The sequence below is a fragment of the Mesocricetus auratus genome, unplaced genomic scaffold (assembly GCF_017639785.1).
Source record: "Mesocricetus auratus isolate SY011 unplaced genomic scaffold, BCM_Maur_2.0 Super-Scaffold_100691, whole genome shotgun sequence".
Classification (NCBI taxonomy): Eukaryota; Metazoa; Chordata; class Mammalia; order Rodentia; family Cricetidae; genus Mesocricetus; species Mesocricetus auratus.
Genome location: NW_024429267.1, coordinates 31,547,156 through 31,691,334, shown reverse-complemented (window position 1 = coordinate 31,691,334; position 144,179 = coordinate 31,547,156). Strand labels below are relative to the sequence as shown.

General features: G+C 37.5%; 1 long non-coding RNA gene across 1 annotated transcript; it reads right to left on the bottom strand.

Annotated features, from left to right (window-relative positions):
* Positions 1 to 50,312: 50,312 nt before the first annotated feature.
* LOC121137485 lies at positions 50,313 to 134,098 on the bottom strand. The gene is made up of 3 exons (XR_005874720.1): positions 134,054 to 134,098; positions 121,712 to 121,803; positions 50,313 to 50,479 (listed from the first exon to the last, which is right to left on the bottom strand). It is a non-coding gene; the product is annotated as an uncharacterized LOC121137485 (long non-coding RNA).
* Positions 134,099 to 144,179: the final 10,081 nt, after the last annotated feature.

Below are 144,179 nucleotides of genomic sequence, written 5' to 3'. Positions count from 1 at the left end.
AGGGAGGGAGGTTGGTGTCAGTACAGTTTTCCATCTCTCTTCACTTATATTTTCAGCCAGGGTCTTTTGATGAACCTGAATCTTGCAGATTTTGCTGACCTAACCTGTAAGCATGTTCCTCAGACCCCCTCTCTGATTCCTAAAATGTTAAGATTACAAGCAGGCCACCAAGCTCATTATGTTCATCCCAATGCTGGTCGGTCCTTGCCTTATCCACTAAGCCATTTCCCTGGCCTTGGTTTATTGCCAAATACACCACATCTTGAAATGTTCTAAAATGCTCTGAAGTGTAACTTCTAAATTACAACTGACCTTGCAACAAACATATTCATTTCAAACCAACATATTGACTACCTCTTGTTCTTCTTTTCATATTCTATCCCGTTTGCGAAACGAAAAACAATACTTATGTTCATAGCAAATTGCAAATGACTTCAATAACAAATTAATCAGTAATATATTTTTGAAACAAATTAGTTAAGTGAAAATTTGTCTACATTGAGACTGGTTCAAAATTTCATCTGGGTGGAGATTGCACATGCTTTGATTTTAGATCTCTTTACCATACTAGAAGTCAGTAACCCAGACCCTCAGCTACCAGTAATAAAAGATATATAAAATAGATTCAACCGCAAACAGAAACAAGCTATCAATAGACAGAACTCATATATCCTGAATGTCTCACTCTTAGAAAATAGCCACTCATCTATGATGTCTTTCTTCACAATAAACTTTCATAAATCCTTTAAGAGGCAAGCCCACAGAAAAGCCGGATCTGTGGTTACCAGCAGAAAGAGGAAGAGAATGGAGATGGATGATAATGGGTTACAGAAAAAGCCTGGAGATAGCTGCTGTGACTAATTGAGAACTGAAAGGCTAAACTCAAGAACTAAGCAAGGTTTCAAAAGATTAGCCATCATTCTTCCACTGTCTAAAAAACACCACACAGGATTAAGCAGTGTATCTTTCAATGCTCGGCCTCTGATAATGCAAAGCATAGTGCAGAGAGTTGACACTTGTCTCCAGGAACCTCTCCAAAATAGCCTAGAAAACTTCACACTAAATTCTGTGCCAGACACTAAAAAGAAGAACCCTATGGGACTTCCAAATTGCCCAAGCAACATTGGCTCTAGGTCTAGTCCATCCAAGGTTTGAATCCTGGGAGCCCGTGAAGCTTCAAAATCTTAACAGTCAATACATGTGTTTTAAACTATTTTATGTTGATATAAATATTTTCACTTCTGATTTCCTTTGCTTTACAAGCTGTAACAGGCTAATGTAATGTATATAGAAGTTAATTATTACTATATTATTACTATTTTGCAGTATTGGTGATTGATCCTAGGGACTCATTAATACTCAGTTCTACCACTGAGTTATAATACCATGTTTTTTAAAACTATATTTGTAACTATTAATATGCTCTTTCTCTCCAGTTAACATGGTAACAGAATCCCAATGCACTGCAAACCAGGCACATCATAATTCTTTTCTGCTCCTAATCACCATGACTAACCCATAGAGGGCTCCCTAGTAGAGACAGAAGTATTCAGCAGAACAACAGAAATTTAGAAATACAGTGTTAACTTCAGATATAAAAAGATAATAAAGGAGCAAATATTTCTCCATTGCACTTTAGAGAGAACTTCTTTACTACAAAATCCAAAGTCCCATAAAAAATGAAATTTATAGACCTGGGACTTTCTGGTCTACCTTTCACTTGAGGACCTAACTTTACAGATAGTTTCTGGACTTCTGTATTCACTGAGGAGGGAAGTGGTGTATAGACAAGCTTCCCGCAGGCCCAAAACACTTAGCTGGAAATGTGCAAATAACACATTTCACTCAGGTTTTATTTATCACAGCAGAGATAGTTCCAGGGACAGTGAAGTGTAACACTATGTCAAGAGAAAAAAATTACAAATATTCAGTGAATAGCATTAATAACTATATATTAGAGAATTATACCTTCTTGTTTGATCATAGTAAAACCTTTGGCAAACAAGAGTTAGGAGGGTATAAAATGCTCACATGTTAACTGGGAAAAGCTCCTTTCTGTGGTTTTTGCATCTCCTTCTATCTCTAGGACCTTCCATTTCCTCCCACATGGGGTAAATCGCTAAGATCTTCAATTTTCCTAACAAAAAAAAAAGGCTGAGATATTCTTAACAAATTTTTTCGTTCGTGTATGATATTTGCTTCTATTTTATAGATAAGAACATGATAAACTGATTTGCAGAATGGCTAGGTAGCTTAAAGATTATGACAATACATATTTTTTATCCACTTGAAATTTATTAAATTCAAAAACCTGGTACTGCTTATACTTTAGTTTCACATGTGACAAACTTCTCAATGGAAAAAATCATCCTTTTATACAATATTAATAATTATGACTCTGATGATAAAATCCAGAATATTGGTTACAAAAGCCCAATTGCCAGTTATCTTTCATAAGCTTCTATTTGCATATCACATGCTTTACGTTTAAAGGTTAACGGTGGTAATAGAGCAACTACAGAATTATGATGTAGTAGTGCCAGGAAAAAAATATGTTCTATCAGTGGCAAGAGAGCGTCTAAAATGTACAACAGAAAATGTCCATGGGCAAATGCACTTCAATTTCCACAGGATTCTCCGCACTTGAAAGCACAGGTGCTTATTATAGCTGATGAGCTGAAGAACCATTGGCTCACTGCTAGCAGTGAGATGTCAAGCCACACAGACAAGTGACAAAAGAAGTTGGTGTGTAGCAAATTTGTCTTTGGTTATTTCTGGTATTCACTGAGTACCCCATAAAATCTTACACATACTTCCAATAAAATAAAACTCACTTACTTGACAAATTTTAATTATAAGTTTTAAGAATTAATTTTGATCATGTGCACACTACAAAATTATAACAAAATACTATTAAAAAATTAATAAATTATATTTACTTTCCCCAAAATGGTAGGAAGCATGCATCATTATAGGAGGTGTATTTTGTATTCAATAACAAAAGTAATGCAAAAAGCTTTCATTTGCCTTATAAAAATAGGATGATTATAATAATAAAAAAATTGAAATAATGGTTTAGGGTTTCTTTCACCACCCAAGATAACTTATTTTCATCAGTTTTGCACCTTACCTCCAAAGGTAATTTTATACAGTTTCTTAACGAGTGATGCCTTTGGGTTTTCCTCCACTTATTTCTTTGGTTCACATTTTCATTTATTCTCTTTTGGCTATGGTTTATTATATTTTGAGACAGGGTCTCCATACACAGCTTAGGTTCATCTGAAACCCATGATCATTTGATCGTTTGGTACTCCTCAGATGAGAATGACTAGTCACTAAGAAATCACAGAGTGGAATAATTGAACTTTTAAGACAGTAATTTACATATTTATGTAGAAGTATGTACGTTCATATGCATGTACTCATAAGTTATTTTAAACAAGAAAAATGAGTAAATATCACTGTGTGATGATGATAATTCTTACACTAATATCGTCATTGCCAGCGTCATGTGTGCTGCAATGCAGAACTGAGGGGTTAGTTTGAAGTCAACAAGGAACAGGTAACTGAGATTTAGATGAAAATCTCCTGTTTTGACTTAGAATTCTAATAACATGTACATAATGCTTCCTTGAGGAGAACGAAAAAAGCAAAAGTCTTCAGTTAGGAGTATAAAGAATGTATAAATAATGGGAAATGCCACAAATGTTATCAAAGAAAAAAAAAGCAACCAAGATAGTTTATTTAGTGATGTCAGCCTGTTCTTTTCCCCTTTTTTATACTTTAGACAACAAAACAATTTTAAAAAAACATAATGATAGAAATTTTAGCAAGGATAATTAACTCAAATTCTAAGTGTACCTGTCAACTCAGAATTTGCTTGATGGAAATATGTTTGCCCTGGTCTATTACCAAACATAGATACATGACTTTAATGAGTTCACTTTCTTTTTTCAGAACATATACATCAGATTGTTGCAAATATCATTTGATAGTCTTCTCTTATATCAAAATCTCCTAAATATTTTAAATTAGCTTTTTTAAATGGGAAATCCTGGCTCTGTGAGAAGCACAGCAAGTAAAAAACCTGCACCAAATCCAATAATTTGTTTGATAGAAATCACCCCCACAAAGTTCTCCTTTGACCTGCACACATGCTTCCCAAACAGACACAAAAATCAATTCAAAATATGAGCTGCTATGTGAAACCATCTCTAAATTTAATTTATTTCCATGGAAGACTACTACTAAATTTGGTACAGATATAACTAAAATTTAGGCTGTAATTATAAATTTTCAAAGAATTTTTGCTGTAATACATAAAAGTAATGTAAACTCAGAGAATAACATCAAATTATCATAATACTAACTTTGTGTTCCAATTTCTCTATACACTGAGTCCCAGCACCAAACATTTTCTAGGTTCAGTTACTAACTTATCCACTCTAGCTTCTGGTTTTAACATTGAGTTAATCTGAGTGACTAATGTTTTTAATGTTTTTAATCACAGAAGTTTCTCTTACCCAGACATGAATGTTCATTTTTCTATGTGAAAGTTCTTCATAGACCTCTAACAGATAGCTAATTGTTTTTATTTTAAACCATTTATGTTAAATGTAACCATAGGCAATGTTGTCTATTTGGTATTCTATGATTTGTTTAAAATGGATTCTATTGCACTTTTTTGTTATTGTTTTTGTTTTGTATTTCTCAGGGGAATACAGTGTAGTGAAAACGTTAGCGGAAAGAAGCCCATGAAGGCTTGTTCATTCAGACCCTCCTTGGGCTTTTCTAGCTAGTATTCCTCGCACAAATAAGGAAACAGGAGCAGTCTGGGAAGAGTGTCCTCAATGGAGAAGGGACAGAAGGCATTTCTAGGTTTATGACCTGCTCAGTAGAAATCTTCTAAGTTCCTAGGTTTCATATTGACAAAAAAAAAATTTAAAGAAAGGATTCTTGCTCCCATGTCTCATTTCTGGCAAGAAATAAAGTGGGAGATGGAAAGACAGGAGAAGGAAGGTCAGGGAGCCTGTGTTCTGTGACACTTTCTCCACTGGCAGGCCGGTATCAAAGTGCTATTCTTTGGAATAAAGTCTTTTCAGCCCTGAAGGGGACAGGGTAAGCATGGCACCACATGAATGTAACAACTTTACAATAAACTTACCTGGCATGTTCTTGAGCAATTTGTTTTGAGAAATTTTACACGCAGTGAAATCTAGAAAGGAAAGTTACATTTTCAAAGAGAACTTTGATTACTAAATCCTATCCCCAGTAGAAAGAGAGTTACTCTTGGGCCATGACTACCATTAGAGAGAGAGAGACTTTATATGAAAAACAAGGATACCTGGATTCAACATGTGTTTCTTCCTCTCACATGCTCTTAATGTCAGAGAAACCCCAAGACCCTACTCAGTCCTACAGCACAAGATGTACATCACTCTTAATCATCTGGCCTTTCTTTGAATTTCACATTCTTGCGGAACTCTCATGCACGATGTGTAGCTAAATAGTCTTCTTACACGTTAATCCATTTTGTGAAAATGTGATTACAAACCAGACAAAGACTGTGAGAGGATAAAGGGAAGCCAACTTCCTTCTCTACCATATGATGAAAGATGCACAGATCATGGATGCATGAATAGACAATATGTAAAAAGGAACATGAGTACAAACAGTGGAAAACATACCTATTAAAATATAGCTAAATTTCTACATGTAGAAAAAAGTGTACCTGGATGTTGATGATGTGTTCCGGTCTTTTATTTATATGTGATTATGGAAGAGACCTTAGCACCCAAGAGCACAACTGTATGCAACTGTTAAAAAACTACCCGGAACAGTGTTTTGACTATTATGTTACTTAGAGTTACTATTGTCATGATGAAATACCATAAACAGAAGCAACTTGGGGAAGAAATGGTTTATTTCATCTCCACTTCCATTTACCAGATTAGCATCAAAAGTAGTTAGGGCAGAACTAAAGCAGGGAAGTATGTGAAAGCAGAAGCTGATGCAGAGGCCATAGAGGAGTCTGCTCAGTGACATTCTCCTTATCAGTTGCTCATCCTGCTGCCTTTCAGCATTCAGGACCATGAGCCCAAGGATGTTGCTACCCATAATGAACTGTGCCCTCCTCTATTAATTCATAATTAAGAAAATTCCCTATAAACATTGCCTACAGCTTGTGTCAAGTTGATATGAAACTGGACAATACAGCTATCCTAAACTCTGTCCAAAGTACCGAATATTTTACAGGTATTTTAAAAGTGGTATTTTACAGATCACTGAGTTAGTCACTTATGTTAAGAAATAAGAAACAAAGATGTAATGGATGTGTGTCTGAATCCCATTACTTAGAAAAAGGAGACGAGTGGATCATGAGATCAAATAGAGTCTACTTGTGACTCTGTCTTAAACAAAAACAAAACAAATAGTAAATAATCCATTATAAAATTAACTGCTCTTTACTATGTCTAACTTTCAGAGGATCAAAAGATTATTTTTCCTATGTAAAATGTTCATCATGGTCTCTAATATCTTTTGGTATCTTCTTTTCAGGACACCATTCATAAATTCAAACTGTTCTAGCAAACAGCTTTTAAGCCACAAACATGCAATTTCTTCTTGTGCAAAGAATGAAGATAAATGGAGACAAGAAGTGGTCATTATTTTTCTATGTGACCATCAAACTTTCAGCTTTCCAGTCTCTGAGAGAATAATCTAGACACTTCAGAAAACCATAAAGATTTGAATTTCCAAAATATCTAGAAGAGTAAAATAATGATAATTACTCATTTCATTGATTTTTCTTGTTTGTCTGAGTTTAATTTAAGTACATAATTGACGTTATCACACGTACTGTCCATTTTACCATTTGGTTGACTAATGAAACAAAAAAAATTACCATGTAAGTAAAATGTATTTAGAAAAAGTATAATTGAATGTATCAGTGTATTAAGCACTAAATTTGTTGATAATTATGTTTAAAAATGAAATCCTTATAATATTTCCACTAAAATGAATTTATTACTTATCTCCAGTACTTGCTGGCAATCATCAAATAAATCAGGGACAGAAAAGATGGCCAGATCATTAAGGGAATGTGCTATCCACGCAGAAATTCCAAGTTTGGTTCCAAATATCCATCTTATGGATATTGTTATATTAGCTTATGCCCATCTGTAATTGCAGTTTCAGGAAGTAAGTTGCCTAGAGGAACTTTTCTGTGTTCCATGGATAACAGGCACACATGGAGTACACAAACACACTAGTAACCCTCACATATAGACATAAAATAAAAATAAATAAATCTTTTCAAAAAACTAAATGAAATTCATTTAAAACTACTGAAGAACAACTTTATCTTTTATAGTTCTTACCTGGCACGAACTGCTAAAAAATACAAACTGACATGAAGAAATAGTAAATCTCACAAACCATCAAACAAACAAACCCTAGAAAATTTATTTCCTGGTATATCTTATGTCTGAAGAGGCAAAATCCAACAAAATGAGTAAGTCCTTGTTAATGAAATAAAGTCAAAGACAAGACAACGCTTGATTGAATCAATAGGCTCTATATGGGAAATTATTTCAGTACAACAAGACATTTCACCACCATGCAAAAGAAATGGTCACAAATGGCCACCAACTAGGAAACAAATCAAATAAAAATGTTCAAATCATCTGATTTTTCACAAGCACTTGCTATATGAAGCATAAGTCAAGGGGGACACAATACAATAGCATAATTATGTGCACTCAATAAGGCATACTGTGTGAATTTGTGGTGAGGTAGGCAATTTTCCTGTCTCTGCTTTCTGTATAATTATAAAGCAACCAGAATGAAAGTTGATGTTCCTGCAAAGGACCCACTGGCAGGAAGTGCCCTAGGCAAATGATAAGTTCTTGATCCTTTGGAGAAGCACAGAGACTAGAATGCTTGGCTAATAGCAACAGCTTGCAGATAATCTTTCTGTACAGTGATGGGTTTTATGTGAGTATTCTGGGCATAGAACTGTGAGGGCCAAAATGGATGTCAACAATATGTGACTGAATTAAGACCTCATGAATAATAAGTGTTTCATATGTCTCATGTATATTTAATTTATCTTGTTATTCCGTGCCTCTGGTGCCTCATATATTCTTGATGCCTCATGAATAATCTGTGACCTTGAAGCTCTCTTCTTCTCTGTGTCTAACTCACACATGGTCTTCTTACCGACATCTTATCCATGCCTAACCTAACTTGTGAGTTTCGCATATTTACTTTTCCTTGCTAGAATTTAGTAGTCTCAAACAAACTCATGTTATAATATTTTCACAGCTATCAAAATGCTTTGTATGAGCCACAGTAACAAACATATTCAAAACTTAGGAAATATTTTTATGGAGATAGGTGTCAGAGGAAAAATATATAAATATTAAAGAGAGCCCAGTATTTACCTTTTATTATGGGAAATTGAATTAAATATACAAGAATCATTGTAATTTGAAAACATGGGAGTTACAATGTACACACATATGAGAGGGATTCCTTTTTTGCCAAGTTTCATTCTGTAGTTTAGGTTAGCTTTAAACTCACAAGACCCCTGCTTCAGCCTCCAAAGTGCTGGAATGACAAGTGTGTACTACCATACCCAGATTAAGTAAAGAAATATTTAAAAGTCAATTCAAATTAAATAAATATATAAAAAAGAAATGTAAAAGTATGTATATGTCTTCTTTGTATTTGTGTGTGTGTGTTTTTATATCCTGACCTGTTTCTCCGTCTCCTCATAGTCTTCCTACCCCCTCTTCACTCCCCCAGATTACTTCTTCTCCATTTCTCTTTAAAAAAGGGCGGGCCTCCCATGAATAATAACAAAAATTGGCATATTAAATTGCAGTAAGTCTAAGCACCTCTTCTCCTGAATGAGGCAACCCAGTTAGGAGGAAAGGGTTCCAAAAGCAAGCAAAAGAGTCAGAGACATCCCCTGCTCCCACTGTTAGAAGTTCTACAAGAAGATTGAGCTATATAACTAGCTGTTGTCGGTTAAGTCCGGTGAGCTCCTATGAGCCCAGTTTAGTTGAATCTGTCGGTTTTCTTGTGGTGTCTCTGATCCCTCTGACTCCAGTATTTCTTCCCCCTCGTCAGGATTTCTCCAATCTCCACCAGTATTTGGCTGTGGGTTGCTGCGTTTGTTTCCATCAATTTCTTGGTGAAGAAGCCTCTCTGTTACCAATATATGAGTATAGCAGACTATCACCAGGAATAGTTCAGTGACTTTTGGGGGTCATATACTGGGAAAGACAAATGGAATAGGGGTGGGGATCTCTGGGAACTGCTGAGCTAGAAACTGAATGCAATGGAAACTGTCAGAAATCTGAGGGTAACCCTTATTAAGTCTGCTAGCAATGGGGTATTCAGAGCCTGAATTGGACATCCCCGTAACCAGGTAAGACGTCTAAAGGAGGGACTGGAACACCAACCCAGCCATAAACGTACAGTTTTCCCTGCCAAAAAGAAGTACTGGGAGAAATGATGATGAAGCCAACTTTAAAACCACAAGAAAGGGATAGGCAGCCGTGATGTAACATCAATTTTAAAATCTTGAAAAATAGATAGATACAATGCTTAGTATCATATCAGAAGATATGGAAAAACAAGAAGTCTACTGAAAATATTTAGTTGATGACAAGCTGGTGAGGACAAAAGCAACTGTAATAATAAAAGAGATTAGCAACTAAAAACTCATAAATATCCATTCATATAAGAAACAATCAGCTACAGTGTATAAAGGTAGGCATTCCAATGGAAAAAGATCCCAAAAGCACAAATTTTATTTTCAAAAGTAAAAGACTCTGTTACTATGATACTATTCTTCAATTAACAGAGTCTTTTACTTTTGAAAATAAAATTTGTGCTTTTGGGATCCTTTTCTATTGGATATTTGTGAATTTTTGGTCGCTAATCTCTTTGTTTTTTCATATCTTCTGCTGTGTTAATATCACTACAGACTGAGTATGGGTGGCGATCAATAAACATGACACACCTTGGTTCTATCCTGGATAGAGTTTTTCTGTGCCAAACAAATTAGTCAATTGTTTTATATTCAGTCACACTCAGAATTTTAGGACAAGAATAGAAAAGAGCAACATTTCTGAACATACTATAATATGAATGGCCTCTAGTCCAGTTTCCAACAAATTCATATTCTCCTCTGAAATATCATGAGTTGAATGTATATTCTTCAATTCCTTTAAGCATTCTGGTCTTCATCATATATACAAGAATGACACATTAATCTTTGCTCAGAACAGTCTAGGATTTTCCTAGTAATAGCTTCATATTCTTCTACATTCCTATCACAAAACAGTTCTAAAGATGCATAAACCACATATCAGATTTATCACACACATAAGCCCTACTCTTCAATATTTGTTTCTGGTACTAACTTCTTTCTCTTTGGCAAGTTGGATTCTCTTTATTTTGTTTAATACAGGACCCCACTCGTAGGACCATACTTCTTAATCTTCAGGGTAGATCTTCCCAGATCATTTAAACATTCTTTGAAAAATACTCATAACCACTTGCTATTATGATTGTAAATCCACGTAAGTTGGCACTGAAGATTGACTATCACATGGTGTTTACATATTATACACAGTAATCAACCATAGTCAATAAGTTGTCTCAACAGTCAACTGTTTATTTTGTTGTGTACAAGTCTTATAATTAGATATAATGGTCTTGACCAATTTTTGCTTTTGTTCCTTGACACTGAAAACTATGTCCCAAACATCAATAAATCCATAATTACCATTATTAATATATTGCAGTACTTCTCCTATAGTTTCCTACACTAGTTTCATAGGTTTGGATTTTACATAGTCTTTCATCCATTGGTCTTGAGTTTATTCACAGTATGAGAAAATTTATCCCCAGTCTTCAGTATGTCTACGCAAGTTCCTCCTTGCATTGTTTATTCAATAGTTTCCTTTCTCCAATGTATGTTAGAAAAATCCAACAAATATCTACTCATCTTTGCCATATTCTATTTTTTAATGTAGTGTTTCAGCATGCATTTATATTAAAGGACTGTGGGCTACAGGTGACAACATAAAAAGAAACATAAATCACTTTATTTCAGGCTTATACATAAGCCTGGGACGATCATGTAAACTAGCAATACTTTGTAGTCATTTTGGGAATGAAGTCATTTTATTTTTCATGTATATGTTTCTATCATATTTTAAAATAACTTTATCTTCCAAATTGAAATATAATTACATTACTTTCATTCTTCTGTTTTGTCCCTTCAACTCCTCTCATGTACTCCCCTTCTCTCTTTCCTTCAAATTCATGGTATTTTAATTGCTGTTAAGTTTTTCTCCTAAATATATAAATACAATAACCAGGCCCTTTTAGTGTTACTTGTGTGTATATGATTTTTGTGGCTGACCACTGGATGTTGGATATTTGGTACCAACTCAGGTACTCTCCATTTGGGAAAGCTTAGTTTCCTGTAGTTGTTTGTCAATGGTTAGGACCCTTTGAGATTTTCCCATTTCTATGATAGCATCTCTATCGGTATCATCATTGCTAAAGTTTGTGTATGTAGCCATGTTGTTGAGATTTATTAAATGCATTTTTTTGTCATTTCTGGGAAGGAGGTACAAATTCACAGAAGACTTCCTCATCCTCTGGCTTATATGTATATTCTGCCCCTTCTTTGACAATGTTACCTGGCTCTTAGGTATAGGAGTGTTGTTGTAGATATGTAAGTTGAGGAAATATACCAAATAGTCACATGTTCTCTGCATTTTTATTGGTTGTGATTTTTTTATTTGTTACAGAGATTTTTTGATGAGGTGTGAGAACTACACTTATTTGTGAGAATAGAAAAAAACATTTACAATGTAGTTAGGAATTTTGTTGGTCTAGTATAGTAAACTGGCAGTATTAGATACTCCTAATACTGTAAAGGAGTATTAGGTACTTCCCCAAAATTCATGAACACACTAGCCTCATGTAGTTGGCTAGTGTTCCAGTATCAGACATGACTTCCTTCTTATTAAATGGAGCTTAAGTTCAATTAGAGAACTGTTGGTTGTTGCCAAAATGTGAATACTGATATTGTACCCTTAGGGATACCAGGCCATATTGGTAGTGATTGTAGTTCATGAGCACCAACCATATCTGCGTAGAGCTATTAGTAGCTTCCCTAACTTAGAAGCTTGCTTGGTATCTGGTATCATTGTGGTGACATGAAGTTCGTCCTCAGAGGAAGGCATTAGATCAGACTTGAATCATTGATTCCTGTGTCTAAAGTGCATTATTTCTTCATAATCAGAACTTATCTTCAAACTCAGAGAGGCAACTAAGGGCAAAAGCAATACCATAAAGTATTATGGGAGCCACTTGGACACCAGTGATCAATAATTTAAAAGGAGAATTATTATACCCACCCCATGTTTTCCCAATTCCCAGCTTCAAATCACTTTTAACTTATTCCTTTCTCTAACATCCCCCACCATAGTATCATTTTAATTTACAATTTTCTGTTATTACTGCAGGATATATGGTTATGTTTGAAGTTTGGAGTCTGGTGAAAGGAAATATTCAATATTTGTCTTTCTGTGTCTTGCTTACCTCATCCAATATATTCTTTCCTAGTTCAATCCACTTTTCTGCAATTTGATTTCTTTATTTCAATTTTCTGTGAAGCTTAAGAATATCCCATCATCTATATGAAAATTTTCACATCCATTCGTCCACTTTTTAGCTATTGTGAACAACTAGTAATGATTAATACTAAGCAAGTATCCACACAGTAAAATATCAAGTACTGGGGGCATGATGCTGATGAGTAGTATAGTTAGATCATGTGGTAGATATATTTCTAGCTGTTGAGAATTTTACGCATTGATTTTTAGAAGAGTGGCTACACCAGTTTTTAATTCCACAGAGAGTGAATAACGATTCCATTTTAACAAAAAGCTTTGCAGAATTTGTTCTTAGTTGCTTTGTATATCTTTTGTGTTATGACTGGCATGAACATATTGTGAGATATTACTTAGATGCTTTCATTTCTACTTTTGAGAGATGTCTATTCAACATATATAGCCCAACATTTAATTCAACTATTTGTTTTCTTAAGCCTTTGTTTCTGGAGTTCATTATATATACTGAATATAAATCTTTGTGAGATGCATAGATTGCATAGACTTTTTCATGTATGGTAGACTTTCTTTTCACTCATTTTATTTCTTTAGCTGTAAAATAGTTTTTAACTTTATGGAGTTCTATCTGTCAATAGTTGGACTTAGTTTCTAGGGAAATGCTGTCTTGTTCAGAATGTAGTCTGTGCAGTGTCCTTTCATGCACTGTGTAATGCATAAATTATGTTTTCTTCTAGCAGTTTAGTTTCAAGTTTCACACTTGGCTATTGATTCATATGCAGTTATATTTTTGTCAGTTATGGATCTAATTCCATTATTTATATCTGGACATCCAGTTTTAAAGATGGTTCTTAACTAATGTGCACATTTTTGGTACCTTTATCAAATAGTAAATGACTGTAGTTGTATATACTAATGTATGAGTGTTCTATTTTGTTTCATTGGTCTACATGCCTGCTTTTATTGGTATGGCTTTACAGTGTATCTTGAAATCTGGAATGCTAATCACTTAATCAATGCTTCATCAAGCATTGATCATTTTGCTCAGGATTGTTTTAGCTATCCAGGGTATTTTGTGATTTCCCCATGAATTTTTCAATAGATTATTTTATATGCTAGAGATTTGAGTTTGCTTTGTTCCTTTTCCTCCAATTTTTTAGTTCCATCATTTAGTCATTTATTTGAACAGTTTTCAATTTTTAATATAGCATTTTAAATTTCCCTCTTAATGAATTTGATATGTCCCAGAAGTTGTAGTATGTTGTTGCAATTTTCATTTTGTTCTTTAAATACTTATTTCTTTTTTGGTTTCTTTTTTGACCCATTCATTATTCAGTCATGAGTTGTTTAGTCTCCATGAGTTTGTATACTCACTCAATATTTATTATTTGCTGTCAATATGAAGTTTTAATATTATTGTGATCAGATAAGACACACCAAGAAGTTATTTCAATATTTCAAAGTTTGCTAATTTGTTTTATGTCCCAACATGTGATTTACTGTAGAGATACTTCTGTGTGTTTCTGAGTAGAATTTATATTGTTTGGCATTTGGTTGGACTATTCTAAGTATATCCATTATGTCTATTTTAAGTATGGATAAAGTGGAATATTGAAATCATCTGCTATTTAAAAAATTCCCCAAAACATGAAGAAAAATAATTTATATTTTAGTCATAAGCAGGATAGCAGAATATAGGACTAATTAATATATTTAGTGTAGGGGTGCTTAAAACTTACAAATAATTTTTTAAAAATATTTGAATATGAAACAAATATTCATATTTGAGTGAATGTCAAATTCTAGTGATGATTCAGCACTCAGCCCCCTCAAAACACAATTAAAATGATGCTGAAGTATTAATGATCTGGAAAATTAGACCATAAAAGGTATAAACCATGTAATCATGAAAGAATGAAGGACCATTTAGAAAGTCACTTGAGTCGGTACAAAAAGAGTATTGTTTCCTTAGAGCTTACTTTGTAGATACTTATAAGCTAAGTAAAACCACTAAAACTTGCAAAAGAGATGGGTATCAGGAACAATTGCTATTTTCTGTTTCATAATTTGATTTCTGTATTACAATATGAAAATTTTGTGACTTTAATGACTGCTTTACAAAATTATCATGTTTGCTTCAAGTACAGAAAATTGGGGAAAACATCACCAGAGTGTATACTAATAAATAATTAGACAGAGGAAGAAAACAAAATATTAATATTATTTCTGAGATAAAATTCCTCCTTGAATCAGTGTAGGGTGGTTTATAAGAAATTTTTATTGTACATTTACGTTGATTTCTTTTGGTATAATAAAAGATAGATAAATAGATAGGTAGATCAATAGATATCTTTTTCTTGGCTGATCTCTAGGAATTTGTAACATTCAAAAATTTGTTCATTTCACAAAATTGACACAATATATAAAAGCATTGATAATATATATTTATTATAGTATTAATCTCTGAAAAATTCATAACAATATATTTTCTGTTTCTGATAGTTATGTCTTTTACCTTGAGTTCCATTTAATGCTCTCATTTAATATATTTCCTACATAGTAAATGTACATCATTGATCACAAATGTTTATTTTTCTCTGATATGGATTTTCAAATGCATAAACTCTGGTAAGTTGGTGTGGTGGTTTGAAGGAAAATGGTCCTCATAGGGAGTGGCACTATTAGGAGGTCTAGGTATGGCTTTGTTAGGGGTGTAGCCTTGTTGGAGGAAGTTTGTCACTGTGGGAGTAGACTTTGAGGTCTCCTATGCTCAAGCTGTGTACAGTGTGACACACATTTATTCCTGCTGCCTATGGATCGAGATGTAGAACTCTCAGTTCTGCTCCAGAACCAGTTTGCTTGGAGGCCAATGTGTTTCCCACCATGAGGATAAATGACTAAACATCTGAAACTGTATGCCAGCCTCAATGAAATATTTTCCTCTAAAAGGGTTGTGTTGGTCATGATGTCTCTTCATAGCAATAGAATCTCTAAGACAGTTAGTTGCCCATGCTCCAGTAGAAGACAGCACATCCAAGAATATTTGGACAGCACTAATTCATTTTGATGGGTTAAAAAGAAGTCCAAAGTTTAGAAATCTGTATGCATCTGGAAAGCATTAGTTAGAGAAGTGGAGTAAATATAATAAAAATACACTGCAAAACTCTCCAGAACAAATTTATACACACACACACACACACACACACACACACACACACACACACACACACAAAGCACACTATGCATTGTTTTTGCATATCACCCATGTTTTGGTAGATTGTATTTTTACTATGTTCAAAACTTGCATAATTTCCTGTTGATTTCCTTATTACTTTTAACTTAGAATATGTTATTTATTATAACAATATTCAAAGAATTATCAGACTAAGAAAATACTATAGTGTATTTATATATGTATGAGTGCATGGAGGTGTGTATATGAGTATACACAGTGTGTATTTGGAGGTCAGAGGACAGCATTGTGCAGTCACTTCTATCATTTCACCTTATATGGTTTCCAGAAATTAAAATGAGATTTCCAGGTTTGCATGGCCAGTACCTTCATGCACTGGTCCCAAGGCTTTGGGGAAGTTATTTTTATGAAACTCCTATATAATGACAACTGGCCTTAAAGGCGCTCTTCCTGCCTCAACCTCTGGTTTTATGAGCTTGAACTACCATAGTTAGCTTATTTTTATTTACTATAATAAATGTTCATTAGAAATTCTAGAGACAGCATGAAAAAATATATACATGATCTTTTGTATTATAGGTAAATATACAGTTTGTAGCCTAAATTTTTATCTGTGTCTCTGTTTCTACATATATATATATATATATATATATATATATATATATATATGAGTGTGTGTATTTATATGTTAGGAAATTTTTTAACATAGCTCTCCTGAAATTTTAGAAATCATCAATGTAAACTTTATTAAGTAAAATTTTGTCGAGTTTGAGATGAGAATGTACAAGGTGGTTGACATCATAGCATAATGATCAAAGTTAAAGATCAAAGGCCAAAATACATAAAATCATTTAAAATTTTGACACAAAGGTAAGAAGACTTATCTTATAAGTAGACCATAGAAGGAAATGAAGAATGAAGGCTGACGTGTGTGTATGAGTTCACACTGTATTCCTAATGGCTCTTTGGCAATAATAACTATGTTTAAATGGAAACTCAATAATTTAACTCTAGATGATAAAACTAATGAAAACAAACTAATGAACATTTCATGAATAAGCTAAGTGATTTTATGCTGCTGTTACCAGTTCTGTTTTCATGTTCTTTAATTAAGTGAAAGGGTTAGATAATTAAGACATCAAAATAAATATTAAATGATTTATTTTTTAAATTATCATTGTGTGTTTTGTGTGTGCATGATATATGTGCATAAGTGTGCACACTGGCATGCATATGTGAAGGTCAGAGGTCAATTTTGAAGAAGTGGTACTCTCTTCTCACTTTAATGTAGATTTAAAGTATTGATCTCAGGTTAACAGTCTTGTATTAAGTACTTTGACCAACTGAGCCATTTCACTGTTTCTAAGTTATTTCTCAAAAAGATTCAACCCATAGTAATTGACAAGAGAAATGAGACATTTCCTCAAATACTTTTTAGCAACAAGAATTTTTTTGAGGCTCACTGAATCATTTATTTCAACAAGATGTTATTATAGTTTATACCTCATATATTTTTAATGATGCATACTAATTTCCTCTGTTTGAGTAGAAGCATCATTTCTCTTCATGGATATATTACTTCCTACATACTGATATACTTGATTCAGTTATAATATTTCATATACATATCCTTAGCTAAAGATTATGTTTCCTTTGAGAGAAAGGCATTATGAATACTTTAACTCATATATCCAATACCTGTATAACTTATAGTCTACATATTACATATGTAACATATTATAATAAATTTACAGAGAAAATTATTAACCAGTTGCTTATAAAAGATCATTGCTCCATAATTTTACATACACACTTGGCATTTAGAAAGGAGTAAAATATTTTGTCAAATTTTGGGCAATATTTTTATATATGTTTATGCACCTATTTCTAAATTAAAGCAAAGGAAATAAATTATTTATTTATTTATTTTTAGCGCAACACTAGTTATCAAATCCAGTACTTCCGGGACAATAGATAAATTCTCTACTACTGCCCTGCATTCCTAACCAAGTACCAGGGAGGGGCTGCCAGTGCAATGTGTCTTTGAAAGTGAAGATAATATGGTAGAAGCAACCTACAAATTTTTTGTAAGGTGTTTATCATTGGACCACTAATAGTAAAAAAAATTGAGCAGTTATCTGTATGTGGTTTCAAGCAAACCTGTTGTCATTGCTGTAATTGCATATATACTACAGAAATTGGAGATTTATTTCTACAGAACACAGAAAAATCCAGTTTTATCTTCTTGTGGATTTCTCTGAAAGAGACATGGTTGGCTGAGGGATGATCTTGGCTTTATATACAGTATGTGGAGAAGAAATACCAACAAAACATCCCAATAATGTTGTGTCAAAAATGCCTCTAGCTGATGGGGGTACCCAAGAGAAGCTGCCTCGTGAGGATAACACATAGGAGTAAAGTAAGTTGTTCAAATACTGAATGTCCATGTATGATTCATCTGCACTCAGACATATACACTCCCGCTCCCCAAGTCCCTTACACTATACCTGACTTTTGTGGTTCTAGGGATTGTATAGTTGACCATCATTGATTTAATAGCTAGGATCCACATGCAAGACAATACACACAATCTTTGTTTTTCTGAGTGTGGGTTAGCTCACCCGGGATGTTTTGTTGTTGTTGTTTTTTCTAGTTCCATTAATCTACCTGTGAACTTTATGACTTCATTTTTTAATGACTGAGTAATATTCAATTGTATAAATATACTACATTTTCTGTATCTGTTCTTCTATTTAGGGACATCTAGGTTGTTTATAATTTCGGCTATTATGAATTGAGCAATAATGAACATGGTCTAGCAAATATCCATGTGGTTTGATGAAGCATCTTTTGGCTATATACCCATGAGTGACATAGTTGGATTATGAGGTAGATTTATTCCCAGCATCTTCAGGAGTCACTAGACTGATTTTCATGGTGGCTATTCAAGTTTGCATTCCTGCCAGCAATGAATAAGTGTTCACCTTACTACACATTCTCACTTGCATTAGTCATTCTGTGTTTTATTGATCTTAGCCATTCTAATAAGTATAAGATGAAATCTCAAAATAGTTTTGATTTGGATTATCCTGATCGCTAAAAATGTTGAGAATTTCTTTACATGTTCCTCAGCCACTTGAGCTTCCTCTTTTGAGAATTATATTTTTAGATCTGGACCCCATTTTAATTGGGTTATTCATTTTCTCTATATCTAGTTTTTAGAGCTCGTTATTTATTTTGTCTATTAGTCCTCTATTGGATATGCAGCTGGTAATAATCTTCCAATTCTTCACATGGCCATTTTGCCCTACTGATAGTTTCCTTTGCCCTGCTGAAGCATCTCAGTTCCACGGGGTCTCATTTATTAACTGTTGATATTAGTGCCTGTGCTAATGGTGTTCTTTATTGTACCAATGAGTTCAAGGGTATTTCCCATTTTATTTTCTATCAGGTTCAGTGTATCTGGTTTTGTGTTGATATCTGTGATCTATTTAGAGTTGAATTTTGTGCAGAATAGTAAGTATGGATCTATTTGTATTCTTTTACTGCAGCTTTCCAGTTTGGTGTGGTGGTATACACCTTCAAAGGCAGATAAGTTGGAGAACAGCTTGGTCTGTGCTTCCATGCTTTACCCAATGAAAGCAATGCAAGACTCCATCCCACCCCACACCCCTGCTTCTTTCTATTGGGAATCCAGAGATCGCAGTCAAAGAAGCAACACCAAATTGTGGATGAAGGCATGAGAAGTTAGGCACAGAAGTTTTGAACCTCTACCATTCCTCTCAAGACTTTTGATTACTATGGGGCTTTACAGGTTCAGCCATGAAGGAAAATTCTTGGTCCCTTATCCTTTGCCCTGCAGGAGTGTGTCAGGCTCAGATGAACTCATTGGCCAAAGGAAAGTTAATTAAAGTGAGGAAATTATAGCAAAAAATTGCTTATATCTAGCTTTGAAGAGAAACTGAATGAAAGAAAGAGATTAGACCCTTACCTTAAACAATTCAATGATAACAAAAATATGTGAAATACTTGTTTTCAGAAACTGGGCAATAGAAAGCACGGGAGGTAGATACAGGCAGATAGAAACAGACAATATTGACATAATTGTCCTATTTACTTCCTAGAGGCAAACTTAAAGCAACAGCTGACAAAGGGTGATAGAAACAGAGGGCAGCAGAGAAAAAAAGAAAACAGAGAAGTGAGCTGAGAACAGGTGCTAAGGCTCAGTTACACAGGGTATTTTGAAAAAGGTCGCAAAAGAGTCTCATGTTGCCAGAGGTGATTAAATAAAGATGCCACTAAAGACTGCTCTGAGCACACATAAAAGCAAGCTTTGAAAGGATCAATCCAATTTCAAGTAACTGCAAAGTGACAGAACCCTATGTTCTTTAAAAGGGCACAACAAAATCCCAATGCAGTAATATGAAATCAATAATGATTTTCAGAAAAAGGATGGCAAGGTATAGCTGTATGTGTGAACAAAGCAGGAGAGTCATTGTCAGTATGCTCAAATCTCCTCCCACAAAATAAGAAAACTTAAAGGAGGAAGCAAATGCTTCACTATTGGTACCTTAGTCATCATTGTAAGAGAGTGAAAACCTAAGGTATGAAATAGCTGTTTGAAAATTGAAAGAAAAAAACAACCACTAATTATAGCATGAAATCCCTCCTATTACTGAGATTATCCTATCCAGGCACTATGGAAAACAAACTATGACACTATCTGGGTTATAGGGATTGGCTCCTTTCACTCTGGCAACTATGGAGTTAAAATATAGGAAAGGAGTGTTGGCAGAAATCTCAGGGAGTCCCAGCTCAGCCATCATATAATACTGGGAAAATTGGGAACCCTCTTGAGGTTTTCTCATCAATAAAAGAATTTAAGAGCAGACACTAGCAGAATTAAAAGCAAAGAATAGATTCTAACTTCTGTCTGAAGTTTCCTGTTATTTTATCAGACTTTAAAATGAAAATCAAAGAGTAGGCAAGCTGTAAGTATCACAACAGCCCTGAGGGAATGCAAAGATAAGCTGGCAATGAGGTCATAGGGAGGAGGGAGCTGCACAGCAGGGAGGAAGGGTTTAGAAACAGAACAAGAGAGTCCAAACATTAATTAGGAAGTTTAAAATCATATGAAGGCTCTAGCCAGAATATGAAAAACAAGGCCTAAAAGAAAAGAGAAGCATTCATGACCTTTGAAGTCAGGGCTCTGAAAGGCAGGTAGACCACACAGAACCTCCTGGTAGCTCAGCTTGTAGGAACTGTAGTAGGGCACAGGGATTCTGGGAAGGAAAAGGTGCATTAGCTTAAGGCTAGGGTTGTGTCCTAGATAGATCCCTGACCTGCACCACTGGATTGAGGTAGATTCCATTCTTTACAGATAAGACATGCAGGCACTTATTTTCTACACTTTAAATTTAAAAGAGCCAGAGGTTGGTAAGGACAACTATTTAATGTCTTCTGTATATGATAGTATTACGATACTTATAAACTTACAGTAGCTATGGCTGCATGCATAAGACCACTTCAAGATTAAGCCAATCTACATTCTGTTATAGATGTGGGAGAGGTTCACATTGCACACTCCCCTAGATGAAAGCCACTGAAAGCTAAGGGCTGCTGGGGGCAGGCCAGTTTTTTCAGCAGTGTAGTTTATTGTAGGTACGCCATGAACCAGTGAATGCCATATACTCATGCAAACACAGATAAGTCTAATTGTTTTATAAAGAACAGGATAGGAAATTGAGAGGGATGTGGGGTTTCTGTAAGAAGATGAAGGATGGTGAGTATAATCAAAGTTCATTGTACTTGTGTATTAACTTCCACAAAATCAGAAATAAACACCAGGACAGATACTGACACCTCTAGACAGCTGGGTGCCAGGAGCTTGTAGGAACTTAAGCAAGAATTCACCCATGTTGGGGGTGTGTTACATCCTAACTCTACAGGGTTGGAAGTTTCTGCACTGAAGACTGTACTTGTCTTTTACATCTCTTCATCTTTAGCACCCAGTCTATAAAAATAAACTAGAATATTATAAAAACAGAAAACTATCAGTACATCAGTACAAGATGCAGTCTCTTGGAATAATAAGCATGAAGATAGATAGTAAAACATGCATTATATCAAACATAAATTTTGTATACTAAAGCAACAAAAACTTTGGATTGCTAATTTTGTTCCCATAGTATTAAAACATTACATTTCTATTTAACATTTTAGAAAATCTAATACAATTATGAAGTTCTTAAACCAATATACCTAGTTATTATCTATCATTAAATTATAAAACTGGTTATGCTTGGAGGCAACAAATTGAAATATGTCATCTGAATATTCAAAACAATGATAACAACTCTGAAGTATGTTATTGTGTTCCCTTCTTTGAAACTATCAGATATAAACTCCATTAAAACATATGCCAAATGTGCCTATCTATTAATAAAATGCAGAAATTTTCTTTAATTCATACAGTCACTCATCTAGTGGAATTCTGGCATTTCATAGAAACAATTCTGCAAAAACTTGTATGTCATAATTAAAATTTGCCTTTCCAACCATAGAGTGCAATCAGAATTTTCATTGCTTTTTTTCTGTTTATGAATTTCATAAGTGACTAAATGATATTTCCATTCAAATGGATAGTCATGCAGTGTAATACTTAACTGGACAGGCAGAAAACTGAGTTTAAGAAGTATCTGACCAGGGAGGACATATTTACTGATCACTCCAATTATTATATTCTATTCCTATCACTCACATATAGAAAATCTTATTGAATAAAGGGTAATGTGTTTGCTTAGAATCTTCACTAAGTTTTCATTGAATTTTCTGCATGTACCATCTTTTGGTTATTGTTGGGAGCCATGCAGCCTAGTCTCAGATGAGCAAGGCACCTGTGAAAATGAACTCTCATTTGGCAAGGACCAGTAGTCCATTGTACAGTGTAGGAATTTGTAAAATACATGCAGCTGGTAGCCTCTTTTCTCTCTCATTATGCTGTGATTCTTTGTGTGGTTTTTAGTATTACTTTGTCAGTCACACATGCAACAGCTGTAATTGTCCCTGGAAATTTTGCTCTTTCTAGAATACTTTATTCTTAGATTCAACAAGGGGCTAATGCATTTCAAATCTCTTATCTGGAATTACAAAGTACAACTTCTAAAATCCTGAGAACTTTTCTTACTCAATAGACAAAGTTAGGTACATATGAGAAAAAAAAACACTTGGGGCAATAACCATATCACAGAGTTCCAGAAAGGAGAGTAAGACATGCATACACAGAATAGGAAAAAAGACTCAGGAATACACATAGTGCCACTTGTAGGATCTGGAATGCTCCAAGAGGAAAAAATACAATGCAAAATGTGGGATGGATAGATCCATCTTTACCACACACAGGAACCTACACTGGTGGAATATGTACGGTGTTTTAAGATGGGAAAAGAATGCTTTATCAAGGTCTGCCTTTTACCGGGAAATTGAGACATGGGATCCTCTTATAGAAAAGGGAACTGTATAAAAATATATCTTGCAGACATGAAAGAATTGTCTGTGTATGAATACTGTTGTACTTAAAGCATTGTGCCCATGTCTATTACTATTAACTTTGTAATCACAGTAGCTACCAGCTGACATAAGATGTGTCTGGCTCAATATTTAGTTCAGATTGCAAAAATGGTGAACTCGATGTCTAGAATAGGTTACTCAGGGGGTGGGAAGGTATGTTTGGTGAAGCATGAAAGGGAACAATGGGGACTTTCATAATGATAACAATGTATTCCTTAAATTGCGATGTAATTCTTAAAGTCAAAAAAGAAGCCAGTGATAAAGCTGTCCATGTAACCCTGGTAAGAGAAATTGTGTTTAAGTATAAATAAAGATGGCCTGAGCTACTCAGAGCCACTTAAGTGCAATCCACATGGTGGACAGAAGTTTTCCTTGCATCGCTGTCTCTTCCCCATCTCAGGATCTGAACCCAAGCCAAGGTGTATGTATATATATGTACACACCTTTCAATCATCAGCAGATCCTCTTAAGAGAACGGGGTTTTTTTTTCTTTTTGCTTGTGCTGAGTCAGGAATACTCCCTTAAGTGAGCTGCATTAGTCTCTACTTGTCGGTAGCAAAACAGAGACCACCTGAGAAAAATGCTGCTACCAAGAAGCTATGTTCCACTCCCTCCATTCTTATGTTTCTAAGATTCCTTTTAAGCTTTTGTTATTCTATGTGGAAATTCATATCTCACTCCTGACAAGAAGTCTGGGAAATGAGGAATGGTTACTGACTGTAGAGCCATCAATAAGGTAATTCAGCTTATGGGGTCTCTGCAACCTGGGTTGCCATTACCTACTCTAATACCTAAGGATTGGCCAATTATAGTTATATATTTAAAAGATTGCTTCTTCACTATGCTGTTACAAGAAAATGACAGAGAAAATTTCACCTTCACAATACCTACCTATAATAATTCCCAACTGGTACAAAGATTCCAGTGGAAGGTGCTGCCTCAAGGTATGTAAAATAGCTCAACTTTGTGTCAATATTTTGTGCATAAACCTCTAGAAATAATTTGTAAACAATTTCCACATTCGTTAATATATCATTATATGGATGCCATACTATTGTCTGATTCAAATAAAGGTACATTGGAAAAGGTGTTTGAAGCAGTAAAGGAAACTTTGCCTCTCTTGGGATTACAAATTGCTCCAGAAAAAAAATACAAAGAGAAGAATCTATTAATTATTTAGGTTATAAAATAGACTCTTAGAAAATTAGACCACAGAAAGTACAGATCAGAAGAGCTAGTTACCAGACTCTTAATGATCTTCAAAAACTATTAGGAGAAATCTCTCAATTACAGACAATTATCGGTGTAGAAGGGCATGATTTAAAACACATGAAAATGGCTTTAAAAGGAGATAAAGACCTAAATAACCCATGAGTACTATCAGCTGAAGCTGAAAAGGAATTTGAATGGGTAGAAAAGAGAATATTAGAAGCACATGTGGACCGTATGGATCCAAAACTGGACTGTATTCTGGTTATTTTACCATCTAGAGAATACCCCTCAGGAATATTAATGTAGAGGGAAGACATCATATTAGAATGGGTATTTCTGCCACATAAACAGAATAAAAAATTGAAAACGTATATAGAAAAGATCTCTGATTTGATATTAAAAGGTAAGTTAAGGCTTCATCAACTGACTGGGAAAGACCCAGCTGAAATTATTGTACCTTTAACTAATGAGGAAATTTCCTCCTTATGGAAGGACAACGAGTATTGGCAAATAGCTTGCAGTGACTTTTGGGGAACTATTAGTAACAACTGTCCCAAAACAGAGAGAATCAAATTCATAAAGAAAACAATTTGGATTCTTCCACGTATCGTGAGACAAAACCCTATTTCTGGAGTTCTTAACTTCTACATGGATGCAAACAAATCAGGTAAGGCAGGATATAAATCAGGAAATATAAGTAAAGTAGTTCAAAGCCCTTACAACTCTGTACAAAAGGCAGAGTTATATGCCATTCTCATGGTACTTACAGACTTTACAGAGCCTCTCAATATAGTCTCGGAATCAAAGTATGCAGAGAGAGTTGTCTTGCACAATGAGACTGCAGAATTTGTTCCTGATGGCATAGAATTAACCTCATTGTTTTTACAATTACAGGAAACCATCAGAAACAGGACTCTTTCTATATATATATAGCACACATCAGATCCCATACAGGTCTGCCAGGTCCTCTGGCGCAAGGCAATGATAAAATTGATCATTTATTAATAGGTAATGTGTTGGAAGCTTCAGAATTTCATAAGAAAAACCATGTTAACAGCAAATGTTTAAAGAAGGATTTTTATATCACCTGGCAACAAGCCAAAGAAATAGTAAGAAATTGCCCCACTTGCTCATTCTACAATCAAACTCGGTTACCAGCAGGTTGTAATCCTAAAGGTATTCACAGAAATGAACTTTGGCAAATGGATGTATTTCACTGCCCAGAATTTGGCAGTTTGAAATATGTACACCATACCATAGACACATTCTCAGGCTTGCAGTGGGCTACTGCGCTCAGCTCTGAAAAAGCTGTTTCTGTTATTACACACCTCTTAAAGGTGATGGCTGTTATGGGTATACCTGCAAAAATAAAAACTGACTCCAGCATGTCTCCAGTAAATTGGAACAATTTTTCAAATATTATAATATAAAACATGTAACTGGTATACCTTACAATCCCACAGGACAAGGAGTGGTTGAAAGATCTAACCAAACCTTAAAAGAGATGCTTCATAAACAGCCAGGGGGAACAAAGACCCCCAAACACAGGTTACATAATGTTTTACTAACGTTGAATTTTCTTAATGCTAATGATAAAGGACAAACTGCAGCAGAAAGACATTGGACTATAGAGAAGACTTCTGAACTGAACCAACCAGTGTATTTTAAGGATGTTATGACCTCAGTCTGGAAACCAGGATATGTGTTACATTGGGGATGGAGTTTTGCTTTTAATTCCACGGGAGAAGAAAAACTTTGGGTTCCATCGAAATTAATTAAGATTTGATCAGAACAGAAGACATCTCAGGAGAAAAGATAATAGCTCATCTACAAAATCATATTCTACCATGGGTAAAGTGACCTCATAAAAGGAAAGAGAAGTGTTTTGTTTTTTGTCTTCACAGGTAAACTCAGCAAAGAACACTGGACGTATGGATTCCTGAAGACGAATGAATAGCTACGCTGAGGAACATCAAACAAACAATAACTCACTGTGTGGTATCAATATCTAAACCTCTCTATATTGTTTTTTATAATACCCATTTCTTTCTGTTTCTTAATATGCTTTAGTCCCATTCATATAACTGGAGCTGGCTTTGGAATTGGCTTGGCTCTCCTGCTCTAAATTCAAGCATATTGTTAAAATAAAATTCAGAATTTCTGTATTATATCAAAGAGCCATTGATATAAGACAGAAGAAAATAAAATTAGGGACAGTTATCTGTTGATTTCTTTTTCTGAAAAGTCTAATCTCCTTCATGTTTACCATCTTCCCTGTTGTCACCTTTTCCAGCATGCATACTTATAAAAGTTTTACAAAAAAATTTCTTTGTTAACATTAATGTTTGAGTTTTCCAGAGAACAAGGGATTTCCTGACTGCAATCTTCAACTGCTTCGGAAAGAGAATGAGGATCCACTTCCTTGACTCCACCTGATTCAACTGGATGCTTCTGAACTGCCCCATATCATCAACTCCACCTGACAAGTACTGTCCTGAAACTGGTTTGAAACTACATCACTCAACACAACTCCAGACCAAGGAACTGATACAGCTCACTTTCTACAATCTGGCCAGAGCTTCAGATGAGAGCTTCAATCAACACTAGAACTCCAGTCAGGAACTTCAATCAAGCATCTCCTGCCAAACAGACTGACTAATCCACTGAAGATTTTGTTACACTTTTTTCTTCTCACAGGTCCCCATGAGATTGTCATCGTCCCATCTCAGCAGAAAGTAGTTTTGAGAATCCCATGCCCCCTCTCCCTACTATTGATATTATAGGATAGTTTCCATCTGTTATTGTTAGTTTTCAATTATTTTAGAGTTGGGACTGGAAGGAGGTGTTCAGACTTGGGTGTTTCTTTCAAATAAGTTTAGGTTTAGATGGGATAGATGTTTGATAGTTTGTTCATTGACTCAAGTTAGTTTTGCTTTAAGTTTAAATATCCTTTTTAGACTAAGAGGGGAATTTTAGGGTGAAACTTAGTACTCTGCCATTAGCCATGTGGCATATTAGAGGTGCATACAGATGAGGTAATACAATGGTGGTTTACCACACCGCTAACCACACCCACTTTAGGCGTGACTAAAGACATATAGGGAAGTAGGTGGTGAACTACGTCACTAGCTAGGCCCACTTTTGGGCATGGCTAGGGGCATGTGCAGAGGAAAGAATAAAAGACTGAGCAGCAGAACCTCTCACCCTCTTTTTGGCTTCCATTTCGGTGGCGGAAAAATACTTGTCTCATCTGGGTTGCTTGTTTTTCTCTTGTGAGTAATTTCTACAATAAATACTTACCTATACTCTCAATAAGTGTGCTGTTTATTGTTGCAGCATCACAGGTAGGATTTCAACTTCCTACTCCATTTTCTGTGAAATGATTTATGCAAAGCATCCCTGGATAAGTGTCTAGTGTCTTCTGTAGACTGGGCCATATTATCCGCATCTACTCCTTTCATGGTTTCTAGCTGCCAAGGTTGATCACCAATCATCAGCTCACCAAATGAGGCTAGTGTGGCTAGCTTCTTCTGAACCATATCCACCAATATTTCATAATTATAGTTTGGTATCCCTGTGCTCTTTCTTCTTCACGGTTTTTCCAGTGCTGTCCCTCTGTCTGGGAACTACATCACCCCTTCTTAGATCCCATAATTTAAATCCAACTGTTGGGTTTTCTTAAGGTTCACTGTCTCCAAGGAACAATATGAACCATGGGTCCTTTACAAAATACCCCTGGGCCCTCATCTCAAGCTGTATTCAAACTGTGCATGTCTGATTCTATTTTCAAATTTCTCTTTAAAAGAGATGCAGCTCACACTAGGTGGGAACACATGCTAGTGTCAGAACTTTATTTCAAAGTAAAATCGCAGTCTATATAATTGAGAATCTAGACTTCTATTCTATATTAACTTTATCTTAGGTGTGATCCAGCCCCTAAAACTAACCAAACTTGGGTGTCACTATCCTAACACCACATTCTGTGGAAAAGGCAAACCTCCCTACTTTAGATGTCTCTACCTTGTCACTTAATTGAGTTTAGCTTCTTTTCTTCAGCTGTGTTGCTTACACTCTCAGTTCTTAAAATTTTATCTTTTTATGAATCAAAGCTTTTATTTTTAAAAATATTTATAATAGAGTGAAGCATCTCACCGGAGAGCTAGAAGATAGACATGCATGCCATAGGTTTTGCTTAAGAGACAGAGATATTCCATTTCTAATCAGGTTTTTATTTCTTTCCCTCCCACACAGTGCAGCAAGGAATACATTGTTTTGTATTAAGTATTCACTGAGCGTTCTCAACTATGCTAACACATAACAAATGGCTAAAAATATTTGTTCAATGAATAAAACATTTTCAAGTATTTGAGTGTTGTTACCTTTAACCTATTAGTATTCCTTGTAGTTTTGCCTACTGAGTTTATATTTTTATTATACTTGCACATTTACCTTTGTGCTGTTAAACATGATTGTAGGATTATTTAAGTCCTATAATACATTTTAAATATTTTTATATGAATACAGCTCAAAGGAGTAAAAAAAATCAAATTGTTATTATCTATCTGAAAACGTCACAAAGATAACCACTATTCTGTTTAATTAATATGCACTGATACAGAATGATAACAAATGGTTGAAATTGTATGATTAGAGTCAGAACAAAGATGAAAAGTCTACCATCTCTTATTATTGAATGGGCTCTGATCTATGTGATAAAAGTAAAAATCAAAACAAGTGTTGAAGTCACATACTTTTGAATTAACTCCTAGCTAACTTTGTTTTTCAAATGGGTAAAGGACCAAAGACATAAGTGAGTAAAATTCCTTCAATAAGATGCTTAACGCAAGGAGATATGGAGCCTTCTGTTCAGTTTAGAGTGGATTCCCACTCATAACTTCATTAGAGGGTTGGGGCCCTCTTACTGATTACATGATGATGGCATGAAAGGAGCAGAGGGCGGAGGAGTGCAATATTGACATATCAAATGCACAGCTTTGATAAATACAGTCAAAGGACACAGAAGCATCCATCATGTCTGTGTCAGGCATCCCTGTGATGAGCTGAGCAGGAGCACTCAGGCTGCAGGCAGAGCCTGCTGCCAAGCCTGGACGACACTTACTTGAAGACACTGTGAAGCACACTTGGAATTTATCATCAAGGAGAAATTAGCATGAGGAGAAGAGGAAAGAAAAGATCCATAATATTTAAAAACAGATTAAGTCTTAAGCAAAGGAGGAATTTGATTGTGAATTAATCTTCGGCAAAGCCCATTTTGTGAATACTACCCTGTCAGAATTATATCACCAGCAACTATCTTTCTGTAGTAATTTTCCATGTTTCAGGAACATGAGAGAGAGATAAAAACTAATGGACTTTGCCACCTAAGAAAACATAAGCAGTAAATCAATGGAGACTTTAAAGTCATCTGTGGTGTTGCTTGTGCATTCCAGTAACCCCTGACCCTCATCCACCCCTGAATCTGTTTGTGTTCATTTGGTAGATGTCATTTGCTTTCTGACCATTAACTCTAATAGAGCCAAATCTTTAAGTCCCAGGAAGGAGGGAAATTACTTTTAAGACACCAAATCTTTGCAGAGTCACTTTCACGATTAAATTGAGCAATTTCAATGCATACTTTAAAGAAACATATAAAGACTCTACAATGCAAAAATTATGCACAGAGTGAATAATGAAAAAGTGACTGGAGATATTAAAAGTTAAATAAACCTGCAGAAATCACAGTGTGACAACAAACTCCAGATGGCTGTGAAGTCCCCAGGATGCTGGAAAAACACAAAAAGGGCAAGTTGCATGCTCTCCAACAGATTCCCATCTCAGAAAACCTGGAAAGAAAGGCAGAAATGTTCTTGAAAACCACAATGTAAGACTTTCTCACTACAGGAATCTCATGCTTTGGGGCAGAACCACTCTTTTAAGATTTTTCTCTTTGCATTTAATGCCATTTGATTTGCATATAAAAGCTAACAAAATTTAAAAGTAAGCTCTTACATCTTATGATAATTAACTAATAAAATGTATATCTAATTAAGGGATGAGCACTAGTTTGCTGTGATAACCACCATGACTAGAGACAAACTAAGGAGGAAAAGGTTTATTTTGCTGACAGGTTACAGACCATCAGGGAAGGAAGCCAATGTATGAAGTCAAGCAGGGACTTGGCAGGTAGGAACTGAGATAGAAATCATGGAGGAATGCAGGAATACTGCTGCTTACTGGCTTGCTTTTCCTTTCATATTCAGCTCACACAGTACTTATTTCTTCTACAGCCCAGGGATAGTATCACTCAAGTCAATCAGAAAACAAACAAATAAAAATGCCCCACAGACAAATCCAATTCCTCAACTGAGACTCTTTCTTCTTACGCATGTCTAGGTTTGTGTCAAGTTGACAAAAATCATTCCAGTATGCAGCATTGTAGTTTAACAAATGTATGAACACTGTTTAATAGTTATACAGACAAGTAAGCTAACTTACACATCCATCACATCATAGAATTGTGTGTGCAACTTCCCTGCAAATATGAAGTATTTAAGAGTCCTAACCACAGTCATTTCACCACATGCTAGACTTCCAGAGTACATCAGTACAATAACTGAGAGTACATCAGTACTATAACTGAAAATTTGAATCTGATAACCATCTCTCTATTTACCTCCCACTCCCCAACCCCAAGTAATCATCACTCAATTCCCTTGTTCAGTTTTCTCCAATGAGTTCAGTTGTTTTAGATTCCACTCACAACTGAGATCACACAGTACTTATTTCTGTATTTGATTTATTTCACTTTACAGTATACTTTTCAAAGTAATGTTGTCTTAGGCTATAGAATTTCTTTTTCAAGCCTGGATAATTTCTTGTCATTAAACTTCCCCAAATCTTGTACTCATCAGCAGACACTTATCTGACTTCCTTATTTTAAGTATAGAGAATAATGCTGCAAAAAAACAAAAGCACAGACATCTCTGTGGTATCATTTCAGGTTCATATTCAAAACTGAAATTGTTAGATGATATGGCTGTTACAACATCAGTTTTAGAAGAATTCCCAAGTCATTTTCTATAACAACAATACCAAGTTTTATTGTTTGCTGACCATGGTTCCATATTCCCACACCACTTTCCACTTTTCTTAGTCTGTGTTTTTATAATAGATAATCTAACAAATGTTAGATAACCTCTTGTATGATTTTGATTTTTCTATCACTTGGACAGAAACCAAGGAAATTATAAAGAAAAAACAAGCTTGTTTTTTGTATAACCAAACTCTATTACCTGCAGTAAGTAACCCAAGCAGTTTTAAAATAAGTGAAATTTTACAAATATGAATGTTTCATTTTGTAGAGTTTGGAAAATTAAATATGTTTACCCATAGACATTCAGAATTTCAATGGCCAACTGCTTTTAGTTCTAAAAAGACTGACTCTATAATTATACTTAATTAGAAGTTTAGACATCGAAATTAAGACTGACAATGTTTCAGCATATGTCTCTACTACAATGAAACAGATTTTTACATATTACCAAATAAAGAATATTATAGTTATTCCACACAATCCTAGGGGACAAGCACTTACATAAAGATGTAATAACACTTTAAAAGATACACTTAATAAATAGAAAGGGGTAAAAAGACTTTTTAAATGCTAATGAGTAAGGAAAAACAACCAGAGACGATGGATAACAGAGCAAACTGCTGAATTTAATCACCCTGTACACTTTAAAAACATGTTGACCACAGAATGGAAATCAGGATATGCATTAAACTAGGGAAGAGATTTTGCTTTTGTTTCCGCAGGGCAAGAAAATCTATGGATATCATCAAGATTAGATCCAAACAGGAGAGACCATGTGATTAGGAGAGGCACTAGTTCATCGAACAGCGTGATCACTCAATTCAAACTATTTTATAAGACTAACAAATTCCTTTGATTTGATTAAGTAGTAAAAAAAAAATTAGAAGACAATACTCTCTGCTGCCCCCCCAAAACAAACAAACAAAAACATTTTGCCTTAACAAAGATATAATCTGTCAAAGAAATAAACACCCTAAAATTAGGATTGTGGTCTGGTTTTGTTTGTGTCTTTCCAGGAGAACAAATGTATCCAACTAAGGAATCTGAAGACCACTGTACATTTGAGACATCTGTAGAAGAAGTATGTATCATCCAAAGAAACTGCTACAAGAAAAAGAGTAAAGTGGCCTAATTGTATAGTACACCTCCAACAGGACAGACGTTCATAAACCTTCCCAAATGTTTATTTTTTTCTGCTTTCTACAAACATAGTAGACCCAAATCAACTACAAGGCACACTAGCTTTGGAATTAGGCAAGGCTCTTTCATTCTCTAAACACAAGCATGCTTATTAAAAACAAGTCCAAAATCTGTCTTATGTCAGAAGAATCACTTGGTATGAGGAGAAGAAAACCAAATTTAAGGAACTCTTCTATTGCCACTAATATCATAATCTTTTAGGTTTATTTTAACTCTTTAAACCTTTTATTAAGCAATAAATATTATCTCAAAATCTATAAGATTTATATGCAATATATGATATATATATATACTTTCTATTGCAAATCTAGTAGTCACACAGAGTACTAACACACTTTAGAAATAAGCTTCATCTAGTTTCATATTTGACTCTGAAGTAGGTATCTAGGAATTAAGTTTGTGTATCACAGATGTATGTCCTTGTGCTGATATTCACTTGATATCTTTGAAGTTTTGTTACCTAAATAGTCTTTGGGGAAGTTTTACTTGTTGTCTTCTCAGATATCATTTAACCATTTTAAATGTTGATGCATGGGTGGCCAATAGAATAGTATTCAACATGTGATGGAAAGTATTATAGTGGAGAAATGCATATTGCAAATAATTCTTAAAATCCCATCTGCAGCACTTATTACCTATTGCAAACAGAGATGTTGATTTACCTCAAATTATTTTCTGTTCCAGTCAGCAAAATGATATTGAAATAGTTCATGTGTGCTTGGTTACCCAAGCTGTATATGATGAAAATAAATAGCTACAAATCACCAACTGATTTAGACTTTTGTGCATTTTTAGAAATTCAAATATTATTTAAAACATTGGGCTGGCAAGATTGATAATCAGGTAACCTATCTTTTTGTCCAGACTGAAGACCTGGAAAACACATGGTGGAAAGAAAGAACTGAATTCCACACATTTTCAGATAAACACCAAAACATTCTTATTGATCTCTTACCTACACACACCCACATTGACATATGCACATATACATGCATGCACTCTTACATACATATACAATAAATCAATGGAAAGAAGAGCAGATATTGAGCTATGGAGATAACTGAGTGCATAAAGAGCTTTCCAAAAAGTATGGGACCTTGAATTCAGATTCTGCGAACAATGTCATGCAGCTATGATGCTGTATCAGGGAAGATGAGCAAAGGGGTTAAGACTGGGCTGGTTTAACCCCCAGAAACAGCTGACCTGACAAGGGTTAGCTCTTGAACCCAGACTGACGGCTGGGATTCCAGCATGGGACTGATCAAGACCCCCTGAATGTGGCTGTCAGTGAGGAGGCCTAGGCAATCTATTGGGCCTTGGGTAGTAGATCAGTATTTTTCCCGGATATACGAATGGACTTTAGACACCCATCCAACAATGTGAGATGCACTCTCACCCTGAACTCTTGGGGGAGGGTCTAGGACTAGACTATTGCTACCCCCATGGAGGGCCTCACCCTCCCTGGGGAACTGAGGAGGTATTGGGGGGATTGGTGGGAGGGTGTGGGAGGAGGAGAGGGAAAGGGAGAGGGACCTGGGATTGACATGTGAAGCAACCTTATTTCTAATTTAAATTTAAATTTAAAAATAAAAATTTTTAAAAAGTAAAGACAAGAGGATCCCTGTAGCTCACTGGACAGCTAACCTGGCCAAATAAATAAGTTCAATGTTTCATGAAAGCCTCTGTCCAAAGAATGAGGTGGAGGGCTACTGAGGAAGACACAAAAGATTGACCTTTAGACTCTACATGAGTTCACATATGCACCTGCATGCATTTATGTACGTACATGAGTGTGTATACCAGTGCACATATATATACTCACAAAAATAAAGGTTCCTGCAGGAAACCATGCTTCTAGCTTGGTACTGGGACTTTACCAAGTTTTAGAAAAATTTTTGTGTGACACACCTTAGATTGTGGTGATAATGCTCTGCATTTCGCCTGTCTGCAAGGGAGGGTGGGAAAAAACAGTCAGCATGGCTCTACTGAGCACACAAATCAAACATGTAAGTTTTACTGAATTCACTAGGAAAGATCTGTTGCCTTAACTGCATGGGTTTGTATGTATTATGTAAATTATGAGGTGCATTCTGGAATTTGATAAAGGAGGTGTTGCTACTATATCCTTCTTTCTCTCTCATTCATTCTTTATCAACTAACCTGGAAGAAAGATGAAACAAAATTCCCATGTTGTCTCCAGCCTGCAGTAGAGAAATGGTGACTTCTGAGCAAACTTAGTACCTGTAGGATGTTTGATGTCATGTGATTCAAAGACTTTGGAATTAGGATTGAGTACTGATGGGGCTATTTATTTTTATCCTAGCTGACAACTGAAAGCTAATATTTTCTCTGGGAAAAAATGCATCCTTAAGAAATAAACCTAGCATGCTTAATAGTGAATTGTATTTCAACAAAATATGAGTCCATTCTAGTCTTCAAATTTTAGCAATAGAAATAAATGAAAGATAACATGTCATAAAGAATGTAGTGTAATATTTGTTATAGTAGTACAAGGTAAACTGCATGCTATCAGAAAGCAAAATTCAATTTCCTGCTCACCACCTTCAATTCTGACTTGACAAGTCCTCAACACCTTACTGTTTCAACTTTCCTCATTATTATTTTCTTGTATGTACTGTAATGCCTCCTTGAAGCAAATAAAACAATCTTTCCATTTAAGCTAAAGAAAATGTTCATGTGCATTTGTTTTTCCTAGGTGCTATAATACAAAAAGCCATTTCTATCATTAAAGATTTCCTTGGCAGTCCTGAATTTATTATTCAGTTTTAGGATGACTGATTTCATTTTCATTTGTATGAAAAGAAATTATATTCAGGACAACTATTTTATATCTTATGATTTATGTATCCAAATAACATGCATAGAAACTATTTTGACATGCTAAAAATTAATAATCTCAAATAATGTAATACTATATGATAGTAATTATTTTCTTCAGGTGTTAAGTATTTTTGTTAATTTTTCTTTTGTTTGTGGGGGGTTTTGGAAAATGCTTCCTTTCTAAACAAGAATATTTATTTATTTATTCATTCATTCATTTATTTATTTTACCAGCCACAGTTTTCCCTTCCTCCTCTCCTCTTAGCCCCTCCACCACCTCCCCTCTGCCCTTTCCCCAACCTCTCCTCATCCATTTCTATTCAGAAATAGGCAGGCCTCCCATGGATATCAACAAAGCATGGCATGTTTATTGTAGTAAGACTAAGCACCTCCCCTTGCATTAAGAATGGGCAAGACAACCTAATATGAGCAATGGGGTCACAAAACCAGGAAAGGATTAAAGACAGACATTGTTGCCACTGTTAGAGGAGTCCCACATGAAGACACATCTATTCAGAGGGTCTAGATTTATCACAATCAGGCTCCCTGGTTGTTGGTTCAGTCTCTCTGAGCTCCTATGAGCCCAGGTTAGTTTATTCTGTGGGTTTCCTTGTGATGTCCTTGACCCCTATGGCTCCTACAATCCTTCTCCCTGTCTTCAACAGGATTCCATGAGCTCTACCCAATGTTTGGCCTTGAGTCTCCGCATCTGTTTCAATCTGTTATTAGATGACATCTCTCAAATGACAACTCTGCCAGGCACCAATCTCCAAGTATAGCAGAATATCATTAGTCATTATTAGATTAACTTTTTTTTAAACAAATCCCATTGTGTTTAGTTCTATCCTAGGTCTCTGAACCATCCAGGCTCTGGGTCCTGGCCCTCCAGGCAGTTCCAGTTGTGGGCTCACTCTCATGACATGGGTCTGAGGATGGAACAGTCATTGGTTGTCCATTCCTATAATCACTGCATCACCCTTCCCCTAGCCCATCCCATAGGCAGTACAGATTTTAGGTTGAAGGTTATGTGACTGGGTTGATGTCTCAATCCCTCCATTAGAAGTCTGGCCTGATCACAAGAGATGGCCAGTTCACGCTACACATCCACAATTGCTAGGAGACTTAGCTGGGTCAGCCTTATAGTTTACTGGGAGTTTCCCTTGTACCAGGTTTCTATCTCACCCTGAAACGCCACCCTTTCTATTCATATCTTTTAGTATTCTCCCCTCCGTCCCTTCCCAACCTGATCCCTCATGTTCCTATCGACAAGACATTCACCCCCAGTTCACCCATAAAATGTCTTCTATTTCCCCTTCCCAGGGAGAGCCAAGCCCCCCCCACCCACCCAATGAACACTCCTTGTCACCTAGTCTCTCTAGACTTATGGATCATACCATGGTTATCCTTTGCTTTACAGTTAATATCCACTTCTAAATAATTGTATACTATATTTGTCTTTCTGGGTCTTGGTTACCTCCATCAGGATGATTTTTCTAGGTCCACCCATTTGCCTGAAAATTTCATGATGTCATTTTTTTAACTGCTGAGTATTCCTCCATTGTATAAATGTGCCACATTTTCAACAAGATAGATTAAATGAATAACAGAATACAGATATTGGAGTTGAGGACAATGAGACCCTCTGGCACATCTATCAGAAAAACCTGGAGACAGATAAATAAAGTTGAAATTCAAGAAAAAAAAATGTTTTTCATCTAAGTATACCCAGAGAGTACATGCAGTGCATATACACAAAAATTCTATTTGAAGTATAAATTTAATGTATATGAAAAGTTGATGCACATGTAAATATTAGTTGAAAATACCTGCTGGAACCTGTTAGGTCAACGTTTAGGTCTCCTGCCCAAAAAAGAGCTGCAGCCCTTGTACAATAGAATTTTACTCTCCAGAGAAACTGACACACAGGGACTAGATGCGGGTTTTGTACTCTAGATCTAGGGATGTGGTATTCTAGACACTACATCAGGGTTTAGTTATCTGTAGATAACTGAAACTCTGGAAATATTTGACACAAGGAAGACATCCATTGCTACCATCCATTTCATCACACAGGCCATTGATTTCATCAGGTAGTACTCCCTATTTCAACCCTTCACCAAGCTACAGATAGTTGATCTTTTGGCAGAGAACAGGCCCCCTGAAAGTACTCATATGTTAATGTTTGAATGATCAAACAAAAGACCTAGCGATCTCCCACTGCAATCACTTACCTAAAACCAAAGACTTTGACAAATCAGTCTCTTATAGAAAATGTTCTTGGATTTTAAAATATCTTCCTTTGAAGACTGCCAAAAATTTATCCAATCATCTAATTATTTATCAATTATTTTTGAGTCTTTCACCAATTTAAAAAAATCTTTTTTATGAATTTGAGGAGGGATGAAAGAAACTGAGCAAGGATACAAGGTAAACTCAAAAAAAATCAGTGGCCCTATTTTGTTTTTATTATTATCTTTTTTCTTTCTTTCAAACACACAAAAAATTACCTTGCTCAGTTTCTTTCTCTCATGTTACTAAATTTTGTCAAAAATATTTTGGTCCTTTGCTTCTTGATATTTCTCCATCATTTAAAGTTTTAGAAGGCATGGGACCAGCAAGGCAGCTCACAGGAGAAGGCATTTGCTGCCAAGCCTCAGGACCTGAAATCAATCCCTGGAACCCACATAATGGAAGGAGAGAACCAACCCACAAAAGCTTGTTCTCTGGCTTTCTTGCAGCTGCCGTGGCATTCACACATCCCTCCTCAAATTCATAAAGAAGAGCAGTGGATCAGTGTTTATCCCTGGAATACAAACAGACATCGTGTGTCCATAACACAAAAAGGGGATGCTCTCTCAGCCTAGACTCTTAGGGGAGTGCCTGGAACCTACCCTAAGTGAAATGACAGACTCTAGATATCCCCTATATGGAAGGAATTGGCAATAGGGTGGGAGGCTGGGGTGGTGGTGGGGGGGTGTGCGGGAGGAGAAGAGGGAGAGGGAACTGGGATGGATTGACATGTAAAACAAGCTATTTAAAATTAAAATAATAAAAAAATAAAAAAAACATTGTCATAGGAAAAGCTATGGTTGCTAGTATTTTCACAAAAGTGAGGAAACAAAAGCAAAATAAAAAATAGCTTGCTCTGAGTGCAGAAGCTGTTCCAGGCCAGTCAGTGACAAAATGCAGAGCAGCAAATCATTAGAAATATTAGATAAAAATAAAATTCCTAAGGGAAAGAATAAGTACTCAGATTAAAATGTAGATAAGTATTATGTATGCCTAAAGATATCTATATATGTGCTTGTACACATTCATATACAAACAGAGATAGTAGAACATTAGTAAGCTAAACACTATTTCAGACACTTTCAAAGTTGAAGGCAGTTAGCTCAGTTCAACATTGCAATGCAAGGAACATAATAAAAATATAGAACTTGCCATTAATAGTACAGAAAGTTAAAAAAGAAAGGATGCCTTTGAAAAATTTTTTAAAGACACTTGTAACTGAGGCAACTGATTCTAGTAAATCTAGCACAAGTGTAATAGCAATACATTACAATTTACTTTCAGTTTGAATAATTTTAACAGTTTGTTACAAATGCATTTAAAGGAAAGAAATTGAGGGAATTTAGCTCTCCTAGAGTTAAACTCAATAGGTAACATATGTAGGGGAAAATAAGAGGTATTATCATAAAATTATAAATTACTAATACCTATCAAGGTTAAATGGCTTCTTTTGGAGTATGATATGAGTTTGTGTTGTTTCACATTGGGCTTGTTACTCTTGATTTGAATTTTAGAGGACTCTCCCTTTTAAAGTTACCTACAATCAAAATAAAAATTACACAAAAATATTTGCTGTGGACTGCATTACTCAGTTATCCCACTGACAGACTAAAGTCAAGTACACACAAAATAGAGATGTTGAATTCTAATCAAGTTTTAGAATTGACTTTTATACCTTGGATTAAGAATTTGTGTAACTGTGGCTTTAACTAGTTGAGCAAAATAGTGCCAACAAAACAAATCAAGAAAAGCTCAAAATTTATATTATCTGTAAACCAAAACCTAACTTTAAAACACCTTCCTAAAGAATACACATTGCTCCAGTTCTCAAGCCCACTCCCTATAAATTTAGTAACATGAACATTACAAAGTGACACTTGCTACTTAACACCTTTCCAGATAAAAGTTCTTTGGTTCCAAACATTACACTTCTTGGTGATAAAACCGTGTCAGTTAATCGCAGGTTTAATGATTGAACCTGTGACTAGATGAGGTGACTTTAAGTGCAATGTCAAAAAGATAATTAATAATAGGTTCTACCAAGGAAATCGAGCAGGAAATTGCTGAGTCTATTTTTAAAGAAGAACAAGATAGAAGCAATAGCAAAAACCTAAGCTGGTTTTATGCTTTCTAGTTACCCTCAAAGTAGTAATTATGTGGATAGACACATCCATCTGAAGTGGACTCCCACTGATATGAGCAGCAGATGGCTTCTTTATCTCTTCAAACCCTAGCTCTCAACTATCCTTGGAATAATGGGGAATGTTAAGAACAGCATACTTGTATATACTAACAAGAGTCTGATGGAAACAGGTGATTATAGCAATTCTTGAGTGAAGTTTGGCTGAGAGTCTCATCCTGTTTCTGTTAAGCCACACTTTACTCATGTATCTTGTGGATGATATGATGCCATTGGGCGTTGCTTTATGTCTAAGAGGTAGGGAAACTTAAAAAAAATTAGTAATTTTCCTATGATGATTCCACAAATGAGTTAGGGTGAAAATTCATTGTATACACACACACACACACACACACACACACACACACACACACACACAAGATGTTTAAAATGTTGACTGAATAGTGATTATATTTTCACTTGGAAACACAGAAAGATAGTACTCTTCAGTTGGAGAATGTTTTTAAAAAGCAAGAAAAAAACACTGTGTTTCTATCAAATGACTAAATAAGACAAGTGGTCACAGTTTTAAAAGAAAAGGAAAATTATGAAATTGCCATTTTTCAAAAAAATCCTTCTGAGTCAACATTTTCCTAAAAGCAATGTATGTGCTCAAGGCTTTATTCTGCTTGTCAACAGCACTTTAAGTCAAGTGTTGGTATCTCTGTCTGCCATTTCTGGAAGAGACTTGCACAGCGGATTTCCTGGTGTTCTGGCTCTTAAAAACTTTCTACTCCCTCTTCTGTGATCTTCCCTGAGCAGGAGCTGTGATGGAGATGTGTCCATTGGGGCTGGGATGCCCATTATCTGTTTATATTGTGTCTGCTTGCACTTTTTCTGCGATGGTAAATGTTATCTTTGAAATAAAACTATTGTATGTATTCAAAGGAAGTATTCTGGATAGTCTAGTGTTGATATGAGCTAGTATTTAGGATAGTTTATGTTATCCTAAGTAATAATTCTGAACTCTCAATTTGTCCTACTCTCAAATCCTGGGTAGTAGCCCAATCTGTCCCGTTCCCTGGATCCTTGGTTGCTCTCACCAGAACCACCTTCCTGGTCTTTTCCAGGTATCACATCCTGTGTCCATGTTAAAACAGGATCTAGCCCAGGACACACATCTGAGCTTTGATCCAGTCTGGTAATATCACTGAACCATTACATGAGCACACCATTTCCTACCCTTAGGACTTGCCTGTCTGCACAGCTTCTATGCAACAGCAACCTAGCCTGGTGAGAGATCAAGATCCTGGCCCCTCCACACAACTCTCAAACTTCCAGCCAGAACAGATTTAAACATATGTTTCGTTCATTTCCTTTCTTGCTTACCATTGCATTGGAATAGCTTTCTTTCCTTCAAACTAAAATCAGCCCCAAGTATCTGATAGATTGATCGTACGTACCTGATGTGAAACCAACCAAGTTTAAACAAAAACTAAACCAAAACCAAACTACAACTCAGCAGAGGCTGTGTATAATGTCATATGAGACAACCAACCAACGAAAGAAACCCACATTCCAAGGTCTCATCAGAGAAACAGGAACAATACAAAAGGCTATGATAGAATATTTTAAAAGTCATATAGACGTGTTCTCCACTAAGAATTACCTAGATGAACCACAGAACACAGAACTTAAGAGAACTAATTAATTTCATCACAACATTCAAGGACTTTAATGATGACACAAATTACTTCTTAGTAAACTTGATGAAAATAGCAATAAATATCTGCATGATCCCCCAAGAAAACACAAACATAAGACTGTGTGAAGTTATGAAGACAGTTAGGAATTTAAAAAATTGAATTCAATAAAGAGACATAAGCATTGGAAAAGGCCCATGCTGAAATGAACTTGGAGTAGAAAAATACATCAACCCAGTTAGAAAACTCAGTGGAAAGCCTTGCAAGTAGAATGCATATAGTAGAAGACATAATATCAGTACTAGCAGATTATGTAGAGGAATCCAACCACACAAGCAAAGACTAGAAAAAATTAACCACAAGGGAAATATTCAAGAACTGTGGAACACCATGAGAAGTCAAAATCCTCTTATTTTTGGCATAAATGAAGGAGATTAAAGATCAATGGCATAGACCAGATCATTAACAATATCATAGAAGAACATTTCACAAACTAAGGAAAGTCATACCCAGATAGACCCAAGAATCCTACGGATTTTCAATTAGACAAGACCTAAACAACTCAAATATAAATTCAGTAGATAGTAATGATAAAACATAATAAATAAACAAAATAATAATAAAAAGATACTCCCACAGCATATTGTAGTTAATACACTAAATACATAAAACAAAGAAAAAGTGTTAAAAGGTGAACAACAAAGGTAGATGACAAATAGATACGACAGACAAATGATTGTATAATATACTAAATGAGCTAGTGATCCATGTTCATTAAAAACTTGGCTCGATTTAGGATTACCAGAGTCAAGGACTGATACCCAAGTTCCCAAGCTTGTCCGACGACTTAAAAATGTTCATCATGTGACTTCTTTCTGAGACTTCTGTGCCAACCTTTTTTGGTCACTACTTGGGTACAGGTGAGATGCTTGTGGGGATTTTACCTACTACTTCATCAACATACTTTCTCCAGTCATCTGCCTTAGATCTGTCATTTATGTCCCATTTATATCTTGTAATGGATTGCTGTTTGTTCTTTCTTTCTGAAATATTATACATTTCTAGATTATATATGTGTACATAAAAAAAGAAGAAATCTGAAAATTTTATATTTGACATATAATATATTAGCTCCATTAGTGTTTGGATTTATATTGTTAATCAAATAAAAATGAATGTATTAACATAAAAAAATGTTCATCATGGCATCTATGCTCTCACATTCACATGCACACACTTGGTGATGCATATGCACTCATACCACACACACACACAAGAAATAACTCAAGTTCATTTTGATATATGGATATTTTCATAACCAGAAATGTTCTAAAATAAAATTTGATAGATTTTTTTATCCGGGTGTTGAACTCAATATCTTTTCAAATACCTCACCAACAAGTGTGACAGTTAATCTTGATTATGAATTTGACTGAATCTTGAATTAATTGAGACACATACCTCTGTGCAAGTCTTTCCAGCAAAAATTAGCTGAAGGGAAATAAGAGCCTCTTCCAGAGTAGGTAGAGCTTTCCTGAGACATCCTACATGAAGAAATAATCCCAAGGAGAGCAGAGCTGTTAGCCTGTCAGACTCAGTCTTTGGTGAACACAGTTATTTTGTTGCCATTTTCTTTATACTAAAATAGCATATTCAGTTTTCCAGCTGGAACTAAAGACCAGCAGCTGCCTTAGAATTCTGCAGTTCTTCTGTAGCACACCAGGTGTGCTGAAGCATTCTGTTTGTGGACTGAGAAGCTCCCCTGGGATCTCAGTTTTTGTACTTGGTAAATAACCAAGTGAACCACCTGGTCCATGCAATGAAAACCAACTATTTAAATCCCATTTGTAATATATGTATGTGTGTGTGTGTGTGTGTGTGTGTGTGTGTGTGTGTGTGTGTGTAGAGAGAGATGCCTTTTCCTTGCCAGCAGCTTTGATTTATCCCCTGCCGGTCGCCTGGGCTCTACCGCTTTGTAGTCCCCAAATAACACACAAGACACTGTATTAATTATGAAGCTGTTGGCCTTACTTGTTTCTTACTGGCTAACTATAACTTAAGTATTTATCCCATAATTGTTAATCTAAGTATTTCTCTTACCCAAGAAGTTTCCGGGCTTCTTATCCCTATGGCGGTTACATCTTGACTCCTGTGTTTCTCCTACCCAGAGTCCTCTTGAACTCCTAGTCCCTCCTATCTTGCTTCCCTATTGGCCAAAAGTGCTTTATTGACATATACACAGGACTTTCCCCATCATATATGCATATGCATATATAAAATGAAGAAGTCACTCATAAAGGACACTTATTAGAATAATAGCTGATTTCTCAATGGAAGCTAGAAGACTGTATAGCAATATACTCCAAGGTCTAAAAGACTGTGAATAGTAACCTCTAATACTATGCCATGTATCTGGATAGCTGAAGACAGAAAAGTAACCAAGGATATAAAAAGGCTAAAAGATTCCATGTCCACCAACTTCACTATACAGAAAATGCTGGAAACAATACTTCAGACTGAAGACAAATAAACATAACCAAGGGACTAGAAAAGAATGAAGCAAGGAAGAATGAAACACAAAATAAGACTAAGAACAAAAGCATTAAAAACATAAACAAAATGACAGCAATCAACAGGCAACTTACTATAATAATTTTAGATATAAATGGATTCAATTCTTCAATCAAAAGACACATGAAAACTGAATGGATTAAGAAACTAAATCCATGTTTTTGTTTCATACAAGATACTCATATTAGCTTTAAAGACAGTCAGAACCTAATATGAAGAGAGAGGGAAAAAATATTCCAAGCAAATGGCCCAGGAAACAAGCAGTGTCACAAACCTAGTATCTGACAAAAACAGACTTCACACTGAAAGAAGTGAGAAAAGATGAAAAAGGACACTCCATCATAATGACAGGAACAGTTAACTAATATTATATTAAAATTATATATATTCTTATTCATTGCATGTATAATTATCCAACATATAATATATACTTATATAATATGTAATATAATCATATTTTTAATCCTGGCACAGACAATTTCACTAACGTGTATATTTAAAATTAAAGACACAGAATACCTCCAATTCAGTGATATTGGGACATTTTAATAACCCACTTTTGCCAATAATCAGGTCATTTGAACAAAAACTAAGCAGACAATCATCAAAAATAACACATCAAATAAACATAATAAAATTTATAACTATTCCATTGAAATAGCAAGCAACCTACACAAACTACTCTAAAAATAGATCACATAATGTGACAAAAACCAAATATTAACAAATTAAGAAAAAACAGACTAATTCCTTTTATTCTATTTGGCCACAATAGTATATAAGTTAAAATTAACAACAAATGAATATCTCAAAATACTTAAATCTACAGAGATTAAAAGAACTTTACTGAGTATTGAACACACCAAAAAAGAAATCAAGAAAGAAATAAGAATTTCCTGAAATGAAACTTAAATGGAGGTGAAAACACTACATAGCAAAATTTCTGGGACACATTAAAAACAGTTCTAAGAGGGGCTTTGTAGTTCTAAGAGTCTACATTAAAAAAACCAAAAGATATCAAACAAAAAGCTTAAAGATGTAATTCAAATACTTCAAATATGAAAACCTAGAACAAACCAAACAAGATCCAGTAGACAGTGCATATTAATAAAAATCAGTGTAGAAATTAATAAATTATTAACACAAAGGAAAAAATCTATAAGCTGGTTCTTTGAGCTTATATACAAGACTGACACATTGGCCCAATCAACCAAAATAAGAAAAAGGAGGATGAAATTTGCAGAATCAAAAAACAGACATGAAAGAAACTCAGAATGTTATGAGAACCTTCAAGATATAATCTCCACTAAGTTAGAAAATCTAAAACAAATGGACAGCAATCTATGTTTTTCTAAACCACCAAAAATAAACCAGGAAGAATAACAACCTCAGCAGATCTGTAACAAAAGAGGAGAATGACGCTACTAAAAATCCATCTGAGTGCAATTAAACAAGATCCAGAGGAATTCACAGCAGAAGTCTCTCAGGCATTCAAAGACAATTTACAACTGATATCTCTATTCAAAAATACAAACAGAAGGAGCATTTCCAAGTTGCTTCTATGAATCTAGAATTACATAATATTTAAACCAGGTAAAGACAGAGAAGGAGGAGGAAAAGGAGGAAAAGCAAAAAGGAAGACAAAGGAGAAGATGACAATGGCTATTGACTAGTATCCCTGATTGGACATGCAAAAAAAATCTTAAATAAAACACTTGAAAATGAGTACTGGAATATATCAGTAGATCATGGACCATGACTTTATCCAAAGACTCAACATACCTAAGTTAATAAATGCAATAAATCCTATAAATGGACAAACTCAAAATTAACATGCAGAAAAGTGTTTCTCAAATGAAGAGGGAAAATAGCTTTTAAAAAATCTCAAAAAGTATTTGATATCCTTAGAATTTGGAAACATTAAATAAAACTTAGGTTTCATGTTAGCCCTTTTAGAATATTGTCAGTTCTTGTACTTCACCACATAGTCCCTGAACCAGAACCTTCATGTACGGGACAAAACTCGCATGAATGTACATAATAGTTGGACAATTTCTTATTTGCTTGGGGAAGCCTTCAGTCCTTCAGTTCACATTTTCATCCATGTAGAAAGGCGAGTACACAATCAGTTCGGTGTCTCCAGTGTTATGATATTCTGAATTCATTTATAAGCAGGGTTTCCAGAAAGACAAGTAAGGTAAAGCCACCTGATTCATCACTTTTGTCTGCTTCTTTCATGGCCTTGTTTCTCTCTTTACAATGATTCCATAACTGGTTGACCTTGTCACCTCATCAAAAGTTAAAAAAAAATATTCTTTGCATATTATTTCAAGAAAATGTCTAGTAAAAGCTAGACACCAGTTGAGGTACAAGACCCCAAAGCCAAGCTTATAACTCCAGTTTCCTAAATGCCTAATATAAAACATATAATGGGCCAGGTGTGGTAGTTCATGCATTTTATTTCAGCAATAGGGAGGTAAAGGCAGGTGGATATCTATGAGTTTGAGATGAGAGAGTTCCAAGTCAGTCAAGACTGCACAGTGAGACCCTGTCACAATAAAATAACCAAAAACCACATGTTGTCATATTGGTTAAACAACTTGGCATTGATGAATTTGAAATTACTAACAATTTTATTGTACCATATTAATATTTTAGAAGAGAAAAAATGTTGATATTTGAAAGAAAAATCAATTGTTGGTACACATATTTAAATTGACTCTACACTGATTGATAAATATTATTATTAATTCACAAAAATATTTTGCACAATGTTAAGAATTATTTAGTATGAAATAGTATTATAAACTAGGAAAATAAACATACCTTCTTATAAACAGAAGCCTTGATGAATAGTAAATGTTTAATGGAAATGTCAGCTGTAAAATATTTACTGAAGTCCTGCAGTACATGTACTCAGATTAATAAATTAGGTGGTGGTTTAAAACTAATTCAATAATATATTGAAAAGCTTTAAAATCGATGAAGTCCTATACCAACTTATTATGTCACTTCATCAGAGTCTAATTATCGATTATTGCTTTAATATTTGTTGAAATCTTGGGACAAACACTCCCAAGCCCCCATTAGAAATGACACACATAATTATTAGCAGATGATTGATGATGCAATTTCCTGGCACAAAACACCCACTTAAGGCAGACTAAAGGTTCTGTTCAGGGTAATGGTAAGTGGTTTTTGAACCCTGGTATGTGTCAAAATAACCGCAGGATATGTTGACTTGACATTTAATGAATGTTTAATGATGGATGAACATGTGAAGGAATTCAGATTTGTGCTCCTGACTGATGACCAAGGTGAGTTCTCCACTGTACATTTGAATAAAGACACATTAAATTTGACCAGCAGAGTTGATTCAATAGTTTTTAAACACTAAACACAATAACCAGTCCAATGTATCGGCAATCCACTATTTGGGATATGGAGTGATTTGTGTGGAACTGTGAACTAATAGCTTCTCTGGCACAAGCCTTCAGATTCTAAAATAATCTGTTTACCCACATCAGGCTGACATCCAATTTAAGTTTCAACAGAAGCACATTAGAGAAAATGCGTGTTTCTTGAAGAATTGTTTTCCTAAATGTGTTTTGCAGTGTGATATTTACATTGCTGTCTGTGCTCATTATGGGTTGCATTGATTATAAAGCAGGAGTGAGAGCATAATGGTGGTATATTTGTCCATAGGACCATAGAATAATGAGGCAGTCTGGCTTACATCAGTGTGTCTTGATTGGCTAAAACAAAAAAAATATAAACATAAATAAACATAAAATTAAAATCAACTTTTCCATTCCTGATTAATGACATTTCCTCCCCCACAAAATAAAAAGGTCATTGTAGGAGTTTTTACTCATAAAATAACTAAATAAGACTGGTAAAATAATATGATCATTAAAATTTTCTTAAGTGGTATTGTATATCTGATCTGAAATCCATGGCTGTGGAGATCATAGGCCCTAGTTGGGGACTGAATATTGTTGTTTAGCAAATTGGCAGCATTAAGCTGCCCTTTAAATGTTTATGTTTATACCCAGAGGCAGAAGCTACTCCTAGCTTTAATCAGAGAAGCTACACTTTCCAGTGAATGGCAATGAATACAGAGACTGATGGCTGCTGAGAAAAAAGTGGTAGGCGAGTCAACATTCTATTATATTCTATATGCAAATAATAAAAATAAAGCTTAAAATATAAAAAGTCTTTGCCTTTGCCTCTACCTTTTCCTCTATCCCTTTTTAAAGTTTCCGGTTTTATTCTATGCTATTTGATAGACACAGAGTTACCTTTTGTACATGATAAAATAAGGTTAATTTCAGTCTTCAATATACATATACCTTGTATCAAGCAGAACTTTTAGGAAGATACTGTATTTGGTTCAGTGTGTCAAAACTGATTCTGAAGTTATATAAAGTTATATATTACTCCTCTATTCTATTCCATTGATCTATATTCTGATTTCTGTGGGTTATCCTCCCCACCCCACGCACAAAACTTATTCCATTGCTATGGATCTGTAGTATAGTTTGAAATCAAGAATTTCATTTTTAGCATTGATCTTTTTGCTAAACATTATTTTAACTAGTCAATGACTTTTAATTCTTTTGAGAATTTCATATGTGAATACTCTATCTACATATTGCCATCCCACACTCTTAGTCTTTTCCCATGCCTCTCCCACTCCCTCAAAACCTCATGACCTCTTCTTGTGTATATATGATGCTTCCCATGATGCTATGAAGCTAAAGTTTGTCGTGCGAAATCCCTCATTCCAGGAATGGGAGACCTCCCTTTGAATCATGATTAGGAAGAGGATTTCAAGAGACACCCCAAACAGTATAGGCTATTGCCACTGCCCTTAGTTACCTGTAGGACTTGAAATATATTTTGCAGTAGATGGAGACCATCACAAAAATCCACAGATGGTCAAAACACAGAGAACAACTATCTATGCTTTACCTGTTTTAAAATGATACAGCTACAATACAACCACTACAACTTAAGACTCATGGAACATCACAAAAGAAATGACAGAAAGATCATAATACTCAGAAGACCAGGAGTTTTGCTACCAGATAGTGTCTTCTGTGTATGACAGGGAGTCACACGTATGAAATATTACCCAGGAAGTTTTACATTTACATATGAAAATTAAGGTATTTTTCTATTTCTCAGGAGGGGGATGTACAGAGAATTGAATTGGGATTGCACTGAATTTGTTTGGTACAAAGAGAGGAGACATTAGGGGAGGCTAACCAAAGAAGTTTGGAAGCATACAAATAATTAGTATTTTCAGACATACATGAAGTTGAGCCACCAACAGAATGGTGTTATTTCAGTAAAAACTACTCACTGGGATAAACAGTGATAACAAATGCTCTCCCAAGTTAGCCTGTTCAAATATGGCACAATCTGATGCAGAGATGAGTTGAGCTGACTTAAGATAAGATGTTAGTAATCCATTATTACAAAACAGAAACCAAATCATTTTTAACAGAAGGCAGCATGTGCAATTGGATAAATAAATATCTTGTCACAGACAAATAACAAGAAAAAATGAGCAAAGCAAATATTTTAGACAATATTTACACTAAACAATTATTTCTGCACAATGTCTTCCAAATTTCACTAGCAAGCCAGGAATGCTTGTTTGTTAGAAAGAAGCATGTATTGTTCCTCATTGGAAGGTAAGTTTCAAGCATAAAGTGATTAGTAGGACTGCAATGTTACTAATACCCATTGCAACTACATCTTCTGTCTTTGCCCTGTATGAGTTCACATTATAGACAAAGCAGCAGGTTCATACATGACAACAAAATAATTACATCAAATATGTTTATTCTGTTTTCAACAGAGCTTCTGCTCTGGTAAGAGTTTTCCACATGGATTTCCTTGATTAGTCTATCCTCAGAGTAATATATTTTCAGTGTTCCTGATGGAATTCTGGCCACCTCTGGTGTGGTGAGCATGGCTCTGAAGGCCTTGTCCTTCTCCCGCATTCTCTCTACCTTGCTAAAAAAAAAATACAAAAACAAAAACATTAGATTACATTTCTAAAGCTAGCCACTAAGGATTATTGCCTTGTTTGGCTATTATTTCCTCCTGAGGCTGACGACCAAGGACCAGTTATCAAAGTATTAAAGTCCAGCAATTAGGTCCACCTAATTAGCATACCCAGTAAAAATATACTACCACATCCTAGCCCATTCTAACACAGAACTCTGCTTTTCTCTCTCCTTAAAAATTACACATGCAAAGTCATTTGCTGCTTTTTTTTCTGCTGAGTCAGAAGGCAGCCACTTTAACTTTTCTTCCCTGCTTAATAAAGGATCTCTCTATAAGAACAGGTGGTTGGGCGTGGGGGTCTTGGAGGGTCTGCTATTCAGTGGTAGGTGGGCCTTCCGTTCCTAGTTTCCAAATATCATTCCCAAGAGCTTATGTACTAAGTGAATTGCTTTTAGTATAAGTTAATCTTTCTCTTCAAACACATTTTAAGAAACACATATTTGAAAACATGATGCTTGCATGTGTTGTATATGTTATATGTAACATATATGGCCTATTTATATGTATTACATACACACAGAGATACTTTTGACAGCATCAGTCAGTCATTCATGTCAATGCAACAGACCAATTTTTACTTGCCCCAGTGGCACATTGAGTATTTGCTGACTGAATTTTACTGACATGAATTATAAACTCCTTCCCTGAGGTGGGTATGTTGTGCTCTTAGCCACAGATTTAACTGTCCACATCTCTATCAAGCTGAGTTTGCAAATTAGAGTTATTTTTAACAATCATTAAATTTTTCTGCAAATTAGCCTCAGAATCTTGTTATCCTATTGAAACAGCAGAAACAACAATTTTATCACATGAAATACTGGCATAGATATCTTCAGTTTACTTTGGTCTGGCCTGGATTACTGAGTTCTGGCAAATAATCATATATAATGTTAGGCATAAATTTCTGCATTTTCCTCCATTAGAAAGAAAAGAAAACTCACAAGTTGACATTAAGCTTCCAAACTTTAAGAAAGCCTTGCTCATCTGGATGAAGAGTTAAAAAGCACAGTAAGTTGCTGTTAAATCCCATTTTTCTCCTAGTGCATCCAGTAGTTGAAGAAAAGGTATCATCTAGTATATGATATTTACTTATGGGAATAGTTTTTAAAGTAAGTCTTGAAGTGATGAAAGAAATTTTCATATCAAAAAAGAGTGCCTTGCACAGATGAGAGAAAGTTCCAAACTAGACATTTCTTTAAATAATAAAAGTGAAAAGAAAAAAAAATCGGCGTAGGAGGAAAACAGATGAGAAGAGTGGATGCTGTTTGAAACTAAGGAACACAAAGCATTTCTCCTTCTGGAGCTCAGTAGCACACTGCATTCAGCACTGTAATTGAAGACTTATCCATTTAACATGGTTTTGAATTAACACTGCATGTGGATTTAAGTTCTACCACTGACAGGCATTTCGCGTGAGCATAAAGAATGGCGTTTCAAAAGCCAAGCACATAAAAAGGCATACTGTGCAATCTCACTCACAATAGAATCTACAGAAGGTTGCTGTATCCAGAGCTTTTTACAGACACCCTGGAGGGAAGGGGAAGGGGTGGGGAGATGAACAACAGCTAGGAAGCTACAATCAGACCAGAACAAGAAGTTTGGGTCTGTAACAATAAACTAAGGGTGAAGAAAGGGGATTGGATAGGGGGTTGGTGGGGGCAGGGGAGGAGGAGAGGGAGTGGGAACTGGGGTTGACATGTAAAACAAGCTTGTTTCTAAATTAAATTTAAAAAAGGAAAAAAGAGAATTTCAAATGTTTCCACCATGAAGCATGATTAATGTTTGAAGAAGGGTTTACCTTGATTTAAATATTGCACAGTGGAAACACACACTGCAGCATCGCATAGTGGCAACGGCTCTTGTTTCTATGTATTACTTAAATATAAGTACACTGAAATTTTACTGTATAATGACACTGAGTAGGGATATGCACAGCCCCTGTGTGAAAGGTCCTCCATTACACTCTTTGCACATCAAACTACAATTAATTCTCTCAATAGTCATTTGAATTTACAACTTAATATTGAAGCAGTTAAGGAGTGGGAAGGATTAAAGGGATATCTCAATTATGGGATAAAGACTTTTAACATCTATGTATGCGCATATCTGTGTATGCATGCGTCATGATACACTTACAGAGGTCAGAGGATAACTTGTTGGGGTCAGTTCTCTCCTTCTGCCATGTGAGTTCCAGGTATCCAACTTGGTATTCACACTTGGATGCAAGTATCTTTACGTACTGAGTCATTTTATCAGGCCAGGGCCCACTTTAAGATGTTTTAATTGTGATTTGAGTATGCTTAGGCTCATTAAATGTCCTCTGTTCTCCAGTGGGATCAGCTTTTATGTGTGCTGGATCACCAGTTCATATTCTTGAAACTTGCTTCTAATCCTATTCCTGGGTCTGTCAAACATTCTATGAAGTGCCAGGAAATAATCTCCTGAAAAACAGGTACTACTGATTTTAAAGAGGGACCAAAGCTTAATTTCTTCCTCCTGCTTAGCAATTTATTTAACTATATTTTATATACTATTACTTATTCTTTGAAAGATTCAAATATTTATACAAAGTAAATTAATCATATCCATCCAACTAGTGCTCCAACCCAATTTCTCTAAGAACATCAGGTCTTTTTCTTTTATTATTCTTATTAATAACCCACTGAGTTTAATTCACATTGCTTGTGTGCTCATGAACGAATGGTTATCGGCTACCCACTGGGTCATAAGAAGCCTACTTAAGGCCACATTACAAAGGGTAGTGATTTTCAGCACCTCCAATATGCTTGCTGGAATTCTGATAGGCTTGATCCTGTCCCAGTCCTACCAAGACAACATCTGCTGGGAGTTGATGCATGCATGGACATGTCATTTCCAAAAATATGCATTTCAAAGCTCTCTTCCCCATGTAATTACTCATATTTTTTCTGCCTTTTCTTAGTTACTTGGGCCTTAATTTTTAAATGGTATATCATTTTAGAATCACTCATTTTCAATTAAATATATTTCAAATTGCACAATTGTTCCTTATCTCAATGAAGAAATATTTTAGACTGTTGTTTTGTCATTGAGGAAACAATTATTAACTACAGGTGTGCTGTTTTCATTAACAAAAATTGTTTTATTATCAAGATAAATTTAAGTTTAGACTATATAGTATTGAATACATAAAACCCAGAACTCTCAATAATAATACTATGCTATTATGACTTAAAAGGTGACTTGGATTAGCTGTTTCCAACCTGTATGTTTTAAAGGAAATGTCAATTTAAGTGGCTGCTGTTTACCGATGATGGTCTATACTTCTGAAGTTGTTCAAAATTTTATAATGAAATTAATTTTAAAAATACTTCAATGCTTCTCACGGCAGGTTGCATTGTAATACCAATAACCACTGTTTGTTTCCACTAGAAGACCAACACATCAATCATCTGGTGTCAGAGATTTGGCATGTCTCACACCATCACATTCTTCCAAACTGCTCTTTGTTCATTTTGCTCCCAAGACACTAAGGTTCTCCTGGTTCAACCCATGTGTTAGACAAATGAAGGGCAACCAGTGGCTGAAGAAGGCTAGCAAAAGGGTGACACATTATCTCTGTCCAATTCCTTCTCTCCCCCAGGAAGAAGCTGGGAGCCCACTCTATTTCAAGCTAGAGAAGGAAGCTATGCAAAATCCTTTGTGCTTATTCATACTGTACTCCTTTGAGTATTTTTCATGCTTTATTCATCTTTTCTCACCCACAAATCTCTAGCTGATGCTGGGTGCAGCTGGCACTCAGTGCTAGATGGGCCAGAGGTATGTATGTCTTACAGCACTAACAGATTAGTGGCAGGAATACATTGAAGTCCATTTCCTAGGAAAATTGAAAGTCTGCTTGGATTATGTGCACTCAGTATTTTCTGGCTGCTGTGGTAAAATAACCTGACTGAAGTAGCTTAATGGGGCATAGGTCTATTTTGGCTCACAGTTCCCAGTTCTAGGGTAGAGTATATGACCTATAAAATAAAAACAAGATGTATTCCTCCAAATATGATTGTGAATAAACATTCACATTAAAGAGAAATATTTGGGTGCCATAATAAAGGATGGCTGTGTAGAAACACGACCAAAACTGAATCGAGAAAACACCTAATCTTGTACCTCCATTGCCAACATCTGGGACTCATGATGGAGTTTTCTCAACTTCACAGGCTTGGGTAGCTCCCACGCCCCTATCTTGGCTTACAGCAGACATGGCCTATCTCTTATCAAGGTTCCAGTGCATATTCACAACTTTCCTTGGTTATAAATGTGGAGATTTCCATTTGCCACACTTTGGCTGCCTTCAAAACTCTCTGGAGCCATAAGGCAAGACTGTGACCTCTTCAACACTATCTTTCCTGACTGCAAAACCAGCACTGTTCTGACGATGGTAAAAAGTTCTGCTAATAGCTTATGATGAATTTGACCCCTTTAGACAACAATTGTACCAAGCACAGTGTGAAACAATTTTCTGAGCAGTTGGTGTCCAGGAACAGAGAACTCTGGGCAATGGAATTTTTGTTCAGACTCTCTCCTTATAATATGTTTATATTTTCACTGTTTCGAGCTTTTGGAGGGTGGAGTCATACTCTTGGGGCATGAGGTTTGGCTTTAATGACTGCAGCCTGTTTTTCAGTGTGGACCTATGCAACTTTAAAACTTGAAGTTCTGTGCCTTGACAAACAGCACATTCTTAATATTTTCTGTTCTTTTTGTTCTCTGTATCTCTCTTTCTCTGTTTCTGTCTGTGTGTGTGTCCCTCTCTGTCTCTCTGTGTGTCTCTCTCTGTCTATGTCTCTTTGTGTCTCTGTCTCTCTCTGTGTGTGTCTCTGTGTCTCTGTCTCCTCTCTCTCTCTCTCTCTCTCTCTCTCTCTCTCTCTCTCTCTCTCTCTCTCTCTCTCTCTCTCTCTCTGAACATGAATACAGGTAAGTCATGGTATGGCAACATAAATGCTGTCCTATCATGAAATTTCTTCTACCAAATTCACCCATTACCTTTAAGTTCAACCTCACTCAGTCCCAAGGCTTGGAGTTGCCAGAACAAAATGCAAATGTTCTCCAGTACAATTCCTGAAAGAGTCCTTATTACTCTGTGAAACCTTGTGAGATGTTCCTCCACTGTCTATACTTTTGTTTTCCAAGCTCCTACTTGAATGACCCATTAAACTCTGCCTTTTCTAAAACAAAGTTCCAAATGCTTCCACATTCCTTTCATAAACTAGTTCCCCAAAGCAAAAAAAAAAAAAAAGATCTACATGGTCATGTTTTCCATAGCAACAGCTTTATTTCTCACTACAAATTTTTGGTGTGGTATTTTCCTGTTTCTGAAATGAGGCAGTCTCACAAAACCTAAAGAAGAGCTAGTTCATTTAGGCTCACCATTCCCAGATGCAGCCCATGATGACAGAGAAGTCATATATAGATGGTGGTGTGAATTGGAGGTGAAATTGCACCAAGTCTGGAAGCAGAATGTGGTGAATGCTAGTGTTCAGCTCACATTCTCCTGTGTGGGCAGTGTGGGGCCAAGGACAAGGAATGACTCTGCTCACAGCTCCTCCATCTCATTTAGTCTAGTCTAGATAGGGCTCAGTGGTTTCTCTCCTATTTAGTTCTGAAGCTTGTCAAGTTGACAGTGAATACTAACCATCATACCCTGGAATGATTTCCCCCAGCAGAAGTCATGAGGAACATTGCACATTCTCCTCTAAGGTCCAGGGAGAAGAATAGCAATTGTTTGCTCTCAGGTGTCAGACATATGAAATGCCAGGTATACAGGTTTTTTTTCAGTTAAAAAAAATAAAGAAAGCATCTTCAACTGACAGGTATACAGTTTTAAGAAACATTATACATACTATTTGCAAGAGGAAAATGGCCAAGCTCAGCAGAGAGCTAAATCAGACAGTACTGGACAAGAGATCACAGGATACCTCAGACACCTAAGGACTGACTGACAGACGCTTCCAAGGAGGGAGAGTTCGGTCCCCAGAAACCACAACTCTTTCAAGGAATTAGCTCCAAAGCTAGACTGGTCTTGCTAAGTCCACTCGTGGACAAGGACACAGAACTAATACACTTGATACAAGCCATCAGCTTATGTAAGACCTCATAGTTCCAGTCATTCCTTTGTCTTCTTTACCCATCTTTTTTTTTTCATTACCGGTTCTCCCACTGGACACCTAACTGCTGAGGACCCTTATACCAATGAGTTCAGACCACAGACATCTCAATATTCATATCCGTGCTGTAAATTTATGTGTATACCTAAACTTGTAAAAAGATGTTTGCAGCACATTTTTTTCATAATTGTTCAAACTTAAAAGCAGTCAAGGTATCTTTCAGGAGGTGATTCATAAAGAATATGCAATGTGGATACCCAATGCCTGCCCTAGCCCCTAGCAGGCTACGTACAACGCCACTTCAATGAACAAATATATAATGGAGAGATAGAGAAGATGGAGTAGATGATGCAGATATGGGAGAGAAAGAGAAGTGGAGTGGTTCATACATTGTGGAGAGAGGTGGCATGGATATGCAGAGTGGCAGTGAGGAGCAGGCTAATACCTGGAGCCTGCTGATGTCCTGGGGCCATGCTGCCTTGGATGCCATACTGATCTGAGTGGCCTGTGCTGCCTGCCACTTGATGCCATGAGGATGTCCAGGCCCAGTTGTCAGCAACAGCCATATCTGGGTCCATGGCCCTGCCACAGCCAGAGGCTCTGTTGATGTCCATGGCCTGTGCTGTCAACAAAGGTCAATGGACGTCTGTGGTCTGAGCCGCCACATGAAGTTTTGCTGATATCCCAGCACAAATGTGTAGCTGGCACCACCTCTAGCAGGCTTCAGAAGAGCTGTTCCTTTCCTTCACCAGCTGCAGCACTCCTCAGGAGAGCGAGTCCCACCCCTTGCCTGGGCAGCGTGGGAGAACTGGCCGGCCCTTAAGCGAGGAAGTGTTGGTGGTATGGGTAACAGAGATCTAGTCCTGAGCATATGAGTGAGGGAGAAACCAATCCCACCCCTTGCCAGCTGCAGCAGGCGGGAGAGCTGGTCAAACCCCTCATCTGGACAAACAGGGAGAGCTGGCATCCCAGTCAGGCAGATCAATTCAGCTACCAACCAGGCCTAGATCCAGAGCTTTGGGTTGTCCCATCTCAACATCTACCCCATCTATGAGGTGCTGGAGCTCATACGGGACCAGTCCTGCAGAATCAAAGCTGCAAGATCTCCATGACACAGGGCAACAATAGGGTCCTGATGAAGACCAAGTATTGATAGTGTAGCAGAAACCAAAGGGCTGGATCCTGTCCTCAGTACAATGAACATTTGTATGTAAATCTGTTTGGGCAAAAGGGTATACTGTGTGACACAATGTAACTCAACCTCAGCTTCCATGGTGAAATTTTCTTTTGTTGTATGTTTCTTTTCTTTTGCAGGAGAAATTGTAGGGCAGAAGGCTGATATGGAGAGATGGAATGATAGAGACATGAGTGGATTGGGGTGTAAGATGTGAAATTCACAAACAATTAATAAAAAATTTAAAAATGAAAGGAAAAAATGAATATGTAATTCATCCAGAGTAAATATCATCTGTGCTAAAACAAAGTGCTCCTGTCACATAAATCATGAAAGAAACATCAATGCTTACCATGAATGTTAAAGTATACATGTGCAAAATCCCATATACTTCATATTCTAAATATATCTAATTATAGAAATGCCAGAACTATGGAGATAGCAAAATGAATATTGGTCCCCAGTATTTATGGAAGGGAAGAATAAGTGAACAGAGCACAGGACTTAAGATACGATTAAATTACTTAATATGACATTGCAATGGTAGATGGAGTTCATTGTCAAGTGGCTAGAACCCAGAGACTATACAATAGCTGAAATTTACTGAATGCAAAATGTGGACTTTGAGTGGTGATGTGTCAGTACCAGTTTAATAATCATGCTGAATACGTATCTCTGATAAAGAGTGTTGGTGACAGAATAGGCTGTGCACGTGGGCATCGTGAGAAGTACCCTCTCTGCATCTTCCAACCAATTTTAATCTAAAGCTAAAAGTGCTCAGGAAAAGAGAATGCCATTTAGAAAAATAACACACTCATTTACCAGAGCTGCTGCAACAAAGTATAACAGACATTAAATGACAGAAATCTATTTTCTCAACCTCTTGGAGACTAGATGTCTAAGGTCAAGATGAGGACATGTTTGGTTTGCTCTACGACCTTCTTTCTGGGTGTAAATTTGTCGTCACCTTCTTTATATCCAGATGTAATATGATTTTTAATGTCATCAAATTGAATTAAGGTCTATTTTAATGGATTTTCTTTACATGACCAATATTGCCTAAGGTTCTATGACTTCAATATATGAATTAAGTGGTTGGTGGAAACTGAATCATAATTCAGCCCATTGAACTGACTTCTATTAATATGGAAAAAAGAGAATTGGATAATATATTCAGTTAGTTTATATGATTAATGTCTATTGGTAATGCAAAATTCATAAAGGCAGTGATAATGGTTGATGAAATAATAATCATTTCTTTGCATCATGATTCTAGAATCACTTAGGGAATGAGTTTCCATCTTCCCAATATACTCTTTCCACTACATTAATTAATGCAAAATACATTTACTCAGATATGGTTGTCAATTCATTCTAAATGCATATCGTGGATGCATTTGTCCACAGAGGAAACAAATCCCCCTTACATTGCAAAGCCTTTATATATTATTTATTCCTAACAGTATATACCACAGGCTTGCATTATTTCTTTTCAAATTTTATGCGATTTGATACTTCATATTACCAAATAAATTAAAATTTTAAGAAAAAGTATTTTAATATAAAGCAAACATAATTTTGTATCATGGTGCTTATATCTCATTTTAAGTATACACTTATTTCAAATCATTTAAACTTTTAATTGATGATAAATCTTCCTGGGAGGAATTTTGCCAATATCTACTTAAACAGAGGACAACAAGATCCTTTTAATTAAGTCCTTTTCACATATATACAGTTGGTTAGAATGAGTATGAATTTTTAAATACCCTTTAATATTAATTTTTTTAATTTCAAAAGTATTCCTCACTATTTTCTTTTTTCTAAAAAATAAATGATCAGCCAAAGTCAGAGAAGATTGTAACCATCTTCATGACCAGCTTGATCTTCACCTAAGAATCTGGGCTGTGGCTGTCTTGTTTAATAAGAAGTGGCTTTGTCCCTTATTCCCAGGATGAGGGAGTGAAGATTGACACAGAAACCTGAAAACATAGTTTCTGTCTCCATAAAGCTAGGAACTCTGGAGCACTGGATATGAGCTGACTAGAACTCTAACACACCAGGAACTCAGACCAAGTATGTATCCCTTTCTGTGGCAAACTCAAGTCCCCCACCTGCCTCCAAGTCTTCCTCTGATAGTCAAGATGGGACTCGTTAAAGATGAGTTCACAGTCACACAATAGAATAACTCTAATATAGAGCTAGCAAATATGTAACAGCTGGTGCTTAAATGAACAAAACTAAGCCACCTTGCTTTGTGTTATTTCCTATGAAATATATATATGCATATATGTATATATATATGTCTGTGATGATCTACTTTATTCTAATCATGTGTAACCTCTGATGAAGACTTAGAAGAAATGCATGCAATTGAGTTTCTGAGCAAACCAATGGTGTGTCCATGTTTTACTCATAAACAGCATTAATCAGATTCAAGGTGAGAAAGAAAGTAAATATTCGAATGCATGAAGACAGCAAGCATTTTTGCAAAGACTCAACATTTAAGCATCATATGAATATGCCATTGAATCTCTTTATTATCTGAATCTCAAAATTAAGGTAGTTGAGTTTTGATATTTAAAACACATGCAATCAGTCACATAGCTAGCATTTGACAGGGCCAGATTGAATTTAGGTTATGTGAGTGTTTCTGTATCAGACCAACAATTTTGATAATACATATATTGAAATCTTAGATAACAGTTTTAAATTTTACTTTATAACGTTTGCATTTAAGGTCACTTTTTCTCTGGTTCTAATATTAAGTTTAATTTTAATAGATTTTAATCTCTCAGTGAATTGACCTAGATTGCATTATCTTTACCTCAGTGAAAAATAAATTTTAAAAAATAAGTAATGTCCTTAACTCCACACTTCCCAAGAAGAGTAAGTAGTGCCTTCTCACTTTTGTTCTTAATTGTGATTTGTCTTTATTATTTCATTTAGATAAAAGTTTTTGTGTTCTTGGTCATCACTTAGTAATTTCTTTGAGCTACTTTCTCATGTCTTCTTTGAACAACTTCAACTCTTTCATGTGGTTTATTATTATTCATTTAGATTCTGTATCTTGAGGTTCATCTAGGTAATTTTCCTTGGTAAAAATTTCTGTAGTACTAGTCCATTTGGGGGAGACACGTTATATAGGCCTTTCTTATTGTTTTTTTTGTTTGTTTGTTTGTTGTAAGGAGACCATGGCATGCGAACTGTTGTTGAGTGCTTTCTACTCTTTGTTTTTTGGGAGGCCTATATCACAAACAAAATAGAACACACAGAGACAGATATTTGGGTTCAAGATTCAAGCTGAAGATCAGAAAAGCAAAGCAGCACAACAGTAGTTCTTACCTTTAACTCAGGCTGAAAGGGCTGATCTATGAGCTCTTCACCAAACCTCAGACAACTGCCTCTCCTCAGCATGGATAGAGCATCCTGAGACTGAGCCTACTGAAGACACTGCTCATATCCTTTATACTCTTCTAGTGATGGAATTAAAGGTGTATGATACAAAGTGCATAGATCATGTTTGCGTGAGGTGTTTCTCTTATCATTGGATCAATTTCGTGTAGTTAATGTGGTCTTGAACTAACAGAGATCTGTCTACCTCTTAATCCTGAGTCTTGGATTAAAGGTGTGCTCCTGGCCTCTATGGCTTGTGGCTGACTTTTGTTTCTGAATCCTCAGGCAAGCTTTAATAAATTATAAATAATATATCACCACAGGGGCCCACCACCTAACTACCAAATAAATCACATGGAAGCTTATAAATGTCTGGACTTAACTTAGATTTTTTGCCAGCTTTTCTTAACTTAAATCATTTCATCTACCCTTTGCCTCTTGGCCTTTACCTTTCTCTATTTCTTTATTGCCTTTCTTTCCTTATTCCATGTCTGGCTGTGTGGCTGGGTGGCTCTCCCCTAGCATCATCCTCTCTCTGTTCTTGCTCTTCCTTCTTTTTTCCTAGATTTCCCCTTGTATTTATTCTTTCTACCTGGCATCCCAGACTATCCTTTTTCCTGTCTTGCTATTGGTCATGCAGGTATATATTAGACCAATCAGGTGTTTTTGAAGGTACAATAACAGAGTTAAACAAATGCAACATAAAAGAATGCAACACATCTTCATATCATTAAACAAATGTTCCACAGCATAAACAAACACACATCTTAAATTAATATTTAACAGAAGTGGACTTCTTTCATTGGTTATGTGTATGATGTGAAGTGTTACTCAGATTCTATTTAGTGGTAGTTTGACTTTGTTGGTCACACTCGGTTGATTTGATTTGAGAACACAAATGAGGAATTGATAGGTTAATTCTTCAAATACCGTGTTGATCTTGGAAATACAGTAATAGGGTACTAAAATCCTGTAGTAAACTAAAAAGCATGAGTATGGCATCAATGGCTAGATATTCTTGGACTAGATTGCAACCTGTATTACCTGAGCTATGCCTTCACATGTGAAGATGTTGGAGGTGTACTGAGTTCTTTGGCATTCACCAGGCTAGCATACTACATGGGCCTCTGGGTTGGGCAACTGAAACTATGTCTGTAAGCTTGAGATTTTGCAGGTATGTGAGGTTTCTGGACTCACTTGCCAGAGTCAGAGTACAAATATGTGGCCTGAATTAGGCCTGAAGATTAGATATGATACAAATGGGTTATAGTCTAGAAGACTCATCACACTGGACTAGAACCCAGGGCCAAGTCATTAGGTTTGTAATGATGAAGGCAGGATGGTACCTCTGAACTCACCACACTGAACAGGGTACAGAATGTGGGACTCTAAGTCTGGGTATTACAAAGTGTACAGTTGGGCTAAGGTCCAGGAGCTCAACAGACTAGACCCATATCAAAGGCTCAAGGATGTGAATACTTTTAACTTATTCAAAAGACTTTAATTTGAGAAAATAGCTTCAGGATCCTCTGCTTGCAGAAGACCACACTTAGAAATACTTTCCTGAGTACAGTCACAAAGCAATCCCACAGGGCTATGGACTCATAATTCAGTCACTCAGCTCTTTCTTGGACTAGTGGAAGACATTAGTGTCACATGTATTATTATAGTTCCTTAAGAATACAGAAAGCAAGAGTTTGGGAGCATGGATGCCTCTGCACAGATATCTAAAGAAGGCTTATGAAGCTACCTAATTTACAACATTGTCTGCTAGGTAGTTAGCTTCAGCTGTCAATTTAACACAATTATAAAAGGAACCAACAATTGGAGGATTACATCCCTTAGATTGTATTGCTCTGTGTCTATGGGATATTGTTTTGATTTATAGTTAATGTGGATGTGCCACCCCAATGGGGGTGACACTGTCCATGGTCAAATGCCTTGGGTTATATAAGAAAGATGGCTAAATGAAGGCCAGGAAGAGAAATTCAGTAAGCAGTGTTCCTTTATGATTTCTCCTTCGGTTTCTGCCTTGAAAATACTCCTTAAAAATGAACTATGACCTTGAAGTATCAGATGAAATGCACCTTTCCTCCACAGGTTTCTTGTGGTTATAGTGTTTATCATAGCAAGAGAAAGAAGAAAACTAGGACCATTTAGAAGAATCCATTCATCTAAACCATTTGAGTGAGGTGACAGAAGATGTGAAGGTGATGCTAGTGACACCAAGGAACAAAAATGTCTAGAATGTCAGCCAAGGAAAACTGCAGACAAGAGCATAGTCGGACCCAGGAGGCAGCCATTTTGCCCTTGTGGATTTTGATCTTGTTCCCTCATGTATGTACACCATTCATACCCTTGGAATATCAATATTTCACATGTGCCATTGTATTTGGGGAGCATGTAGCTTTAAAAATTTATACATCTTTGATGGCAATTAAGGTAGCCACTAATCTGATGAAAGATGAAGGCCCATTCAGACACTCTCTCCCCTATTGCTAGGAGTCTTAGCTGGAGTCATCCTTGTGGATTCCTGGGAAATTTTCCAGTGCCAGGTTTCTTCCTAACCCCATAATGGCTCCCTCTATCAAGATATCTCTTTCATTGCTTTTCCCCCCTCTGTCCTTCCCCCAGCTCAAGCTTCTTGATCCCACTTGTTCCCATCCCCATCCCCTCCCTTCTACCCCTCCTCACAATTCAGTCAGGATATCTTAAGTATTTTCCATTCCTGGGGCTCTCCATGAGTCTCCTTTTTAAAATCTACCTTATCTACCCTAACTGTCATCATAGAACTTACATCCAGTAACTGATGGAAGCAAATGCAGTGACCCACAGCCAAGCACTGGGCTGAGCTCCTGGAGTGCAGTTAAAGAGAGGGAGAAGGAATCTTATGAACAAGAGGAGGGGGTCAAGAGCATGATGGGGAAAAACACAGAGACAACTGACTTGAGCTAGTGGGAAATCATGGACTACAGTGTGACATCTGCGGAATTTGGATGGGACCCAGCTTGGTCCTCTGAATGTGGGTGACAGTTATATGCCTCGGGGAGCCCCTGGCAGTGGCACCAAGACCTATACCAGGTGCATGAACTGGCATTTTGGAGCCCATTCCCTATGGTGGACTACTTTGCTTTATCTTGATACTGGGGGGGAGAGACTTGGTCCTGACTCAACTTGGTATGTCAGACTTTGTTGACTCCCCGAGGAAGGGAGGTGAGGGGAACAGGAGAAAAGGAGGGAGGGAGAGCTGAGGTTGGTATGTAAAATGAAAAGTACATTTTAAATTATATACACACCTACACACACATAGCTAATGGTTTGCTCTGAGTTTCATAGGACTCAATGAATTCATGCTTCTAAATAATGTGGAAACTGATTAAATTATGAGAAATCTTGAAGATGGACTATGTGTATTTTTTCAGTTGGAGATGTCCATGAGTGTTTTAGGGGTTAGGACTGAAATGCTGTAGTTTGGATAGGAAGTGTATCTCTAATGTTCATATACTGAAGGCTTGGTCTCCACCTAGTGGTGGTGTTAAAATTTATGTCATTGACGCTTAGGTGGTGGGTCCTTGCTGGAGAATGTAAGTCACTAAAAACACCCTTTATAAGGTGTATGTTGCCCTAGGCCTCTCTTTTTCCCTTATTTCTTGAGTGATGTAATGTGAGCATCTCATCTCAATCATGCCCTTCCTTCCATAGTGAGTAGAACCTTTGAAAATCTGACCTAAATAAGTCTTTCCTTTTTTTACATATTTTGTCAAGTATTCATTGTGGTGATAAAAGGTCTGATGAATAAAAGTGAGATTACCATTCTTCAAGAAAACTTGACAATAGGAAAAGAAAAAATACAGATCATTTTTATGAAGCAAATAATTGAATTATGTAGATATAAAACAAACATATGAGATTTAGCAAATTCTATGGTCATTGTTTTCTTTTTTTCTATAAGTATTTATTGATTTGGAGGGGATTTAATATCATGCATTCTGATCTTAGTTTTCTCCATGTCCCCTCACATCCACCCTCTGCTCTTGTAGGTCTCCCCCTAAACAAAACAACATTTAAAGGAAAAACCAAAATGAAACCAAACAAAACAAAATTGAGAAGAATCTTGTGAAAACTGTAGTGTAGCCTGTTGAGTCAGAGTTTAAACATTCTTCTGTTCTACGTCTAAGATAATTCCTATTACTAAGTCATATATTTCCCACAAAGAACCTAAAAAACTCAGTTTCCAACTTGTTTGAACACATAGCCCAGGCACATAATTTACATATGGCAATGGTAAATTATTTCTTCAAATATTTCTTTTGAAAATCGCATTATAAACTGGGGTCCTATGGGAATCATTTTGTGGCTAGGAGGTTAAGAGTGCATTAAGTTTTGATTATTGATATAAAAATACTCTTGTCTGGTTTTCAGGATCATGGGTATGTCTTGTGACTGCAGCCACATCAATGTATGTACTCTTTCTTGAAGATTGACATGAAAAACCACCATTTCTCATGGTCTTCCATATCTGAGTCTCTGATTCTTCTTACTGTCAATTTACAAGACAAGTTTTCACTGTAGTGTCTAGTCCTTGCGTCCTTGCTCCTTGGCTCAAATGATCATTTTACCTTTGACTTCTTATTATCTGGGACTACAGGTACATACCACACTGCCTACTCTAACATATTTTAATAATTGCTTTAAAGAATATATCTAGCCAAACTGGTTTATTGCATTGCTTGACTTTAAAAATTGTGGTGAGGTGTGGCTAGGGAAATGGTTCAACAATGAAGAGAGTTTACTCCTCTTGTAGAGGACTGGATGTTGGTTCCTAACACCTTTGTCAGGAGGCTCATAGCCATCCTGCTGCAAAAGGTCTGACTCCCTCTTTTGTCCACCTCAGACACTGACACATGTATACATCCATACATGTAAAAAATAAAATATACTATTTTTAATGTGTCTAATGATGAAGCAGAGATTTGGAGAAGTAAAATAACCTGTCTGTTGCCTTTCTGCAGTAGCTGGAAAAACCAGCTAAATGTAACTCCAAAACATGACTAGTTGCTATGATTTACCCTTTCTTGTAGTTTCTGGATTCAAGTTTTTTACATTATGCTTGTACGGGTCTTATTTCACACTTTTTTCTGTATTATCACTCATAAATTAAAATTTTAACATTGAAAGACTCTTGACATTTGTTCTACTTGGATATTACCAATTTAGTATCTATTCCTAATTTGCCTCCATGGTTTTAGAAGTTAAAAGAAAATCCTAATGTAATAAACAAGTGGAGAAGAACAACAATGTAGTGATGGATGAGTAAATTACCTATTAGCTAATTGCCAGCGGTTATAATTTATCTTCACTGAAATGTGGAGACAAGTGTGATTGGCAAACTAAATGTACAAGAGTATGCATCCCATTTAGTGATTAAATAGAGAAGTCAGGAAAGGCTTACAGCATGGATCCACTGTGCATTTATCCTGTTATTTTCTTCCATTGCATTGGTCTCTCCTCTCTCTCTCTCTCTCTCTCTCTCTCTCACTCACTCACTCATTTACTCATTTCTTTTTGATAATGGTTCTATTTTGTTGGCATCTTTATTTTAGTCTTTCTAGTTTGTTTGAACATACTGTGGTTGTCTTTTATTGTTTGTTTTGGTTTTTACATTTTCAGGGCCCTCCACCCAGCTCCCAAATAAATGCATGGAGTCTTATTCTTAGTTATGAATGCCGGGTCTTAGCCTGACTTATTTCTAGCCAGCTTTTCTTATTTTAAATTATCTCTTTGCCTCTGGTCTTTTATATTTCTCTATTATGTGTACCTTTCTTTCTGTCTTGCTCTATGGCTAGTTGTATGGCTGGGTAGCTAGCCCCTGGTGTCCTCCTCTCCTCCTTTTCTCACTCTCCCCTCTTCTCTTTTCTATCCCATTTATTTTCTCTGCCTACCAGCCCTGCCTATCCCTCTCTCCTATGTAGTTCCTGGCTGTTAAGCTCTTTATTAGACCAATCAGGTGTTTTAGACAGGCAAAGTTACACAGCCTTACAGAGTTAAACAAATGCAATAAAGAAGAATGAACTACATCTTTGCATCATTAAACAAATATTTTGCAGCATAAAACAAACATAACATATCTTCGAATAATATACTACAACAGTATACAGTTGGGTTATCTCTTTAATAATTAATTTTTTAATATAAGCACTTATTTATTTGAATTTTCCTCCCAGCACTGTTTATGTCAAATATTATATATTTTGATAGATTATATTTTAAATGTCACTAAATTGTCAGTATGTTTTAACCTTCTCTGGGCTTTGATTTTGATGTATGCCTGTTAAGAAGTGTAGTTTTAATTCTTGAAGATTAGACATTTCTTTTGTCTATTAGTGGGCTTTGATTTCACTCAGAGATCAATTACTGTCCTACCAGGTTATAATTTTGTTTAAGTATTAAATACAATTTCTAAAATTCATGTGTGATATTCTATTCTATTGAATATACTCAGATTTCCACTGTAAGTTTTATTACTTCTTTTTTCTTGAATGTTTCCTTGTGTCACATTGTCCTTTGTTGCGAAAAGAACCACCCCTTTCCTGCTTCAGGTAAGCAGATTCAGAGTGCATATACTATTTTCCTGTGGAGAACAAGCTGTGCAACTCTGCTCTTAGCTCATTGGAATCTGATGGAAATACATAATTTATATTCAAGTTCCACACTATTTCTTTCTAGAAGCTTTCAAGTCACTTCCAAAATTTAGATACATGTGTTTGAGGGTTGGATTTATGTTCAGTCTCGTATGTTCACTCAATCTCTTGAATCTGTTGTTCAGTAAATGCTTTCATCAGATTTGGGAGGCTCAGCTACTGCTTCTTTGAATATTCTCCTTGTCATTCTTTCTTCTCTTCTTCTGGGGTATGATGACATGGGTAGTAAATCTCCCATCATTCTGCATCTTTGATGCCCTGCTAATTTTCTTAGTCTATTGTGCTTTTAATTTAGGTTAAAAGAATTCTACTGTTCTCAAAAATTTATTTTCAGCACTTAACCTTCTTCTTCAAATTCTTCCATCTCCAATCCACCAACTCTGTATCCATTGTTTTTATGTACATCAAGTTCAAATATTCTTGGATTTGGGGCCATCAACTAGAGCATGGTAGACCTACCAGTAATTAGACCCTTAAAAATGTACTCTCCTTCTCTCAACAGCTGTCAGTCACTAGTATCTCCTTGGAAAAGGGTGGGACTCCAGGCGCAGAATCAGGCTTATGAATTGACCCATTCCAATATCTACCTGATCTATAATCTGATGGAGCATATAAAGGGGCCAGTCATGCACATCCAAATTTTCAGGATCTCCATGCACAGAACAACAACAGGATATCCAAGAGGACTCCTAATAATGGCCCAGTATTGATAATGTAACAAAAACCAGAGGCCTTGAACCATACCAAAGGCATTGCAATAGATGTTTGCAAGTAAAGAAGTATGGACTAAAGGGTATACTCTGTGACTTACTGTGTTACACTACAGCTTCCATGATAAGATTTTTTTCTTTATTTTATTTTTAAATGTTTCTTTTGTTTTGTTTTCAGGTGATGTCACAATGGCAGAGGGTGGATGCAAAGGGATGAAGAAATGAGTGGGATCCAGATGCATGATGTGGAATCAATAAAAAGTATTTTAAAAACAAAGGGTTTGTATTTTGTGACTATCTCTCCCATATGCAATGGAATATTGTCTAACTTAAGCTTGCACAGGAGTTCTGGATGCTGTCACAACCACGTTGAATTCATATGTGACACCATCCTGTTGCGTCTGGAAATACTGTTTCCTTGTAATTACCTAAAACTTGTGGCTCTTAAAAAAATCTTTTGGCCTTTCTTTTGCAATGATCCTGATCCCTGGGAGAAGAGGGTGTGATATTGAGGTCCTGGTTTGGGCTGAGAATTTCATAGTCTCTTATTCTCCAACCATTGACCAGTTGTGAGTCTCTGTGTTTAGTCACCTTCAAATTCAATAAAAGCTTCTGTGATGGTACTTGAGAGATAGATTCTCTTAGAGTTTCTATTGCTGTGAAGAGACACCATGACTACAGAAACTCTTATAAAGAAAAACATTTAATTCAGGTGGTGACTTACAATTCAGTTTTATTCCATTGTCATCATGGCAGTATGGCAGCAGTCAGGCAGACATGGTGCTGGCTACATCTTGATATGAAGGCAACAAGAAGTGAACCAAGACACTGGGCAGTATCATGAGCATATATGAGACCTCGAAGTTTGCCTCCACAGTGGCTCACTTACTCCAAGAAGACCAGACCTACTCCAACAGGTTCATACCTCCTAATAATGCCTCTCCCTATGAGGCTGTGGGGGCCAATTATATTCAAACTACCACAAGCACTATTGTAGGATGGTAATGAAAAGTCATTAGGAGTCAGTTTCATACTATGTGCATTAGCTCTTTTAGACCTGTTAGCCTATAAGTTCTAGACTCTCAAGTGACATTTGGGCAGTACCTCATATTAAGGTAGAGTTTGGTGTTCTTTAGTTAAACACATTGATAGTGTGTTTTAGCTTATCCATTTTTTTGCTGTGACTGGAGAAAATAGATGATACAATATTGCACACATAGTCTGTATACATTAATAGAACTGGACAGTTTTATTAAACTTTAGAAAAACCTAATCATTTCAAAAGAAGTTATGCAAACTTTGTTGAGCTATATGCCAGTTCTGTTGTAGCTATTTGCTTTAAATTGGAAATTCCTCCTTCAGGGAGGAGGAAAATTCAGCAAGTAAATGAAATTTTCAAGATTCAGGGAGGAAAAAAGTTTGCAAGGTTCAAGAAGTTTCTGCAACTCTCATGATTCATAAGGCTTCTCCGCAGGTTTAAGCAACAACACTTTCTAGGGAGAGGAGGCTCCCATCAGCCAAGGTATCTGCACATTGTGCAGGGAGTTTCAGGGATGCAATGTGAGTAACAATGTATGCTTAAGTAGACTTTTTATTGATCCAACTTTGAGTTATACATGATTCTGCAAGTTCCTCTCACCTATTCTCCTACATATAATACCAGTGAATGACACCCAAATCTATACTGGACTGGAATAATTTCTTTCATGTGCCACCATTGCTCTACATTGGTGATACACTTGTCCACATCTACCTAGGATGGGCATGCACGTGTGTGTGTGTGTGTGTGTGTGTGTGTGTGTGTGTGTGTGTGTGTGTGTAGAGAGAGAGAGAGAGAGAAAGTAAGAGAGGAGATATGTAATATATATCATAAATAATGGTTCAACATTCTCTTGAAAAATAGAAAATGTTTTTAAAAGACATTACCCTAAGATTTTTGAGTTTGCAGAAGTTGGCTGTGCAATTTTCAACTGTCTGATTAAACAGATTTGAATGTGAGATTACAGGGGCATAAAAAGAGTCTAGATGAATTATTTGGGAAGAGTGTTGCATATTGCTAAATCTTACTATAATTATGTCAGTACTTCTGAGAAGTACTAAGTGATAAGTATGACTTCTTCAACATGACTATTATATTTAATATCATGAGGTCAGAGATATAAAATTAGATATTCCTAAAATGGATTTACTAATGATGCAACAGTATCAAAGGATGGTATTTCTAAATGTCATGCGTTAGCAGTTAATTTTGACATTACTGAGAAATATATTGCTTTATATCATATTGCATATTTTATGCTATAGTGATTGCTATAATTAAATTTATCAAAGCTTGGCTGAGAATAAAGTACAAAGTTATACCAATGAACAAAGTCTTGTCAGTTTTGTCACATGAAGTATTACATAGCCTTTAATTCTGAAGACAGACACCAGAATGTTAAACATTTTTAAAGTATGTTTTAAGAGCTAGAAAAAGTAAACAGGGAGTTAACTATTTGGGCTAGAATGGAAGAGTACATTATTCAATAAAATTTGTACTGTACATATTTACATAAGTTAAGTTAGCAAGTAGTCAAAGATGCATATTATGAGATCATCCAACTAAATAGATAACAAAAAGGTTTGGAAAAACTCCATTTCATCTGATAAATCCCTGAGCTAAAAATGGAGTTGGAGTTCCACAGTTCAGTCAAGGGCACCCAAGGAAAACCCACATTAAAAATCATTTGTAACCAGTCTATGATTACTCAGGATGAAAACCAAGAAAGGATAGTTATTATTTCCTCTTATAGTAACAATGTATTGGAATTCCCAGCCAATACAATAACAGAAAATAAAAGAAAGGTATAGATTGTGGAAATGAAATAAATTAGGAACTGATTGCAGTCAGGTGTCAAGGCACATATGTTACGCCAAAGAGTTCTTTTCACTAAGTCTTCTGCAGTAGATTACCCTGTGTCTTGCTTTTTAAGGCACTATGCTTCTAAGTGTTCCTATTATGTGATATACCTTCACCTTCTATGTACTCCCAGATCCCTATTATTGTAGTACCAGCTCAAAAACAGCCACTTCTGAAAGTCTAGTGATCTCTACACATCTCAGAAGAATGTACATACCTCATACCACTGAATAACAAAAATATTTGCTTACTCTTGAAAATGGCATGCTATCATACCAGTTGTGGTAGTGTGAATGTACTTGGCCCCCATAAGCTCATAGGGTCTTGCATATTAGGAGGTGTGGCCTTGTTGAAATAGGTGTGGCCTAGTTGGAGGATGTGTGCCACTGTGGGGTGGGCTTTAATGACTCCTATGTTCAAGTTACCACCCAGTATCTTAGTTCACTTCCTTTTGCCTGCATAAGATGTAGAAATCTCAGCTACCACCCCAGCCCCATGTCTGCCTGTATGCCTCCATGTCCCACAATGATAATAAACTACTACACCTCTGAAATTGTAAGTCACCCAATTAAATGTCTTTCTTTATAAGAGTTGTGGTAGTTGTAGTGTCTCTTCACAGAAATTGAAACCCCAAGTCACCAGCATAATTCCATTTTGTTTTTCATAAATAAATTAATAAATCTGGACACTTTACAAATAAAGACATTGTATTGCTTTTTGTATTGTTGTGACAAGAAAACAACTTTAGGAAGGAAGGCATTATTTGGCCTCACAGTGTGATACTATTGTCCACCATAGCAGAGAAGTCATAGAGGCAGTAGTTTTTGAAAGTATCCAAGATCAGAAAGCAGAGAAAGGCGAATGAAGGTTCTCAACTCATCCTTTTAAAAATAATTTACTTAGGAAGGATTGTATGTATACCACACTGAAAGGGTAGTGGTCAAAGGACAACATGTAGGTGTTTCTCTTTCCACTATGCATGTCCTGAGAGTCAAAATCGGGTCATTAGGCTTGATAGCAAGTTCCTTGACCAGTTGATATATCTTGCTGCTTTACTTTTATCTTTTTATTCAGTCTAGATCTCCAGATAGTTCCAACTATAGTTAGGGTATGCCTTCCTACTCCTATAATCTAATCTAAAAGTTTCCTCAGAGGCATATTTAGATGTTTGCTTCCTATAATACTCTAGATTCTGCCAAGATGACAACAAATTTTAACCATCACAAGTCTCCTTTTTGCCAACCTAACCCACAAGTGGGTCACTCTTAAATCAGAAATTTTCACTCCTTTTCTGCACAGGCCCATAAACACCTCATAATGCAAAGCACAATATACCCAACTTCAACAGTACCCATAATTTTTAACAGCTCTAATAATGCTCAAAAGCTCACAGTAGTTTCTGATTCACAGGAAGTCTTTTAACAGTGAGTCCTTCTATCACCAAATTCAATGCCTCCAATATACAATGTCACAGAGCAAACATTGTCATCCTAAAAGGTAAGATACAATTGAGAAAAGCAAGGGAAAAACTCATCAAGATAAACATAATCTTATAGTGCCATATTGCACATCTGGAATTTGTGATAGAATCACCTGGCTTCAAAAGTACTTGAGTAATCCAATCCTTCCACCTCTGCTGTCTTGTGCTATCTCTACCCCATGCCAACATCCTTTTTTTTCTCATTCATCTTTTTTATTTAAATTAGAAACAATATTATTTTACATTTCAATCCCAGCTCCCTCTTCCTCCCATCCTCCCATTTCCCCAATGACCCCCCCATCCTATCCCTCTTCTGCTCCCCAGTGAGGGTGAGGCCTTCCATGGTGGATCATCAAAGTTTGTCACATCATTTGGGATAGGGACATGCCCTCCCCTGTGTGTCTAAGCTGAGACAGTATCCAATAACCTGGAATATACATTACAGGTTATGTTTGTCTTCATAGCTTCACACACTGACCTCTTTGGACCTCTTTGTAGGGACTCTAACCCTTTTGCACAATTCTTAACCAAAGTGACTTTCTGTAATAGAGACCTCATGACCCCTTCAGTCATGTCTTTTATCTCTCCATAAGCAGTGGGGAAGCTCTTCCCTAAGCAGTTGTTTTCTAGAAGAAAACTATTTCAGTGGCATTCTCAGTTTAGGCTCTCTCCTTTCAAAGGAATCTGAATTTTCACTTTTTCAAGCAATGGAGCCATTTCCTCAGAGCACCTTTTGTATTGGTCCAGGGCAGGACTAGAGGTTTCTCTTTAATAGTGATAATACCTTAGACAATTGACAATTAACAGCTGAATTCTTACCACTTACTGTGTCAGCAACTTTAAATCGCCTCCATCACCCCCCACCCACCCCACCTCATCTCTGTAGAGTTAGATAAGAGTGGTGACAAAGACATAGCCTGAATTCTATCCAAATAGATATAGTTTCTAATTTATAAATAGAAGTAATTAGATTCTCTGCAAGAATACAACAGAAAGGCCTCTATTCCAGTTTCCATTAGAGTTCTTTTCCTCTCTGCAGTCTCATAAACTGGGCTTCAACTTTCTGCACTTCTCTAACACTCTAATATTCCAACAGCCATTTAGTTCTTAAAATTATAATATTTTTCCAACACAAAATTCCAAAGTTTTCCACATCCCTCCTACAAGTCAGTTCCAGAAGTATATGTACCACATGGTCAGGTTTATCACAACAGCAACCCCAGTCTTGGCTACCAATTTTCTGTATTTGTTACTTTTCCCATTGCTGAAACAAAACACCAGACATAAAACAATTTCAGGAAGAAAATTTGTTGTCTCGCAGTTTAAAGGTTTCTGCTCATATTGGGAGTAATTTATCCCAGTTTTGTACAACACACTTCTTAGAAACATTATGAACACTTTCATTCTGACTGAGCCTACATAGCCTCATCACCTTTTACTACACTTCATTTCTTAAGGATATACAATCTTGACTGACAAGCTTTCTAGTACATGACTACTTAAAAGACAAACTATATCCTTTGTTAGTATTCAGGCATTTGTACTGTTTGTACCGGCCTGTCCTTGGGGTTCTGACAAGATAGACCCTCAGCTGCAGCCACTAAGAGCACCACCTGTGCATATTCACTATGTTTCCTTTTTAAAGGGCCCTGTCCACCTCCCATCCCCCCCCTTTGTCTCTCTCCCTCCCTCTCCCTCTGTTTCTCTCTTTCTCTTTCTCTCTCTGTCCCTCTTTCCTTTCTCCTGGTGCTTCTGTCCTCAGAGGTTGGTTCCCCCTCCCCTTTCCCCTTTTTATGATCTCTTTCCCTTAAAAAAAATTTTGCCTTTCTCTTGCCCACACTGCTTTTCTTAAATTACAACATCCTTCACATAGCAATACCACTCTGTTCAAGTCTGTCAGGTAACAAAGAAAAAAATATGAACTAATACGTAGAAAACTGGATGTGTCAGAGTATGGATTTGTCAGAGTAAATATGACAGAATGCCTGGGACACTGGAACAGGGTACATGCAGAGTAGCAGGACTGGATTCATGAAACAATAAAGTAGGACAGGATGCACTTTTCAGTGAGCTCCACATGGCAGGAGAAATGAGATGTGACTTTAGAAGGAAAGAATGCCATGATGGATCATATTTATAAGGCTAAAGCTTCAGCAAGAGATTTGCCATACATGCTTTTGGGTAGGGGTAAGATTATTGCTTCTAATCACTGATGTACTGAATAATCTCATGGAAAATAAGATGGAAGGTTGGAGAGCCAAGGTGAGTTTATGTTTCACTGAGTAAAAGTCACAGTTTTATGGGAAGAAAAATGAAGAGCTGACTAAGAAGCAGAAGCAAGATACTTGCAACCTTGGCTTATATGTGAAAGCTATAAGTGTCTGAGCCTTAAGGGTCTGGACTCTTAGATGCTTCCATGGTCATATCAGTAGTTGGCAGCTGGATTGTACAGCTCTTCATCATTCATGTTTTGCTAGAACTGGTGTGAAAGTAGAATCTCAAGGGAAATGTTACTCAGAACTATTTAAATGGAGTAAAACTATTTAATTGGTCTACATAATAAAAACCCAGAGACAGATATAGAGGAAATTGCTGAGAGATCAAATAGAAGAAGCAAGCCTCCACCACACCTTGCCTCCTTAGAATCTCAGCAGACAAGAGAATAAGTTCCTGTCTCTTCCTGCTTATATCCTGTTTCTGTCCAGCTAGCTCACTTCCAGGCTGTCTGTACAGATCTCCAGACATCTATGATTAGCTAGTGGCAAGTTCCATTCTCTGACCTTCAGACAAGCTTTATTTATACAAGCAAGATACCATCACGTACTACATGTGAGTATTCTGCTATGAATAGAGTTCAAGAGATTGAACTCTGACCCTTTATAGGGAAACTTAATTGACTTAAATATTTCTAGTTTCAAAAGTTTTATATTTTGTTGTCTTACCCAATAAAGTAGACATAAGACATGTAGACATAAGAATGATGATAAAGGGGTGATATTAGTAGGTCATATAGGGAGAACTGTTGTACATGGTACTAGTGTCCTTATAAAAGCCTGAGGGTATCATCTTAGTCAATGAGATCTTATCATATACCAAATATGTCACTCCCTTGATCTTATGCCTAGCAGGCAGGATTTTGAAAATAAATTTATAGCCTTTTGTTATATAAGCCCAATTGGTAGAAGATACCTATTTTCATTTTTTTCTCTCTCCAAGACCTCTAAGTTGCAATCTTATTTTTAGTTGCATTTTCTTAAGACTAACTTAACCAGTAGTTGTAATAATTATAATAATAAATAATTATAATTGCTATTATTATTATTTGTGTTTAATGGTGTTTTATTAAATACTAAAATTGTTATTAATAAAATTCGAAATATTCATCAAGAATATTGGCTGTAACTGACTGCTGGGTAGTTTATACTTGAGACAAACTGTTATTTTATTATTATTATTCTCTTTTGTTCTACTGACTTCTAGATGACAATGACACTTTCTAAACATGAATAGAATCCCAACTGTAAGTAAGATAAGTTTCAACAATGTAAAAATGTCAGTCCATTTGGGGATAAAAACCAATAAAAACAAGCAAAAGTAGTCTTTGTAGCCATCTTTCCACAAAGTGTACTATAAACTAACAATTGTATTCAAACAAATACAGTGACTGCATAATGTAAGGCAGGGACCTGATAAAGTGATATGCCTGGAATTATGGCTCTCAAATGCTGCATAAATGCCATATAGTCAGCCATTTTAGAAAGCAATAAGACCTGTAAAGAAAAATACAGCAAAGATGCTTGACTTCAAGAAACAATGCTATAAAAAATGATACAGGCTGACTTAGCAATATCCACAAAAATCTCTGAGAACAACAGAGCTTAAACATTCCCCCACAAACTTTATTCTTTATTGTAGCTGCTTTGATTGAATACCCAAACCTGGAAAAATAAATAAATAATAAAACACCCTTAGCCAGGCATTGGCTGCTTATCATAACTTACACAGTTTGAGATGAAATTGGGCAAGGAGAAAATCCACCCTCATCATAGATAAAAATCTCATGGAAGCTGCATCTTAGAGGCAAACCCATGAAGGCCACACTGCATAAAATTATTTGATAACTTCAAAATAGAACAGATTGCCACGCGTATGTCTCAGCACAGACATTGGTGAATGACACAGAATTGACATGCAACAGAAATAGTGGATAAAAGACTAAACTATAGCCAACACCAATCAAATTCCAGACTCTGATAGCCCCAGGGAATTCAAACTCTCCCAGCTGGGCCAAATTGTAGCCAATGCCATCAGGATCATTTGACAGTACATTTACATGGTGAAGTACAGTGTGCATAAGCATACAGCATAAATTACCCTGTCACCCTCCACAGAACCTGTTAAACATCCTTGGAAGGTCACGCAAAGCAACCATGGTAGAACCAGCTTAGAACACTAGGAAACCAGTATTTTGAGATTTGATATTTGAAAACAAGGGAAATTGTTCCCATAGTTATGTGTAATTAGCATACATAGGGAATCAAGTAGATGGATTTGACTTTTTGTGTGACTCAGTCTTCAGTAAGTTGTGGGAGAGACGCTTATTAAGAAAGTGCAGTCTGAAATCCCTGGTAATGATGGAAGGAAGCAGGAGAGCAGGGCAGAACCATGCAAAGGCAGTGCCTCTGAGTACTGCAGAGTGCTGCTCTCCTGAGCATTGGCAAGCTGCATTTGAGCAGCCTCTGTGTTGTTCTGGTCAGGAACCTGGGCACCGTAACATCAGTTCCATCATTGGCTAAAAGGTCTCTCCTACAACTCCTGCTTCCCTCTATCACAGAATATTAGATATCAGAAAGAAAAGAACACCACGGTGAGAGAAGGAAATATTAAACCAATCCAAGGAAACCTAGGCAGCATTCCACTGTTCTTTATAGCAACCATTCCATAAGAGCAAATGAAGCCTGCCTGTGCTGTTTCATTAACATTTGCTGCATATTAATACAGGCTTTGTATGTTGGTTGTTGGGCTAATTTTTCCATTTATTCTAAAGAGGCACTGGTGACAGAAGAAAGTATGATTTCACTGAAGTCCAACTTGGTAGATTTTTCTTTCTTTTTCTTTTTCTTTTTTTTTTTTGGCTTTCTTACAGGACAGAGAAGTGGGGTTACTTACAGGAGAGTTAGCAATGTCAAAATAGTTGTATCACAGGAACCACACACACCTTCATAGTGGATAAAAAATCTCATGGAAGCTTCAACAAAGGTCCCACTTTCGACTAACCTCACATTTCCCATGACCACTTCAAACCTGTTGTACCAAACTTAGGGTCACAGTCTGTACCTCAAGAATTCAGATTCAGTCATTCATCCTTGAGAATTCAATTGAAGCAGTCAAATTAACAGCAACAAGAAGAAAAATGGTGTTTATCCAAATGCGGCTGTGAAAAGCACAGCTCATGAGTAACCTCATTCCAGACTGAGTAGCCTCACCCATCTTATATCCCAGGCTGAGCAGCAGTTCTTCCTTTGACTGACTATTTCAATTTCCCAAAGCCAGGTTCCTGAAGACAGCACCACTAATACATAGCTAGAGGTCTTAGTTTAGCCATTGCCACCATCTGCATGAAGCAGACCTCAGTTCCTATGACAAATCCCTCTGCCCCAAGAATAAACCTTGTTCACTCTCTCTCCTTGACTGACGATGGTGTTTAGGAAATCTCTTCCTAAATAAACCTGTCCCACAGTTAAGCTGCCTTCTCATTTTTCTCTTCTTATTTTTGTCTCCTGTGTGAGCACAAGTGCTCAGAGCAGGACTCCTCTTGTTACCCAGTGCTTTACACTGTTCATTCCTATGAAGATCTGGCTCCTGGGGAACTGCCAGCTTCCACCTACAGAGTTTAGCCCTCTCTGCAACTACCCTCCTTGTAATTTTCTCCTGCTCTCTACCCCTCTTCCTTTCTATCTCCTATTCTCAATCACCCTTTCTCTACCCACTGTTCTGAGGAGGCTTCTTTCTATTTCCTGTACTCTAGTTCAACACTGGATCAGTGCACCATGCCACATAGTGAGTAACCCTTCAGTCTCTCCCAAGGCACCCTGGTGACCTGTTCCTGAAGGACTGCCAAGACTCACAACTATGTATAATCCTGTTTCTGGTCTTGTAGGAGAGGGTCTGTCAGGTATCTGAAATCCTGAAAGACGTGGATGGGGTCTCTAGATCTCTCTGGGCTCTCCCCACCACCTTGGGTTTCCAAATTGTCAAAATAACTTCAACCTCCATCTCGAGGTATGTTTTATCCACCTCCTCTCAATGGATCTCAAGGACAAAATACATTCAGGTAAACAGATTTTCTTTCACACCACTGCCTGGTCACTGTATAAATTGGAAGACAACTCTAAATGGCCTGAAAATGGCACAGATTCACAGAGATACTGATAATTTCATGACCTCACATGGAAATCGACAGGAAGTTCTTTCTACCTGCATAACAATCCTTCCCTGTGTCAATGCTCTTCCAAATTCTGATCTTGAGGGAGACCCCTCCCTCTTCCTCCTTTCAGAGACCCGCCCTTCCTTTCTTCCTTCTTTCCTTTCTTTCCTTTCTTCCTTTCTTTCCTTCCTTTCTCGCCCAACCTGTGCTGCAGCCTCCACCTGCGTCACTCCAGCCTGGTGCTGAAGGGCTCCCACCAGTAACTAGAGCACTAAGCTCCCCATGCAGTCCATTGCCTTCTCATATCTCTTTATTACTTCAGCTCTATCTGTATTCCAAGACCCTCCCTTTCTCACCCTTACCCTTATCCCAGCAACACGCCCCCCTCAAACTCTATGGTCTCTCTCCTTTTATGAGGTACAGGGCTATTCTCCCTTTAAGAGAGTTAGCCCAGCTTAAGGGACCTCCTTGAAAACATTTTGCTTTTTCTGTCTTTCCTGGCCCAAATAGAGTCCAAATTGCTCTGCTTTCCCACGGATCATGCCTATTACTTCAAGCAGTTTCTTTACAACTCCCAGTTGTTTAACCTGACGTGGTGGAATGTCTATTTTATCCTCCTGTCTACTCTAATACCAAACAAAAAGGAACCTATCTGGAGGGTAGCAGAGACACCATTCTAGGGAACTCCATAGTTAGATGCCACTGATCATTGGGAGGCAGCTGCAGTCTAACCTTGACAGAACCCTGATTGGATTTATCAACAGAGAAAAGGCTAGTTTCCAGTAACTTAACCATATAGTCTCCTCTTTAGTCTTCTGCCTTTTGGATGATGTGATCAGACATACCAATAAGACCATAAACTACAAAAGCTTCAGGAAATCACACAGGGCCCAGATGAAAACCCAGTGCTGTCTTTTATCCTGATTAATCAGCCAGCGCTGTCTCAAAATGCCAATCTGGACCCTGAGTCTCCAAGGAGCCAGCAGTTCCCCTGCTTATAATTTACTTTCAATCGACCCTAATTGTTAGGAAAAAAACAGCAAGACCTTGAGGAAGGTTTACAAATCTCATGGCTCAACCTCCTTAATGTCATCTTCCAAATCTTTAACAATAGGCAAGATAAATGCAAGCTTCAAGATCTTCCCTCACCCTGGGGTACCACCCATTCTTCAATCTTACAATGGCTCCAAATTTGCGTCCTAGAATATTCAACCCATCTGCTCATCCCTAAACATGTCCTGCAGCTTCCACTGTTAATGACCCCTCCCCCACCTCCAGCATTTTGGAAAACAAGAGTGAAAGAAATCTTTAAAAACACCCTACAGTACATACACGGTTATCCTAACCTCCCTGACAGCAGCCAAAACTCAAGTTTCTTTCTTAAAGAAATATCTTACCCAAAACTGAAGGACTCAGCTACACCAGTTACAAAATACTCTTCTCTCACATAACCCATCCATGCTTAGATTTGAAATCATGAGTGGGGACATCTGCTCCAGAAGTGAAGACCTTTGAAAACTGGCCACCATAAGCACTTTCTCTTACCTGCCTCCAGCCCTCCACATCTCCTGAGGAGGTCATATGAATAGACCCTTCATTAGGTCCACCAACCTCCCTTTCCATCTCCAAGCCCTGGTTCTCCTTGTGCTCTCCTGTGGGCAGCCTCCACCCTGCTTGTGCAGTCTCACTCTATTCTGCCTTGCCCGGCTTCATCATCTCAATATTTTCTTTGCTCCTCCATCTGACAAACTCCTCAATGAACTAGACTGTCACAAATCAGAAACCTAAACAAGATCCATCTACTACCAGGAAGAGGTTCCTAATTTTATTTCCCTGCCTTGGGCCCTTTCTTTCCCACTTGAAATCCTCCTCTATTTCTCTGACCCCATCTACCCCTGCCATCAAATTCGTTCTCATAACTCCTCCAAATGCCTCTTCCTAAACACCAATATTTAGCCTTGGAATTAAACCCCATCTTCTGATGAGTGCCACCACTTTGCACCCTTCTGCAGCCTTAGCTAGCATTTCTGGCCCCAAAATCTTATTCTACTCCTGATAAATTCATCCCAATCTTAATCATCAGGAGGTGCCCGACCTCCACCAGGACAAAACAGAGCTTCATGAGAACGTGCCTGGATACTCTTCATAACAATCCTAATGGTCCTGACAGGAAAATTGTGAGAGTCTCCAGCTCAGAATTAACTTTCATCAGTCAATCCTACTTTCTAAATAATTTCCAGATGGCCTCAAAGATGTCGCCACTCTGTCCTAAGCAGTCCAAGACTAGACAGACTCACTAGCTGCTGTTGTTGTGCAGAACCACTGCTGAATCATCTCCTGGTGACTGGTAATAGAGGTATCTGTTTGAACAATGATTGGACAAGGCTGCTTTGTTACAAGAAAGTCAGCTCTGGCAAGACATGGAACATAGAGGCACTGCCATTCTGCAAGCCTCCAGCTTAGTCTTAACCATTTTGCTCTCTTGGTTGCTTCTCTGCACTGCCTCCTTTATTTCGACTGTCCTGGGGCTCTTCTTTCTTTCTTTTATAAATCTTTTACAAAATCTTTTGGCAAACAGAATTATTGAAGTCTCCCCCAGCTACCTCCTAGAAACACATCAAAGCAGTTTGTCCTCTTCTGTGCCCTGACTAAGAGGAATTGAACAGAGTGCAAGAGACCTACAGAATCTCCTCTTCACTCAGCCTCCTCCCCGAGGAGAGATTCCAGTCATCCTAGAATAAGGCAGGGTACCTAATAATTGGTCAGGAGAATATGCAAATTACTCACTCTTAACAAAGCTTTAAAATACCTAAAAGGAAAGAAAGGGACTGTCTACAATGACTCCAAATACATCTTTAGAGTGGTCCACATGTTAATTTAAAATCTGGGCAGAACTCATCATATCAAAGGTCAGGATTTGATGCCAATGGAGACAGTCATCAAAGTAGTTTTAGATAAATTAATGTTACCTGAAGAAAATAGTGATGCCTCATGGTATAGGACATTAAAAGTGACATTCCCTGGTGGACAAGGGAAATACTAACAAATAAAGCTGCAAAAGGAGTTGCCTTCTAAGCAGAGGATGACATATTTACCTCCCCCAAGGAATCCAATATCCACCCCTAAAAAGGAAGACCTAAATAGTAGTCTCCAGAATCCCAAAGGGACAGTGTTCCTCCCCATTGGGAGAAAATGCTTTCAAAAGCTATAATGACGGAGGTTTTGACCAACATATCTCAAGGGAGCCTTTGGAGCTCATGAATCAGACCTTAAATACCCAAACAACCAAAATGGTCCTATAACACAGGCCCTTATGAACAAAATGCCTTCCAATCACCCTCCTGAGTACCCAGAGTACATTTTCCTTTTGTGGATTGCCCTGTCTCAATCAGTGCCCTGACTTCCCTATTTTTGAGATGGAAGATCAATTCTTCTGAGAGTATGCCTTTTTTTCTGTTCTATTGTCTCTCAGGAAATAGGACTTATTGATTCACACCGTTTCCCTTGAATTTCCTGTATTATCCCATGAATCAGGAGCCTATGCCCTGATCAAGTTCTGGAAGGAAGGCAAGTGTGAGACTGTTAGGGGAGGACACAGCTAAGTACAAAAACTTCAATCTAGGTGACAGGAGGAGGTTAGATCTATTACATCTGGGTTAAAATGTTGGCCCAGTCAGAACTCACTAAAGAAAAGGAATTTGTTTTCGAAGCTTCTCCCCCCAAATTAACTTCAAGGTAGACCTAGGGTTTGCCCTTCTTTATGGTTCTTTTATGTCCTTAGTAATTTCTAAAGATTGGACAGTATACAATTACAGGACCTATCATTCAAATCTACAAATCCAAAAAAATAATCCCGTGGTGCTTTGGTGATGGGCTTGAAAGGTGATCCAATCCAGATTCTAAGAGTGCAGTTGTTACACAGAGAAAAGGAATGGGCAAATAGAACCACTGCAGACATGAAATCTAATTTGACATCTTTCTGTAAAAAGGATTAAATGTGATCATGGTTCATTTATTAAAATATAAAATTGGCAATGAAATGTTTGAGATAAATAATAATGCATTCATTTTGTTTATTTATTTTTACATATCCTGGTATTTGTAAAACTGATTTCAATGCAATTACATGTTAGGAAAAAATAAATTAAAAGCTAAGTGTCTCAGATTGCATTAATAAGGAAAAATGCTCTCATCAAAAGCACAGAAACGCCAAGTAAAAATAGTTTTTAATCATGTGACATTAACTCCAGCTGGTATCTACTATAGTTATCAGTCAAAGTCTGCTTGCCAGAATAATTTTGATCACTAAACAGTGTACGAATGGCACATGCTGAGAAGAAAACAAACTGGCTTGAGAGCATCTCTAGGGACAGATGCCAAGCACAGGAAAGAGTACTGTAACACTGAAGCAGTCACAATGACTATCGATTGGTAGATGTGCATATGTGCCTGTGGAAGTAGGCTTCAGGGTTGGATTGAGAAGGAAGGTGGTACAATTACTAGAAGAAGACACAGGTATATAGACTTTTCAAATAAAGCACATAAATATGGGATGTAACATTTGTTTGAATTCATGACTCTGAAAACTGATTTAAGAATGTGAGCAAATGATACACCTGAATGGCCGAGTATATAATGTGTTAGACTTAAGAAGGTAAATGAATGAATGTGCTGCTATTTGTCTTTCTAGTCTTCCATTCTAGCAAATGAAGCCAATTGCTGGATAACCACAAAGCTTTGTATCTGGTGTAGCAGTTCAGAGATGGAGCTTCAGGTTATTAGATTATAAAGGGCCTAAGTTTGTAGGTGGGTGAATGCACAAGCTCATGATGTAATGGGCAATTCATATGTAGAGCCTAGATGAAGGGAGAAGAACACTAGAGATATAGCTCTGACAGGTGTATAGTGATAATTGTCTTGCTTACTCTCTGTTATTTCTCTCTCTTCCCCCTCTCCTCTCCACCCTCTGCCTATATCTCTCTTCCCTGGTAATGATGACAGAAGCCTCAAATTCTGATCTCCTTGGGGAAAGGGTCTATAGTGAATTTACTGACTACAATGTTTTCCTCATCCCCCTTCTCCCCTTCCTCCTCCTTTCATTCTATGAGATTTTTCTTCACTCATATTGTCCTAAGCCTTGAGTAGTGTCATGAAATTCTATGATGTGTTTGTATTTCTCTGGTAGTTAGTTTTTCAAAATTGTCACTAAAAATATCTGTAACAAAAATCTGAAGTGAAGAGAAATTGATTTTTGACTTCCTATTCCTGAGCCTTTGTTAGAAAGACTATCATGGAGGAAGTATGTGAGAATGAAGCTGTTCGCTTAATAAGAAACCAGACATCTAGGAGGGGATTGAGGACCAGGTATAACCATCAAAGTTATATTCTGAGTGACCTACCTACTCCCTACAGCTAGGTCCTACCTCCTGAAAATTTCAGAATCTACCATAATAGAGCTGTTACCTAGGGACCAAGTTTTTATAACATAAGCTACTAGGGGATATTTTGTATTCAAATTATATTCTGAACAAGGTGAAATTTTCTGCATATAACCCATACACCATCTACCATCTTGAAATGGAAGTCATGAGCAAGTAGGATTGTGTTGCCCTTGTCTAACAAAAACGTCTCCTTGGGATTCAGGGAAACAACTTACTCATTCTGTTTTTATGCTACACTAATTGCTGGGCTGAACATCATCTCCCAACAACAGGGTCACATTTCCTTTCTCCTTGTAGAAAAACTAATGTGCTTAAAATTTTTCCATTATTGATCCCATAACATGCTTATTTCTTTTGTGTTGCTATCTTTTAAAAAAATTTTCTTTCTGAATGGTGTCGGTACACACCTTTAATCCCAGCACCCCAGAGGCAGAGGCAGGTGTATCTCTGTGAGTTCAAGGCCAACCTGGTCTACAGAGAGAATTCCAGTACAGCCAGGGGTATACATAGAAAAAACCCTATCTGGGAAAGCAAAACACAAACAAAAACCAAGCAAACAAAAAACCGTAAAAACAAACAAACAAACAAAAAACTACTTTTTCTATGACAACTTCTTACATGTATAATACATTCTAGTCACAATTCACAGCCTCACCCAGCTGGAAAGGTGGCTGTCCTTGCTGAGTAAAGCTTCTTACTACATTCAAGTCTTGCTTGCCTTTGTTTTTGTTTTGTGATCCACCTAGCCAGTTTCTGTGCCTACATGTGGAGCTAACCACTGGAGCAAGAGCAATCCACCAGTACTTAAACAATGGAAGAAAATGATGGGACAGAAACTTTGTGAGACTTGCATATTCATTCCTATAAGCTTCCTGAGTCTTCCAAGGCTCCCTCGTTCCTGCAACAGGGAATGTTTAGATTACAAGGGAAAGAGCAGACATAAACAGCTACTGCATCTACTTAAGAGGAGAATACTCTGAGTCTCCTCTAAGTTATGCCTTTTCACTCAAATAGAAAACATTAAGCACAATGTGAGATTCTAAAGGGCTTCATGACACAGGAAAAGATGACATAGTATTGGCTGTCTTTACATCACTGAAGCAGACACAAGCTTCCATTTTAAAACATAGCCATTTAGAGACATTCTGCAAGTGAGTGTGGATGCCTTTATTTGAAAAGACTGCCATCAGGTCAACTTGTTTCTCTACTTTTTTTGGAAATTACTATAAATGTTCAGGCACTTCTCTCTCATTTGCTTTCTAAAAATGTTTGTCAGTATTTTTAATGATTATAGCTGCATAGCAATTTATTCACTTATTTTATTTTGTATTTCATAATATAAAACTTTACTACTTAGAATTCATTTTTCATAGTTAAAAGCCCAAAAAGTAGCTATTTGACATTACCTAAAGTAAAATGGTTTATAGAATTTTAACTCTAATAGCATTTTCATGCAAATACCAATGCCAAACCTTATTAGTTTCTTAATTAAACTACTGAACATACAGCAGAATTATCACATTCTGAAAATATGAAAAAATTACTTGGAAGTCCATCCCTTCATCTGACTTTATGATATTATAAATTGTTTATTTAATAGTGTATTCATTGCCAGCAAAACTTTTAAATAGCAATTTATAAAGAAGATTATCCAGCTGTGAAATTGGAAGTAAAATTGGTGCAGCTGAACTGAATTTTACTTTTTACTAGTTTGCCAACTGTAGTCTGCACTTTTCTTTTACGGTGCCTCCAACTAAAAAGGATTATCTAGTCAGAATATATCACTACATAATAAATGTGCTTCATTTCTTCCCAGTTCTTAGAGCTGACAGCCAGAATGAATGTTTGTCTCAGTGCTGGCACCAGGGGTACTTTTGCAGAGACTATTTCATGGTTCATTGAACCCTAAAGGACATTGTTTTTAAAGGCATATTATCAGAATGGAAGAAGCAAGTCATCAGACAGGCTATTACAGGTACTCCTGAAATCTGAGTAGCTACCTCTACCTTAGGTTGTATTGACATCATTATACAAAAGATATGAACCATAAAATATGCCTTTATCGTGATTTTATAAGTCCTTCCACCTAATAAAATATCCTATGAATGTTTGTGGAAATTTTGGCAAAATAATCAATCCATGTCAACATCTTTAATCCAGAATACTTAGAAGATCTTTACTTCTCATCATTTATGATTTCCATAAGAAATCTGGTCATCCTGCATGTTCACCTGGCATTCCTACCAGTCTTAGAAAGAATTACAAAATTGATAAATTTCACCTTTCTTCTCACTGTAGTATATGTAAGATGTGTATTATGCCCCCTTCACCAAGAAATGAATTTGTTTGTATGTTACCTACCTACAAGATAGGATTCCTTGAGGATAAAATCCAAGAGTTGTCAATCTTACATCCTAAGTCGAGTCACAGAGACTGACAGTAAATAGAGCTTAGTCTGCTTGAATATGATGTGGCCATCAAAATCAAAGATTCTGACTACATCACACTTGCGGTCAAAGGTCCTGCAAGCTTTATATTTTGTATTTGGGACCTCGCATAGAGTCTGGATGCATTCCTGTTTATTTCTTGTTCTCATGTCTCCATTCAAAAAATCTGAGGATGGTTCCACCAATATCAAAGATAGTAGGTACCATTCCATTTTATTAGGATGTATAGTTTTCCTTCATTTATTCTAAATTTTTTCCTAGAGATTTAGTTTAATTTGATGACTCATGAAATTGCTGAATTTTTCATTGAAAGTTCCATGAGATTATTTAGTGCCTTATATTATTAATTCTTACTCTGTAACAATTTTAAGTTATAAGAAATGCTTATCATTAGCATGTCTAGATATTTTTAAATAATACTATTATAAATTCTTTGAAGATTTTATTCAATGTATGTTAGGCATATTACCTTCTCTGCCTAATCTACTCCCAGATCCACGCCCATCTCTCTACTGTTTAACTTCCTGTTCTTTCCTGTTTTGGTTTTTTTGTTTGTTTAGTTTTGTTTTGTTTTGTTTACCACACTTGAGTTCAATTTGTGGTGTCCACATATTGATGGGTGTGTTATCCGCCAGAGGTCAGACTCTTAAAGATTACTAACTCTCCTTCATAAGCACCTGTCAATGACCAGTAGCTACTCATCGAGGGATGACAGTTTATACCTGACTTCCCTGCTCCACACTGGTATTTTATCCCTCTTTATAATCACATGTTTAGTGTGTGCTGTCAGAACCACTCTGAGTTCACATGTGCAACTGCTGTGTGGTGTCTGGAAAACACTGTTTCATAGTAGTTACCCAAATCATCTGACTCTGTGATCTTTCCACCCCTCTTCCACAACAGTCCCCATCCATGCCTTGGGGAAAGAGGTGCTAGGTGTGTGTTCCGTTTCATGGAGTGAGATTTAAATTCAACCAGAAAATCTTTAGACACCCCTCCAACTCTTATGCCACTTTTGCAGCAGTGGGAATATCTTTTCAGGTTTATCATGACTGTAGTTCTCACGGTTCACAGTTGGGTAAGACTGGGGATTACTTTCCTCCTGCAGTAGGATGCACAGCTCCTTTCTGCTCAATGGAAGCTAACCAAGAAAGATGAGGCTTCCAGGTAAATACCAGTTTGGCTCCTTCCTATTTTAAGACTCAAATCTTTAGCACAACATCTTACTGATGTGTTCTATAATGTCACCAAGTCTGTGGGATCCACTGGACAGGAGCTCAAAGAGAGATAATCCCTTCCTGATATTTTGAATTTTTATTTGCTTTCACATGATATCTGATAGCTACGTTCTTGATTTATTATAGGATAAATTCATTTAACCTTCTTAAATATATATATGCTTTTATATTAATAAATTTCCCTGTTTTCTTTCAAAAGACCTTAGCATTAATTTTCCCTCCTGACACACATTCCTCTGCTCTTCCTTTCCATTCTCAACTCCATTTAATCCTTCCTTCTCCATTTTAAATGTCTTCACCTTCACATCTCTGCATTATACATTCCCTTCTTGAGAACCCTCTCTTTATATACACCAAATAAAACACACATATTGCCTAAGTTATTCATATTATTTGTGTTTTGGTGATGAGAGCTGGGCAACTGGACTTCCACTACGCTCATGCTTCTTGGTATGCAATTTGTACCAATTTTGTTGAGTGGGTGCCAGGGGTTTTTAATATATATGCATACATATAGTAAATATTCACATATATATGTACATACATATATACATTTGTAACATGTAGTCTTCCTGCCTGCCACCTGGTTCCTGTTGCTGCTTTCAGCCCCCAAATAACACACAAGACACTATATTAATTATGAAGCTGTTGGCCGTTTGCTTTGGTTTCTAATCAGCCATCTCTGATTTGATTATTAACCCATAATTACTAATATATATTTTATAATGACTTATCTTTTTAAGGACACACTCCTGAGCACCCATTGCTCCTGGGAAATCACATGGCGAGAGCTCTCCTCACTGCAATTCCCAGAATCCTTCTAGATTCCTAGGCCCACCTATCTTGTTTCCTATTGGCCAATAGTGCCTTATTCAAACCAATCAGACACATATTTATAGAATGACATCTCCCAATATACTATATATATTGACAAATAAGCACCCTATGATCCAAATCCCTACATTTGATACACTTTGGTAGGCTCAAAGATGACTTTACAGAGAATGGGTCGGCACATTTTAGACCTGATTAAATCTTAAGTACTCTACCCAGAAGGTAACTCTATTCTATTTTGTAGTATTGTAGAGAACACATATCCCCCTTCAGGCTAAGAGTAATTCACCCTAAATGAAAGTGTCTTTTGTCATTCTTTCAGTCAGGGAGAAGGATGGAATTAAGTAAAACAGCATCATGCATGCAACCATTTATACAACTAATGACAACTAAAGAGAAACTCTTTTACCTTGAATGATTAATGGCAGGGTGTTGGCACTGAAATCACTGTAAAAGCAAAGATACCTACACAAAATTTCTTCATGGAATTAATCAGCAGCCTTGGTAAAGTTACCTGTTTCTACAACTCTAACAAACTAGCATCCAAAACTCAGTGCCTAAGGCCAATACAACTTTTTTCTGATGTCAAAAATCATCAAATAAACAAATATTGTTTACCCAATGTCATCAAAAGTCAAATACGTGAATGTTTATAGCAGCTTTACTCATAGCTGGCAAGACTTAAAAAGAAATTGAGATGCCCTTCACTAACTAGACTAGTAAACACACTGAGATGAACAGGTGATACTCTGTAACATTTGTAAGATCGGTTTTAATAGAACAGAATTACTTTTTGTCTTTTCAGGGTTAAAAATCTTCATTTTTATATTGTAAGAGTAATATATAGAGAGTAATATATATATAGAGAGAGAGAGAGAGAAATTTTTAGACTCAGCTTACCAATAAAATATAGAAACTCACCTTATTTAAAGAATATGATATAAATTAATAAGCTAAGAAGATGGCCCCATAGATAAGACGGATCAGGAGGACTGGAGTTTGTATCCTTGGAACCCATCACTAATCCAAACAACCTACCATGAGATGTGGGTGGGGACAGGAGAATCTCTGAAAGCTACTAGTTTGGTGTACACAGAGTAAATAACAAGAAACCCTGCCTCAACCAAAGTGAAGAGTGTGAGAAGCCACAGCCGAGGTAGTCCTCTAGCCTCCAAATATGTACCCTAGCAAGTGTACCTCCCCACCATACACATGAACACACACAAATGCATACGCATATATTCACACTACATATACACAGTACATACACATTACACATATGCATGAAAATGGAAATTAGAACACTGGAAATAAAGACAGGAATAGAAACTGGAAAACAAAGACTGACAGAAGATATTAGGTGTGAAGAAAAATAAATAATAAATAGTCCATTGGTAAATAGCCCCAAATCTATTGATTTTGTGTCTGATTAATATGATAAAAATTTAACTTAACTGTATAACACTGGCAAACATCATATTTTAAATATATTATAGATCATATAAATACAAACAGATTATATAAATATGTAATATAAATTGTTAGCTGTCAACATGAAATTAAAATAAATAATTAACTTCCATACCAGTTAAATCCATAGAAAAGCCAAATAATATTATAGCTAATATAAAATACTAGAATAACAGAAAATGTAATCATATGAAAAGACCAAGAGATCATGTTCAAAATAATATATTCACAATTATAAAAATAAGTATAAATGCATTATGGAGTCATTTAAAAAAATGAAGGAAAACAAAAATCTGAAGAGAATGGGGTTTACAAGAGGAAAGCAAGGAAGAGAAAACTGTTCCTCAGGACCCCGCGGAGATTTGAGGACAGTCAATGACAAATGTCAAATAAATCACTGTAACTTGTTCAGTTTAGTTACTCGCAGAAAAACCTGGATCTGTAGAAAGCTTATGTTAACTTAAATATCCAAGCAGTTTTACAATTTTTATTGAAATTTAGTAGAGTTATTTTACACTTCTCCATGTAGTATAGGGACATGCTTAATACATACATGATCTCATACTCAAAAGCAAGTGTTTATACTCTTAGAGTGATTGTTGCCAAATATTTGATAGCATTACGAAACACAGAAATTGTGTTAATATAATTAACATTTGACCAAGGGTCGGAGCCAATGGCTAGTTGATACGAATTAGCCATAGAGAGTATGGAGGTCCCATAGGAAGGAATAGAAGGGGACTTAGAGATTAGCAGTTATTTTTGGTTTGGGACCCATGGAGAGACATGCTTCCTGGGTCTTCAGCAAACAGAGAAAGGTCAACTGGTCACTCCTCTACAGCTTTATTGATCTATCGGGTTTTTACCCCAATATCTGACTCCTTAGTCTTATTGCTAATAGAACATCATAGATAAAAACATTTAGTATTCAATGCACAGAAAGAGATAAAGCCAGGCCCCAGGTGCTTCTACACTACTCCTCCAAACACACAAAGAACGCTCCCTTCCCACATGCTTCTACACCTGCTTCAGCAACAGCAGCTGCCAGACCTTATGCACCAGGGCTCTGAGCACAGCTGCCAGCTGCTGCCCACTGTAGTCCCAAACACCTCCTGCAGCCCTCCCCATCCCTAAATACCACTGCTGCCACAGCCACTGCCATCTCAGACACTGACGCTGAAGACAAACTGAAAAGTCAGCAGATGTGGTGAGACACCTGGCAAATTATTAATGAGAGAGGTAGGTAATATTATAAAAGAAAAATATTCTCCAACTTAAGAATGGGATATATGGCAATGTAAGGAGTTAGGACTCTGTATAGAGCAACTACGGATGGCTTGAAAGCAGAAAATACAAATGAAGGGATAATCAACTTTGCTGGGATTAACATACTTTTAACATTTTATAAATGTTACCTGCCTTGTAATTCATACTTTATCCTTTAAAAAGTGGCTTGATAACTGTGCCAAATATGAAAATTGGCTGGTAAGGTAGAAGCTGCAGAAAGACTACTGATAATATACAAGCCTTAGAAACAGTTAATGAAAAATAAGAAAACTACTCAGACACAGATGAATTTAGACATGAACCTACCACACCACTACAAGATGAAACTGAAGAAGGGTGGCCCAAAGTTATTAGAAAACCAACTTTAGTCTCTCTATTTTCTATACAGAAACAAACAGCAGACAATAGGCACGCCTGAGGTTACGCAGAAGTTACATGGAATCTTGAACAGATTTAAGGAAATATTGTTTCATATGGTATGCATTCACCCTATGTGAAGAAGATTTTAAATTCCTGGGCAACCCAGAAGAGAAATATCCTCCAAGACTGGAATGAGTTAGCTACAGCAGTATTGGAAGCTGGTTGCTATTCTAGTTGGCAGTTGCAGCTTCACAGCTACCAGTAGCACTTCAGTCCCACTGGCCATAGCCAGGCAGGAATTTTGTTACTCACCCACTGGCTCTATCATAACACTAAAAGGAACTTTAGACCTCTGTCCCTCTATAGAACTCAGAATACAAAGGTTGAGACGACGTTCTGCTTGCTCAGAGAGGCTGAACAGCAAGTAGCTAACCGCCTCTCCTAGCTCTGGTCTCCCAAAACCCAGCCTCCTCCTCCTCCACCCCCACTTAAGAACCCTAGCTATCCATACTTCCTCCCTACCACTTCCTGTCAGCTAGTTACTGACTCAGCCGCTTGAATGCATGTTAATTTTATTTAATCAAACAAATGTAACACATCTTTGCATCATTAAATAAATGTTTTACAGCATAAACAAATATAACATATGTTAGTATTACATAATAACCATTATACCAATTTTCTCAGGATTTGCTAAGGATGATATTTCCCCCCAGAAATCAGGAAGTTACTCCACAAGAGGTGGAATGGGTGTGTTTTATTTGGTGGGTTATGGATGTGTATAATTGTTTGGGAGGTTTAGTTTCAAGTTGTTATTAGTCATGGTCAGGGAGAAAACTGCAAAGGAGGTTAGATTCAGGGATCTCTTTCTGAAAAGAACAAAAAGGGGGGTATAGAAATGATAGGATAAAAGGATAGATTACTAAATCTACTTTTATACTGAAAATCAACTACTAGTCCCAAATATTTACATTGGTATGGATCTTTGTATATTGATACAAAGATACAAATTTAAGGTTATTTTTGTTACAAAATATTTTAAGATCTTGTACCTATGCAAGTCATTTAAAAATGTAAAGTTCTAGTCATTGAAAGCTACTATTACAAACTGTGTAGGATAATTGAAATAACAATCAAACTTGTACTAAGGGTTCAGATGCTGACAGAAATAAGATTTATTTGGTCTCATGTGTTTTAGATAGAGAGGTAGTCTTGGAAATCTATATAGAATATGGTATTTAAGATGTTTTAATAGTCAAAGAATTTTCATAACAGCAAGATACATATGTTCCTGGCAGCACCAATGTACTTCAGAGAAAATGATGGGCATCAAAGAACCTCCCTGTGGAGTTTGTTTTCAATGTGGCAAACCTAGCCACTGGGAACAAACCTTCCTTGCCTCAACTGACAGTACAGTCTCCAAGTTGAATGAGCAGTACACAAAAGAAGATAAGAACCAAACGTTTCCAAGATGAGGTAGACCTCAGAATTCCAACTTCACAGAAAAGTCTGTCAGGTATTATAGGCATATAGGCTAAACAAGGATGCCCCAACATTGCAGAGGAACGTTGGGGAACTGTCTAGGGAGCCAGCTGTCTCTGTCATTACTATAGTACTGGAAGTTATTTACTCTGCACTTCCTAGTTACTCATATGATACTTTATCCTTACCAGATATTTGATGGAGTAGAAGGCCAGATAGTTATACTCTTTTCTTTGGTACCAAATTTATAAAAGAAATTTCCAAAAGAGATGTAAAGTACATAAGTTTGAGAGACATAAAAGTTTAAGTCGTTTATCAAAAACAAGTTTTAAGGTCCAAAAAGACAGCTTTTTTGGTAAAACAAGCTGTGAAAGAAAGTGATTTATGGATAAAACTTTGGACTCATAATACAGGAGAGATAATAGAGTAATTTCTCCATACATGCCAAATACAAACGGATTGGACATTGTAAATGTAATTCTTGCCTGTTAATTGTTCTTATTGCGTATAGTTTTACCATGTTAGAGTAAAAATCTTTAGACAAAAAGGGGGAAATTTTGTGGGATAATCTTTTTATACACTGTAAAGATGTGTCTTTGCCAAGAGAATGTATTACTGGTTTAATAAAAAGCTTTATGTCTAATACCTAGGCAGGAGTGGATAGGCAGGACTTCCTAGCATAAACAGGAACTATGTGAAAAAGAGAGATGAAATTTGCCAGCAAGACATGATGTTAAATATACATTATGGAAGCAAGGTAACATGCCACACGGCAGAATGTAGATTAATAAAAATGGATTCAATTAAGTTTTAAGAGTTAGTTGGGATCAAGCATAAGCTAGGCCCAAGCTTTCACAATTACTTAGAAGTCTCTCTGTCATTATTTTGGAGCTGGCCTTCCAAAACATCTGACTACAATTGATGCTTGCTTAGGTACATTTTTAATCATATTGTATATGATAAGATTTTAAAAATCATTTTCACAAAAACTGAGAGAATTCATCAATCCAAGTAATTGGCAATCCTTTAGCACTGGAAATGTTTTCAAGAACATCTCTGTAATCTATTACCCCTACAAGGTGTAAGCAAGTGTTCAGTGAAACCACCAAATTGGATCCATCTTTGGGTATAATGAAAAGTTTATTAAGGGAACAAACTACTGGTCTGTCTCCTAGTATAGAGGACAACAACTTGGTGGGAAAGCACATGTATTTTGTATGACAGCAAGATAGGAGTCTTTGAGTTGATGCAGGTTATATAGATTAATTAGGCACTAGGCACATTTGCCTGAGGTAGTTGACCTTTGGGGAGGATAAGGTAGGTAGTGGAAGAGGTTTCTGAAAAATTCTGAGTTTAGGCTTCTGTTTACCCTACAACAATCCTTCTGTTTATTGCTCGGAGTTCTGTTTAGGACGCTGCCATCAGTACTGCCATTTTTGTGACCCACTTTGGATCTAATCATTTTATTTTTTGTTAATGATGAGGGGTGACATAGTCCTCTGGCTACTTCCTGAAGACTGGGAGCCTGGGAGTAGAGTCTAGAATGTTTGTCCAAAACAGGGGCTCAAGCTTGCAGGTTATAGTAAGAGACATGAAAAAAATCTCTCAGAAGCACCTGATTTACTAAGCTTGGATTATTTCACTAAGTTTCTGCTGAAGAAACCTGAAGAGAAAGGAACAATAATTGTTGTTGGAGGCAGAGAGATCAATAGGCCAAGGAGAAGCAGTAGGCAGGGGTCTAGAGAAGACAAAGAGAGGACCTGACATGCTAGCCAGTCCCTGGAGGCCTGACTTGTAAACCAGTTCATGTAAGACTTTAATCCTCTCTTTCACTTGACCAGACTGGTTCACATAGTAGCAATTGTCTTCATTAAAAAAGAGGCATGTGCCTCCTTTTTCAGCAGTTAGCCAAGACTCTTTGGTTTTACAGAACCACCACAGGGAGAGGAGTTGATTTTTGAGTAGTTGCAGGGCCAAGGTAGATTCCTGGATGGTATCTGCTAACTTGATGGAAATCTGCCCAGACAGATACAGACTGTGGATGGAAGGTAAAGTTAGGCACTTAGGAAGATCTTTATCTTAAAATGGTTTGTGGGATAGGGTCAGTGGAGGGATAAGGGTGGACAGTTTCAGTATGTTCCCAGAGAAAATGTCTTAGGTGCGAATAAGTAAGTGGTCATGGGTGGAGCTGGTTACAGAGAAGGAAAATTTCCCAAAACACAAGGATGGCTGTACATGAACTCAAATGGGCTGAGGAAGGAGAATGGATAGAGAGTGGCTTGAATGCAAGTTCAGGCTAGAGGTGTGAGTCAAGTCCAAAGAAGTTGAAGTTCAAAAGACAGTTTTGATAAGTGTCTTAATCCATTAGCCCCTTCTACCTTCCCTGGGGACTAGGTTTGGTAGGGAGTATGGAATTGCCACTGAGCTCCTAAGGCCATTAAAACTAACTTCAGAGATGAATGAACAATTGACTGATGTCCAATTATGTGGCTCTAGGAAGTTGAAATCTTGGTAAACTATCATTCATGAAGTGGGAATAGACTACTCAGTTTCAGCTGCAGGATAAAAAGTTTCTACCAATCCTGAGAAAGTGTCTAACATAGTAATGAGATAGTTATGGTTTTCTGTTTGGAGACATATGTGTGATATTTGCCAGTCCTCTCCTCAAGATCAACCCAAAATGTCTGTAGGTTGAAGGAAGAAGGGCTCACAAGGCTACATTTGGGAAGATTTGAGCATTATATTCACTAAATGGACTTTCTTGGGAGAAAGTAAATTTCTAAAATAAAAAAATGTTGATCATACCCTAATTTTTTTCTAGCCATGTTAATCTATGAATTCTTTGAGCGTGTATTAACTCCACTGTTGTACTATATGTAAATGTAGATAAACTGCAATTTAAAACATAGTAAGTTAAGAAAATAGAGAACACAAGTTTTCCTAGAGAATCTAATTTGATTGATTTTGTTTACTGTAATCATAGTTTGAGACATGAGCTGCTAAGATGGGTAATAAAAGCCCGCTCCTTTTAAAAGGAACATGTATCTGAAGCTTTGTCTTAGGTCTTTAATGCCGGGATAATTGCCGTGATCAAAAGCAACTTGGAGAGGAAGATTTTCCTTTTATATTACAATTCTGGGTCACACTCCATCACTCAAGGAAGTCAAAGCAGGAGCTCAAGGCAGGAGCCTAGCAGCAGGAACTGAAGCAGAGACCATGGAGTGAAGCTGCCTTACCTCTTACGGTTTGCTGATCATGCTTTCTCACACAACTCAAGACTACTGTACACTTTCACGTCAATTATTAATTAAGAAAATATTTCACAGCCTGATTTATAAGTCAGTCTTGTGAAGGCATTTTTCCAGTTGGGTTTCCCTCTTGGCTTTCCCTCTAGCTTCTGTCAGATTGACAAATACTAACCAGGACAGGCTTCCTCTGTGGACACACCTCTAGGCCTGACTTGCCAAGACCATCTTGAAATCAGAGCAGTGGTAACCATCTCCCTTACAACATCCTCATCTGAGACTGCAGCCCACCCATTCCTGCATCTTACAGCTTCATATATCCTGCCTCAGGAATTTATTATCTTGGGAAGAGCTTAAGTGTACAGGACCTGGTTCCCTGGAGAGGCATCATAAATATTCACCCTTCAGGTGACTATCATTCACTCTGGGAGGAACTTTTCTGTGGTGCAGCTGTCTGAGGGCCACATGTGCTTCTGTAATAACATTCAACCATGTTCCTGTGAGTAATTCTGATAATCTCCTTGTTCCCAACATGGACTTGGATGGACTGATTTTTTTCCTCACCTATTGTGCACCATACCAAGAGTGACAGTAAAGTAACATAACATAGAAAACTAACAGAATGACAATGAATTCTGAGGACAGCAGTTATATTGCTCCTGTTATTCGTGATAAGACACAAGGTTAAGCTATCTGCAAGCGGAGATTCCATGGAGGCAAGCTGCCTGATCTGTGTCGTTCAAATTATATGGAATGCCAAGCCTGCTTGCTATGGGGATAGCTGAATTGATCCTCCTATGGGAGATTGCACATGCAGCTAAGACTGAGCAATCTGCCCAGAGGAAATGTCATGGTGGAAAGTGTGTGAGGGAAATGCCAGTGAGGCCATCTCGCTCTGCTCAGTGCAGGGGCAAAGTATCTGGAATGGACAAAGATTGCAAGGAAGCTGAGGCACAAGTTGTGTTGCCCTTGTAAGGCATGATGGGCTATGTAGCTGAGGTTTGTCTGTATGTCCAGATAAGAGAAGAACTAACACACACAAGAAAAAAATAGATACTACGATTACTTCCTCCATGCTAACCTCTGATGTGGCAGACAAATAGGAAATGGAAAAGGCAAGATAGAGGAAGTACCTGTCATTTCTTGTGATGGATAATTGACAGAAAAGAATGGAAAAATACAAATCATGTCTATGTGAAATACTTCCTTCCATGATTCAGACCTTATAATCTTTGGAAGGAACTGAAGAGTATGGAGGGCTAAGATATCCTGGAAATTAAAATGAGGAGGCTGAACATTGTAGAGGTGATATGTGATACTCAGTACACTAGACCAGATACAGCTGTGCTCACCTGAAAGTTAAGAAGGAGGCAAGTTAGAGGGGAACACAGGACTCATGTGGGAATCTGGGAATTTGCTGAGCTTTGTGGTGGGTCATAATTTTTATGAGGAAAGGTGATGAGTGGTTCTTAGTGTCGTAAACTGGAATGTCGTTCTGGTACGTAAAATGCTAAAGCAGTCAAGAGGGAAGAAAAGGAAGGGGGAGAAGAGATTTTAAGTCCTATCTGTGTCACTCAAAAGCTATTGTGATAAGATTTCTGTCAAGACAAAATTCCTAAGGTGAAAAACGACAGAAAGCTAAATGCTGGGCCTCTGACTGTCATGATGCTTAAGGGCTGAAATCATGAAAGTGAAAGTTGCCTCGACTATGCTCACAGCTATGGAGGTAGGTCTCAGGGACAGAAATCTCTCTAGACACTTCCCATAAGTAGTACTCAAGGTTTCCTACAGGCAGGAACCATTCAATGTGACTAGAGGTCTCACATTAAATTGTGTGTTCATTGCTCTCTTGCTAATGCATAGAATATTTGAACTTAGATAGATGATTAGGATAAGTGTGTCACTAGCCATAGGTGCCAGAGATCCCTGTGAACCTGGCAGCAGGTGCCAGAGATCCTTAGGGAGAGAGAGATAAAAACAACAGTGTTTCCTGTGAGTGGGCAGATATGGCCCAGCCTCCAACTACACAGTACACATTTTACTCTATAAGAAAGTTTGCGGGGCTGAATATTGTTTTCTCAGACAAGTACTCGTTCAGTAGCCCAGTGCTGCAATGCAGGTAGCTGGAGTACTGGCATGGAACCTGTCAGATCTTCAAAAGGTGGAGTGGATACAGCAGGATAGATTTAAGCCCCACTCCCCTTTACTCCTAGGGAGCCCTAGGAGATGCACAGTGGCCCATTGCAATATACTAAGATGAGGGAGTAGGATGGATGATGGAAAATAATTATGGGTTACACAAAGAAAATTCAACCCACCAACACAGGTATAGCCAACATACTGTGTGAGGATAAAAAGATGATACAGGTGATGAAATCTTTCCCTGCTAAATTGTACCTTGCTAATATATGTTTTTAGGTTTCTCCTAAGCTGCTGACTCCCAAGACTAATTGACACTTGTCCAGAATGGACTGCTGTGGGCCTTCAGAGATAGATCTTTCCTACCCACTAAAGAAAAATGTTTAATTATATAACAGTAACCCTAAGTACCTTATGGGTTTATGAAAGCAGTTAGAAGATAAGCATACATATCTAAAGGCATAAAAATGTGGAATCAATCTACATAATGTGCACAAGCCATTATGTACTGAAATTCCTAGGAATTCTATAGCTACCTCCTCCACCTACATCTAAACTTCAGGAGACAGAGGGCATAGGCAGGCCCTACAAGCTAATCCCAAGCTATGTAATTCTCATAGAGGCCTAACAACACATTGAATGTGGTAGAGGTTATTGACTATCAATTGATGCTCATGATAGCCAACAATGTTACCAAGTAAAATCTAAAATAGCCCATGCCTGTAAATGAAAAAGAAAAGTGTAAAGTGATTAAATGCAAAAGTATTTTCCATCATATATAAAAATCACTTGCGAAAGTCATAAGGCTATTTAATAAAGTCCCCGTGCAGGACTGTGCTTCCCATCACGGGTGGTTTATCATTACTGATAATGTACACAGACTTAGACTCGCCTAGCAGACACACCTATGCGCATATCTGTGAGGATATTTCCAGAGAAGTAACCGGCATGACATGATTCAATGATTCACAATGAATATGTGTGGTACTGTTACCTGGGCTGGGTACCTGGATTACATGGATTACATCCAAAGGAGAAAGTGAACGGAGTCTCTCTCTCTCTCTCTCTCTCTCTCTCTCTCTCTCTCTCTCTCTCTCTCTCTCTCTCTCTCTCTCTCTCTCTCTCTCTCTCTCTCTGTCTCTCTCTCTCTCCTTTCTGACTGGGGACTTAGTGTAACCGGTATCCTATGCTCCCAACAACAGAACTAGACCCACTCTTTTTGTTCTGCCTTCCCTCTTACGATGGTTGTCCTCTCAAACTGTGAGCCAAGATAAGCCTTTATGTCCATCTATGAGTTGCTTCTATCAGATATCTTGTCACCTCAGCAGGAAAAGTCACTAATAGAGTCCCACTGAGGTGTTGACTATAGGGATCCTGAGAAATTCCACAAGTGCATGCGGCTGCCCCTGCTGCTGCAAGGATATCAAAATTTGATGATGAACACCTATTGCTGGACACAAAGGAATGGAGCTGGGAATGAGTTGAAAAAACAAACCCTCCCTTGTGAATGGCTTTACTGATGCTAGAAGGTGCTGTGAAGATTTTGGGGGGAGAACTGAAGCTGATGCCGTGATCACCTATGTCCATGACATGGATTTTTCATGTCATCAGCATTGCAAACAGAGTGTACTTGGTGGTGCAATGTTGGATTGACTGTTATGGGTACAATAGATGACTGCCTTCTAATCACATTTATGGGAGAGAACATACACTTGGTAATGAAAGTAAAAACATATGTCTGGGGATGCCATATCCCTAGTGAAATGCTCCTGCTATTGTTTTGTTAAATATGTGTGATGTGCCTGTCAAGTTGCTCAGAGTGTTTGTGTTTATACCCATAGATTACTGTTGCTTTAGGTCCTATCCTAGGAAGCTTCTTTTGGCAGTGAGCGGCAATTACTTTGTAAACCAATAAATGGTCAGATTGCCTAGGATAATGCTTGCTGTTTGACAACAATAATCAGCCCTGTAGGGGAGAAAATAATCACACATCTATATTATCTCCTCCAGGTTTAGGGGACCTGGACCTGAAAGCAAAGAGTGAAAGAAGGTGTGAGGTGTTGGGTTACACTGTTCTCTGGGCATCACCTGGCTGCTGCCCTATTGAAACCAGAGCAATGTTTATCCCCAAGTCAGTCCCTCACCTTCTAATCTGGTCAATTGTCCCCTCCTGCACCTCCCCTCACGGAATATAATCCTCAGCTTCGTGAGGTCTTGGAAGGTATTAGCAACTAGAGTATATAGGAAGACAAAGACTAACTAAAAGGGGTAACCTACCTATGTAACTTTGGGGAGACCACCATGTATGTTATGTGGGATTCTTAAGCAGTGTGTCTCTTCGCCATCTTTCATGCTCCCCTAAACAAACTCAATGAACTTATCAGTTTAACAAGAGGACTTGGATGAAACTGTTCCTTCAGTCTACTGTCAATGTTCTGTTTGGGGTGAATAAATGTTTCTTCACATTTCTCATGGGTATTTATCATAGTACTTTAGTATTTGTTTCACAGAAGAACTCCAGCTATAGAATGAAGGATTGGGGCAGTGGAAATCCACAAGCAGTTTATGTGCTTGCTGGGAATTAAGGAATATGGACTGTCTTGCAGATAAATGTAATCCTTTCATTAGTAGCAATCATGCGATCAATTGCAGGGGTGAGATCTTTCAACTTCACTTCCTTGTGTTGTTACAGATGTCTAGCTGAGTGTGAATGTAAACCAGACACACAATGTTTACCCATTCCTCTATTCAACATACATACCATGAGCATACCTGTTACTGTGTAAGTCATAAGATGTCAAAGGAAGAGTGAGTCATCCAGGGATTTCTAATCCTTTGCTGAAGAGATTAGCACATGTCTTGGGTTGTATGCAAATTTGTCGAATCCCATTCAGTATAATGGAATTTGCTATTGTCATTAGTTGAAGATTTAATAGTGTTTAAAGATATAATTATTGTTCACACTGATAAAAATGGACCATGAGGCCAGTTTTGAAGGTCGACTTAGCTAGGTTATATCTGGTTATTAAACTGAGCATTAACCTTAGCTGACCCCTCAAGATAACCTCTCATGTGAGGGACACAAAGAGCTCGACAGGTGTCTAGAGAAAAGTGGGGATAGGAGAGATGTCTTATTTTCACTCAGTTTTACTAGAAACTTAAAAACTCCTAAAAATCAAAGTCCATCTTCAAAATAGAAAAGTTTCTTTAGATTTTGTCACTGTTAACAATGAGTGTGAAAAACATCAAAAATATGTTAGCTAGTATCACATTGTTAAAAGAAGGGGAAACAGCATGGCCAGAGAGTCTGGGAAACAGAAACTTCATTCAGTGGCTGATGGAAGAAGAGGCACACTCCCATGGCTAAGCACTGAGCTGAACTCAATAAAGCCAGTAACAGAGAGGGAGGACTGATGACCAAAGGAGTTAAGACTGGGCTGGTTTAACCCCAGAAACAGCTGACCTGACAAGAGTTAACTCTTGAATCCAAGGCTGATGCCTGGGAATCCAACATGGGACAGATCAAGACCCCTGAATGTGGGTGTCAGTGAGGAGGCCTAGGTAATCTATTGAGCCTTGGGCAGTAGATCAGTATTCATCCTGAGTATACACATGGACTTTGGACTCCCATCCAACAATGTGAGATGAACTCTCACCCTGAACTCTTGGGGGGAGGGTCTAGGTCCTTCCTTGGATGAAATGACAGTCTATGGACACCCCCATGGAGGGCCTCACCCTCCCTGGGGAAATGAGGGGATAATGGGGGAGTTGGGGGGAGGGCACGGGAGGAGGGGAGGGAAAGGGAGAGAGACCTGGAACTGACTTGTGAACCAACCATGTTTCTAACCTAAATTTAAACTTTAAAATAAAAAAATTTAATAAAAAAGAAGGGGAAACAGGATTCATCTTTTATAATCATAGATGTTCTGAATTAAATGAATTAGATAAATCCAAAACCACCTAAATCCATACCACCAGAAATTGTACTATTAATTACTAGGAATTGTTATCATAAGACAATGAATTATTTTACTTTGACAAACTTGATATCAAAAAATAATTAAGATATCTACAAAGCAAGTAACTTATAACTACATAATCAAAAACTATGGACAACTCAATACAATAGACTTCATTAAGAGGGCATTAGGTTGTAACCTGATTGTAAATGAAGCTCCACATTAACACTGGGTAGCTAACATAATAAAGTGGTGCTAATATGGCACACTGTTTTTAAATGTCAAAAACTCCTTTGAGAGGAAACTTCCACAAAGGAGCCACTCTGCTTGCTGGAATTACATTTCTGTATAAGCAGAAACTTGACAGATTTGCAGTGCTGACAGAATATGACATTTACAACAAAATGAATTCTTGCTTTGATGAAGGAAGTACATTGAATACTTTAGTTTAGCAACCATGGTGTCAAAGAACTGATTGTTTCTTTATGAAAAGGAGGGCCTACCAGGCACTGAGCTGCCGACACCCAACCGCAGCACGATGCACATGAGACAGTTTGTTGCAGCATCAAGCACAGATGAGTAGGGAAGTCAATTGTTTATGAGGATTTTCAATTTTCAGCATTTCCAAAGTAATATGTATTATAGATCCCTGCATCACTGAGTTCCAATTCCCTGATTTCCTTTTCCACTCCAGGTCCAGTCCAGGACAAAAATCTTTCATTTACATCTGATGACAGTTTACATGTCACCACCTTCAACAACATCACGCTCTACCCAGCCATAGAAGTAGCAGTGAACTGAGAAAGAGCAGTGGTTATGTTAATTCATGTGTAGAGTCTTCCGTCTTTCTATACAGCAGTTTATGCTTTAAAAAGCAGGAAGAGCATTGACGCTTCTTCCCAAACCTTTATTAATTTTGATTTCTATTCTTATAGCTTGGGTCAAATGTATTCACAAGATAAGCAGAGCATAATCAAAGTGATGAAAATTGGTTAACTTCTTGCCCCAATTATCAAAAACTGCATTATCAGATACAATAAACAATGTTAGAAAAAAGGCTATAATTCTTCTAGCTCTTGAATGTGTGATTCAGGCTGGCTTAACAGGAAAGATTAGGTGTATGCTAGTCAGCTTTACCTGAGATGATGGAGGATGTATTGAAGAGGAACCTTAAAAATATTCTACAATCCTAGGCTTGGCAGTTGGTATCTGTCAAATGGGATGTTAGCAAGAGTGTATACACATGGCCTCCCTCAAAGGTGGTGGGAATCCGAGAGGAAATAAAAGTGAGGAAGAAGGGAGAGAAATATAGAGGATAAAAAGAAGGAAGGAAGGATGAAAGGACAGGAGGAAAGGAGAGAGAGACAGAGACAGAGACAGAGACAGAGACAGAGAGAGAGAGAGAGAGTTCCTTGCAAGTGACTCCCTTTGTGGTTGAAACAGTCATAAGGTTCCATAAAACAAGGAAAAGGGACATATGTCTCAAAGTGTGCTGTCATAGCCACCTTTAAATACTGAACTTATCTAACTTCTTTTTGTAGCTATTTATTAAGGAACAAAAAATAAAGTATAGAAAGAGGAATAGGAAAAGAGGAGCAAATTGAGACAAAGAGAATGAAGTGAAATATACATACACACACACATATATATATAGGTATGTATATATACATATATATATATATATGTATATATTGAAAATCCCACATGGAAGCCTATTATTTTATAAGCTTTAAAAATAAAAAGAAATTCTCCAATGATGATAAATAAAGAAGATCACTGGTGATTCTCCCTATTCTAGGATATATGGCTCAATATGGTGATCTTTCTTAGTTTAGCCCTTAGGTTGATGGTTGATATGTCAGTTATGGATAGTGAATCATGAGAGAGGAAATGGTGACATCTTTTGAGAAAGATGTCTTCATTTATTCTTTCATTTCAAACCGGCAGTGAGTAAACAGTTGGTGTCCTTGGCTACAAATGTACGTATGTATATATGTATGTATGTATACACACACACACACACACACACACACACACACACACACACTGGTTTAACAAAAGTATGCCTCATAAAATGAAGAGTGCTTTTCCAAAATCTTTCTTCAAAGAAATTTATAGGCTAATAATAGTACTAATAATATAAACCGCAAGAAAATAGGAATTGACATTTTCCTTTTCCTCCAAAAATGTGATGCTTTTACTGTAAGACAATATGCCAGCAATACAAACATAATTAACATTGAAAATGAAGATGCTAAGTAAAATATCATTTGAAATACTAACCAAAACTTTTGTTGTCTGGTTATGCTGCGCATTGAGCCTCTAGAAAATGATGTGACCCTCTTCTGATTCAGACATTTGTAACTTAGAGAGACTAAACATGAAGGCAAAGCTTCAAGGTTAAGAAAAGTTTCAAGGTCAGGAAGTGCTTAGACTAATAATTTATTTGATATTTCCAAATACAGATATAAGTATGTGGGAGCCAATCCCAAGACTCTGAATATGTTACTATCCTATGATATATAGATAGAGATGACTAAAAATTTTATTTAATATACAAAAGTAAGCATATTTTGTTAATGTATATTATATGTGTGTGTGTGTGTGTGTGTGTGTGTGTGTATCTATACATGTGTATCATCCATAGGAATTTTTTAGTATGTGATGAATGGTATGAGTAAATATCTATGGTATCTGTGCCTTAACAATACATCAGAGTCCACCCTCTGTTCTTGCTTAATGAGTTAGTTCACCTCTGATCATGTTCTATATTCCTTCATGATCTTTGCATATGTGTGTGACTTTCCTTGTTAGAGGTACACTTCTTTGCACTATTGTGTGAGGGTTGTTAAGCAACAGAGCCAAAGTCACTGTCTTAGATCTCAGTTTTCTCTAGGACAAAGTGAATGGGAGCTGAAGGTCATGTGCTAAGTCTCACCTCCAAGTTATCCTTTCAGTTTTCAAGACTGGGCCTGCTTGAGTGGCTGCCATGTAGAAATTAATCAATCAAAAAGAATCCTTCTGTGGTCATGCAGTGGCTCTGGGGCCATCCTTGGGTCAAGTGTGGAATTTCAGGACATTAGCTATGGTGGGATTCAACAATCAAATGAACCTTGCTGAACTAATTACTTCATGAGATTATAGAGATTATATTTAAGGTTGACTAGACAGATAAACTAAAACCTCACCTCACTTTTTAAGTATCTCACCCCTTATAAGTATTAGTTGTAATTTGTCTTGGGCATTCATGTAGATCATTCTCTGGTTGATTAATATATTTCACTTCCCAAGTGCATTTTCTGGCCATTATTACCGAAACAACTTAGTCTCTTGTAGATTTACCTTTCTGAGTGAAATTTATAATTTTTATAAAATCAATTTTATTATCTGAATATAATCAATGTTAACAATATAATAGTTATATTTGTTATTGAATCTTACCAAGTAATTGTAAAAGTATTTCACTGCTAGCTTTATATTCTGACAAAATGGTATTCTTTAATAAAACATAGCAAAATAATATCAATGGAGAATTTTGTAGAATTTTATAGTATACTCACAAAATCTTCATTTTGCTTTACATTTAGAGAAAAATGTAACATCTTGTGATGGTGATATAAAAAAAATCTGATTTAAGACCATTAAAGTACCTCAAGATTTTGCTGACCAGCAATGTTCTCAGTCAAAGCCTTCTCAAATACCACATGTAAAAGCAAAAATAAGTTGAACTTCAATATGAATTGCACATTATAATTACAAAGGATGTTATATGTTTTCCTAGCACATTGTTGAAATGTAGATTATAACATACAGCTAAAGATTAAGACCAAAGTGGACAGAGTTAGAACATCTTATGTTTTCATATTCTCACTTCTAGGTACTAACTATAGAATTAAAGGCTTTTGGAAGTAATTATTTTCCCAATGCTGGAAGAGTGTTGAGCATGACCAGTGTAGATAAAGATAACCTTAAGCGTATTGATGTAAAATCAATCTCAATTCAAAGGAAAGAAAAAAAATCCAGCAGATCAGACTGCTGTGCCAGCAGTGCATACATGCATCCATATGTTCACACACATGTAATTTACTTTGGGTTGATTCATAGTCTTCATAATGTGTCTTGCTGCATTTGTACTTGTGAACTAGTTCATATTTGTGAACTACTGAGAGCCATTTTAAAAACTCTTTTAAGTTTATGATCTAATCTTTTCAACAATGATATGTGTGACATTATTATGTATTAATGGCAATCTGTGTTTCAACAGAAAGAATATATCTTAGGACGCTGGAAAAAATAAACTGTGTAAAATCACTTGAGGGCATGTTAAGAATTTTTCTCTTTAATATCATTTTCATGGAGATCATAAAGTCTCAAAGGAGAATTAGTTTGATACAAAGAAGTTAGCACATGTTTTTAAGAAGACCTGCTGTATTGAGATTGCTGCTAAGCATTTAAGCTCTTTCTAATGTGATTATATCAAAACAATAGCAGAAGTGAATAAACTCTATGAAAATGTGAAAGAAGGCCTGAAAGACACAATGGAAATTAGACTACAAGAAGCAAATGCACTGCCTGGAGAGAGCTCAATGGGAAAAGCACTTGCCATGAACATAGGGATCTGACTCCAATCCCCAGAATCCAAGAGAAAAAAGTCCAGGAGTGTATCTGTATGTCATCTATACGGGAGGTAGAGCCAGGTAGATCCCCTGGGGCTCACTGGCCAACAAGCATAGTCTACTAGGTGAAGGAAAGACAGTGCCTCAAAGAACAAGTGACACCTTCTCTCCTGATGTGGAACCCTGGCTCACACATACCTTCATAAGCATAAACATCCATACTAACACACACACACACACACACATGCATGCACCTGTGGGCACACTGAAGCAAATGCAAATACATCTGGGGACAAAAAGACGAAAGTTGTAGATGCCAGGCAGGGAAGACCACTCTATATAGAAGGCTCAGGTGCTTGTGCTATGAGGTCTTAAGGCAGCGGCTGAAAAGAACTGCAGACAAGTCTCTGTAAGGAACAATGCAATCCTCAGAACTCTCTCAAACTCATCCTGGTCAGTTAGTCACTAGCCAATTTTGCAGGAAACTAGAGATTTGATATAAAGAGAGATAAAGACAAAGAAACCTCAGATCAGTGAAACCAAGCACTATAAGGAAAGCAGAAGGTATAAGAATCTCTCACAGTGCCCAAACACATGTAAAGGGGAGTCAGGTATTCATTTGAATGTCCACCTCAAGACATAAGGAAGCACTTCACTGATGAATTTCTCATGGCAAAAAAAGTAGGTTTTTATACTGAAGGAACAACTAATAAAATATTCACATTGATCCTTGCCTTGGTTAGCCTTAATTATGAACTTCCCACAACCTAAGGTTACCTGAGAAGAGAGGTAATTGAGGAATTGCTCAGACCAGATTGGCTTACAAGCATGTCTGTGGGGAGTTGTCTTCATTGTTGATTAATGTGACAGGACCCAGTTCACATAGTCAGTACTATCCCTAGGCCTAAACAATATAAGAAAGCTCATTACACACAAGACTACCAATCATCAAGCAAGCAGTGTCTTCCACAGCTCCTGTTCTACTGCCTGACTATGAGGTGAGTTTCTTGGTCAAAGCCGTCAAGTTCCTGCCTTGACTTAACTCAGTAATGAACTGTAACTTGGAGTCATAAGCTAAAATAAACCTTTCCTCCCCTAAATGGCTTTAGAGAATATTACCACAACAAGAGAAGGGATGCTAGAACACTCCTCACTCAAGACTAAAGTGAAATCTTACATGTTCAAACTTTCTAACAAATTTTAAGTGCCTTTATCTTAGTTAGGAAGCAAAATTACCTACAAATTATAGTTACAAAACAAGGACAACCTGAAGAAAACAAAGACAATCCAAGAGCAGAAAAAAATTTAAAACCTTTTGTAAAACCAAAGCTAATCCATTCAGAATGGATTAGTCAAGCTGCTAGAAAAACAGGTCACAGAAAACATGAAATTCGGAAAGATCTGATGACTTGATACCTACCAGCCCAAACATCATTTTTTTAGGATATTTTGAAATGTTCATCCAATTTTTATTCAGATTTAGAAAGTACACAATCATTGTCTGTGTTTGATTGCCTTAATTCTGCAAGTGATTCATTTATACATGGCCTCTGTCTTGACAGTTCTTCATTGTTGATGCAAACCTAGTTATCCATTTCTCTAGATTTTTAGATATAGTGGGTTTTGACTAGCTTTTAGTAAAATCATTCTTGTGTCAAATTCTGGATAATTAAGGCCATCTGTAATACAATACCACATTAATGTTGACTGTTTTGACAGAAAAGGAAAGATTGCATCCCAAATCTAGACTTTGAAAATCACTTAAGGTTAGCATGAAATACTAGTGTTTGTCCATCATCTGCTTCCCCATCATTATCATGCAAGGGATGGTGACGTGAAGGTGATGCGGTGCCTGTTTTTTGTAGTCTAAACACAAACAGATGAGAAGGTACTTGTGCTGAGCCTCATATGATGCATACTGTCAAAGAAGATCCTAAGTAGAGAGAAGCCAAGGTTCTCGGGAGTCATACTTGATGCTTGTAAGAGTTGTCCTATTTACATGATTTGAGAAGTACAGTAGTAGATTTTTTAAAAATGGTTTTCAGAAGCCTTGTTCTGCTTTGTATGAGATAATGTTCAGTTACTGAATTTTCAACATGGCTTGTGTCTTCTCTGCTTTTCTGGGAAGAATTTGTGTATCTTTTGAATAGAGCACGACCCTGATGCTAACATGCAGCGTAGTAAGGAACAATTAGATCCTTCTCAGAATGCAGAAAAAATGCTACCAATTAGCTTTATACAGATGTGTTGCCTTCACTGACATTCCTTCCTTAACAGGCTTTTAGAATCACTTTTGATCAGTAACAAATCATTCAGTGTTTTGTGATCTATTTCTGTCGCATGTATTGGCTTCTCTTTAGAATTCTTAACCCTACTTTACCTCATGCACCAAGAAAGCACTCTGCTAATATTCAGGGTTTTATTCGTTTGCTTGTTTTTTTTAATAGGTAGCTGGTGGTCGACCACACCTTTAATCCCAGCACTTGGGAGGCAGAAACAGATGAATCTCTGTGAGTTTGACATCAGCCTGGTCTACAGAGTAAATTTCAGGACAACCAAAGCTACACATAGAAACCCTGTCTCAAAAAACAACAAACAAACAAAACCCATACACATACAGAGTGGCTTAAAAAGATACCTTCCTTTAAACAAATGAATCCTATTTCTTTTATTTTGGAAATAAAATATCCTTACCTAAATAATTGGAAAAACTTTTCAAAGCCATGCAACTAGAAAACATGAATACCACCTCCTAAACATGCCTTGATTTTAAATAATAAAGCCCTACCTTATACTTCTCTGAAAATTCAGAAAATCATCAGAAAACTTAGTATCTCCAGAAATAAGTCAATATAATATTTCTGTTTTTCCTCCAGTGACATTTTCAGACTCTATCTCCTCAGTCTCGGTCCCGGAGGAAATCTACAAATGCCTATTTACAGCATTGCAGCATAGCACATGACTTTAACAGATATTTTCAAATCAAACATATGTTGAATCAAGAGTTCTTACTTAATTTATTTTTAATATTCCTTTTAGTTTCCATTATTATTTCAATTGTCATAGCATTACTTTTTTTTTCCAAAAAAATCATAGTATGGGCCATGAGGGAATTACTTATAAAAACCATTAATTTTCCATATTTGTAAAAAAGAATATTGTTAGCTTCCCCTCAGAATTTCTCTGGAAAAGCACTCTGAAGAGCTGGATGCTACAGCTCTTCATCAAGTTACCTAGTCACCGAAGCACAGCTATCCTAAATGAAGACAAAGTAGAAACATTACTCCTGTCAAATGAAGTTACCTAGATCTGACAGAACCTGCTATTGCCTTAGCACCAGCTATCAATGAATTCCATGCATGATCTCTTTCATTATAGGTGCTTACTGCCAAGAGACACACTTTTTCTATAATAGCTAAAATGTACTTTATTTTATTTGCCTATGTACAATGACAAGATGTATTGCATGAATCCTAAAGTGATATAGTCATTGATGTCTACAGGCCCAGGACAATAAGCAAAGTATCTTACTCATAAAAGAAAAAGCAAAATGTGAAATCTGTCTTACCAGAGACCATATGGAAAAATATATTGTAGTTGACTCATGAAAATGAGATGTCATTTAAATTGTATTTCTTGGGATTTCTATGGTCATTGAACAAAAACTTTAATGCCAGAAGAACTTAATTAAAAACTAATTATATGTAATATAACAAATATGTGATATAAAACAATAGGTTAATTTTTTTCTTGAAAATATATTATGTCTTTGAATCAGCTATGTACAGCAGGCATACCAGCAAGATACATGTCTTTGTAAAGGCTGTGTGCAGAAGACTACCACATTTGATGCTGCTCCCTCAGGCAATGCAAATGCCTGGGAGATCAACATAAACTGAGTGCTGCTGACAAGAAATTGAAAGTGATGTACTTGGTCTGGCTATGGCATTCGAAGAGGGTCCATCTTTCAAAGAGTAAGGTTTATACTACCCTGTGATGAGTGAGAATAAAAGAAAGCTGGGCACTGTAACATAGATAACAATGGCAGTATCAGTTGTAGTATAAGGAGTACCCATAAAACATGAAGACAAACAAATTGATACATGGTTTAGAATACATTTACATTTAAATCCTTTTGCTTTAGGGTCAAAAGCCTGATACTTTGCCAACCTTCCTCTAACTGAGTGTGCCATGATAGATATGTCAACGCGTCCATGGTTCCATGGATGGCAAGCACACCTCCTAACACCTGCCCAGGGCCAAGAGCCAAGAGCTCCTTTCTCTGGTCTGTGTGCCGGATTTCATATTCATACTGTGTGACTCTTACCAGCCTACCTACCAATCAGACACATTATGGGATCACCAGAAGAAAATCACCTAAGTGTTGACCTAGAGACCTCACAATGAGGCTAGGACCCAGAACCTTGTTCTTAATTTTAAGTATCTTATTCTTTTATGCCCTTGAATTTTTTTTCATTCTGTCCTGATTTTGTGTCTATGTGTGTACATATGTATATGTTTAAAGTGTTCCTGGCCACATGCATAAGCATGTAGAGGCCAGAGAATAACTTTAAGCAACTGATTTTGTGGATAGTTATATGCTATGTGAAAGGTAAGTTATAGACAGACACAGGGTATTAAAAGCAGCAATAGGCAAAACATAATGGAGCTATGCTTCTATGATGACAGATAACTTGACAAAATTTTTGATGGAAAAGACTAGCTAAAGGTGAAGTTGTTATTGGAAGTCCATGAGAGAAGACTACTTAGGCACACAGTCTACAGTCAATTGAAACTCTTTATTCTAACTAGTGGGGACTACACAGATATTTGGGACACAAAAGTAGCACTGTGAATTTAGAGCAAACGGTGTATTTCTTTCTCTGTTTTAAATTTAAAACAATCTTATTTTACATACTAATCCCAGTTCCTTCTCTCTCCCACCAACCCCCATCACACACCCCCATCCACTCCCCAGGGAGGGTGAGGCCTCTCATGGGGGAAATCATCAAAGTCTGTCACATCATTTGGAGCAGGGCCTAAGCCTTCCCCCATGTATCTAGGCTGATAGAGTATGCCTCCATAGGGAATGGGCTCCCAAAGTCCTTGCACTAGGGAAAAATACTGGTTCTACTGCCAGAGGTCCCATGGACTCCCTTGGCTTGGCTCTGTCTTATGCTGGTTCTCCAGCTGTCAGACTGGGGTCTGTGTACTCCCACTTGCTCAGGTCAGCTGTTTCTGTGGGTTTTCCCAGCATGGTCTTGAGAGAGCAGAGGGCTTTTAGGGGCAAAAACTACATCCCAGTATCTGGCTATAACATTGCAGGGGAGGATTTGTGTAAGCAGGCCGTTTAGCAGAAGCTCGGATAAGCAGTGATCTGGAAGGGGAGGTTATGCACAAGAGGCAGTTTAACAGAAGCTAATATGAGGTAGCCTGGGCATTTTGACCTAGGGCTCCTAGAGTTGAGTTGGGAATCTTTCCATGGGGCTTCCCATCAAGGAGACAAAATTCTAGTTAAAACTAAAATGGCCTCAGGAAGAATCCAAGATGGAGGAACCTCTGCACTGCCTTAACCTGTCACAAGGTTGATTCTTAAAATTCAATTTCATAAGCCATGTCATTGCAGAAGATAGCCCTTAGATAATGGGTGTGGTGATACTTTACTAGAATTTCAGCACTATGGAGGCTAAAAGATTAAGGAGTTCAAGGTCAGCCTGAGTCTCACAACAAGTATCTGCCTCAAGAAATATTCTCTTTATATTTCTGTGTTTGAATTACTTTCATTCCTAAATCTTCTTCCTTTTACTTTGCTTTCCTTCATATGAAATCCTTCATGTAGTTTTTACATTTTATTTTATTAATTTATTTGGATAGGTGTTTAGTCTTCATATGCCTGTGTCCACATGCATTATATGTACATGGAGGCAGAAGATTGACTCAGATCCCTTTAATCTAGTGTTATGGACAGTAGTGAGAACCCATGTGGGTGCTGAAAACTGAATCCGGGTCCTCTAGAAAAGCAGCCAGTACTCTTAACTATTGAGCCATTTCTCTATACCTTTTCACATTCTTTTAAGTCAGTCAGAAACTCAGTAGAATATAGAGTTCAGGTTCTCTAAAAAGTAACACTACTGATCAAGACCAGTTATGGATACAAAAAGGAATGGCAATAGAATGGAGTAAGTCTACCTGGAAACCCACTCTACACAGTGACATTACCCAGAAGTCAATACCACCCAGTGAATCTACCTGTATTCAGTACCAACCAGTGAATCTACCTAAAATTAATACCACCCGAAGATATTACCTGGAATTTGTTATTACCCAGTGACACCATTTGGAAACAGGACCATTCACTGACATTACTTGGATCAGTACAACGTAGTCTTATGACCTAGAAGTCAACACCACCAAGAATTACCACTTGGAAATCAATATCACATAGGGAAATAGAGGGAAAAGGAAGTGATTTTTAGCAGAACAAAACTTGCAAGGGACTTTCTTAGGGAAAAAGAGGCATGTCTGTAAATGCACAAGGGCTGAGACAGTTATCTCAAAGTCTATAAATACTGCTTAGTAATCCTTAACAGTTCTGCCCATCTCAAAAAGAGGGCAAAATGTAATGAACCATGGTCCACTAAAGCCTCCATTTTTATCGACAAAAAGGAAAATAATATTTCTCTGTACATAAACGCAATATAAGCCTGCAGATGGCTTACAATTACAAAATTATATTTCATGTACTAAATAATTATAAAATTATATATTTCTCAATTTTATAATTCAACTTTTTGTCATTTTTTAACTTTTGGTCAATTTAAAACAGTTTATTTACCTTTAAGATGTTATATCTAACATTCCGAAATATATTACTGAAATTAAAATTTATTTTGTACATTTAATTGAATTTAATTATTTCTTTACTTTTAAATTTTAATTTGAGTACTATTTAAATTTCACATTGTAGTTCATTTCACTTCTTTGTGCTCCCTTCCCTGGGCAATGAGTAGTTTACATAGTAACAGGTTAAATGCACTGGCAAAAGTTAAGAAAAAATAGAAAAGAAAATTTGTTAAGCCTGCTTTTCTAGCTCCACACCTGTAGCATGAAACATGCATGAGATGTCTGTGACAGGAAAATACGCATGTTTCCAAAAGCAGAGGGTTTGCACAGCATGAGTGTCTTAAAGTTTCTATTGCTGCAACAAAACACCCTGAACAAAACAGCAAGTTGGAAAGGAAAGGGTTTAATTCAGCTTACACTTCTACATTGATGTTCATCATCAAAGGAAACCAGGACAGGAACTCAAGCAGGGCAAGAATGTGGAAGTAGGAGATAATGTAGAGGCCACAGAGAGGCGCTACTTAATGCCTTGCTCTCCATGACTTACTTGGCCTGCTTTTCTTTCTTTTCTTCTTATTTAATTTTTTTATTCTTCTCTCATATATTACATCAAATCACAATTTTCCCTCCATCCCTTTCCTCCAGTCTCTCTTCTCCACCTCCCTTCTCCCCCAGATCTACACCCTCTCCATCTCCTCTCAGAAATTATTAAGCCTCTCAGGGACAACAACCAAACATGCCATAATATGCTACAAGAAGACCAAGCATATACCATCACATCAAGGTTAGATGAGGCAACCCAGTAGAAGGGAAAGGGTCCCATATGTAGACAAGAGTCAACTACCACATCTGCTTCCAGAGTTAGGAATCCCACCAGAACCCTAAGCTACTCAGTCATAACATGTATCAGAGGACCTAGGTCAGGCCCCTCTAGATTCCCTTATCTCTGTAAGCCCTCATGAGTCCTGTTCAATAGATTCTGTGGACCATGTTCTTTCTTATGGTGTCCCTGCTCCTTTGGTTCCTCCAACCCTTCATCTCCCTCCTCTGTAGGACTCCCTAAGACCTGCTAATGTTTGGGACACTTCATCTGCTCCCATCAGTTGCTGGATGAAGTCTCTCTGGTCTCTTTGATAAGGATTCTGCTAGACTGCATCCCAGAATACTCTGCAGGCAGGACAAACTGTGGGTTGAAGATTTTTGTGTCTTGATTGGTGTTCCAATCCCTCCAGTTGGGGTCTTACCTGGTTGCAGAAGATGGCCGGGTTCAGGCTTTGTATCCCTATTACTAGGAGTCTTTGCTAGGGTCATTCTCATAGATTCTTTGGAATTTCCTTTGCACTTGGTTTCCATCTTGACCCCCAAATGCCCCCAATTCCAGTCACTTCTCCCAGTATTTTCTTTCCCCACCAGTTGATCCCTCTTATTCCCAATCCCACCCACCCCTGAAATCTATTATATTTCCCCTTCCCAAAGAGATACTTGCATACCCCCCTCATGCCCTCTTTGTTACTTGGCCTCTCTGGGTCTTATCCATATATATATATATATATATATATATATATATGCTCATAACCTTTACTTTATAACTAAGTGAGTACATGCCATGTGCGTCTCCTGGGTCTGAGTTACCTCACTCAGAATGATCTCTTCAAGTTCCATCCATTTACCTGCAAATTTCATGATGCTATTATGTTTAACAGCTGAGTAACACTCTAATGTGTAAATGTACCATATTTTCTTTATCCATTCATTGGTATCTATACCACTCTTGGGAATAGCATTAGCATTTCTATGCCCATAAGTGGTGTAGGAGCATCCCAAAGGATGTTTCATCCTATCACAAGGACACTTGCGTAGTTATGGGAATAGCGGCTAGAAACTGGAGCCAGTTTGCTTTCTTACAGAACTCAGAAACACCAACCCAGGTATGGAACCACCCATCCTGGGCTGAACCCTACCCAACTGATCACTAATTAAGAAAATGGAGGCATTTTTTCACTCAAGGCTCATTCCTCTCTGGTGACTTAATTTGTGTCAAGTTGACATAAAGCCATCTACTACAATGAGTAAACTTTAAGTTTCATCTCCAAAGTCACAGAGAAAACAAACAAACAAATAAATCTGCTGAATTTTTAAGGCTAATTTCTAGAACAACTCAATGCATATTAAATCAGAATAATCTGGTTTGATGCCTAGGTAATTAAATATGAGCACCACTGTTTTGATGGCTATATCTCCAGAATGTAGGATACAGACAGATGCAGTCAGTTGTACTGTTTGCTCTATGTTTATACATTTGACACCCTCACCTCCTTGTAATCAGGTTGTAGAGAGCAATTAACAGTCTTGACAATAGCCTAAGATGTTTGGGGGGAATGTCCTTTGGTCAATGATTCAACAAGATATCATCCATTCCTAGCACTGAAGGTTTTACTGGGTCACATAAGATGACCAGTTGTGGCATTGTATCTTCCATTGTATGGTGATTCAATTTAAATCCGTTTTATGTATTTATAAATTGTAGGGAGCTGCCACAGTAGTAGATTTCTATATAGTTTTGCAATGTCTTTTAGTTTTAGTTGACATTACTCATGATCCCTTTTTTATCATGTTCCTCCATCCTGCCCCATTTAATCTTCATATTCTAATTTCCCATTTATGTTTTTGTAATACTTTTTTCTATTTCTCCTTCCTTGGGAGATTCCTTCTTCCTCCTTTGTCCTTTACCAGTACCTAGCATTTGTTGTTATTTAGAGTGTAGTATGCATATGGGAAGCTTAGAAGCTAAAATCCACATATAAGAGAAAACATACAAATATTTGCCTTTTGAGACATAGGGGAACTTACTACTATTTTTCCTCTAGAGAAACAGAGCAATAAAATGAGTCCTAATGATATATTGCTATACCCATAGATTTATGCCTCACTCAACCCTCAACAGAGAAGCTTCTTCTTGCAGTAGATGGGAAAGAACACAGAGACCCACAACTGGACAGTGTGCAGAGAGACTTTGGAGCATTCAGTCCTCAATAGCATGTCTTCATCAAACCACTCCTCTCAGTCTCAGGGGTCTACGCAGAGAAAAAAGTGGAAAATTTGCAAGAGCCAGAGGCAATGAATGACCCCCAGGGAAGCAGTGTTTCCCGCACACAGCAGGACTGATGACACGTGAACTCACAGAGACTGTGGCAGCATGCACAGGACCTGCATAAATTCACGTTACACAGAATCTCAGCACTGAAATGTGGAAGTGGACATAGAGTCCCAGCCCTAACCAAAAACCTATTTACAATTGACTCTAACTGTCAAAATGAAAATCACTTATCTCCAACGGAGGGCCACTAGGCACTTTAACCTCACTCCAGGCAGGTCCCATGATCAACAATAGTTGGCCAACACAAAACAGTCTCTGGGTGATTTCTTTTGGGGGAAGTAGTGACTTTGTTTGTTTTGATTTTCTTTTTTTTTTTTAATTTCTGAGAGAGGGGAAAGAGTACTGAAGTTGGATGGGTAGGAATGTGAGAAAGACCTGGGACGATAGAAGAGGGATGGAACATGATCAAAATGTATCATATCAATTTGTTTAATTATAAAACAAAAAAATGATCATTTAATAACGGGAAGAAGTTGGCATGTAACATTCTACAGTGTCTTTTTCCTGTGCTGTTTAGTAACCTGGACCTGCCACCTGCTGAGTGTGCTGATGGACTTTCTTAATACAGAATAATGTAAAAGTTCTTAAACTCAGTGGAACCCAGAGGCCCCACTCCGCCTATTTCTAACATGTTCTGAGAAAACTCATGTCCCTGCTCAAATTTTAGGAGACAGACCAAGAACTATTAAAATAATTATACATTTTAAAGGGTCAGCTAAGAATTCTGCAACTTAGTTTGTCCTTGGAAATCCTAAAAACATAAATTAACCAACAGACTTCACAAACCTTTGTTCCCTGGAACCTAATTTTGACAAGTTCTGAGGACCATGAGTCTCCCAGTATGACTAATTTATAACCAAGAAACAACAAACCCAAAGGTCTCACCTTCGATGTCATCTTCTTCTCCCCCCACCCCATTCAAATTGACATAAGACCTAAAACAAAGCTGCATTATCTGATTTAAACACAGCCACAGTGTTTCCTCCAACACTCTCTTTCAGTTTGACCTAGTGCAGCCTCTCCTTTCAATCACAATTCCTCTGGCAGAGAAAGGAGCATCATATTTAATTTCTCTTGCAACTTGGTATTAATTTCTCTTGCAACTTGGTAATTAACAACCATTGCCCTCAAAATAAGATGCAAGTAATTAAATGGCCTCACACTAAGACACCTGGTGGTTTAATTAGCTGTGTGTATAATTTTGAAGTTAGGATTAATAGCAAAACTAAGTTCCCATCTACACAGATGAATATATATTCTATATGCTTTCCATTTCCAATGGCTGGTTCACACCCCATGCACCTGGATCCTTCTGAATTGGAATATGAGCGTCCAGCTGGCTCTGGCAGTGGAGCATGAGAGTCTATAAACAGGTATGCTAATATTGGTACTCCTGCTAGGGGAATAATGGGATTTAAATAGAACACATGACTAAGCAATAATAACCTGTGCACAGTGGTGCTCAGCAGTTAATATTCACAAAGATCACATCTGAGAGATGTTGCTTTTACTACCTAAAGGAGACTATGATGCGGTAAGAAAATTCAATTTACATATACATTATTTCTCCCTGCTTACCTCTAAACCCTAAGTCATATGGCATTATTATAAAGCTAGGTTTACAATAGAAAAACATACTGGGCATAATCTTGGCAAAATACGCTCCTCTGTATTTACACGTATGTTATTTCAATATGAACTTTGTAATACTTACAGGACATTGTCAGTAATTGGGAGGAAATACTTTATCAGAAATAGAAGAAGAAAGGTGTTTATTACATTAGGGGATAATGGAAATAATGAAGAAAACTGAGTATTTTGATTTAAAATGGTTTTCAATGTCCTCTTTGTGGAGAAGGAATTGGGTTGTGCAAATTCACTTAGTTTGCATTTAATTTATGATACCAAAGCTCAGTGATTCGTAGAGTTTGTCTCTAAGAGGATGGTTCGCCACCCAGAGTGGTGAGTGAGTCATCACACCTTTTCCTCTACATCACAAGGAAACAATCCAGGAAGGGAAAGTTCTGCACAAAGCTCCTCACCACAGAGGCTCACCACAGCTACTCACCAGAGGGTTTAATGAAAAAGTTCAAGAGGAGAAGTAGAATACAATACTTAAATAGAAAACTGCTCTGCCTGGACCTGCCTTTGACAGGAAGAATCTCAAATCATAGTGTATCAGGCAAGTTACAGGGAACTCTGAAGAGAAAAGCATTGTTCTCCTGTGTTTATGGTTAAATAAAGCTTGCCTTAGGGCTCAGAATGCAAAGCTAGCTACAAGCTTGTTTTTAATCCCAGAACTTGGGAGACAGGGGCAGATGGATCTCTGTTAGTTCAAGGCCACACTGAGCTACATGAAATTGATCCATTCTAAAAGAGAAACAGCTCATACAAAGGTGATTTCAGCACTTGGGATCCCATGCCTTTAATCCAAGCACTAGGGAGGTGGGACAGGAGTGATGTGGCTGGTCACGGAGGGGAATATAAGGGTAGAGGAGATAGGAACTCAGAGCAGTCTGAAGCTTGGTGGAAGGCAGTGCAGTCTTCATTGCACTCTGATGATTTGTGGACACAAGTTCATTTATTTCTGGTAGAGGTAGAGGTAAGAGCTAGTGAATAAATGCTTTCCTTTTCAGATCTTCGTCTTGAAGCTTGAACCCCAATATCTGTCTATGGGTTTTTATTGTGTTACATTGCGCTTGTAGGAAAAGAACAAAAAGAATGTCCCAACTGAGACAGGGAGAATATAGACCTACCTTAGTCTGAAATGAGAAGTTGTAGTCAAGTAATGTGATTATAATGTCATGCCCCGATAACAGAAAGTGTCTTCGTGATTTCCAATCCACCTTTTACATTGTGTTAAAATCTCCTTTGCTTGGAGGGTGGAAATGGCAAAGTAAAGGATTGAAAGGGAACAACATCATAGCCAGATCCGGAGTGAATCACTTAGGGACAAGGTTAAGTAATGGAGCATGACGTTGTCATATAGAAAGATGCATGTCTGTGTGTATCTGCCTCTCATGCAGGCCACAAAGCACCTAGATTCTCATAATTTTTGAGTGGTATGTTAATATAAATATTCCTTTTCCCCTGTAACACTTGGCATTAGTCAATAATTTTGATAATGTTTAAAATCCCTGAAGTAAAAATTGTCATTTGGAATGGTGACATGATTGGGGACTGGAGAATTCTAGATAGTTTCAGATGGCACTGGCCACCAGAAAGAAGGAAGCAAGGTTAAAGGGTTGCAAGTTCTAACCCCATCTTAAGCTTCTGAGAAGGAAAGAGGGGTGAGAGGTGAAACTCTACACAAACGCTCCATGATTCAACTAGTCATGTTTATTTTGTGAATGTGCTGCAGTCTCAATGAACAAGTCCAGCATGCCTGGTGCTTATGAACACATCCAAACACTGAGAAGGCAAATTGCCCATAAAGACAGAGAGTGCACACCCTCTTCCCCTATACTTTGTCTTATTCATCTCTTCCATCTGGCTGTTCCTGTAACCTAGTCCTTAAAACAAATGAGTGATAGTATGGCTGTTCTGTAACCTAGTCCTCAAAAACAAAAACAAGGGATGGTAAGTAGATTTCCTACCCCAGAGTTCTGTGAGCTCTTTGAACAAATTGCTGAACCCAGTGATAGGTTTCATAGCTCATGAAAAAGGGGAGGTCATGTGTTTCCCTGTGAGAGGAAAGTCAGGTATATAAAAAAATAGATGAAATATTTATTACCTGTCAGGAAGATATCACAATGTTTCCAAGAATTCTGTCTTCTTACCCGACCATGCTTGGGCAGTTCTGGTAGAACTACTTGCACCGTAGAGCTGGTGGAAGGAAACCATTAGGGAATAGATGTCTATGAGGTGTAATTAAATTGGAGGGTAGCCAAATCAGTTTGAACCAGTCTCACTCTTCAAAATCCAACATCTTATTTTTCAAAAAATATCCCATCAAGATGTGAATAAGGCATTCTTACAATCTACTTTCATGAAGAGATGCTTGTATCAAAACACAGGATAGGACTAAAGGGAGGGAGGAAAAGAAATAGAGTTTTTTTATTGCTATAAAGAGACAACATGACCTCTCCCCATGTCCTCCTCTCCCCTCTTCTTCTTCTCCTGTCTTTCTTCCAGCTCCCTCTCCCTTCTCACCATGTTCCCAATTGGCTCAGGAGATTCTGTCCCATCTCCCTTCTCTGGGGTACCATGCATATCTCTCTTAGGGTCCTCCCTGTTTCCCAGACTCTCTGGTGGTGGGTTGAAAGCTGGTACTCCCCTGTTCCATTTCTAAAATCCAAATATGAGTGAATACATGCCATGTTTATCTTTTTGTGACTGGGTTGCCTTACTCAGGATGGTTTCTTGTAATGCCATTCTTTTGCCTGCAAATTTCAAAATTCCATTTTTTTTAATTTTATTTTCCAGTTTAAATTTAGATAAGAATCAAGGTTGCTTCACAAGTCAGTTCCAGGTCCCTCTCCCATTCCCTCTCTTCCTTCCGTGCCCTCCACCCCCCCCCCGTTATCCTCTCATTTCTCCAGGGAGGATGAGGCCCTCCATGGGGGTGTCCATAGTGTGTCATTTCATATAGGGCAGGGCCTAGACCCTTTCCCAAGAGTTCTGGGTGAGAGTGCACCTCACATTGTTCTATTGGAGTCCAAAGTCCGTGTGTATACTTGGGATGGGTACTGATCTGCTGCCCAAGGCTCAATAGATTCCCTAGGCCTCTTCACTGACACCCAGATTCAGGGGGGTCTTGATCAGTCCCATGCTGGCTTCCCAGGCTAATGCCTGGGATTCAAGAGTTAACCTTTGTCTGGTCAGCTGTTTCTGGGGGTTAAACCAGCCCAGTCTTAATCCCTTTGATCATCAGTCCTCCCTCTCTGTTACTGGCTTTCTTGAGTTCAGCTCAGTACTTAACCAAGGGAGTCTGCCTCTTCTTCGATCAGCCACTAAATAAAGTTTCTGTTTCCCAGACTCTCTGGCCATAGGATTGTAGGCTGGCGTTCCCCAGATCTATGTCTAAAATCCATATATGAGAGAGTACATGCCATGTTTCTCTTTTTGTGACTGGGTTACCTCACTCAGGATGGTTTCTTCTAGTGTCATCCATTTGCCTGTGAATCTCATGATTCCATTATTTTTTTCTGCTGAATAGTACTCCATTGTGTAGATGTACCACATTTTCTCTATCCACTCTTCAGGTGAGGGACATCTAGGTTGTTTCCACGTTCTGGCAATTACAAATAAAGCTGCTATGAACATAGTGGAACAGACATCTTTGTTGTATGAATGGGCATCTTTTGGATATATGCCTAAGAGTGGAGTTGCTGGGTCTTGTGGTAGGTTTATTCCCATTTTTCTGAGGAATCTCCACACTGATTTCCAAAGTGGCTGAACCAGTTGGCACTCCCATCAGCAATGGAGGAGTGTCCCCCTTTCACCACATCCTCTCCAGCATAAATTGTCATTGGTGTTTTTGATTTTAGCCATTCTGACAGGGGTGAGATGGTATCTGAGAGTTGTTTTGATTTGCATTTCCCGGATGGCTAAGGATGTTGAGCACTTTCTCAAGTGCCTCTCAGCCATTTTAGACTCCTCTATTGAAAACTCTCTATTTAGTTCTGCAGCCCACTTTTTAATAGGGTCCTTTGGTGTTTTGGAGACTTGCTTCTTGAGTTCTTTGTAAATTTTGGAGATCAACCCTCTGTCAGATGTTTTCCCATTCTGTGGGCTGCCTTTTTGTCTTGCTGACTGTGTCCTTTGCCTTACAGAAGCTTCTCAGTTTCAGTAGGTCCCATTTATTAATTGTTGATCTTACTGCCTGTGCTACTGGTGTTATGTTCAGGAAGCTGTCTCCTGTACCAATTCGTTCAAGGGTACCACCCACTTTCTCTTCTAAGAGGTTCAGTGTGGCTGGATTTATGTTGAGGTCTTTGATCCATTTGGACTTAAGTTTTGTGCATGGCGATAGACATGGATCGATCTGCATTCTTCTACATGCCAGTCTCCAATTATGCCAGCACCATTTGTTGAAGGTGCTTTCTTTATTCCATTGTATATTTTTAGCTTCTTTGTCAAAGATCAGATGTTCGTATGTGTGTGGGTTAATACCCGGGTTTTCAATTCGATTCCATTGGTCTACCTGTCTATTTTTGTGCCAATACCAAGGTGTTTTCAGGACTATAGCTCTATAATAGAGCTTGAGGTCAGGGATGGTGATGCCTCCGGACGTTGCCTTGTTGAACAGGGTTGTTTTGGCTATCCTGGGTCTTTTGTTTTTCCATACAAAATTGATTATTGTTCTTTCAAGGTCTGTGAAAAACTGTGCTGGGATTTTAATGGGGATTGCATTGAATCTGTAGATTGCTTTTGGCAGGATTGCCATTTTTACTACATTGATCCTACCTATCCAAGAGCATGGGAGATCTTTCCATTTTCTGAGGGCTTCTTTAATTTCTTTCTTTAAAGACTCAAAGTTCTTACGATACAGGTCTTTCACTTGTTTGGTTAGCGTTACCCCAAGGTATTTTATGTTGTTTGTGGCAATTGTAAAGGGTGATGTTTCTCTGATTTCTCTTTCAGCCCTTTTATCATCTGTATATAGTAGGGCTACTGATTTTCTTGAGTTGATCTTGTAGCCTGCCACTTTGCTGAAGGTGTTAATCAGCTGTAAGAGTTCCCTGGTAGAGTTCTTTGGGTCATTGATGTAAACTATCATATCGTCTGCAAACAGTGAAAGTTTGACCTCTTCCTTCCCAATTTGTATCCCCTTGATCCCCCTTTGTTGTCGTATGGCAATAGCTAGAACTTCAAGTACCATGTTGAAAAGGTATGGAGAGAGTGGACAGCCTTGTTTTGTTCCTGATTTTAGAGGAATTGCGTTGAGTTTCTGTCCATTTAGTTTGATGTTGGCTGTTGGTTTACTGTATATAGCTTTTATTATGTTTAAGTATGTCCCTGTTATCCCAGATCTCTCCAAGACCTTTATCATGAAGGGGTGTTGGATTTTGTCAAAGGCTTTTTCAGCATCTAGTGAGATGATCATGTGATTTTTGTTTTTCAGCTTGTTTATATGGTGGGTTACGTTGATGGATTTTCGTATGTTGAACCATCCCTGCATTCCTGGGATGAAACCTACTTGATCGTGGTGAATGATTGTTTTGATGTGTTCTTGGATCCGATTTGCCAGTATTTTATTGAGTATTTTTGCATCAATGTTCATGAGGGATATTGGTCTGAAGTTCTCTTTCTTAGTTGTATCTTTGTGTGGCTTGGGGATCAAGGTTATTGAAGCCTCATAGAAAGAGTTTGGCAAAGACCCTTCTGCTTCTATTGTGTGGAACACTTTGAGAAGAATTGGTATAAGCTGTTCTTTGAATTTCTGGTAGAATTCTGCACTGAGGCCATCTGGACCTGGGCTTTTTTTGGTTGGGAGACTTTTGATGACAGCTTCTATTTCCATAGGGGTTATAGGTCTATTTAAATTGCTTATCTGTTCTTGATTTAGTTTTGGCAATTGATAGCTGTCCAGGAAGTCATCCATTTCCTTTAAATTTTCGAATTTTGTGGAGTACAGGTTTTCAAAGTATGACCTAATGATTCTCTGGATTTCCTCAGAGTCTGTTGTTATGTCCCCCTTTTCATTTCTAATTTTGTTAATTTGCGTGTTCACTCTCTGCTGTTTGGTAAGTTTGGACAAAGGTTTGTCTATCTTGTTGATTTTCTCAAAGAACCAACTCTTCGTTGCGTTGATTCTTTGTATTGTTTTCCTGGTTTCTACTTTATTGATTTCAGCCCTCAATTTGATTATTTCCTGGCGTCTACTCCTCCTGGGGGAGTGTGCTTCTTTGTGTTCTAGAGTTTTCAGCTGTGATGTTAATTCTCTGGTATAACTGTTCTCCTGTTTCTTCATGTGAGCATTTAGCGCTATGAACTTCCCCTGTAGCACTGCTTTCAAAGTGTCCCATAGGTTTGGGTATGTTGTGTCTTCATTCTCATTGAATTCGAGGAAGTCTTTAATTTCTTTTTTTATTTCCTCTTTGACCCAGGGATGGTGCAGTTGAGCATTATTCAATTTCCATGAGTTTGTAGGTTTTCTGCAATTTGTGTTGTTGTTGAATTCTAATTTTAAAGCATGGTGGTCTGATAAGATGCAAGGAGTTATTCCAATTTTTTTGTAGCTGCTGAGGTTTGATATGTTGCCAAGTATGTGGTCGATTTTTGAGAAGGTTCCATGTGGTGGTGAGAAGAAGGTATATTCTTTTTTATGTGGATGAAATGTTCTATAGATATCTGTTAATCCCAGTTGGGTCATTACTTCTATTAGCCCTTTTGCTTCTTTGTTGAGTTTCTGTTTGGTATTCCTGTCTAGTGGTGAGAGTGGTGTGTTGAAATCTCCCACTATAACTGTGTGGGGCTTTAGATGAGATTTAATTTCTAATAATGTTTTTTTAACGAATGTGGATGCCTTTGTATTTGGGGCATAGATGTTCAGAATAGACACTTCCTCTTGGTGGGTTTCACCTGTGATGAGTATGTAATGACCTCCTTCATCTCTTTTGATTGATTTTATTTTAAAGTCTAGTTTGTTAGATATTAGGATTGATACCCCGGCTTGTTTCTTGGGTCCATTCGATTGAAAAATTTTTTCCCAACCTTTAATTCTCAGGTAATGTCTGTCTTTAAGGGTGAGGTGTGTTTCCTGTATGCAGCAGAAGGAAGGGTTCTGTCTTCGAATCCAATCTGCTAGTCTGTGTCTTTTTATGGGTGAGTTAAGGCCATTAATATTGAGGGATATTAATGACCAATGATTGCTCATCCTTCTTCGATTTGCGATGGTTGTTGTTGGTGGAATTATGTGTGGAATTTCACCCCTTTGTTCTTTTGGCTGTTGGTAGAGAGAGATTCTCTAATGCTTATGTTTTTCTGGTTGTAGTTAGCTTCCTTGGGTTGGAGTTTTCCTTCCAAAATTTTCTGTAGGGCTGGGTTAGTGGACACATATTGCTTGAATCTAGTTTTGTCATGGAATATCTTGTTTTCTCCGTCTATAGTGATTGAGAGCTTTGCCGGGTATAGTAGTCTGGGCTGGCATCCGTGGTCTCTTAGTGTAGGTAGAATATCTATCCAGGACCTTCTGGCTTTCAGCGTTTCCATGGAGAAATCAGGTGTAATTCTGATAGGTCTGCCTTTATATGTTACTTGACCTTTTTCCTTAGCTGCTCTTAATATTCTTTCTTTATTCTGTATGTTTGGGGTCTTGGTTATTATGTGGCGAGGGGATTTTTTTTTTATGGTCCACTCTATTTGGTGTTCTGTAGGCTTCTTGTACCTTCATTGGCATGTCTTTCTTAAGGTTGGGAAAGTTTTCTTCTATGATTTTGTTGAATATGCCTTCTGCCCCTTTGAGCTGGATTTCTTCTCCTTCTTCTATACCTATTATTCTTAGGTTTGGTCTTTTCATGGTGTCCCATATTTCCTGGATGTTTTGTGTTAAGGATTTGTTGGATTTAAGGTTTTCTTTGGTTGATAAATCCATTTCTCCTAGCATATCTTCAACACTTGAGATTCTCTCTTCCATCTCTTCTATTCTGTTGGTAATGCTTGTATTGGTAGTGCCTGTCTGTTTGTCCAGCTTTTCTATTTTCTGCCTTTCTTCAGATTGTGTTTTTTTTAATGACTCTATTTCAGTTTTCAACCCTTGCAGTGTTTGCATTGCTTCTTGCAATTTTCTGTTTATCTGTTTGTCCGTTTGTTGCCTTTTATGAATTTTTTGGTTTGTTCTTTCTTCCATTTCTTGCATTTTTTTGGTTTGTTTTTTGTTCCATTTCTCACATTTTGTGCTTTGTTTCTTCTTCCATTTCCTGCCTTTTTTGGTTTGTTTCTTCTTCCATTTTTTTCATTTTTTGCTTTGTTTTTTCTACCATTTCTTGCATTTTTTGCTTTGTTTCTTCTTCCATTTCCTGCCTTTTTTGGTATGATTCTTCTTCCAATTCTTGCATTTTTTGCTTTGTTTTTTCTTCCATTTCTTACATTTTTTGCTTCATTTCTTCTTCCATTTTCTGCCTTTTTTGGTTTGTTTTTTCTTCCAATTCTTGCATTTTTTGGTTTGTTTTTTCTTCCATTTCTTTGAGGGATTTTCCAATATCCTCTTTTAGGGCCTCTATCATTTTCATGAAAGTGCTTTTAAGGTCGTTCTCTTCTGCTTCGTCCGCATTGGAATGTTGGGGTCTTGCTGGTGTGGAGTCTCTAGAATCTGGCGGTGTCATATTTGTTTTTCTGTTGCTGACTGTGTTTTTGTATTGTCTCTTTCCCATCTCTTCTTCTATTTGGTACAGAAAGAGCCCCTTACTGGTCTGGGGACCAGAGTTCCCTTTTGGTGGGTGCTAGCAAGTCCAATAATCTGGTGGTTCTTCTATTCCTTGTCCGAATGCTGGTCCCGTGGGTGGAGAAGAAGAACAGGAATCTGGGGCGCTTATCCTCTTACCTGGTCCCCTGGACCCTATGCTGGGTCCTGTTGTACTTGATCCAGAACAGCTACTCCCCTGGTCTCCCTGGGTCCTCTGGTTTCCTGGTCTCGTTGGTGGGAGAGAAGACCTGGGGTCTGGGTGCTTGGCTCCCGCCGGGATTGGGAGCTCTGTGCAGGTCCCAGGCGATCTGCAGGCACTGGAGCACAGGCCGGGAAGCCGGCCTGTTTACCTGATGCTGCTGGAAGAACCGCGGCTTCCCTGGATTCCCAGCCTCCTCTCCTTTCCTGATCTCGTTGGTGTGACGAAGATCCGGAGTCTGGGGTGCTTGGCTCCCGCCGGGATTGGGAGCTCTGTGCAGGTCCCAGGGGATCTGCAGGCACTGGAGTACAGGCCGGGAAGCCGGCCTGTTTACCTGATGCTGCTGGAAGAACCTCCGCTTCCCTGGACTCCCAGCCTCCTCTCCTTTCCTGGTCTCGTTGGTGTGAGCGAAGATCGGGAGTCTGGGGTGCTTGGCTCCTGCCGGGATTGGGAGCTCTGTGCAGGTCCCAGGCGATCTGCAGGCACTGGAGCACAGGCCGGGAAGCCGGCCTGTTTACCTGATGCTGCTGGAAGCCAAAATTCCATTTTTTTTCCTCTGAGTAATACTCCATTGTGTAAATATACCACATTTTGTCTATCCATTCTTCAGTTGAGGGGTATCTAGGTTGCTTCCAGGTTCTAGCTATTACAAATAATGCTGCTATGAATACAGTTGAACAGATGTCCTTATATGAGGGGGAAGTCCTGTATATATGTCAATAAAGCATTGTTGCCCAATAGGTAAGCAAGATAGGTGGGACTAGGAGTTGAGGAGGATTCTGGGAAATAGAGACATAGGCAATCATGATGTAGCCACCATAGGAATAAGAGGTCCAGACCCTTTTCTCCAGTAAGAGAAATACTTAGATTAACAATCATGAGTTAAATACTTAAGTCAGAGATAGCCAGTAAGAAACCAAGCAAAAGGCCAACAGCTCCATAAGTAATATAGCGTCCTTTGTATTATTTGGGGACTGCAACTGTGGCAGGGCCCAGGTGGATGGCAGGGAAGGGAAGGCTGAACTCTACACTTATATGAATGTGCAACTTTTGGGTATATACCTAAGAGTAGAATTGCTGAATCTTGTGGTAGACTAATTCCCATTTTCCTGAGGAATCTCCATACTGATTTCCAAAGTGGCTGTATGTGTTGGCACTCCCACTAGTAGTGGAGGAGTGTTCCCCTTTCTCCACATCCTCTCCAGCATAAACTGTCATTGGAGTTTTTGATTTTAGCCATTCTGACAGGAGTGAGATGGTATCTCAGAGTTGTTCTGATTTACATTTCCCTGATGGCTAGGGATGTTGAGCACTTTCTTAAGTGTCTATCAGTCATTTTAGACTCCACTATTGAGAATTCTCTATCTAGTTCTGTACCCTACTTTTTAATTGGATCCTTTGGTGTTTTGGAGACTTGCTTCTTGATTTCTTTGTAAATTTTGGAGCTCAGCCCTCTGTCAGATGTGGGGTTAGTGACTATCTTTGCCCATTCTATGGGCTGCCTTTTTGTCTTGTTGACTGTATCTTTTGCCTTACAGAAACCTCTCCATTTCAGGAGGTCCCATTTATTAATTATCGATCTCAATGTCTGTGCTACTGGTGTTATTTTCAGGAAGCTGTCTCCTGCACCAATTCTTTTAAGGGTACCTCCCACTTTCTCTTCTAAGAGGTTCAGTGTAGCTGGATTTATGTGAAGGTCTGAATCTGGGGAAGAATAGAGGCAAGCAGGATGAGAGATACCATAATAGAGACAGTCATTATATGTTTGAGAAGAGATCTGGCACTAGTGAGATTCCAGAGACCTATAAGGATGATGCCAACTGGCAATATAAGAAATAGTGGAGAAGCTACCTTAAATGTCCTCCCCCTATAATGAGATTGATGACTACCTTATACACCATCTTAGAGCCTTCATCCAGTGGCTGATGGAAGCAGAGGCAGACACCCAAAGCTAAACACTGAATTGAACTGGATTCCAGTTGCAGAGAGGGAGGAGTAATGAGCAGAGGTCAAGATTGGGCTCATGAAACCTACAGAAACAGCTGACATGCACCAGGGGGAGCTCATAGAGCCCAGACTGCTGGCTGAGAGGTCAGCATGGGACTGACCCACCCCCCCTAAATTTGGGTGTCAATGAGAAGGCCTCAGCAATCAATGGGGCCTCAAGTATTTATCAGTATTTATTGCTGGCATCCAAATGGACTTTGGGAGCCCATTCCACATGGAGGGATGTTCTCTCAGCCTGGACACATGGGGGAAGGCCTAGGCCCTGCCCTGAATGACTTTGGATATCCCCCATAGAGGGCCTCACTCTCCCTGGGGAGCAGAATGGAGATTGAGGCTGGAGCTAGGGAGTTGGTGGGGGGTGAGGGAGAGGGACCTGGGAATGACATGTGAAGCAAGCTTGTTTCTAATTTAAATTAAAAAAAAGAGACACCATGAACATGGCAACTCTTATAATGAAAAGATTTAATTGAGGGGGCTTGCTTACCATTTCAGAGGTTCAGCCAATTATGGACATGTCAACATGCAAGCAGAGGAGACCTGGAGCTGAGACTACATATTGCAGGCAACAGGAAACCAACTGACACTCACACTGAGTGAAGCTTGAGAAAAAAAAACCTCAAACACATGCCCACAGTGATACACTTCTAACAGAAGGTGTGGCTCAGATTACAGGTGTGCCCTCCAGTCTCAGGGCCTGGATTAAAGGTCTCTGTCATCTATCCTCCTCCAATAGAACCACACTTCCATCAATAAGACCACCCCTCCTAATAGTGCTATTCTTTATGAGCTTATGGGGACCAACTACATTCAAACAGTTATACCTGGTAAGACGGGGTAAGAGTTGTCAGTAGGGAACTGAATACCAAAGTAGTGAAGCCAGGTGTTGGAAGGAACTGCTATGAGGTGAGACTGAACAGTGAGTACAGTCATATCCAGGGCCAGGAGGGCAGAAGGCATAAGGCACTAGAAACAGGCTTGGTGTGCACAAGAAGTCTGGACAGAGACATGGCTTTCACAGTTTAAACCCCTCTGTCACATATTAACAAACAGGTCAGACTCATGTTTACCCTCTATTTACCTTATTACCTATGTGGTGAAGTCATCCCTTAACCATACCTCTAGAGACTAGATGCTGAAAATTAGTATGGCATACAATTACTATGTATTTCTTGGGATATCTAAGGCCGATGGATACAATGTTGGGTACACATTTGCGGTCTTCCTCCTTGTAGGGAAAGGGGACCATCAAAGAAACACACCCTGAGCAGAGCCAAAGAAACACACTTTGGCCCTGCAACCAGAACTAAAGAAATGTACCCTGACCCTGAAACAAGTGCCAAAAGAATACACTTTGTCCCTGGAATCAGACTCAGTGAAAGAAATGCACCCTGGCCCTAAAATTGGAGCCAAAAGGCTAAGAAGGACCAGAGAAAGAAACACACTTTGGCCCTGAAACTGGAGCCAAATCTGACCCTAATCCTGTGCAGAAAAGTAACCAATCCTCGGACAGAGCTCTAGCCAATCTGAGCTCAGAACTGAAATCGGACCAATCCCTACCCTGGAAGCCCTATATAAACCCTGTGTCTGTTCAGCTTGTGTCTGTTCCCGCTGCCCGGCTGTCCTCTGTCACTCTGGCAGAGGGCAGCCACTCTCCTGGACTCTTCCCTCCCAATAAACCCCTTCAATGATCTTTGGGTGAAGAGCCTCTTTTGCGGCAGTGGTGACAGAGCAGAGGCAACCCTGGGCAGAGCAGAGAGAAAGCAGGGCTGTGACACTTTTGCCAGGGAAACCTTGCCTTGGCAGAGCAGAGCTGTTACCTCCACACCCTGCTCTCTTCTTTCTTCTCTCGGCTCTCAGGGAGCAGAGCGGAACTGTAGCAACTTCTCCGGAGAAAACTCCTGCAGAGCAAAACTGCTACACTGGGCGAACATCCCCAGTTGGAAGACCCTGTCCTGCAGGAGCAGAGCAGATACACTGGGGAAGCCTTTCCCGGGGGCAAGACTGTAAGCTGCTAAGCTTCCTACAACCTGTGGTGGTCCTTGGCTCCTGAGCTTCCAGGATACCTTTCCACCTAAGCTGTGTAACACTCAGTATCCTGTGACTCCTGAGTGCCAGAATACCTGACCCATCCCCATTCGATCGAAATGCCAACACTCCTGCCTTTCACTTTTCAATTTTTATTTAAAATTTGAATTTACCTACATTTCTCCCCTACCATGAAGAATGCCAATCACCACTATCTTCAAGAAGAAAATCACTTGGCAAATTAATATGCACACCTGGGTCAGCATTTTAACCTTTGGTGTTAATTAAGAAACATACACATATATCATTCTGATTGGTAGCTTTGGGTCAGGAAATCACTGTCTTATAATGACTGACATTCAAAAATCTAGCATGTAAATTATTTCAATTTGCATTTAAATATAAATGTGTGGCACACATTTAAATATATTTACATAATGTGTTTCAATATATTTACATTGAAATTCAGCTGGGAGTGAAATTTAAATGCATAAATTGCTGACATTTTTATTTTCCTGGCTTCGTTCTTTAGGAAAATCTCCATGTTAGTGTGAAATACAGAACTGTGTCTGTGAAGGCTAAAGCACACATAAGTAGGAAATGTTCTTACTGAGTTCACAGCTCCGACCTGCAAAGGTGCAAACATTTCAGAAAGGAGTGAGAAACAATTACAATATCAATCATCTTGTAATTTATCCTGGAGGCAAGAGGCTCAGAAATGGTACCTGGAACCTCTGGGAGCATATTCAATCATTGGATTAATAATTCCTAAGGCAAACACAAATGATTAAGCTAGACAAGCCATGTCCTATTGAGACAGGCATAGAAACAGAAGAACTTGTGTCACTTCAAGTGGGAAAATGGCGGGACCTTTTCTACTTGTGAGAATCTTGTTTGCTTTGGAAAAATGTAATCACTGCCTCTACAGATAAAATAATGTCAGAGATGAGCCTGTGTGTGTGTGTGTGTGTGTGTTGTCAGTCTGTATTAAAAGAACACAATGAAGACTAAATGCTTTACAGCAGTAACTGAACACAGAGCAGATGGTGGTAGCACAGAAATGAGTTTTCACTCGTTTAATCTAATCATTATCTTATGAGCCTAGTTTCCCTTTCAGAAAGAGAGTAGGCTGGATGATGTGGGTTATGATCAATAACTATTTTTCCTTTCTCATGTTTCCACTTCTAATGAGGACTATAAAGAAGATACTGGTATGCCTCCTACACTAACTCAGTAATGCTTCATTGTAATTTTCTCAGAGCTGTTTCTCAAACAATACACATTGACCTCTGAAGCTGGGAACAAGGAGGCCTCCTGGGGGGAACTATAAAGTAGGTGATTACAAGTGCACACAGCATCTTGTCACCTGCAGCAGAGCACCTCTGATGTACAATCACTCCCATCTTCCTATAACTGCCTGACTTCAACTAGGTACTGAGAAAATTACCTGGTGGTTCAAGATTAGAAAAGGCCATGCTTTAAAACAAACTACTCACCTTAACTGAGACATGCAGATAGATTTTCTGTGCCCCAATGTCCTCCTATTTAAAACAGAAAAAAAAATAGCATTTGCTGAACACAGGAGATTTAATTCCCCTAAATTGTTAGACATTATTACACCAAATTGTAGCAATTATCATATTATCAAGATAAAATGTATGTAAATTGTGTCAGGTAAAATAAAAGTTCCCTGTGTTTTGAACGACTGTAATTGGGATGCTAAACAAAGCTTAGGAAAACAGTAACAGGGAAGGAAGTAGAAGCCAGAGGCTACTTATTTTCAAGTCTTCCCAATAAGTACATAAGTTACTAAACAAGTAAATAATCTTCATTTCTCTTTCAAATTCAGTGCTTTGGATTAGTAGCTGCTATACTGAAAATTCAAATAAAACACCTGAAATGGTCACTTTTGGTAGCTGCAGTCTTGTTGGCATAATCTGCTTTGCTTTCTTCAAGTATTACTTAAAAGGGAGAGAATATACATTTAAAAGAATCAAATACATACAGGAGTTTTACTCAAGCAAATGTGCCCAAACTAGAGAAATCCATGTTAGGCATATTTGTAATATATATTCAGATTTTCAACACTTGCATCAACATTTTGGCTTTTTTTTTAACTTTTTAACTTTGTCAAGTAACAATCATTTCATTTCATAATTTAATGGCAATTCTTGATGCTAATTGTTCCATATTAATGTACTTATTAAAAATATTGTAGTCATTTAGGTGCTGTCAAATTCAGTCTTTAAAAAGAAGACATCTCTAGCCAGGCGGTGGTAGCGCACGCCTTTAATCCCAGCACTCGGGAGGCAGAGGCAGGTGGATCTCTGTGAGTTCGAGGCCTGGCTGGACCGATAGCCTCCGAAACAATACAGAGAAACCCTGTCTCGTAAAAACCAAAAAAAAAAAAAAAAAAAAGAAGACATCTCCAGAGGTCAGGCCATCATCCTGAATCCCAGGCAGAACTGTCCCCCACCCCATCTGTGCTGCCACAGCAAAACTCTAATAGCCCCTTCTCTCCTCAGTACCACATTCTCACCTACTCCTCTAGCAAAAGCCTCCTACTCCATCAGAGGCCAGGCCAGCTCCCTGAAAACCATGTAGACCAACACCTCCAACCACTCAGAGTAACCCAATGCCTCTTCCTCTCCTCTTCACCATATAATGGCCAATACCTCTGGTGGAAGCTCTTGCCATACCATAGGCCAGACCAGCTCCCTGAAAATTAGATAAGTCAATCCCCCAGCCCCACCTGTACCCAACCAACATAATCCCAACTTGCCCTCCTCTCCTTGTCACCGTGTCCTGAACCACACCTCTAGTGGGAGTCAGACTCTATCAAAGGCCAGGCAAGCATCTTGAACTCTAGAGGCCAGGCAAGTTGACTGAGAATTAGGCAGAAGGTTTATAACCCATCAGAAGCCTGTCCAGTATTCAGGAATCCCAGAGGACCCCTTCCCAGATCTGAGGCCATGGACATCACCAAAAATCCAGCCCTCTACTTAAGCATCAACCACCTACTGGACCACAGGCCATTCAGGCCATCAGAAGCCCAACCTCCAACTCAGGTGGAGATACTCTATTTAGCCATAGGCCACTCCAACCAAAAGACTAGAAAGGAAACAGGAACCAAGGAAGAAAACACCTATCCAACAAAGACAAACCCAAATATCAGCACCTAGACCTGTAATCACACCTAATCCAGATGCCAAAACATAAGTGTAAGCACACAGTAAACAACAGTCAGGGGCAATAAGATACCAACAGAGCCTAACCATCTCACTACAGTAAGCCCTGAGTATTCCAACACAGCTGAAGTCCAAGGAAACAATATTAAAACCAACCTTGTAATGATGATAGAGGTACTTAGAGGAAATGAATAAATTCCTCAAAGAAATCTAAGAGAAGAAAATAAAACATTTGGAGAAAATCAACAAATGCCTTGCAGAATATCAAGAAAGCCAAGAAAAAAAACAACAACAAACAAACAATTGAAGGCAATGAGTAAACTATTCAAGACCTGAAAATAGATATAGAAGCAATAAAAAAACTGAGAGAATTCTGGAAATGGAAAATCTAGGTAAGTGAACAGGAAGTACAGACACAAACATCACCAGCAGAATACAAGAGATGGGAGAAAGAATCTCAGGCATTGAAGACATGATAGAAGAAATAGATACATAGATCAAAGAAAATGTCAAATCTAAAAACATTCTGACACAAAATATCCAAGAAATCTGGGACACTAGGAAAAGACCAAACCTAAGAATAATAGGAATAGGAAAAGATTCCAAGCTCAAAGACCCAGAAACTAAGTTTAGCAAAATCATAGAAGGAAGTTTTGCTAAACTAAAGAAGGACATGCCTAAAAAGGTATAAGAAGCTCACAAAACAGCAAATAGATTGGACCAGAAAAGAAGGGCCCCTCACCAAAACACTAAACGCACAGAACTAAGAAATCATATTGAAAGCTGCAAGTAACTTCTCAGTGCAGACCTATTAGAATTACATCCGACTTCTCAATGAAGAATGTAAAAGCCAGAATGGCCTGGACAGATGTGATTCAGACTCTAAGAAACCACTGATGCAAAGCAAGCGAAGACCTGTATGACCAGAACTTTAAGGCTTGAATTAGAAACTAAGGAGATATCAGAAAATGGAAAGATCTTCCATGCACATCAGTGGGTAGGATTAACATAGTAAAAATGGCAATCTTATCTAAAACAATCTACAGATTCAATCCAATCCCCACCAAAAATCCCAACACAATTTTTTTCAAACCATGAAAGAGTAATACTCAACCTCATATGGATAAACCAAAAAAATTCATGGTATGTAAAACAATCCTGTACAACAAAAGAAATTCTGGAGATATCACCATTCCTGATTTCAAGTGCTACTACAGAGCTATAGTAACAAAAACAACATAGTACTGGCATGAAAACATACAGGTGAATCAATGAAATCAAATCAAAGACCCAGATGTAAGTTCACACACCTATGAACACCTGATTTTTGACAAAGAAATAAAAAGTATGCAAAGAAAAAAAAGAAAGCATCTTCAACAAGTGGTGCTGGTTATTCACATGTAGAAAAATGTAGAGCAATCCCTATCTAGCATCCTTAACAAAACTCAAGTCCAAGTTGACTCAAAGATCTAAATATAAACCCAGTTACACAAAACCTAATGGAAGAGAAAGTGAAAAATGGCCTTGAATGTATTGGCACAGGAGAAAGTTTCCTGAACAGAACACTAATAGCACAGGAACTAAGACTACAATCAATAATGGGACCTCATTAAACTGAAAAGTTTCTATAAGTCAAACAACGCTGTTAATAGAGTAAAATGGCAGCCTCCAGAATGGGAAAAGATCTTCACCAAACCCACATATGACAGAGGGCTAATTTCCAAAATATATAAAGAACTCAAGAAACGAGACATCTGAAAACCAAATAATCCCGTTAAAACTGGGGTATAAATCTAAATATATAATTCTCAAAAGGAGAATCTCAAATGGCCAAGAGACACTTAAAGAAGTGTTCAACATTCTGAGCCATTAGGGAAAAGCTAAAGAACTCTGATATTATTCCATCTTACACCTGTCAGAATGACTAAGATAAAAATCACATGTGACAAAGAAGATGGGGAGGATGTGGCACAAGAGGAACACTCTTCCATTCCTACTGGGAGTGCAAACTTGTACAGCTACCTCTGAAGTCAAAGTGGTGGTTTCTCAGAAAACTGGGAATCAACTTATCTCAAGACGCAGCTATACCACTCTTGGGCATATACCCAAAGGATGCTCCATTACACCAAAAAGTGTTCAACTGTGTTCATAGCAGCTTATTCATAATACCGAGAAACAACCTAGATGTCCCTCAATCAATGAATGGATAAAAAAATGTGGTACATTTATACAATGGAGAATTACTCAGCTGTTAAAAACAATGACATCTTGTTTTTTGCAAGCAAATGGATGGAACTCGAAACAATTATCTTGAGTGAAGTAACCCAGACCCAGAAAGACAAAAGCAGTATTTACTAACTTACAAGGGAATAACAGCTATGAAGTAAAGGATAGCCATACTACTATCCACAGACCTGGGGAAGCTAAGTACCAAGGAGGGCAAGAGGGGGGAAGCTTGGATCTCCCTGAGAAGAGGAATAGATTTTGCTGGTGAACTGGGGTAGGTGGGGATTCCCATCCAAAAGGGATCTGGGCAGAGGGGGAAGGGATCAGGTAGTGTACTGGAAAAGACAGTTGGAAAAGAGGGGCATTTTGGAGGTGAGGTAGAAACAGTGTAATGGGAACTCCCATCTACAAGGGTGACCCTAGCTGAGACACCTAGCAATAGGGGATCCATAGCCTGAAGTGGACATATTCTGTAGCCAGGCACAATTTCCACTGGAGGTATTGGTACTCAAAACCAGTCACATAAACTTTTACCTACAATTTGTCCTACCTAAAAGTATGGTGATATTTTGTGTATGATATAACAAATAAAGCTTACCTGAAGATCTGAGTGCAAAGCCAGCCATAGCCATAGAAGCCAGGCAGTGTTGGTACACACCTTTAATCCCAGCACTCGGAAGACAGAAGCAGATGGATCTCTGTTTGTTCAAGCCTACACTGAGCTACATGAAATTGATTCAGTCTAAAAGAAAAACAGCTCACACAAAGATGATCTCAGCACTTGGGATCCCATATCTAGAGATGAATGTAAGGCAGGAAGAGATAGGAGTTCAGTGAGTCTGAGCTTTGGTGGAGAGCAGTATATACAGCCTGAGGTTCAGTGTACCACACCTTCAGTCTGAGCATTAGTAGAGGTGAGAACTCTCTAGTAATGGCCTCTTTGCTTCCCTGATCTTCAGTTTTTATTCCAGTATCTGTCTCTGGGTTTTTATTAATCATGATACATACAAGATATGCTGAGGTGAAGGTACAGCAGAAATAGTCCAGAGAACTAGGATACAACCAAATACAACTGGCAAAAAAAGCCAATGTAATGATGCCCAATGATGTTGTGTTATGCTCATAGATTGGTGCCTAGCGCAATTTGATCAGAGAGGCTTTATCCAGCACCTAATAGAAACAGATGCAGAGTCCCACAGAAAACATTAGGCAGAGCTGGGAAATCCTGCAGAAAAGGGGAAGAAAGGTTGTAGGAGCCAGAGGGGTCAAGGACACCACAAGACAACCTACAAGATCAACTAACCTGGATATCTGGACTCACAGGGCTCACAGAGACTGAACTAATGACCAGGAAGCCTGCATGGGACTGACCTAGGTCCTCTGCATATATGTATACAGCGGTGTAGCTTGGTCTTCTTATGGAACTCCTAATAATGGGAGGATGGGCTGTTTCTGACTCTTCTGCATGGTTTTGGGTCCTTATTCCCCATACTGGGTTGCTTTGTCCTTCCTTAATATGAGGGAAGGTGCCTAATCTGGAACTTGATATGCCGTGTTAGGTTGATATCCTGTGTGAGACTTCCCCTTTTCTGAACAGAAATGGAGAAGGAATGAAAGGGAGAAGGGAGCAAAAGTTGGGGAGGAACTGGGAGGAGAGGAGGGAAGGGAAACTTCACTCAGGATTTAAAATCATCATCATCATTAAAAAATTGTGATAAAAAACAAGAAGTCTCAGTCACATGTGAAAATTCAAATTATAAATCTAACCTGGCAAGCTAAAGAAAATAATCTTTTTAAGGAACATGAATGGAGTATGCTCCAGAAAGCAATATAATGTGCAATCTTAGCAGTTTTCATAAAGTCCAAGATGAAATATGATGTCAATTCTCTAAAATATCAATTAGCTGCTAAAATTTCTATCTGTATTTAACTTGATGCTGTTTAATAATAGCCATTAATTACTGTTTTTAATTTTGACATAATTCAGTAACATTTTTATTTTCAATGAAGAAAATCGTAGATAAGAACACCTAGAAACAATGGAGGGAAATCATTGTAATCCCTCAATATTCTACTTTAATTTATTGGCAAATTACTTGGGCAGTTCATGTAGTTTGTCAGATTTAATAGAAGAACCATTTACCATGGTTTTAAACTTTTACTAAAGTTTTAAACAATGTACTAAAAAGAGCTTCTAATAGAAATTAAGCTAAAAATATTTAATGTATATAGAAGCAAAACTATTCAGAATATGAGCAATTTTCTGTTTCTGTAAACAAATTTTTTTATGATAGAAAATATAAATCAACAATTAAATAATGAAAATATAAGTTCTTCTATATTTTCTTATGCAGTATGAATAACTGGTTTTCTCTTATGACCAGTATCTTTTTCAGCTTCATCTATTTAATCCTGAGAGGTAGAAAAGGTGATCAGTGAATACTGGCAAGTAGATGACAGGAATTGTAAAGATAAAGGAAAAAATAGATGAGGAAAAATTGAGAAACTAAATAGTGATATAAATGGAAAACATAAAAGGGATTTCATGTTACAGGAATAGTTAAATTTTCATACTTATAATGGCATATGGACTTTAGGCAGTATGGCAATTTCTATTCTTGGTTTCTAGTTCACAATAAAGAAAAGTTCTGTACAGAAAATAAAACATGTGAGTTATAGAATCATTTAATTATTAACATTTACAAATAAAACTTTAAATATATTGGCAATTAATCAGACACATTTAAATTCAGAAATAGTTTCTTATGAAAGAATCATTCACGTATCAATTTCAATTAGGAAAATAAAAAGGACAAATGGGGTATTGAATGTGTTCTTCTGCATATCTGATAAAATGCATTAAAAATAGCCAAATAAGCATGTTTTCAAATAAGGAAAAGTGAAAGCTAAGAAAAGTAAGGAAGACACCAGAAGGGTATAGCTTCCATTTTTCTGCAATTCACTGGTGTAATGAAGGATGAGGTAGATGAAATGTTCTAATGGCAAAGAGCTTGGGTGTTGGTGCTGGAGAGATGGTTCGGAGGTTAAGAGCACCGGCTGCTCTTCCAAAGGTCCTGAGTTCAATTCCCAGCAACCACATGGTGGCTCACAACCATCTATAATGAAATCTGGTGCCCTCCTCAGACTGCATGGAGACAGAACACTGTATACATAGTAATAAATAAAATCTTTAAAAAAAAAAGAGCTTGGGTGTTACCAATGATCACTAAATTTAGAATGAAGTTCATGAAAACTCAGTAGATGAATTCAAGAAAACATGATGAACTAAAGAGGAAATGGAAAAGAGGGTGACAGACAGGAGTTAGGGAAATGAGAGAGTATAAACCTTTATTCTACCTGTCAGTTGAGTTTCAGTAAAATTGGAAAAGAACATAAGTGGGCATGTATTGATTTTAATTATAATGCATTCATTATCCACCAAGTTCTTATGTGCTCTTCAGAATGGAACTAAGAACACAGCCCGGACTACCTCTCTAAATTTAGTGAGGATTTGAGCCTGCGTGTTGAATGGAGGCAATGATCTCATACTCTACCTGAGAAGTAAGACAGAGTCTTCAAACCGAGAAGGGTAAATCCTGATAGAAGACAATTAACAGAAGCAGCTATAGCAGGCAGGATTTGTTGCTGGATTCTTATGCATACTGGGTCCTCTAGCCATGGGAAGTGAAACAGAAGAAATTCTATACCTAATCTCACTGAGATTAGGAAGAATAGTAGAGGAAAACATAGGATGACTATTTTGAGACTATTCATCCATATTTAAGTGTTGGAAATTTAATTCCCAATGCCACAATATTGGGAGCTTGGGCTCAATTTACCCATGACAGAGAGTAGTTATCAGTGAACTGTATAGTGTATCAATTAATTATCTACTCAATTATTCAATAATAGTCCATCAATCAGCAAGTCTGATAATACATCATGTCATCACACACTGATATTACTAAATTCTACTCAGAGAAAACATTAATACTCAATAATTAAAAAATGCCTGAACATTGTGAGTAAAAAACAGCTTATATTAGAAAAATAATCAGTTTCCACTTAATTTTTGTTAAGTAGCATTCAGTGCTCAAGTAACGTAGAAAACATCTACATATTTATAATGACATAGAAAAGGACTTATTTTTATGAACAGTGATACCAGTTTTTATATTATTTATTTACAGATAATTTATCTAATTTTCCTCTTCATTTTTTCTATTAATGTTATTACTAGTTATAAGGCATAAATTAATTAAAACTATACCTTTAAGAAATTCTTCCAGTTAAAAATCCCTATACTTACCTTCAATTCATTAATCCCACTCCTATGGCAAGCTTGATGTCATCCTTCCTATTTTAATCTTTTAAATTATTCGTTGGCATGGTATTGACATCTCTTTTGAAAAGATTTATCTTTAATTCAGTGAAAGTCAGCTGTCAAGATACCAAACATCACCATGGGATTTTTGAAATTATAAATCATACTTTTATGTATTACATCTTTATGGAATGTGTAAGCCATTTATGAAGACCTTATTTTTCACTTTCAAATTTTATTCATAATGATCAATTATTGCTTTTCTTAATTGCCACTATTTGGTTAAAAAAATTAAACTGACTTACTTTCCTAAAAATTGATAAAACAATGTCCATTGTAAAATAAATTTCTGCCACATAACGAAATTGTAATTACTACATAGGAAAAACAAAGCTGGTTTGAAGAAACACAGAATTCCGACAATACATGGATGTCAGATTATGAATCAATGAAAGTTGAGAAGTATGGAGGTGCAATGAATGATTATAATGATGGAGTAAGGCATAAGTCATCAGCAATATAGTGTTTGATTTTTCAAATTAAATTTTACAGAATTCCAAAAAAAGAAAAGAACTCTTTGACTATAATGAATCAACACAAAAGAATAATTCTGTAACTTGTCTAACTGTGGGCAAATTGGGAGCATTGTCCAAACTAAAACATATCTGAAACCTCCTTCTCCAATGATTATGAGCACAATGGCACCTTTATTAACTAACCCTTCAACTCTTCATCCTCCCTTCTTTGTAGATGTGTTAAGATACAGCCACATAACCAGGCAGTGGTGGTGCATTCCTTTAATCCCAGCACTCCTATATTCCAGCACTCTGGAGGCAGAGGCAAGCAGACCTATGAATTCAGGGCCAGCCTGGTCTACAGAGTGAGTCCCAACAGTCAGGGCTATACAGTAGAAACCCTGTCTCAAACAAACAACACACAAAAAGATACCCTGTCATAAAGTAATATATCCAGTCTAGCAGCATCCAGACATCCAATAAAATCTCAGAATCCCACCTCTATTGAGGAAGCTGAAATTCCAAGAACTAACTTTTTTGGCATCCCTGTACTCTGATGTCCAATGGTTATGCATGGTGAACAACATCTCCCTAAAAATTTGATAACATGTCCAGCTAGTTCTATGATAGATTTATCACCTCTGATTTTAGGTGGTTAGATGTTAGACAATAAGAAATTAAAAACAAACAAACAAAAAAAGCAATAGGATCAGTGGTTAGAAACAGCTTAGAGGGTAGGGCTTGGAAGTGGAATTAAGACCCTTTAAAACAGGATACTTGAAACTGAAATTGTGTCCAGTTTTGGAGACAAGTAAATGCTGGTTACTGTAAACAGTGGAAATGAGAATCTTAGGGGAGCTGGGATCAGAGCATTGCAAAGACATGTTAAAGATGAACCTTCATTTGAGGGAGTTGTCAGAGTGCTTCCTCCCAGGAAACCTTAATACCCTAGTAGAGTGAGGGAGGAAGTGTACATGTAGAGAGGACAGGAGGCAGTCAGAAAGGTTTTAAGGGATGAGACAGAAATCAGAAGTCACCCCGAGTAGGGGAGTCAGAGAAGCATGGGCGAGTAGGATGTGCAGGTGTATCGGCTCCTCAGAGGGATAGAATATATGTGACAAGTAACACTGTGAACCCCCCAACACACACACATTGCCATGGAAACGACAGGCGGATTTTAAAATGCTGTCACTGAACGCTGCAATCTTTAAGGTATCCTTGACACTGTGATGCATATTAACGTTGTTTAGTCATGATGGAAGTCTTAAATGTGAGAATTGTATTTTGGAGAAATGAAAATTAACTTTGAATCAAATTATGTGGTTTAAGAATAGTTCATATTTAAAAGCACATTTACCTACCCAGCAAC